At 32.7% G+C, this 116,070-nt stretch overlaps 4 protein-coding genes across 17 annotated transcripts; 2 read left to right on the top strand and 2 right to left on the bottom strand.

Annotated features, from left to right (window-relative positions):
* Nucleotides 1–11,669: 11,669 nt before the first annotated feature.
* On the bottom strand, nucleotides 11,670–26,115 carry LOC148613075 (UBX domain-containing protein 4-like). 2 transcript variants are annotated; one of them, XM_088595101.1, is made up of 11 exons: nucleotides 25,956–26,115; nucleotides 23,639–23,744; nucleotides 22,221–22,249; nucleotides 18,221–18,339; nucleotides 17,568–17,707; nucleotides 16,578–16,802; nucleotides 15,788–15,910; nucleotides 15,446–15,548; nucleotides 14,219–14,341; nucleotides 13,487–13,698; nucleotides 11,670–12,029 (listed from the first exon to the last, which is right to left on the bottom strand). In XM_088595101.1, the coding sequence occupies exons 1-11, from the start codon at nucleotides 26,035–26,037 to the stop codon at nucleotides 11,915–11,917; spliced, it is 1,377 nt and encodes a 458-aa protein (XP_088451227.1). In that variant the 5' UTR covers nucleotides 26,038–26,115; the 3' UTR covers nucleotides 11,670–11,914. The 2 variants fall into 2 exon arrangements, with proteins under 2 accessions (XP_088451227.1, XP_088451228.1); XM_088595102.1 differs by having other exon boundaries at nucleotides 13,487–13,695.
* Nucleotides 26,116–27,553: 1,438 nt separating this feature from the next.
* Nucleotides 27,554–67,077, top strand: LOC148613074 (stAR-related lipid transfer protein 3-like). 6 transcript variants are annotated; one of them, XM_088595093.1, is made up of 15 exons: nucleotides 27,554–27,819; nucleotides 36,730–36,824; nucleotides 37,139–37,307; nucleotides 38,003–38,092; nucleotides 39,415–39,492; nucleotides 40,353–40,406; nucleotides 41,717–41,837; nucleotides 45,507–45,566; nucleotides 47,599–47,688; nucleotides 59,027–59,115; nucleotides 60,449–60,610; nucleotides 62,174–62,269; nucleotides 63,009–63,193; nucleotides 63,794–63,887; nucleotides 65,295–67,077. In XM_088595093.1, the coding sequence occupies exons 1-15, from the start codon at nucleotides 27,805–27,807 to the stop codon at nucleotides 65,403–65,405; spliced, it is 1,509 nt and encodes a 502-aa protein (XP_088451219.1). In that variant the 5' UTR covers nucleotides 27,554–27,804; the 3' UTR covers nucleotides 65,406–67,077. The 6 variants fall into 6 exon arrangements, with proteins under 6 accessions (XP_088451219.1, XP_088451222.1, XP_088451224.1 ...); XM_088595096.1 differs by having other exon boundaries at nucleotides 27,555–27,819; nucleotides 59,027–59,076; XM_088595094.1 differs by lacking the exon at nucleotides 27,554–27,819 and adding an exon at nucleotides 32,958–33,065.
* Nucleotides 67,078–67,182: 105 nt separating this feature from the next.
* On the top strand, nucleotides 67,183–77,235 carry LOC148613073 (stAR-related lipid transfer protein 3-like). Its single transcript, XM_088595100.1, has 7 exons — nucleotides 67,183–69,940; nucleotides 72,332–72,372; nucleotides 72,980–73,141; nucleotides 74,061–74,156; nucleotides 74,529–74,713; nucleotides 76,454–76,547; nucleotides 76,941–77,235. Exons 1-7 carry the CDS (start codon nucleotides 69,853–69,855, stop codon nucleotides 77,058–77,060), a joined length of 786 nt encoding a protein of 261 aa, XP_088451226.1. The 5' UTR covers nucleotides 67,183–69,852; the 3' UTR covers nucleotides 77,061–77,235.
* A 4,923-nt stretch (nucleotides 77,236–82,158) lies between these two features.
* LOC148613072 (angiotensin-converting enzyme-like) lies at nucleotides 82,159–113,872 on the bottom strand. 8 transcript variants are annotated; one of them, XM_088595085.1, is made up of 14 exons: nucleotides 113,739–113,851; nucleotides 110,187–110,266; nucleotides 100,084–100,306; nucleotides 98,253–98,420; nucleotides 96,100–96,187; nucleotides 94,827–94,970; nucleotides 93,676–93,965; nucleotides 92,779–92,948; nucleotides 90,276–90,400; nucleotides 85,744–85,842; nucleotides 85,354–85,498; nucleotides 84,896–84,994; nucleotides 83,994–84,116; nucleotides 82,159–83,664 (listed from the first exon to the last, which is right to left on the bottom strand). In XM_088595085.1, exons 3-14 carry the CDS (start codon nucleotides 100,279–100,281, stop codon nucleotides 83,388–83,390), a joined length of 1,926 nt encoding a protein of 641 aa, XP_088451211.1. In that variant the 5' UTR covers nucleotides 100,282–100,306; nucleotides 110,187–110,266; nucleotides 113,739–113,851; the 3' UTR covers nucleotides 82,159–83,387. The 8 variants fall into 8 exon arrangements, with proteins under 8 accessions (XP_088451211.1, XP_088451212.1, XP_088451218.1 ...); XM_088595086.1 differs by lacking the exon at nucleotides 110,187–110,266 and having other exon boundaries at nucleotides 113,739–113,872; XM_088595092.1 differs by lacking the exons at nucleotides 90,276–90,400; nucleotides 110,187–110,266 and adding an exon at nucleotides 89,667–89,791 and having other exon boundaries at nucleotides 113,739–113,764.
* Between the last annotated feature and the right edge of the window lie 2,198 nt (nucleotides 113,873–116,070).

Raw genomic sequence — 116,070 nt, 5'->3', positions numbered from 1 at the left:
CATAAGAAATTGTCATGAGAGTAAAAGACATGTCAGTAACAATGTCAATTTGATAGTAAAACTGGTATATCTTACCCAAAAAAAATTTAAAAAGAACATACAAATAGCAAGACAAATGTGTAAATATAGCCTGGTTTCTATGTACCAAAAGTTACCAGAACTCATTACAAATTGGAGAGACATTTTAAATAAAACATGAACTGGCAATGTAAAGAATAAACCAGACAATGAAATTGACCACTGTTCCTGACTTGATATAGCCAACTCAAGTGTAATAGTCGATTAAAACCGGGTTTTTTGACTAGCCAAACCACCCGCTTCCATATAGGTCACAACACTTCCGGTGATAGTTTGTGCTGTGCATACTAGAGTCAAAATTGGGTAAAGCAATGGTTAACTTAGTAACTCAGACTAAACGACTGGTGTAGTAATATTTGCCCCATTGTTGCGGAATGATCTGCGATAAGGCCGTGATATCAACGTGAAAACTTGAAGAGTTCTATAAAGGCTCATTTTCATGTATCACGATGACGGTTTTTTTTCAAATCTACATTAATAGTGCTGACTCCAGCATATTTTATCAACTGTGAGATGTAAATCCCGTATGCTGGATAAGCTGGTATATTGTTACACATATTTTTAGGATTTCTTTTTGGAGTTAATAGTCCTGTATATGAAATTAAAACTCGTAAAAATACATGCATAAATATATATGGATGGGGCGCAAATAGTGCCTAAAGGAATGCCAACAATCTGTTAAAACAGTTTACCTCCAATTAGAAAAAATGTTATCGATGAGGAACTCCGGCGTACTGATTACCTCTTCCTGGGAGTTGCACGGTTTTTCTTTGGGCCTTTTGTTGGACAAATATATATTGTGTCCGAGTACAACTAAACGAATTTTAAAAGTCAAATCTTTGTTGTAATTACAAGCTTTTCAGATTAACATTTTAGTCGAATTTTAACTTGTCAGGTGCACTTGTAGATGGAGCATCCTTCTTGGAAACTAAGTTACAAGAAGTACTTGAAATAAATGTACAAGAAGTCATGTTTAAAGTTAGATAAATTGAAACAACACTATCAGATTGTTTTACATGTACATGTATTTTCTTTATAGTAGTCTATATTGATGTGCACATTAATTTTGTTGCTCCAGAATGAAATAGCATATTGTGAAACCTAGAGAGAGAAAAAAAAACCCAATTCGAATCTACTGTTTACCTAAACACATATTTCTATCATTAAATGTTTTTCTTTAGGTTATTAAACAATAATGAATTTGTTAGCTTTAGATTGCAATACATAGTTTGATATGCGACACAGGAATACCCAAAATCTGGCATTAAACTTCTTTCTACAAATCTGCCCAAGCTGGAGTTAAAGCCCATATGAAGACCCTGTTGTTTAATTATGAACTTTCCCAGTGATATCAGTCCAGATAGTACCCATTTTAGTCTGTTGCAGGTATCCATCACTATCAACTACGACACTATGATTTTCTGGCACCGGAAAACACTTACATATAATATCCCCACCTGCAGTTACTATGGTAACGTAAACAGTACCTTGGGCACTCGCCGGGTTCAACCTCAAAGAGGCGGGTTCGGGCCAGAATCTGAGATACGCCTTTGACCTTATTTTCGTGTAACCATTCTTTTCACAGTAGTCATAAATGTATTTTCTTTCAGCTTCAGCCCCAGCAATCCCTAATTTTTCAAACTCTGTTTTCTCTGTATCGCCTCTCACCATTGCTAAAACATCTGTGTTATATGCATTTGCTACATGAGTTGACGACCTTACTCCCATGGTTCGCTTCTCAAATACAGGCACACAAGTTTCGTTGGATATAGGATACCAAGGAGCCTGGAAATTTCTGTAAAAATCATTTGATATATTTAGTGTTTGTATCTCCTGTGTTTCTCTTAGGTCTATGCATTGCAAACATAGATAGAAGGTACATATGCGTAATGGATCTTCTAGAAAAGTTAGTGGTAAAACGTAGAATAATGTCTGAAGCAAATTTAATTTTCTGTTTTTCCTTATAGGTGCCCTGCCTCTGGTTTAATAGACATTTTTTCTATATATTCTAGGAATTATGTCAATCTAATATATACGCAACCAACTAAAAGGTCAAATGCATGACTCTTGTACATGCTAGTAGTAAACGGTCGCATTAGTTCAAGATTTTACTATGCCTAAGTAAGCTGAAATGTTTGCAGCAGGCACGTGTTCATCGTGTCTCCTACTTCAGCTACTATATAGGACTAAAACATAGGACTTTGGTATCATCTAGAACAATCTAAATACTTGTACTACAATACAAATAAAGAAAAGAAAAGAACTAGTATTAAACTGTCCTACCACATTATCTTCGTGACCTTGACTTGGATGGGAAGGTAATTATTTACACACATGTATGATACATAAATACCGTGGAAATTAACTATCTTACCTGGAGACTGTGGATGACCAATATAATTCAATCAATTGACCCTTTGCAGGATACATAACATTAACATAAAATGTTTACAAACATAACGGAAAAAAACACTGTTCGTTCATATACTGCATATATAGACATGGACTGATATATCGAGTAGAATCGAAGCGTGTTTGGCCGATACAAGTGACTGGATGATATCGAATCTCTTTAAACTCAATCAGGATAAAACTGAGTTGATAGTTTTTTGCGCCTAAACATCGAGTGAAAGATTTTGCCAACTGGAAACTTTCATTCGATGGAACTGTTGTCAGTGACGTACCATGTGTGAAAAACCTCTGTGTATTTTGGCGACCAATCTCTTACAATGGAAAAACAAGTTTGTGCTATTTCAAAGTCTCGTTTTCACCATATCAGAAGCATTAGACGCACCCACTACTATATCACTGACGATGCATGCAAAACTCCCGCTAGTCACATCCCATTTAGATTACGGAAATGCGTTGTTGTATGGACTTCGTACTATTTTAGTGAATTAATAAGCTACAGAGAGTGCAAAATACGTCAGCACGCTTAATAAACGGATCATATAACACCTACTCTAATCGATTTACATTGGCTTCCAGCGAACTACCGCTGCCAATATAAGATCTTAATGTATGTTTAAAAATCACTCCACGGTAGTGCTCCTGTATATTTGCAAGAACTAGTAAGTGCATACCAGCCGGTCCGTTCCTTACGATCTGAAAACAGCTGTACCATCAAACCACCACGTGTTCGAACCAAGACATACGGCGAAAGACGTTTCGACAAGGCTGCCGCAACGTTATGGAAGTCTACCAAATGACCTGAGAAATGCGCCACCACTTTGGTGTTTTAAGCGGAATGTCAAAACTCATCTTCAGAGTTGCATATGACTGTTAACTGTTTTAGGGTTTACTGACTATTTATTGACTATTTGATTCTTATGTTTTAATCTGATATTCAGTAGATACTCTGTATTTTTAAGTCTCTATATATTTTTAAATAAATGATATTGATTCTTTTATATAGATGTACCTGTTTGCGCACATTTCCTAGATTTGTTAATAAACGTTCCATACATTTTCAGACATCAATTTTATGTAATGGTAATTAGTATTTTTTCCTTGTTTTTAATTTCATATTAAATATCTCAGTACAACTAGTATGTTTTCTAAAATTTTAATTTTTATCATGATTTTATTTTAAAACTGGTTAATTGAAACATTAACTTTCTACTCAATTTATTTCAATGAAACTTTATATATTAATTTACATATTTTATATTTATGTATAAACTAAAAGTAAGAGAAAGTAAAGAAGTTAACCCTGATAATTATACTGTTGTACCCATTCCCAATAAACACGTATCAAATGATAAACACAATTCACTAGAATATACCAAACCACTATCTAACATAGAAACTAGACTTTCAGATGAAGGGACAATACCGGACTACACTCACCCCAGTGTTGTAAACAATGAAGGGACAATACCGGAGTACAATCACCCCAGCGTTGTCAACAATGAAGGGACAATACCGGAGTACAATCACCCCAGCGTTGTAAACAATGAAGGGACAATACCGGAGTACACTCACCCCAGCGTTGTAAACAATGAAGGGACAATACCGGAGTACACTCACCCCCGCGTTGTAAACAATGAAGGGACAATACCGGAGTACACTCACCCCCGCGTTGTAAACAATGAAGGGACAATACCGGAGTACAATCACCCCCGCGTTGTAAACAATGAAGGGACAATACGGAGTACAATCACCCCCGCGTTGTAAACAATGAAGGGACAATACCGGAGTACACTCACCCCAGCGTTGTAAACAATGAAGGGACAATACCGGAGTACACTCACCCCAGCGTTGTAAACAATAAATCGTGTAGAAACTCTAATCTAATTGACATCCCATTAATCGGTGATGGTACAGAAAAACAGTGTTATTCAAAAGAAACTGACACAGATATATTCAAAGGTGTTGTGAGAAAAAAAAACAAAACGAATTGCCCTTTATAACGTTGAGGGTTACAACCCGTATGATATGGTGAGCAGGGCTGTTGTAACCTATACTGAGAAAAATGGTGTTAAAGTAACTTACACGAAACTTCTGAAGCAGCGTGATTTTCGTGGAAGATCCACGTATACAATGCGTGTGAACATTGATGAAAATGACTTTGAAAAAGTTGTGAATGATGAGTCATTTTGGCCTGTAGGAGTCTATTGGCGGGAATACATACCATACAACAACACCAATTCAAATCAAATATGGGGTTAAGATACACGTATTTCATAAGTAGTTTTGTTTCACTTTCTATCATGATTAACTTTTTATGTTCGAATATAAGGGGTGCCTTGTATGGCACAAGTTACTTGGAAACTTTATTGCGATGTTCAGATATTTGTTTTTTCTCTGAGCAGTGATTAAATGAGAACAGTGTATCTTTTTTCACTGAGCATTAGTTAAATGAGAACAATGCATCTATTTTCCCTGAACATTGGTTAAATGAGAACAATGTATCTTTTTTCACTGAGCAGTGATTAAATGAGAACAGTGTATCTTTTTTCACTGAGCATTGGTTAAATGAGAACAATGTATCTTTTTACCAAGAATTTGAAAGAGGTTTTCATGTTGTTTATAGTACAAGTAAAAATTGTAGTGATTCAAATAGAGGTTCAGGTGGCACTGCTTTATTCACACGTAAACTGTCAGGTACAACAATCAAACCGCTAGATTTTGATACTGATAGATTATGTGGAGCTGTATTAAGTTCTGAAAATTTCAAAGATATCTGTCTAATTTGCAGTTTGTTGCCATCAACAAATTTTCCACAATCAGAGTATATGAAACATCTTGATATATTATCAAGTTGCTATGATATTTTGAGTAAAGATTATGTTACAATTATTGGGAGATATTTTAATGTTGATATAAACAATATTTTGTACAATACCAAGAGTAATTCTTCAAGGTATTTTTTTAAACAAGGAATATAAAGGTTGCTCCTTTACTACATAAAAGAATTGGTCCTTGCTATACATATAGAAATAAAAATCGATCGCAGAGAACACTGATAGATTATATAGGTATACCAGAGTTTTTAGCAAATTGTGTACCCCTAGTTAAGGTTCATGATGATTGTCCTTTTGAATACTCTGATCAGTTTCCACTGTCTATGTCATTAGATATTAATTTGCTGTGTGACATATCATGCCGATCTTATGTTCATATGATCTTATGTAGAGCAGTATGCGTGTATCATAACGAATGTTCTGCACATGGCAGCGGACTCGTGTATTCCGTATGGACAGTTTCGTTCCTTTTTGAAACCTTACTGGAAGCTTAACGATTTAGGTAATTACCGGACGTGAGTGGGTCGACGCTGGGAGACCAAAGTGAATATCGAATAGACTGTACACGGAATACAAAGAAACGAAAAGGGAGTTTAGAAAGCGGAAGCGAAAAGCAGAAAGGATATGGAATGCCGAAAAGTACGAAGAATTCCAATTCAGAACAAGTTCAATGAGTGCCAAGGCTACATCAGTTTTCAAAGACCCCTATGTAGCAAAAACATTGTCTATTATACATGACAAATATGTTGTCGTACCAGCAGACAAAGCCCAAAACAACATTGTTTTTGTCTGCAAAACATTTTATATCCAATGTTTATTATCAGAGGTAGACGCAGAAAATAATAACTGTGATAAGACCTATACTGCTACCGCTCTCTCCAAAGAAGAGATTGTGGAAAACCATAAATCTGTGCTATCCTCTTTTGGTCTCTCTACCAAGGACGATGATTGTGATTTACCGTCTATGTACTGGATACCTAAACTTCACAAAAATCCATACAAACAACGTTTCATAGCTGGATCTGCAAAATGTACCACCAAACCTCTTTCAAAACTTTTAACTTTTATACTCACAACAAGGTTATAGCGGTAATCAAAAGAATGTAATCGAGGGACAAAGACCAGACATGGAAAACAGACATACACAACAAAGAACATAAAGTAACTAAAATTTTACATACAAAGTAACAAAAGTAAATGAGCAACTCGGACTCCACTAAAAACTGGGAGCATGGACCAGGTGCACCGGTGGGGTAAGCGTCCTCTGCTTTTCTAGAAACACCCGCCGAGTTGCTCATAAAAAGTCAAGTCCGGGGTAGACAAACGATGGAAGGAAAACTATGAACCGTTGAATAAATCAGTTTTCATGGTGCTGATGGATACACCATAACGATCCACGAGTTCATGATAACGACCATGAAACTTCTGTAATGATGACTTCAATCTTGTAGCTACACAACCCTGTTCCAGAAGCCTATTTGTTAAAGTCAAAGAGGGTCTGCAGTCCTACCACAACACTTGTTACTCCCGTAGTGGTATTAATTCAATGTGGATCCTGAAAAATTCGAAATATCTTTAGGAGACAATCAGTTCAAGACTATTATCTGAATATAATAGCATTAAAACCTATGATTTTTCAACACTGTATACTTCTATTCCCCATACTCAATTAAAATCCCGACTTAAAAACATTATACATCGTTGTTTTTCCAAAAAAGATGGTACACCTAAATACAAATATATAGTTCTTGATAGAGATTCCTCATACTTTGTAAGAAATAATTCCAAATCATCTTCCAAATATACAGAGGAATATGTTTACAAAATGCTTGAATTTTTAATCGACAACATATTTGTCCAGTGTGGTGGACGTGTTTTTCAACAAACGGTCGGCATTCCAATGGGAACAAATTGTGCTCCTTTACTTGCTGACATATTTCTTCACTCTTATGAGGCTGACTGTATAGCTGATTTGATCAGAAAGAAAGAATATCGTTTGGCTAGATCCTTCAATCTCAGTTTTCGCTATATAGATGACGTATTATCTTTAAACAATCCTAATTTCGGGGATTTGATACATCGTATCTACCCAAAAGAACTTGAGATAAAGGATACTACAGATACTGTGAAGTCAGCCTCATATCTTGACCTACACTTAGAAATCGATGGTAAAGGAAAACTATTAACCAAACTTTACGACAAACGTGATGACTTTTCATTCAGAATTGTCAACTTTCCTTTCATCTGTGGCAACATCCCTTCGGGTCCTGCGTATGGAGTGTTCATATCACAACTCATACGCTATGCCAGAGCTTGCCGAAACTACGCAGACTTTTTGTATCGCGCTAGAAGTCTAACAAATAGGCTTCTGGAACAGGGTTATGTAGCTACAAGATTGAACTCATCACTACAGAAGTTTTATGGTCGTCATCATGAACTCGTGGATCGTTATGATGTATCCATCAGCACCATGAAAACTGATTGATTCAACGGGTCATAGTTTGCCTTTCCTCGTTTGTCTACCCCGGACTTGACTTTTTATGAGCAACTCGGCGAGTGTTTCTAGAAAAACAGAGGACGCTTACCCTACCGATGCACCTGGTCCATGCTCCCAGTTTTTAGTGGAGTCCGAGTTGCTCATTTACTTTTGTTGCTTTGTATGTATGATTTTAGTTACTTTATGTTCTTTGTTGTGTATGTCTGTTTTCCATGTCTGGTCTTTGTCCCTCGATTACATTCTTTTGATTACCGCTATAACCTTGGTTCCCTTGATTACTCTTTCGTATTAAGCAGGGAGTGGGGCAAGGTCGAGTATTGTCAGCTTGGTTATTTTCAGTTTTCATCAACGATTTGATTCATGAACTTTTATCAAGTAATAGTGGACTTAACGTAGGGGGTCTCCATATTCCTGCTATACTACTTGCTGATGATACAACTATTCTAAGTACAACGATCAATGGTTGTCAGAAAATGCTAAATATTGTTAATGCATATGCGAAGAAATGGAAGCTTAAATATAATGCATCCAAAAGTAGTGCCTTACGTTTCCTACCAAAAAGAACCGTAATTCAAACGAGCAAATATCATTAAACCTGGGTGATTCTGTAATTGAGTGGAAGAAACAAATAACTTATGCAGGGACAGTAATTGACACGGAAGATAACACACTTCAAAGAACTGAAAACATAGCCAACAAACTCAAGCTAAAACTTCACTCACTATATTCTGTTGGTTTAAATCCACGCGGTATGAATTCACTTACAAGTAGTATTATATGGAAACGTGTAATCCTTCCTACTGGACTTTTTGCTTGTGAAAAGTGGGGACCACTTACAAAACAAGATATCAATATTTTTGAAACAACACAGTGATACTTCTCAAGATTCATATTCAGATTTTATAAAAGAAGCCCCTCAGATTCCTGTGTTAGTAATTTCGGACTTTGGTCATTAAATGGATATATCGACAAAATGAGATGTTATTTTTTGGACGATTATGCCGGGCTAAATCTGTCTCTTTTCATAAACTGTTATTTAACCTACGCATAGGACAGGTTCTTACGGGTGACTGCAGTAAAAAATCAATAACTCTTAATTTCATCAAAATTCTGGCCAAATATGACTTAACACTTTTTCTAGAAGAGTTTTTGACTAATTGCTATTTCCCGAACAAGCTACTCTGGAGGAAAATTATAAACCAAGCTTTGGAAACTTATGAAGAAAATCAATGGCGATCCGCACTTATGAAACGACCAACCCTGGTGCGATATGCGAAAATACACACAAATCTTACTAACATAGATTATTACGGCTGGCAGTTTTATATCCAAACAATAACGAAAAACTGTTGATACTTGTAAAACTAGGCTATTTACCGATTAAGGCAGCGGATTGTTCTTTGTGCAACATTTACTCACTTGATATACTTAAACACTTAATCCTAAGTTATGAGGGTTTTCTGAATACTCATACTGAATCCTAAGTTATGAGGGTTTTCTGAATACTCATACTGAATCCTAAGTTATGAGGGTTTTCTGAATACTCATACTGAATCCTAAGTTATGAGGGTTTTCTGAATACTCGTACTGAAATGTTTCATAGAATAGTCAACATTTTACCCATCATTAACTCCATCAGTTATTTCGAGCAAGATGATGACGAACTTATAATTTCGCTTTTGGGTGGAATGACGGACATTATTAAAGCGTTATCTGCCAACTTATGGAATAAATTGATAGGTCATACAGCTGACTATAGGTATAAGCTTCATGGCGAATTCGAATACCCCCTATACTGTCTTATATTCGACCTCACTTAGATGTATTGAATATTTTAGGATGATATGACTTTACTTTGGATTCAATTTATGAGTTTTCATGTGTAAATGTGTTTTATCTGTTTGCTTCCTTGAATTAGTTAGAGTTGTTTATACTGATGTAACAATAATATGCTCTTCATGTTAATGGAGATAATCAATCAATCAACCAATCAATCAATCAATCATCTTGTACTTGTAATTTATTATTATTATTGTTTGCATAAGCTTATGTTAATATTATATACAGTGTGTATGTGTGATGGTGTGCATGTGTGTGTGTGTGTAATGTAAAGCACTTAGTGTCATATTTAATTGTGTTAGATAAGCGCTATATAAAATCTGTGTAATAAGAATTTTTACTACAAGCTGCGGTATACATAGAAATTTTGTGGGGTGTTACTTTCCCAAAAGATGTTTGCATAAGGTTTGTGCTTTTAATAGTTAGAAAAGAATGGCATCCTTTATTGAATTATCAAGACAGAGAGATTATATCTTATTTTTCAGGCTTTTTATAACAATAACAGTCAGATTATAACTGTAACTTTATTACTACAACAAGCTATCATGTGTTCATCTCTCTCTTTCTTCCACTAACAATAAACAAAAAAAAACAGAATGCCATAAAAACACATATGTAACATAACTCTCAGTTATGTATCAAAAACAGCAGCCTTTTATGATACAAAACAACACTTAAGCCATTTAAAATATAATATCATAATACTCAGGTCATTTTATGATTAAAGTTTATTCAAAAAGCTTGTTATGGCCCTAAAATGATGAGATGACTTTTCCATTGTTTATACAAAGACAAATAGAGGGTTCTTTGTTTGTTTTTCTTATGTTTTTGAAACAGAAATACAAAATGGTAATTATGGTCTCCTTAAAAAGATGTGGGGGTTACCTGAGTATGTAGAAATTATATTTCATTGGCCTATTTAATCCCCGATCAAAGATCACAAAATTTAATTGCTAACTAACTAAAATGTAGTAATGACAGTAAAACATTGCTCCATTGAATGTACATCATTGCCTGACTGGCATAAGCAAGTTAGGCAAGGCAACATTCTTGCATTAAATGTATAGCATTGCCTGACTGAAAACATAAGCAAGTTAGGAAAGGCAACATTCTTGCATTAAATGTATAGCATTGCCAGACTGCAGACATAAGCAAGTTAGGCTTGCCAACATTCTTGCATTAAATCTATAGCATTGCCAGACTGGAAACATATGCAAGTTAGGCAAGGCAACATTCTTGCATTAAATGTATAGCATTGCCAGACTGGAAACATAAGGAAGTTAGGCAAGGTTCATTTGATTCTGACCATTTGTCCTGTAAACATGATTTTGAAAGATGAACCATAGGTCTAGGATAATTAAGTAGGTATTAAACAAACAGCAACTTAAAAAAAGCTTGAACAATGTCTTAATCTGAAGAAATTAGGCAACTGCCAAAAATCATTTTTCATAGCATTAAGTATTTATTTCAAAAGGTGAATAATTTGGTGATTTAATTAAATTTTTAATTGCCTCTGAATTTGCAGGGTTGTTTTTTCTTAAATGTTCTAATATGTTTTTTTGTATCAAAACATTTTAAAGTCACATTTAGATGTAAAAAAAAATAATCTAGTTTGAAAATGCTTTAAACAAAATGTATTATCAATTATCTATATGGCAAGGATTATAAATTTATCAATACCATTTAGTTTTATACATGATCATAATGTATGTCAATGTTATAGGAAACACAAAGTGAGAATCCTTTAAGGAGGTAGACCTAGGGCAAGGGAAATAACTCTTGAAATCAGTGATATGTTTGCATTGTAATTAATTTCACCAAAGCCTATCAAGCATTCATTTGAAACAGCAAGAAATAAATCCAAGTTACTAAGATGCTTAAATGATATTCATGTTAAGTGGTTTATGCAAAAGTACAATTGATTTGTGAGAGTTATGCCCCTTACCCTAGGTCCACCTCCTTAAAAAGAATTTCAAACATTTATGTAAACAATTACATTTCACAAAATGTTTCAAACTTACTGTTTTATTGTAAATGTACCAGGAAACATATAATGCAAAAACCCAGAATTGATGGAAATATCACACCTTTCATACAAGTCCAAGACACCATTTAAATGTAAACTCTCACACTATAAATATAGCAATCCTATTTTAACAGATCTCCCAAACAAAACACTGAATTGAACATGATCTCAAGAGTCTGATCTTTTAACATAAAAAAGTCTTAACCAAGATGCATATGTCACATGACTTCACATCTGTTGTGTAGAGTTGCCGTTCCATGTTGCATTTTCGTCATCATCATCACGGACATCTGTCATTCGAGTGATGTTTCCATCTGATCGCAGTGGACGCCTCTGGTATGCTCTGTGAAGTAACAGTATGGTTAATATCAACAATATATTTGACATATTTAAGGAATGACTGTTATTTTTTTTTCGGTTTATGAAGAAATTACCTCAGTCATGTGGTGCATACTCAATAACCTGCGTAGCAGGTCATTTTCAAGTGTGCATCACGGGAATTGAGGTTATTTCAAACAGACCGAAAAAATATAAAAGTCATTTCTTATAATTTAATTTTAGTATCAAAACTTAACAGGTAAATCATTAAAAAAGGTTGATGATGTCATAGTCACATAACAAAGTTTTGTTTATGAGATGATGAACAAAAAATTTTATCCAATCAGAAAGCATGTTACTTCTAAAATTAAATCATTGCAATATATATTTCATTTTGCACCAATTAAGAGGACCTCCATGCTAAAACCAGCCAGTGGGTGGCACATGGCAATTTTTGTATTAAAAAAATTCACCTATTTCATATCACAAATGCACCCTTTTTCAAAGTTGAATGTTGGTTCTTTATTAACTGCAACGATTGAAGAGAAATAAATTTCATAGTAAGCACTAGAATTCATTGAAAAAAGGGAGATAACTTTTTTGATTTTGAGTAAAATTTGGTTGCTTTGCTAAGAAACTTAAAAACTATTTTCAGAGCCATCTATTGTCAATTTAAAACTAACTTATACTTATTAACATGCATATGATATATACATTACATTGGAACAAAAAAATCAGTGGAGTAAAATTTACCCTTAGCCACCCAAATTGTAGGATCTGCCTGATTTTTACATGTACAGCCTCTTAATAGACTAAACAAACATCATGACACACTGCTTACCCCATAAAGGAGAATTTCAGATAGAAGATATAAAGATTAATATCTTTTTTTATATTATTTTTTGTTGTTCAAAATACTGTTTTTTTTGCTGAACACTTTGGTATATTAGTCATTTCAAGAGGCCAGACGAAAGCAAACTCTTTCTTCATTGAGGCCAATGGATTACCTTTCAGTTTGGCTGATTCGTTTTTCACTGTTCGGTAGTGTTGTTGTCACTCCCAGTTTTTTTTTGTGGCAGTTCACATTGCTAGTGCTTTAGTTTTTTGTAAAACTTCTTGTTTCCCTTATTTTCATGTGTAATCTTTTTTATTCAGTTCTCTATATTATGTACGTAAACTGTCTCTGTTTCATGCTTTCACAATTAGGCCACATATTTTGGATTTTGATGCATTTAAATCATCCCACTGCTGTTGCTTTGGTATTTTTGTCAATATAATTCACACATTCACTATTTCCAATTTTTTCCTTTTCAATTGACTAACTTAAGATCAAGTGTTTTTTTTTATTTTTTAAACAACAAACATTTAATAGAGCATTATTATACAAGTGAGGTTAAAACAACATTGTGATTCAAATAAGTCCAATCGGACCAATCATTAATTTAGGTATATAAGTCAACCACAATAATGACATGAACTCACGTTTTAGGTCTGGCACCCCGACCTGAAGGTGTTGAGTCAGCTGTTTGTGATTCTGTCTGTGTGTCCTCTCTTCTGTTTTGTGGGGGAGGAGGTGTAGAACTTCCAAAAATAAGCACATATAAAAAGTTCCAAATGGCAATAAAGGGAGCTAACAATATTGAGAAAAGTCCGCCACTTCCACTTGGATTATTTGATACAGCCAGTTTCCTCTGCTGAAAAGAAAACAATCTAACTTATCAACTGAACTGAAATTAAAGACAAATACATGAGTAAAATAGAAAAAAAAGAAAACAAAAAAAAACAGTACTAGTAATACAGTTTCAAAACAAATGAGTGTTTATGTGTCAATGTAGTGGTTTCTGGCCATTGTTTCTTTAAAACTTATAAAAATTCTTGTAATACAAAACATGCCCTGGTCACAATTTCAAGAACTTAAAGTAATCAGCACAAATGGTGCATGACTCTCTCAATATCACACAGCATAAGTCATTTAACAATCTTGATATTAGAAATACAAAAATAAAACAAAAAAACTATAATAAATACGTGAAAATTTTCATGGTGCCATAAAATGAACATACAGGTAATTGTGATATTTTTCAAGTTTTGAAAATATTCAGGGAAGCTGAGACTGAAAAATTTACTTAAAAAAGTCTTACCAACAGATAAAACCAATATACCATTGTCTGTAAATGTTCCTCAGTCAAGAAAACTTAAAAAGTTACGACTTACCGGCACAGCTATCAATACAGCCGATGGCGCAAGCCCTAACAACAACAATGACTGTGTCATATCATCATCTGTAAATGTTCTCTTTGGGAATGTTGTAGACAAAGTGACATTAGATCCTACCCTCTGTAAGGCAATAATAAACATGAAGTTGCATGTGTTGTCATGCTAGATTTACCACAACTGGTTCCATATATTGAATAAAGTGCTATACTGGGTGTAGCTTGATACAGCCACTACAGTTGAACCCTCAACAGTTTGGGCAAGTATGGACACACCACTCAAGCTTGATACATTTCTGAATTTTGATTCTGATTCAATATTTGATACAAGATAAAATTTGACAGTAATCAAAATGGTACCTTCTTCATAAATGGTTCCACTTACAACCTCCAAATTAATCCCAGCCTTCCTTAGAAGGTATGGTGCACTTAATGGTGTCCAATTTCAGAGATCTATTTACTTGTTAAAATGATTTAGTCAAGTTATTGTCCACATAAAAAGAAAATACTTGTATCCTTTTGATCCCTTATTCCTAAGTGATTAAAGTGACAACTCTCCAAATCAATCCTACCCTTCCTTTCATGACACAGCACTTTGTGATATAATTTCATAAAGAGTCATTCACTTATAGTCAAATTATTGTTGAACATCATTAAAATGCTTGTTTTTGGCCCCTTTTAGTCCCCCATACCTTCACAGGTCAAGTCACCACTCCAAAAATCAATCCCAGCTTTTCTTTAATGATAAAGCACCTTCTGGTACAATTTCAGAGAGATCATTCACTTATAATCAAGTTATTTGCTGGATATCATGAAAATACTTGGTTCTGGTCCCTTATTCATAGATACAGTTCAAGTAACTTCCCCTAAAAATAATTCCTAACCCTCTTGTGTTATATGTCACCTTGTAGTACAGTTTGAAGATGATCTATAAACGTATACTCAAGTTATTGTCTGGAAACCAAATACTTAATACTAGTAATCAATGAACACCAGACCACGATAGCATGATACCATTATACAACTTCAATTTCCTCAGAATTAACTGCATACCTTTCTTATTATACTGTTTAAATAAATCCATGGAACAGTACCATTGAAATAAATTTGAACAGACCAACAAACAGATATAGCAATTGATTCTTATCAACCATCTAAATTCAAATATATACATTGTAAGGTTTAATAATAAACTTTATATATCTGATGTGATGGATCAACTACTGACCTCAGTAACAAAGTTACACACAGTCTGAAGAGGTTCACTTGAGGAAAACACATTGGACACCGAGGATCCATCAGGGAGTCTGATCTGAAGTCGTGCTTGTTCCCTGTTTGAAATACAGAACTATACATCAAAAATAAATTCTTAATAAAAATAACAACTATATATGATTTTGAAAATGATTAACTCTCTAACTGAGAGGCATATATTTAATTGCAATACATGGTTGTATTTTTGTTTTAAATTTGAAAACAGAGATTGAAACTTTTAACAAGGTAACTTTTATTGTAAAAATTCCCTATTGCTCGGGTTTGTTAAAAATTAAAATTTAAGTTGGATTTTGACCTTTTCTTAGCCTCAGCTTCACTGTTGATCTGGTTTTGGGCCATTTCTTTGGCTTGTTTTGCCTCCTCTTTTTGTTTTTCTTGGACTTCCTTTTCCTTTCTGTATTTAGCAGCTCTTTCTGCCCTTTAAAGTATGAAGCATAGATTGAAAGATGTAACTGGGGAAACTTAATGAAATTAATTCATGTTCTAGAAGAAAAAAAATTATATTATTTTTTCTGCTCTGTATGGTTAAATTCAGATCTCAACATGATCACCATAAAAGATGGCATGATACTGTGAATTCACAGTTAAATTTAATGCTTTTTTACTAAATTCTGTGTGTTATTGGACTTAACATATAATAAAAGGGAACTGTAGACTAAGTGTGACAAAGATTGCTATATAATGTGTAAACAAGATCAATCAACTGCTATATAAGTTATTAAATGAAAACTATTGAAGTGTCTTCAAATGGCATACAATGACTACAGCATAATAAGGTTGTGCCCTTTGTTGCCCTTTTTAAGACCCAAGATTTTGGCAGTCATATAAAATGAATTAAAGACAACAGAGCAATGATTTTAAATATGAAAAATCATTGTGCATCTAGCTATGGGATCCTGTATTTTTCTGTTTTCAGAAAAAAAGTAAGAAATTTATAATTGTTTGAAACTAAAGTATGTTCAGCAAATTCTCTTAACTTAAAAGAGATTGTCAATATCTTTAAAAAAGTACATTGTTCTCTTTTCTTCTAACTGTATTAGATCACAATTGATAACCAATTTGTTTTTTTTTTTCAAACATTTAACCTGTCTTTTTCCAGTTCCTTTTTAATTCTCTCCCTTTCCTTGATTTTTTCTGTCCTCTCCTTGGCAAGTTGCTCCTGTAACTCTTTACGTTTTTGTTCCTCTTGGAACTGCTTTAGTTTAGCCATATCTTGACCTAATTTCCTTCTTTCTACTTCCTGCTGCTTGATTTTTTCTTCTTCTTTTCTCTGTTTTTCCGCCTTAATTTCTTCCATCTTCTGTTTTGCCCTAAAGTTATATAATTTCCAAATGACAATGCCACTACAAATTTGCTTTAAGTGATTTTAAGTGACATATGATTCTTACTCTGCCAGTTCACCTGGTTCATGTGTACAATAGTTTGTGAACTACCAGTGAATTGATGAATTGACTAATTGCGGTTTAATGTCTCATGGTAGATATTCCAATCTTTTCAGTAGGAGCACATTTAATCAATCAAACAGAACCAGCTTTGTGTTACTCTGAGCTAGTTCACAGAAGCAACAGTCTTTTAGTCATGTAGGCATGTAACCCCCATTTGACACATTCTAACATAGGGCCAACTAGTCATCGCTCTGGCTACTATATGCAGTCGCTACCAATTTTAAAGTCTTTGGTGTAACTTAACCAGGGATTGAACCAACAACCTTCCATACTTGAGGCAAACAGGCTACCAAAATACCATATTACTTTTTTTTTACTTAGATTATTGATGAACCCGGTTCATTCTTGTAAAAGCATGTTGCTCATATTTTTCTTCTTTTTCAATTTTGTGTGCGTGTTTACATTTGGTTTAAATACATAATTTGCTTTATTGTTGTCCGTTGACCTTTCCTGAAAAGCCTTATGACTTTCAAGTTTGAAATATTATTCTACCCATAGATTCCTTTTACTTCACTTTATACAAGGCTAGCAGCATCTAAACTCATCAATAGAGCATAAAGATAATGGTACAGGCACCTATAATTCTATGCAATCTAAAGCTCTTGTTACAAAGACAAATCATCTACTTACATGTCTACCCTAGCATCCAATGGTGGTGCAGGTGTAGAGCCTGATGCTTCAGTTTTAGGGGCATTGTCCCCACTACCAGAACTCCCTGGTGCAGGCTGGGCACTGGTAGGAGCTGTAGCTCCTGTCTGAGCTTTGTGATTCTAAAAATATTTCATACAGAATATTAACCAAACATTAAAGGAAGTCTCCTGATAGTCTCAGATGGAATGTTTATAGTTTAAATACTGTAAGTAATACTGTGTAAACAAACATGTATTAATTCTTGTGGTTGGTAATTCTTGCATATTCTGTCAAATGAACATATTAGTGGGTATCAATTTTCAAAAAAATAATTAGCATTTATAATGTTAAAAATCCATTTTGCTGGTATTATTTTTTGTGGTTTTCTTTCCAACATGAAAAAAGCAAAAATTAGTACACTGCAAAAATACATTTATAGTTTTGAACTGACTATCCTAAAGAAAATTTTTTAGATGACTTAAGTTAGACAACTGAATGCATGATTTTTTTTGTTGCATATAATAAAATTAGTATTCAAAAACATATTTAATTTTATATCATAAAGGTCACAACAAAATACTTAATGTCAAAGTCATGAACTTTATATGTAGCTTTATAATACTAAGGCAGAATGGTGGAGTTCAAACATATACCTTCAAAACTGACTGAATGACCTGACAAAATGCTGGGGTCTCCACATAACCAGCAGTGACCTCCATTGGGGCACCATTAACTCCTATGAAATATACTGATGGCACCGTTACTACAGGGTCTAAGATTTGGTTAAGGTCTGACCTTATACAATAAATATCAACATGTACACTTGTATATATATAGAGAGAGATTTTGTTGGTTTTCTAATACACAGGCCTTCCAGTGGATTTTGACTAAAAAAACAAAGTTTCATATAAGGCACAATTTCTTACTAAAAATACACCATAATAGGGAAGTTACAGGAATTTACTCGGCAATGGTAATTATGAAATACATATCCATTTAGACAACAATTAAACAATGCTTACCAAGTAACAACATTGATACAAAGAATTCACCAAGACTTGAAAAGATGGTAAAAAGCCAAAGGAAAACATTTGGAGGGTGTGGTGGGGGGGGGTACATGTAGTACAAAAAACTGTATTGTTCAAAATGAGTGCAAGGAGCAAAAGCAAATATATAGGGAAAATACCATTATAGGTAAAGACATAACAGTTATACAGCCAAATAATGGCATTTTATGGGAAATATTGTGCTGCTTGAAAGCTTGAATGCACTTCCATGTATATTACAGTCCAACCAAGATTTTATTCGAAAGTACCAGTATTCAAAATTTTACATATCACCCTGTTTATTTATGTTGTTTCAATGTACCACTACCAACTTACATAAAAATGCACACCTTGATTTTTTTAAATAATATCTCCCTAAGGAACTATACATCATTTAACAAATACATGTACATTGTGAAGAAAAGCATTTTTTGTAATTTTAACGAAGTGTTTATTATTGACTTTCTAAGCAAATCATATATATTTATAGATGATCATTAGATAAGTGACTGAGCTCTCTATATTGACATGAAATTGATGCACTCTTATTGGTATAAAAAGTTATCTAGTCCTTTCGACAAATTGTGCTCACAATGTATTTTAATAATGCAAGTGGAGGTGAGAAAGACACAACAACCCTACCAAACAGTGAAAACAATCGTAAAGACACAACAACCCTACCAAACAGTGAAATCAATCGTAAGACACAACAACTCTACCAAACAGTGAAAACAATCATAAAGACACAACAACCCTACCAAACAGTGAAATCAATTGTAAAGACACAACAACCCTACCACACAGTGAAATCAATCGTAAGACACAACAACCCTACCAAACAGTGAAATCAATCGTAAAGACACAACAACCCTACCAAACAGTGAAAACAATCGTAAAGACTCAACAATCCTACCAAACACTGAAAACAATCCTAGACACAACAACCCTACCAAACAGTGAAAACAATCGTAAAGACACAACAACCCTACCAAACAGTGAAATCAATCGTAAGACACAACAACCCTACCAAACAGTGAAAACAATCATAAAGACACAACAACCCTACCAAACAGTGAAATCAATCGTAAAGACACAACAACCCTACCAAACAGTGAAATCAATCGTAAAGACACAACAACCCTACCAAACAGTGAAATCAATTGTAAAGACACAACAACCCTACCACACAGTGAAAACAATCGTAAAGACACAACAACCCTACCAAACAGTGAAATCAATCGTAAGACACAACAACCCTACCAAACAGTGAAAACAATCATAAAGACACAACAACCATACCAAACAGTGAAATCAATCATAAAGACACAACAACCCTACCACACAGTGAAATCAGTCGTAAGACACAACAACCCTACCAAACAGTGAAATCAATCGTAAAGACACAACAACCCTACCAAACAGTGAAATCAATCGTAAAGACACAACAGCCCTACCGCACAGTGAAATCAGTCGTAAGACACAACAACCCTACCAAACAGTGAAATCAATCTTAAAGACACAACAACCCTACCAAACAGTGAAATCAATCGTAAAGACACAACAACCGTACCAAACAGTGAAATCAATCGTAAAGACACAACAACCCTACCACACAGTGAAATCAATCGCAAGACACAACAACCTTACCAAACAGTGAAAATAATCGTAAAGACACAACAACCCTACCACACAGTGAAAACAATCGTAAAGACACAACAACCCTACCACACAGTGAAAACAATCGTAAAGACACAACAACCCTACCAAACAGTGAAATCAATCGTAAGACACAACAACCCTACCAAACAGTGAAAACAATCATAAAGACACAACAACCATACCAAACAGTGAAATCAATCATAAAGACACAACAACCCTACCACACAGTGAAATCAGTCGTAAGACACAACAACCCTACCAAACAGTGAAATCAATCGTAAAGACACAACAACCCTACCAAACAGTGAAATCAATCGTAAAGACAAAACAACCCTACCGCACAGTGAAATCAGTCGTAAGACACAACAACCCTACCAAACAGTGAAATCAATCTTAAAGACACAACAACCCTACCAAACAGTGAAATCAATCGTAAAGACACAACAACCGTACCAAACAGTGAAATCAATCGTAAAGACACAACAACCCTACCACACAGTGAAATCAATCGCAAGACACAACAACCTTACCAAACAGTGAAAATAATCGTAAAGACACAACAACCCTACCACACAGTGAAAACAATCGTAAAGACACAACAACCCTACCACACAGTGGAATCAATCGCAAGACAAAACAACCCTACCAAACAGTGAAAACAATCGTAAAGACTCAACAACCCTACCAAACACTGAAAACAATCCTAAAGACACAACAACCCTACCAAACAGTGAAAACAATCGTAAAGACACAACAACCCTACCAAACAGTGAAATCAATCGTAAGACACAACAACCCTACCAAACAGTGAAAACAATCATAAAGACACAACAACCCTACCAAACAGTGAAATCAATTGTAAAGACACAACAACCCTACCACACAGTGAAATCAGTCGTAAGACACAACAACCCTACCAAACAGTGAAATCAATCTTAAAGACACAACAACCCTACCAAACAGTGAATTCAATCGTAAAGACACAACAACCCTACCAAACAGTGAAATCAATCGTAAAGACACAACAACCCTACCACACAGTGAAATCAATCGCAAGACACAACAACCTTACCAAACAGTGAAAATAATCGTAAAGACACAACAACCCTACCACACAGTGAAAACAATCGTAAAGACACAACAACCCTACCACACAGTGAAATCAATCGCAAGACAAAACAACCCTACCAAACAGTGAAAATAATCGTAAAGACACAACGACCCTACCACACAGTGAAAACAATCGTAAAGACACAACAACCCTACCAAACAGTGAAATCAATCGTAAAGACACAACAACCATACCACACAGAGAAATCAATCGTAAAGACACAACAACCCTACCAAACAGTGAAAACAATCATAAAGACACAACAACCCTACCAAACAGTGAAAACAATCATAAAGACACAACAACCCTACCAAACAGTGAAAACAATCGTAAGACACAACAACCCTACCACACAGTGAAAACAATCCTAAAGACACAACAACCCTACCACACAGTGAAATCAATCCTAAAGACACAACAACCCTACCACACAGTGAAATCAATCCTAAAGACACGACAACCCTACCACACAGTGAAAACAATTGAAAAGACACAACAACCCTACCAAACAGTGAAAACAATCGTAAGACACAACAACCCTACCACACAGTGAAATCAATCGTAAAGAAAGAACAACCCTACCTCTCAGTGAAAATAATCATTATTGAGAACCAGTACATCCAAATATCTGAAAGTGTTATTCATTTTTTATACCAGATACTGTTTAGATAAACAATTTCAGATAACACATTCAAAAATATTATTGACTTGTAAAGCACTAATGCTATGATCAGGAAATAGAGTGATAACCTGAAATCCTTTAGTGTATCTTTTAACCAATATTTATAAAAAAATCATTATGACAAGGAAAGTAACTGTAACTATTAGAAAGGATACAAATCTGTGAGAAAAATCCACATTCCTCCCTAAAAATAAAATAAGATCATTCTCATCATTACTTTTTCAAAAAAGAATTAAGATGTAAAACAAGTTTCTTATCATCAATTAACTAATTCAATGTTTCTAGCCATGTAATCTGATGTAATAATCACATTAATTTCATATCATACAAAGTTTGGACATATAACATAATACTCTGGTCATAGAAAAAATGTAAATACACTAGTGAGTAACTTACGGAAGAAATGAAGTAAAATCTATTGTAATGTTGTTTGTGTTTGTGGGTACAAATTTTCTTGGATAGAGGAAAAACATTGTTAAGTACTTGATTTTGTTGTACATGGGGAAAAATCAATGAATTTAACTGCATTTCAGAAAAAAAATAATCACCAAAGCAAAATTATCTTGCTAAGATTTGAAACAAAAATTTTATTATGTTTTTTTTTTTTGTGGATTTATATTTAACACCAGTAACATTTAATAAATACAAACAAATAGAAGTTACCAGGCATACATGTAGGTAGAATACATCTGGGAGTCAAGACTTGTTTTCTCAGCTTACAAGTAAGAGTTCTAGTAAGTCAAAGTTCTTGTGAATGAAAAAAATATACCGCCATTGCTACTTGTATGTTAAATAGAGCCCTGGAAATTAGTAAAACCCCAGGTTTCCCCTATGCCAATTTTCAACAATCATTATCATGGGAAAGATGAAAAAGTGTAGAATACCCAAAGCCATTCCTACAGATTATTTATGGTAGCACTGTGTCCATAACTCCAAGGCTATCTAGGAATAATAAACACATAATATGTTGCTTTATCAAACAATTAAGTAGCATTCCACATGAGAATCATGCAAAATATGATTCATGGTTGGAAAGCCCACATATTTTTATTTTTGATATTTTGTTGAAAATGTTATAGTAAACAGAAATTAACATGTAGCTTTTCATGTAACCATTAATGTTGTTCTTAGGAGATAAAAATTATATAGAATGCTCTGTAGAATTCATTCGAAGTTCAGAAAGATAACTCTGTAAATGACACTAAAATACAATAGAATCTGTTGGATTTTCCATGTGGATTACCTCCTAAGAGCAGACTGATTTGAATGAATAATTATACATTTCAACATATAGACATATAAAGCAACTAAATAACACAAATAAAAGCGTGTAGCCTTTTTTGGGGTGTATCACATATTACAGAATTTGCTTGATTCTTACAAAACCTGCTACTTAAAAGGTGATAATAATATGGCTTTGGAAATTATTGCTAGATGGATTCATTATTTCATAGTTCTAACACTACCAACAACACCCAGGAAATTTTGTACCCCACAAATAAAAATGAATTCACAGTACACAAATGTATGCTTATATTTTTTGTTTGCTGGGTGTAAAAAAATTAAGAATTACCCATTAGCTTTCAACTTCAAGGCAACACAATCTTCATTTTCACAGATATTAGTAACTTCTGAGGCCTCCAAAGTCTCATCCATTTTTTTAGACTGTTCATCTTGGCCTGAAAATTCAAAATTCAAATAAAATAAACCTATATATTTTAAAGTCATTTTTACTTAATCTTACTTAGGCCATACAAAAAACATGTGAGTTACTGGTTCCCCTACCTACCCTATTTTTTTTAATCCTGGACCCACATTATCTATGATGACAACATGTATTGGTAATACCATCTTCTTTTGCTCCAGTTGAGAGAATCTTAAGCATAGCGGGAAAATATTTTGTTCAGAGAGATGTCGTTTAAATGACGACACTTTTAAAAAGCTGATGATGTTTAAATGCAACAAAAACATCAAGTTATCGGTCGTTTGGGAAGCTTTGATTTGATGATGGATTTCAAGTTATCAAGATCGATAAGTTCATGTCGTAAAAATATAAAGTTTTTGTCTTTATCATTCTTTACAAAGTCATCTTTCTTCTTGTCTGCCTGGACTAGTTATCTTCCTGTTGACGGACAAATTGTTCTTTCTTTAACCATAATATTGGATGATTCTACCCATATTTGTTGTGAGTTGGCCTGAGGTGGATAGGTCTCCAGCTAACATGTAGCTTTATTGTTATTTTTAGTAACAGTGGCCACGTTTTTCCAAGGATTGAAAAATCCCTGCATCAGTTCTATGAAAAATACCATAAGGAACATTCATACAAAATTTGGTTCAAATTGCTCAAGTAGTGTCAGAGTAGAAGATTTTTGTAAAAAATAACATTCAAAGTAGCAAAAAACTATGAAAAAGGGGAATAACTCCAACATGCATGACTCATCAGATTGAAATAAAAAATTAAACACAGATAGATCTCATTGTGCTGAACACTTTAATTTTCGTCAGATTTAGCTTAACCTAACAGTTTGGGGGATATATGTGAAAAAAAGATAACTGTCTGACCCCTATCTTCTATTTTTAGTAATGGCGGCCATGCTTTTAGACAAATCGAAAATCCCCATATCTTTTCTATGCAGGATACTCAAAGGAACATTCATACTAAGTTTGCTTTCAGTTGGTTAAGTAGTGTCAGAAGAGAAGATTTTTGAAAGTAATAACATTAAAAATAGCAAAAAACATCAATAAAGGGCAATAACTCCAACAAGGCTTATCAGATTAACACGAAAATTTGACCACAGATAGATCTAATCATGCTTAACACTTTTATCTGTCAAAATTTGGCTAAACCTGACAATTATGGAGATATATGTAAAAAAATAAAGTCTGACTCCTAAGTTCTATTTATAGTAGCTGCGGCCATGTTTTTTTCGACAAATCAAAAATCCTCACATCAGTTCTATGCAGAATTCCCCAAGAAGCATTCAAATCAAGTTTGGTTTCAGTTGGTCAAATCATGTCAGAGGAGAAGAGTTTTGGAAAAATTGTTAGCGATGATGGACCATGACAACAATGTACGACGAAGACAGACGCCAAGTCATGGCAAAAGCTCACATGGCCTTTAATTTAATTTAATTGTAACTGTAATCATAAAATGTATTCCTATGCAGTGCTCATTCAACAGTTTAACAGTTTGGGGGGTGGGGGGGGGGGCTCAAGTGCCCTTTCAATAGCAATATAGTGGCCCTTATGAAAAAAAACAGGGGGTCACAGAAATATGTATGAGTAAATAACATCTTGTATTGAACTACTATGCATGTTTTAATTATTGTTGTTCCTTTTATAAGTACTTGTTCTGAAGTTTTTTTTCATTCAGTAAGGTAAGTTTGGTTTTTAGCTTTATTGCTTACATTGTAAAACTTTTGACACACCACTTGGGCACATATGGTACATGAAGTTATTTGTTCATTCAGTAATGCAAGTTTGCTTTTTAGCTTTATTGCATATATTGTAAAACTTTCGATGCACCACTTGGGCACATATGGTACAAGATTTAAGCCCTGTTAGACAGTAAATTTGTGTCAATGACACGGCCTGGAATAAACACTGCATTGTAAACAACCAAATGTCTGCCCTGAAGAGTGTGTCAGGTTTCACTTGTCTCATACTGTATCATTAACTTCAGTTTCTTCACGTCAATCGTGAGCATTTCAGGTGACACTTATCTCATTACTTTACACGTCATGACAGGACAAAAAATATAATTTTTAAGAAAATAAAACTGTCAATATACAGGTCATTTATATGAAGCTTTAATCGAAATGTAAAATGACCCCCACTTTCAAAAAAAAAGACCAACATCTTTCAATATTTTTAACAACAAATCTATGAACCTGTCACATATACGATGAAAACACGTTTTTCTCTTTTCGATTTCTGAATAGCTTCAGCGATTGATCCAGTAAACCATTTCATTTCGCATCAGAGTATTTTCGCTTTCAGTGATGACTGCAACTTTCTTTCCAACCGGAAGTCAATTAAATCAAAGGGTCTCACTAATTGTCCACAAGAGGCGTCAAGAAGCGACAAGAAATTGCTTTAGCGACAAGAAGCGAAAAGAAACTTGAATTAGCGACAAGAAACTTTGAATTAGAGACAAGAAATTAAAAAAATACCAACAAGAGGAGATAGACTATTTTATTTGCTGTTTGAATACTAAAAAGATGTAAAAAATATATCTTTTTTTATTAGGAGAACTGAAAATGGAGAAGATTGTAAGAAGTTATATTAAAAAAAACTTCTGTACATGCATAGTTGATAAGAATTTGCCATGTAAGGTTAAAAATACAAAAGTTAGTGACAAAAGAATGAAGAGGAAATGATTCTTTGAGCCAAATAAATTTTGTGACTTTAATAGTAAAGTTACCCATCTGTATATATCAAAATTTCCGATTTTATATTTTACTGTGCGTTATACACGTGCTAAAAGTTAACCAAAGTGATTGTTTTGTTTTTTTTTTTAAATTTATTTTTGTTTAGCTTAAAATTAAGTAAACGTCTTTTGAAATTTTGAGTCACGTGTTTCGACTATTGAAGTCTCTTCAGTAATCATCGACAGTGTTTTTACTTTACTTAGTTTTCTGGTCTATGGCTTCATAAAGTATTATGCTAAAAAAAACTTATTACGGCCGATATTATTTTTAATTTTTACATAAAAAAATCAGTGTGTTTGATTCTGAAAGTTACAACAACAATTCTAGTTACCAAGACTCTTGGTTGTGAGATCAAAGGGTGAGTGGCTTCTTTTAGGTAATCAATATCATAACTACCTCAATTAACAACTTAACAACCCACGTGCCGGGAAAAGCCCACGTGCCACCATAAGTCAGTGATTAACACCTTGTTGACTGGCGCGTGGATGAATGTCATAACTTGATTAATCTGATTGGCTGATATCCGTACATATACAAATCTATCGGAATTTAGAATGATCTAGAATCCTGACATATCTGCATTCTTTAAGAATAATTTCAATATAACATCAAAGAAATAGAGAACATATATCTTAATATTTTGATAAAAACATAGCATTTTTAAACTCAAATCTTTGCAAATTACGACATTTTTCACCCTTATCATCAATTTATTTCTTTATTATATTTTAAAATGATATATTTGATTAATATAAGTTTCTCGAAATTTTAAACCTTATATGGCAAATTTTTACCAGAGACACTAATGTGTATTAATGTCTCTGTTTTTATCAACTTTGCATGTACATTTTTTTTTAATATAACCAAGGATTTATAACTTCTTACAATTATTTCTATTTTTTTCATCTTTTTATATTCAAACAGCAAATTAATATAGTCTCTCTCCTCTTGTCGGTATTTTTTAGTTTCTTGTCGCTTCTTGTCACTAAATCAATTTCTTGTCGCTTCTTGACGCTTTTTGTCGGTAATTAGTGACACCAAAATTGAAACAGGAAGTTATACCTTTCCAATCTCCAAAGCAAGAAAATCACATGGTTTTTACATCATTGTGAATATTATTTGTAAAGAAATGTTTTCTTTGTTATCAACGGTTATTTAGAACCCACATGGATTTGTCTCCATAAATCTTACACTCAAGAACTGCAAAAACGCGTTGTTTGTATGATTTCCAGGTGAATGAGATCAGCTGATTTTGCATGATATGACGAACAGTTGAAACCCTGACAAAGTGATTAGGTATCACTTTGCAATGTCAGTAAATATGGTGAGTCTTTATATCAATTGACATTTTGTACTGTTGCAAAGCAGCACAGATCTGCTAGTCAAGGATGTTTTTCTATAATGATCTACATATTTCTATATGAGGAAGGCATTTGTAAGCAAAGCACTAAGCCTCTGACTAAAACAACATATATTACACACATAAAACATAAGATATACTATATGTGCATGCAATAGGACACATACACATAAGACAGTGAATATAGCTTAAGCTAGCATACTTACAGCACAAAGGGATCAAGACATATTCAAGCACTAAGTACTAAATTAATGCATGCATTAGCTGAAATGTTTAAAAAGCCAACATAAAATGCTACTAATAATAAGAGCTTGTTTGACCATAACTGAACTGATCAAAGTAAATAAAGAAAAAGAAAAAAGTTTAAGATCTGCAGGAGCCACATTGGCATGAGTTGCCATCCAAGTTGTTAATAAGATTTTTGAACTGGCTTAGGTTGGCATGTGCACAATTCTCATTAGGCAACTCATTCCAGAGTGTGACCCCAACATACCATACTGAACAAATCCATAACTGGATTGTTCTTACCCTGGGAACTTCTGCTATATTGTCTTTTGTAAAAGAATAATTAGAATTTTTTAATAAAATAACATCATGAAGATACAAAAGAAATTTCTTATGAATAATTTTCAACACTTCTATTGCCATGGTACGTAAATTTCTAATATTTAGTGAAGAAAGACCAGATTTTACAAGCAACTCTTCATATGTACAGTTATAGTTTTTGTAAATGAAATGCAAGGCATGTTCCTGTATCCTTTCCATCATTTTTGCTATTACCTTTTCCACAAAAATGCCAAACAACTGGACAATAATTAAAATTGCACAAATGTTTCCTAATTCATTTTAGTACATTTAACAGCCTTGATGCTTTTTTACATACCTGTATATCTGAAATATGGAAATTATATTTTATTTGATAATCAATTGTCACACCCAGGAACTTCACTTTGTCTTTACAAATAAATTTTGTTCCCATCTAAATTGAATTTTAGATCCCTAGTTTTAGTTTTTTCCACAATGGCAATAGCCTGAAATTTTTCTGGATTAACCTTCATCTGATTTTCTGTAAACCAATTTATTATAATACCGCTTTCATTTTCCAAAGTTGTGACTTATCCATCAGTGTCGCAGCCTGAGTATGACAATGTATTATCGTCATAGTTATACAGTGGATTCCGCTTAATTGCATAGCCTATTTGCCAGTAAAAATTATGCAAATAACTGGGCTATTCTTATAACCGAAATTACGATTTTACTGGAAGTGTGAGTTCAGGTAAGACGACGATACTGTGGATCAACCAGGGATATCATTGTTCAACATTTCTGATCTGGTATTTAATTGTTATAGACCTTCTCATTGTATTGTTCTTTATCAATAAATAATAATATATATTGTGTTTGTCTTGTTTATTGACCTTCTTTACGTTGTGTGTATTTATAAGTAAAACCACATGTTTCTCATCTACAAATAGTCAAGTAATTTCCTGACCTTTCTACGAAAGCAAATCCCATCTTTCATATTTCAGCCAGGATTCAGTGTAATATTCATCAATGTTTGCAGTTTGTGGGCTTTTGCAATGGTCTGTGTGTTTTTATTCCTCTGTTCATTGTACACTGATAGTTGTGTATTATACGCGTCATTGACCTCGATATATTCCTATGAAGTGTGGATAGTATGGGGCACCTTAGGGTAGTTGAATTTCATTAGACATTGTACTGAATGAATGACTTTTAATTTTCGTATAATATTTATGCCTAGTAACCCAAGCTCACTCAAAACTGTTCAGCTCATTAAAGAAAATTAAATTTACATTGATAATCATTTGTAGTCGGAAGAATTTAAATAGGGACAAAAAATACCCCAAGCCGAACCTCAAGCCGCATCATAAGGTGATGTTCGGCATCTCGTCAGAAGTCATTGTTCACCTAGGGGCTTGTTTATTTTAATGTAATTAGAAATCATTTATATTGTCTTTTATGTCCATGATTTTTTTAATCCATTATTAGCACCTCCTGATTGATGATAATCTAGTTTTTACAACAATAAATATGATTGACATATTTATGACCCGAAGGCTTAAAATAGAATTTGGGAAAACCTGTCTTTACCTGGACGAGGCAAAATTCTCTATGCAATAAACCGAAATGCACCTCCGAGGCCTATGCAAATAAGCGATTTTTTCCCTAATAGAATAATAGGAAATGGTTTTGTGCAGGAGAAAATTATGCTAATAACCGAAATATGCAATAAAGCGATATGCGATTAAGTGGAGTCGACTGTACAGGGTATTGACTTTATCGATGGAGAATATATCATTATGAAAATGTTGAATAATACTGGTCCAAACATTGAGCCTTGGGGAACACCTTTATAAATATTTTGCCACATACTAGATACTGATCCCACTTTGACTAATTGTGATCTATTTGATAAATAAGTGAAAATTTGTAAGAAATTATATAGTTTCAAGAGAATCATTTTCAGCTACAAAAGTTTTAATAAGGAGGGTTTGACTAAAATGGGCTTTGTTACTTTTTGGTTTTTAGTTGTTTCATTTTAATCTCTAATCGTGCATTACCCAATATCTTTTTTCTTACGAATATCTTTTATTTCGTGGCCAATTCTGATATATAATTATACATAATATGCACCCCCATGCTCAGGAAATGATTTATATGTAAAATGTGCGCATAATACAGACCAAAATATAGTAATATATTAACAGCATTATAATTTCAAGAGATCCATCAACACAGCAGAAACATTTTTTATTTTCACGAACTGCTTTTTTCCAGTCCTCAATGACTTTTAATAATGCTGTGAAGTGTGTCACAGCCATAGCCAAGCTGATAGGCTGATAAAGATGGATGGAAAATACTATCTAAGTAATCAATTAGCTGCTGGTAGATGATATTTGATATTGCAGGGAAAATACTGACAGAAATTTCCTACTTGCAATTGGCTATTTTTTGTATTTTCGTTGTACTACCGGTACGTTCTCTGCACATTTTTTTGTAATCCTCCTACCGAATAAGTTTGTATTTGGTATGTAGCCTTATTATGAACAGTAACAGATTAAGATTGACTATGGTTACTGTTCAGTGATTTTTACAAAAGTTAAGGCCCTTGGACTTAGAAACTTTCAATGAATTTACAGTTATCCACACTTATTTTTGTAATGCTTTTATCAGTTGATTCTGTCTTTTGTATGTAGTCTTACTATGAGAAGATACAGATTTTAAGTTTGACTATAGTTATGGTTGAATAATTTTTACAGAAGTTACGGCTTAGAGAATTTCAGTGACTTTACAGTTTTCAACACTTTTTTTGTAATACTTTTATCAGTTGATTTTATCTTTTGTATGTTATCATACTATTAGAAGTTACAGATGAAGTTTGACTTTGGTTATGGTTGAATGATTTTTGCAGAAGTTATGGCCCTTGGACTTTTAGTGAATTTAAAGTTTTCAGCACATTTTTTAACATGGAGACATTGGAACGCTGTCCTTTTATTTATATTAAATTTATTAATTTTGTTTTCAACTGAATCATTTTTAGTAGGTTCCCTTCTAAATAAAATGGATTAAAAAGATGTTTTAAATATTTGTAATTTTATTAGTAAAACAGTTCTGTGTTTTGCAAAAATGCCTTTTTTTTACCACAACTGGAAGCAAATTTTTTTTTGATGTCAAGGAGTTCAGAATCAAATAACTTGTGGGTCTTTGAAATGTTTTGTTTAGCAGTTGTGTTAAGAGATAAAGATGTAATATTTTGCTTGGATAAAAGTTTCTCAAGTGGTCAGAATGAAAATAATTTAGACAAATTTCTATACATTTTATGCGTGATCTTATAAAAATCCTTGTGCTAGTGCATCAGTGGTAATTGTGTTTGGCAATTACATTACGATTAGTGTACAATAATATGATGAAAGCTATGGCCTTAATTGGGTGCAAATTCCATAGCAAAGGTATCAGGACTCTTAGAGTAGTACTTCATGCCATTTGTCATTTTTCATTAGTGGGAGATAGGGAATAAGGGCATTCCAAATACTCCTAAAATTTTCGGAAGAACTGCTCCGGGTTTGGCATAAATTGCACAGTTGTATCAAGATCCTTCCAACAGGAAGTAGCTTTTTAGAAAAAATGACATAGACGTTTTTGAAACATTTTGTCTAGCCTGCATTTTTACTATTTCTGGAGCTTCATTGTATCCTGATATAGTGATTTGCTCGGACAAAAGTTTCTCAAGTGTCAGTATGATGAATTTTTAAAAAAAATTTTATGCATTTAATACATTTAATACATATCACTGGTGCCATGAATGCAGTAAGATTTAACACATGTTCAGAACTGGTTAAATCTAGGCATTCTTCAGCTCTTGTGATCATAATTTGGTTATTCACTCTTTCCAATTAATTATCAGTTGTTAGTTTTGTTAGTAGCTGACAAAAAAACTCTCAAATTGTATTTTTTATTTTGTGTCTTATGCTTAAAAGTCTTCTTTATTTTCTGAAGAGAAATTTCTGCTATTAAATGTATTCAAAATTCAGAAGACACTGTTGTATTTATTTCACCAAATTATGCATAGTTATTAATTTCATTTATATTCCTATCCTAAAAGACATCATGACTTTTATATATATTATTTTGTGCTGAGACTGGTCAGTGGCAGAATTATAATGGTCGGGCCTGGCATAGCCGCCCCCTTTAAATGGGGAATTTGTTTTTGCTTGATATCTAGATTTTTCGAAAATTCTATCCCCCAAAAATTGTCTTGCCTCACTTCACTTACCCTTTAATTCCATTTATGCCCCAACCTGAAGTTATGGATCTTATACTTTGATTTGTTGCAGAAGTCAGTAATATCTACATGTATTTATGTGTTGTTCCTTATGCATTCAGATGGATAACTTGTCCTCTTACTTAATGGCTATAACCCATTTAGGCTATTTGCATGTACATGTATTTCTAAAACCAAGAGGGCATGAAATTCACACATTGCTCCTTATATAATGTAGTACATGTACACATGCCTGTGTGTACAACATGTTATTTATATACATGGCTAAAATACATGCACTATAGGAGATTATATGACCTGATACAAACAGTAACCTTTGACCTGTAAAGTTTGATAGGAGGAATTAAATGATTATTTTATTGTTAAATAATACAAAGCTTTCTATGGGTTATATCTGAAGTGGATGGTAGGTGATTTCAGTTATTTCATACTTAAATAAGGATAAACCTTAAATTTCCTTACTATTATTTATTTTAAACACCTTAACACTTTGGTGTTCTACATTTAAAATCATGTGATCTGCATAGTTTTATGTAAATATGCAGTGTCATATCACCCAAAACCACGAGATTTAAAAAAAAAAAGTTATATATTGAATTTCATTGAAATATGAACAGTTTTAGTGAAGAATGTTACCCCAGAAGTGTTATCCAGTTCTGTATTAGAACTTGATTAGATACTTCCTGTTTCCTTATTTTGTTAACATTTTCATATGTTCAACATTTATGATATCTTTCCATGTGATGTAATGACATTTTAAATGTAAGGTGCCCTATTGCTATCTATTCTGTACAAGTTTTAAGAGGGTGTCCACTGTCTATGCAAATATCAAGCATTGGGTGTCACATGACAAATTTTGTTTTCAAAATATATTCATCTATTTAAATTTTCAAATGCATCCATCCTTAAAGTTAAATTGGTTTTTGATTAATTGCAATGAGAAAAAAAAATACGTAGAAAGCATTGAAATTCATTGAAAAGGGAGATAACTCTTTAATTTTGTATAAAATGTAGTTGCTTTATCAGGGAACTTAAAAAGTTTTCTGAGCTGTCACTTTAAATTTTTTTTTTTTTACTATTTGATGTATATACATGTATGATATAAACATTACAATGGAATAAAATTTCCATAGGATGAAATTTACCATGTATCATCCATATCATAGGAACTGCCTGGTTTCTAGATGGACAGTCTCAAATGAGGAGTATTTTCCCATTTTTCCTATTTGACTAAATGTTATGAAGTTTTATTGACACAAATAATTTTTATTTACTGATTTAAATCTTACATGTACTTATATCATTTATGAGATAATGGGTTTGGGTCAGTAACAATGTACAAAAATATTCACCAGTTAAACCTTTGAAAATTAGAAGTACATGTACCTTTGAAAATTAGAAGATATGATTAATATGATTAATGCTTGCAGATATTACAAGGTTTTACATCAAGTTATTCCTGTTTTATCAAGTCAGGACCATTCCAACTTCTCAGTTTTTGCTCTGAAATTGACATTTATTGTGGTAGTTTTGTTATTACCCTTTAGGTAGAGTTAATGGTAGTTTAGATATTACAGATGCTAGATAGTGGAAATAAAGTGGGATATAAAGTTATCATACTGTCCCTTTTATTCTAAAATCAACGAATGAAACTAGATGAAACTTTCATCTTTTGAACTGCCTGTCAGTCTGTCTATCAGTATGACGTGGCATTGTCTATAAATCCTCTTACATTACATGCTGGTTTTGATGAAACTTTGTAAATTGTTAAAGCACTACATGGAAATGTGCTTATTGCCAGGAGTTTACATTCCTTTGAAAATAGGAAGATCAGGGGGTGTATTGTTTCACCCTGTCTGTCTGGAGCTAACAATTTTCTAAACAGCTTGCAGCATTGTTATGAAACTTTGTTGGATGTAATATAGTCACATTGAGATGTATATACTATTATGAATTTATGTTTGGACAAAAATTGTAAAAGTGATGGGTTTTTTGTCAGCAAAACTTGGTCTCAAGTATTGTCCACAACTCCTCCTCAACAACTTGCAGGATTGTTATGAAACTTAATGGGGGTTAAATTACCATGTAAGGATGTACTTATTGTCAGTAATTCAAATTTTGACTAAAATTGTAAAAAACGACGACTGTTGGAACTTAAGCATTTTTCAACAAAACATGGTCTCTTACGTTGTTCACAAATCCCCTTTAACGACTTGCAGGATTGTGATGAAACTCAATGGAGTGTTAGATTACCCTGTGGAGGTGTTCATTTGTCAGGAATTTATGTTTGGACAAAAATTGTAAAAATGATGGTTTTTTTGTCAGCAAAACTTGGTCTCATGTATTGTCCACAACTCCTCCTCAACAACTTGCAGGATTGTTATGAAACTTAATGGGGGGTTAAATTACCATGTAAGGATGTACTTATTGTCAGTAATTCAAATTTTGACAAAAATTGTAAAAACGACGACTGTTGGAATTTAAGCATTTTTCAGCAAAACATGGTCTCTTATGTTGTTCACAAATCCCCTTTAACGATTTGCAGGATTGTGATGAAACTCAATGGAGTGTTAGATTACCCTGTGGAGATGTTCTTTTGTCAAGAGTTTATATTTGGTCAAAAATTGTAGAAATGATGGCTGTTTTAACTAATAAGCTTTTTTCAGCATAATTTGGTCTCATGTGTTGTCTGCAACTTGCATCGTCTGAATATAGCTGAAACATTGCTGCTCGGACGTTAAACCCCAACAAACAAACAAAAAGCAACTTGCTGGATTGTAAGGAATATTCAGTGGAGTGTTAGATTACCACACAGAAATGTACATATTGTCAGCAAGTAGCTATATTCTGTTATTGTGTTGTTAGCAAAAATTAGTACTGATTGCTGTTTGGAGTTGGATGTTTAAGAAATTGCAGCAAATTGTGTGTCAAAAGTGCTTAGTCTATCCACCATAAAAACTGTGTCCAGTATGAAATGTATGTCCACATTGGTCCCCAAATGTACTGTGTTTGAAATGCTAGGGGTATTAGTCTTTTTTGGGGGCAATGTCTAGTTCAGCCTGCTGTTTGCCATACTATTACAGTTAGGTTTTTTTAAATTTGAGTTTAAAAATTTGAAAAAAATTATTTGGAAAGGCAAAAAGATAATTATTTTGAAAAAGCAATGCAACAGTTTCTAATTTTCTCTGTTATAATGCCTTAGAAAGTTTGCATGCTTAACAATCATGTTACATTGTTACAGACAATTCTCCTTAAAATTTGAAGAAATAACAGGATTGGTTATGATGAAATAGTATTCAAGATTTTAAGTACCATTCTGTGTATGAAACAGGCAATGAATGACACGTCATTTTTCTCAAATTGGATAAAGCAGTAAAATCTTTCTTGGTTGGTTTTATCCATGTATACACTTAAATACATCAATTGTGTTGTCAAGTAGGTACTAACAGTATTGTTAATAGATAGTATATGGATTTCCTTGTGTCATTTCTTACTCAACAAATGTGGTTGGTTCAGACATGTGTGTTTAAAGTCTATTATTACTATAGGATTGTGAAATGACAATTAGAGGTGTTTTTAAGTTGAAAAGTTAATTTAGACCATTTCTCAAAAGGATTTACCTTCCCCTAGCATCTATAGTGCCTTATTTTTTTTAAATACAAAATTAAAATGTAAACCAGTTTGATATTTGTCTACAAATAAAATGTAAATTTTGTATTTGTTACTTGTCCCTCTTGAATGTCAGGCTGAGGTCAAAACCATCGCCTACATATACATGATATCTACACTGTGGCATGGACACATAGCGGGACAGTGAGCAATTATGGTTTCTTGCCCAGCCATGGATGGAGTGGTTGTTCATTAATGTTCTGTGTGTCAATCTGTTTGTTCAAATGTAAGGAAGTTTATATATGTACCAATAAACAATTAAATGTTTTGGGATTTAATCCTACATTTTACTGAATTAGCTGAATAAAGTGGTTTATGGAATGACTTTTTAATAGTGGTTCTAGATCTGACAATTAGTTCATTTGAGGATGTATGTGTAGTAATTGTTTTTTATCTGTCAGGCTGAGGAAGATATGGTACAGGTAGGAGGTAACAGAGAACATCAGGCCAAAGAAGCTGCAAGGATAATTTATGGAGCTACAGGACAGAACAACAGGTATTCTTACTGGAATAAGTCTTATACTTTATATCTTTACAGACAGACTGACAGATAGACAGACAGATAGACTGACAGACTAAAAATCATTAGCAGATTGACTAACATGCTGTCAGGTGTCAACAGTAACAAGAATTTGAAAAAAAATAAAGTAATTAAAAAAAGACAATTTCAATTTGTTTGATAAGCAATGTAGATATTTAACTATATAAGCAGGAAAGTTGGTTTATTTATGCAAAAATGCGTTAAATTTTTATTGCATGGAGATACAATATTATGTATGTACCACTATTATACAAAATTTTATTTTACAGCTATACCACTCCTTACACAACCAATGGTTACAGTACCTCAGCTTCAGAAAATGTCAGCTCATCATGGAAGTCCGATAAATTTCTGATGTCCAATGTTAGAAGAACATTTTGTCTTCTGGTGACCTTTGACCTTGGTCTCATTTTCATCATATGGGTCATTTACACCCAGGTATACAGTAGTTCAGATTAAATGAAAGTCAACAGATAAGATAATCTTTAATGAAATGTGTTTTTTCATTTTTGGCTCTCTAAATATTATACCACAACTCAACAAGTGGATGGTATATTGGAATAACTTTGTTCGTCTGTCTGTCCATCCAAATCTTCGTCACAACTATCTTGGGTCCAAATGGTTGTATTGATTTCAAATTTGGTATGTGGCTCCATATAGATAGGCCATATTTCATAAGTAATTTTGGTTGCTCTTTGATTTCAACTTCTTGTTTTGTGGGATTTTTTTCACTATATTGAATGATAGAGGAAATTTTCATCACAGAAATCTCAGCTCTCAATGGATGCATTAATTTCTGATATAGTGTGTGGCTCATATAGATAGGGTATATGTTGAAAGCAATTTTAGTTGATCTCCAATAACTTCCTGTTTAATTGGGGTCAATGTTGACAAGTTTTTCCCAAAAGAAAACATGTGGAACACCACTCTTTAAAAAAGACAGATGATATTGAATGATGAAAACAAAAGCAGAGAAATTAAAGACAGAAGCTGTATACAACATATTCTTTGAAAATCAAAAAGAGTTGAGCAGTGGATTTTATTGGAAGAGTATATGAGCTGCATGCCCCCTTTAAATTAGACAGTTTTTGACTGGAAGTTTTAAAGAAGCCTATTCTTTTTACCTTTTTCAGATGTTAACAGGTTCATCCACTTCAAAATGGGACCAGTTTATAGACCAAGTGGAGAAATATAACATTAACACATCACTGTTTGATATTGTGGTAAGTTCTGTATATTGACCAGAGAAATATAACACAATCTCTATTTTATTAAGTGGTCAGTTCTGAACATTAACCTTCTATTTACCGGTAATGCAGACTGTATACAATATGTTTAGTGTGAATGAATTGTGTAAGGTGTCAATTCACTCTGGATATCAGGGTCACAATATTACACTAAGCAATATATGAATCATCTATAAAATACTTGGTTAAATAACTAAAAGTTTCAATAGTCTAAGGCCTGGTAAACTTAAATGATAGATTTTCATCTAACCTTCACAAAAAATACGGGGTGGGTTGGAGGATTTTATTTTTTTATTTATTATATCTTACCCGGCACCACAAAACTGGACAAAACTTCCATGAAAACTACAATCCAAGTCTGAAATTGATGACATAAGTAGTTAAGAATTTCCTCTGACTTAAGTAATTTTTCAAATTTTGTGGTTCTGGGACCAGATATTTGCTAGCCTATTTTTTGCTATTTGAAAAATAGATATGCTCTAAATCCATAGCCACATCAGTTTCAGATAAGAAACATCATTTTAGTCAAATGAAAATAAAAGATTTGTGTGTTATACCTTGGTGCTAGAAAATGTGGGAGGGGATGAAAATCAAAGTTTATTTGGCCTTATATTTCAAAGATATTTCTATTTCAGTTATGATTGAAGTGACTAAAACTCTTTCAATTATTTTTTTCACATACAGGTATGATACACTGCTATGATAATGGCGAATTTCTTTTTAAAAATTCCAAATTTAACATACATTTTAACTTCTCTTAGCATTACACATGAATCATTAGAAATCTTTCAATGAAATAGAAACATCTCTTTATTGTGAAAGAACTCTTTTCATGGTTACAATTTTTTTGTTGGGTAAAAAACTTGATGAAAAATATTGTCCTTGCCCAGTAAAAATGGAGAGATGCCACACCTTGTCCTCACAGACCCTCACCCCTCTGCAAGTGTCAGTGTCCCTCTTTATAGTTTCAAAGTCCCCAGATGAAAGTTTGATTTACAGTGTCATATCTGTTATAGTCCTCTTAAGTGCCATATATAATTTGACAAAGCTGATTGTCTACAGTAAACCTAGCACATTGCACACTATAGCTCCCTTTTTGTTTGCCTCTATTTTCAGATGCTAATTAAAGCACTTCAACTATCAAATTCCAAACAAAAATTAAAATTTCGACTTAAAACTAAATTTTGCCTGAATTAAAAATCCACAAAACTTACATACCACAATAACTAATTGATACTTAAAGAAAAACATTACATTGCTACATAGGTTTTCTGTATGATTTTTCTCTGCCTTTTCAGATGTTGTCAACCATTAGATTCACCCTGCTACTGCTGGCCTATGCACTATTTAGAATTAACCATTGGTGGATGATAGCTGTAAGTTTAGAGATAGCTCACTGTGAAAATACTTTAATTCATGGATACCAATTTTCGTGGATTAGAGAAGAAAAACACAAGTTTGTGGATTCTTGAAATCATGGTTTCGAGGGTTTCAGTATGCACATCAATGGGATTCTCCTTTTCTTTGGGAACCAAATTTAGAGGTTTGGCCTACCCATAAAAACCATGAAAATTGGTACCCCCTGAACAGTAGTACTTTCACAATATTATGGCAAATTGGTTATTTACAATATAGCTACTTACAGAGGTTTCATACCTCAATCCCAAAGAAAACCTTTACTTACGTGTATAGAGGTATCTCTTAGAGGATCTTTTTATAGAGGTATCTCTTAGAGGATCTTTGTATAGAGGTATCTCTTATAGGATCTTTGTATAGAGGTATCTCTTATAGGATCTTTGTATAGAGGTATCTCTTAGAGGATCTTTACTGTGTTTATTATGATGTTCTTCATAAGTCATTTTGGTTTTGCTGCTGTAGAAACAGAAACCATGAAAATGTATTGAAAAGAAAAGTGAAGACAACAAGAGAAGTCAGTTACCTAAGACAAACTGATGAAAATGAAACCAGAAGAAATAAATTGAACATTGTAACTTATTATAAATCTGGTGTCAGTTCTTAAATTTGAATACATGTGCTGAAACTGTTTGATAGACAGTAATTAAGATTGTAATTAGAATATATGAGTAGTCTTGATATGTTTGAATCATGAATGTCAATTTGGTATGTTGAATGGTGCTGATTAAGTTCATGGATTGTTGCCATTTGACCCTTGTCACTGTGTTTTGTGCTATACAGTTATAATGTCTGCATTGATTTTTTTTCTTTTTTCTTTCAGATAACAACATTCTTATCCTGTTCATTCCTTTTAGCAAAATGTTTTCTTTTTAATGTAAGTTGCTTATGAATTTTTTAGCTGAACAGATAGGACAAGATGATTTAGATATGTATCAGTCTTTGTAAGAATCATGCAAATTCTGTAAAATCTGATACACCCCTAAAAAAGCTACAATTTTTTTATTTTTGTTACTAAGTTGCTTCATAGGTCTATATGATGAAATGCATAATGATTCATTTCAGTAATTTTGAATTCTGCAGTACATTCTGTATAATTTATATCTCTTATGAACATAGGTTATATGAAAAGCCACATGTTGTCATCTGTTTACTGAAGCATTTTAAATAAAATTTCAAAAATAAAAATGTGTAGGCTTTAAATTTATTAATATAGAAATTCTACAAAATAGCTTTTAGTCAAAGTTGCACACAACTATTACTGTCACTCATTTCATTGATAGATCCCCAAAACAGAACTTATCAAATAAATTTGTTAACAGGGATATATACGATTGTATAGCCATGCTTTTTGTTGTCCTCTAAAAAAATTGTAATAGAACATTTTTCTGTAAAGTCTTATATTTTAAATTCATTGGTAAAAGTTTTTGAAAAAAGTTATTTGGATACTAACAATAGATTTTTTTTTACACACATTGAAAATTTCCATGAAAGTTAAATGTGAAATCTAAGGTACCAGATTCAAAAGATAATATAAACCTATGTATGACGACAAGACAAAGGCAATACACAACAAAGAACCTAAAACACAATCACAATAACAGACACATAGAAAGAAAATGAATAAGATACATAGACTTCTCTAAAACTCAGTAGCATGGACCAGGTGCAGTGATAGGGTATATGTCTTCTAGAAAAGAACTCAGCCTTATTTCTTATAAATTATCATGTCAACGTTGATGAAAGAGGAAAATAATGACATGGTGATCCTCTTGGTGCAGATGGATACACCATAATTAACCACAAATTCATGATGATAGCCCATGAATCTTTAGTAGTGAACTTTAATCTTGTAGCAGCTCAGCATTAATGCATCAATGCACTGAAATAGATGCATGGTACAGAACCTGAACTAATACGTGCGACAAAAATTGTGATCAGTCATCGATCCATTGAACCAATCCAACAAACTGGTGATGGCATCATGTGACCATAGAGCAGTCAATTTATATTTTACAGTTTCGTTAGTTTGTCAATTTTACACATAATCAAGGATTGGTTCGACGACTGTACTGACAATCTAAAATTATGAAATAAATTTAACAGAAGAAAAAATGCATAAATTAGTATATGATTCAGTGCCACTCTGTAGAGACTGAAGCCTCACTTTTTCTCTTTTTTTTTCAGTTTTCGGAAAAAAATGCCCTAGGTTATGTATTGTTGATAGTTTCATTTAGTATGGCATGGGTTGAGACTTGGTTCTTAGACTTCAAAGTTCTGCCTTCAGAGAAAAAAGCCAAGAGAAGAGGTATGCAAATATTTACTTTTCTTTTCAGTTAAATGTTACTGTATTCATTTGTTAAATGATTCTGCGTTTTTTTTTTTATTTTAAAGAAGTAGGATGAATGAATATTTCTGTGTAATTAGAGTTAAGCAAACTTATTATTTGATTAATGTGAAATATTACAGTCTCTCCTTCAGTAATTAGTGATTTAAATTATTTCTGTTTTCAAAAATATAAAATTTAGATTTTCAGCTTGCAAGCTTTTTTGAAATTTTGTTCCTTTGGTGATTTTTTTTAATTATAAATTGATTTCACCTCTTAAGTTTTGCAACAGAAATTTTCCATTTCACTTAGAATTAAAATTAATGGTTTGACTAAACCTTGAAAAGCATTTATATAAAACTGCACTAACAATTGTTTTTCAACAATTTGTCTCAAGTTTTCAAGATCTTATTTCTAAAAATTGTTCTTTATCTTAGGTGTAACATTTTGTATTCTTTTTAGTTCTTGGTGGTATGCATTGTGTATTGATCAATGTGCACTCTATTTGACCCAGCTATAGCCTCACGAAGCTCTCCTTTCCATTTTGTGATTTTGAAATTGATAAGCTATGAGAGAGTTCTTTCCTTTAGAATAAAATATTCAATGAAATTTTTATCAGGGATTTACTGGTATCTATGTACTATAGGAGTGACTTTAGAGCCTATATTCAACAAATAAAAATTACGGGTTCTAGTTTTTGTAAATTCTGGATGATTTTGAAATAGTGCTGACTTGGAAAGTTTACTTTAAACTTGGAGAAGGCTAGATAATCTATGATTACTTGCCTTTATATCTTTTATTTTTAAAGATTATATAAATTTAAATGTGAAAAGTGAACTATATACTTGTTTGAAGAGTCGAGGCATAATAAACGACTTCTTATTTCATTTGGGAGGGTATTCCCAATGAGATCGGCCCGAGTAAACAAATGTATGACTGAATAGTTCTCTTAGGTTTAGAAATAAAAAGAGCATTGTTAATGGCATTTCTTGAATGGTATGGATTTAATTCAGATTTTTATTTTATCTGCTAAATAAGATGGAGCTAACCAATTTAAACATTTGAAGATCAATAGTATACTTTTCATGCCAATCCATCCAAATCAAATATTTCCATCCTATCTTCTCAGGAACTAAAAATTGCTGCCCCTTAAAATTTTGAATACAACATCATTGAGATGTTTCATACATATTTTATGCCTGCACTTAATTTATTTTTCCAATTTAAAATGCCTAAAATTATTTATGCTTTGATTTTATTTTTTGTAAGAAATTTCACTCAGGGTTTTAGCCTTTTTGTAAGAGTTGTTTCCCATTTTGTCCTTGGACTGCTGAGTTTGCATGGAAGTTTTTTTTGAAGATGATGATGATGATATTAATGAATATGATTTTTATGAAGGTGTGTAATGATTGGTTGTATTCTAAGAGTTCTCTGCTGATCATATTTAGGAATGAAGCATTTTTTTCAATTCAGAAGTGGCATTGATCCATAATTTTGAAATTTCGAATTTCTAAAATTTAATTTAAAACTAAAAGAAATATCAAAGTAGTAAAATTTGTATGTTTTCATTGACAATGTTATGGCTCCTTCTGTGGTTGACACCAAATGGCAATTATGTAGGTGATACAGGTAGAATTTAAATACAAACGAACTACAAGTGCTTGATATGTTTTTACTTGTACTTGTTTTATCCTGTGCCTGTGAGTGCCAGTGTCTATAAAAAAAATAGTGTTCAGAATCAGATGAAAATCTATAATCAATTACTCTTAGTGTATTAATTTTTGCGGATTATGTCAAATGAACAAATTCTAGGGTATCAATTTTCACGGTTTAAAAAAAAATGGTTGGCAGTATATGGTGTTATGATAAATTTTGCTGGTACTGTTTTCCATGGTTTTCTGCCCAACGCAAAAATAGCAAAAATTAGTACACCACGAATATTAGTACATTTACAGTAATCAGAGTAATTGGAGTAGCCTGTCCAATGCGATTATCAGTTACTGAATTAGACATTGGACTTACAGCTGGAAGATTTAAGTCATCTATAAACATGTTCTAAATGCTTAAATCTTTGTTGGCATATGAATTTTAACATAGTTTACAGGTGGCTTTAAGTCACAAAAAGTATTCAAAGGAACATCTTGTATTTCAATGAACTTGAAATTTTCCACATGACACATTTTTTATTGCCTGCATCGTCAAACCACTTTTGTTGTTGATTCTCCACCATGTAACGTCTAATCTGTCACTGAAGCACTTTATAACTACCACCATGCGACGTCTAGTCTGTCACTGAAGCACTTTATAACTTGCGAAAAATAAAAATGACTCGCATGATTCAATTTGTTATTAGTTTGGTTATTCAAAAAGAGTAACACAGGTTTACTCAATTACTGCAAGCTGTGTTTAAAGTAAATTTATTTTAATTCTAAATAATAATTTTTTTTTAGTTCCAACTAATTGGTATCTTGTTTTTTTTTTAGTTCCAACATATTGGTATTTTTGGTTTTTTTAGTTCCAACCAATAGGTATTTTGGATAATGTCATTTATAAAGTATTGGCCTCAGAGCCACACTTACCACAACTTCCATGCACTTATTGTAGTAATTGACACTGGAACCGCTTCTAGAATGCATTGATGATTGTGCCTAAATAATACCACCATTGATGAAGGGGGAAAATTCACGTTTATATAGTTATATATTTATATATAGGCTTTTTATATATTTATATATAGGCTAAGGAAATGTATTTGTGGTTATATTTTTATGCTGTGCACTGCCTGGTCCTGCATACTTTCCAAAATTGCACTTATTTTTGGTCTTGGATACTTAAGGGGTCTTTGAAGTAATTCACTTAACCCTTACCATGCTGTTTTATCTTTTATAATCTTTATTTGATGAATTATTTTTAGAAACGAATGTGTCAAAAATTAAAGCAGTTTATTTTTTTTTTCATTCATGAAGCATTTTTGGTGACTTTGGGAAGTAGAATATGAAGATTCCATGCATTTAGCTTAGTATTAGACAGTTACAAGTTGCCATGCCAACATCCTTAATTGTGTAATGAAATAGTTTTTAAGCTTTTTCTAGCAGTTGTAAACAGACTAGGAAAAAAATATATCTTTTATCTAAATGTAGATTCACTTAATCTTGGGGGACGTCATAGACAAGCTATTGATAAGTAGATCAAAAATAATAAATATGAAAAGAATTAAAACTTTAAATAATAATAACCATACTTATTATGATTTTATTTATATTTTTTTATATTATGAAATTTATTATTATAATTTTAAATGTAAGACAAAAAATTGGAGAAAAGAACTACAAAGTTCTACTCATCTTGAGTAAGTTTCTGAAGAAACATTTATATGGTCAGAAATATTTTTCGTTCAAACAACAAACAATTTTTACTTTGGTTTTATGTGGATTGAAAATAGGTAATTCTATTTTTAGGACAAATCATAAATACAAAGTATCCAAAGTGAAACTGTCGCAAATGTAACCCTAAATACTTGTATACAGAACCTGCATGGTAGGGGTTAAATTATCATGTTATACAGATCAATGCATGATAATGTAGTGACGTTTAAAAGAGGACCCCAAAAGTAACAGATAATATTAAAATGACTTTAATTTCTATTTTTAGTTCGTGTTATTGCTTTTATTCTGAGCTTGGTGCTTTTGATTTTGGCTTTTAATACCATAGGTATGATCCTATTTTGAGATAGTAAATTTACTTTTTTTTTCTTTTTAAACTTGATGAATGCACACATTTGCAAATCATTTCAAGATTTTTTCAATTTTTAGTCATGTTCAGTTCAAAATCCAAACTCTGTCTGAACTGTGATATACCATGAAATGAAGGCCATTTTTGATAAAAAATCAACAAATGGCTGCTTTAAATTAGTGATTAGCTGTGCTTTGACACATGACAAAAGATACATGTACTAGACAAAACTTCCAATGATCCTTTCATTTACATTTTTATGTGCATGGTTAATGCTGTGACGGTATTATTGTTCATGGCTCACAAACTTTTAATGTTTTTGTGGTTTTGTCTTACCATAAAATTGGGTACTTACTGAAAAAAAAAGGAATTTCATAGTATTTCTCATTCATTTTTGTATGTTGAAGTTCAATTTTTGTCAAATCTCTGAGTAGGAGAACCCAAGAAATGACATTTTTCTTCTAACAAACAAAAACTGGTTCCTACAAATAAAAATACTATTTTCAGTAATGAGAATGAGGTTTGAAAACCTTTGTCTCAAGATTTCCAAATTACTGCTTTCCTTATTTGGAAGAGTTTGAGCTTTTGTAATCACTTGATGTCTGTCCCCGTTGTGGTTTTCTGTCAGTCATTTTAACTTTTCTTTAAAAATTTTCTCTGAAACCAGAGATTATTATTGTTAACCTTAATCATCAGCATCCTTTGGCTATGTACTAGGGTTTTATCAAAAATTTTCCACAGGGAAACTCTAAATGAAGATTAACTTTCCTACATGTAAAATTCCCAACTTAATGAATCATATCAAAATTTCAGGTTTTCTACTTCAATGCCAAATGGAAAGTAAAACATAGTAAACAACTTTCCCACACCAAAATTTCACTTGCCCCAGGTGAGGTGAAAGTGAAATCCTAGATAACTACTTAAGGTATCTACTATGAAAATTGTATCAATTATAAAAACCAAGAGTAAAATATGGCCACCGTTGCTATTTTTAGACCCCATATATCTCAAAAACTATAAGAGATATTGGAAAAGAAATATGACTTTCCTTTTTCAGCATGAAGAGCTCTACAAAAGGCTGCATTAGGTCAAAATTAGTTAAGAGTTTTGGCCTCTAAAGGCGAAAAATGTTTTTTTTTGCAGTTCATTTCCAACACCTTAAAAACTATAATAGATTTTAAAAAAAACTTTCAACTGATGAAATAATCTTTGTAATAAGGCCTACTTAAGGTTTTATTGGGTCAAAGTTGTTAGATGACTACTTATTACAATTATTGCCCTTGAAAGGCAAAAAAATGAACCAGGTGAGCAATTTAGGCTCCTGGGAGCCTGTTGTGTACTATTGCTTTCCACTTATAACCAAAGCACTAAATTTTGTCATTGAGAAAGGGCAAACATACAGTATTTTAATTTAAACCTAATCACTCATTTTTTGCTTAAAAAATTATTTCCAAAATGACCTTTCCAATTTACGTGAAAAATCTTCAGGTAATTTCCTGTAATATCATATAGTATTAAAAAATAATATCTACTTGTATGTCTTGTTTTCCTGTTTATTGCCATCCCATACCAATTTATCAAGTGATCAAAATGTTTATATACTGGAATTTCAAGGATTTTTTCCCATTTGTATCTAGATAAAATGATGAGTAATTGAAAAATTTTGTCCACCCAATGTACTTACTTGTAATTTTAACCAACCAATAAGAAGCAATGTAAATTACATTTTATAGCCTTACAGCAGGCCTTGCTGTGGGCCTTGCAGCGGGCCTAGCAGTGGGCCTAGCCCATTATACATTATTTAACTGGCCCATATATTTTGTTTATTAAATTCTTAAATTCATTTTTGAATGTTTAATGCATAAGTTAAAGTTGTATGGATTTTCTATTTCCAATCTTGTATAAATTGTATAAATCATGGACTTGTAGAATCTGGTTGAAACATGAATCTTAATTTGAGTTGTAGAATTTTAATGCTGTAACTGAATTGTTTTCTTTTTGTTTTTGACAGTGGGCGAAGTGGATGAAAGATCACCTTTATTAGATGATGGTTTTAGAAGTGGGGAAGATGCTGATTTCTATAGTCCCCAAGATTCAGGGGGTAAGTGACATGTACAAATACTGAGCTTTCTAGTGCAAGTCTCTGTAAGAATAAAGCAGTAGATAAAACATGGTATTTATGAACTTTCCACACAGTATAATTTGTACCATAAAGACTAAATTTTCATATCATTTTGGTAAAATGAATTATAAATTCATCTCCAGTTATGCAGAGATTAAATAGTGAAGTCTTGAGTGGACTTACATTGTCAGATTGGTAGATTTTTAACATGCATTTTTCAGATTTTTCACACTTTGCCTTATTATGACAAAGTCTTGAACTTAAGCAGGAGTCCAGCTTATAATCGTGCAGGGTTTGACTTCGGGTCATGTTCTTTAAAAGTAAGCTTAGAAACAAATATGTTCTCAACCTAATACTGCCTTCAAACTCCCTTACCCATAACCATTATGATACATGTAATTATAGAGGAAGGGATAAAAGAGTAAGAATAATGTTTTTGTCTAGTCTTCTTTTTAATCATACCCTCGCAAACACAGTTTTGGGGTATATTTATAGGAATCACCCCGTCCATCTATCTGTCTGTCTGTCTCTCTGTCCACATTTCTGGTAAGTACAACTCCTCCTTAACTGCTCAAGGGATTTTGATGAAATTTTATAGGAAGGTTAGGTATCATATGTAGAAGTCTATGATGGAATATAATTTCTGTCGGATGACTCCAAAGGGAGGTAATCCAAAGTAAGGGTTTTACATGTCAAAACTTTGTCAGTGCATCTTGTCCGAAACCTCTTAAGGGATTTTGATGTAACTTTTAGGAAATTTAGGTATCATATTTAAATGAAGTATTATAATTCCAAAAATAGTATCCAAATTAAGGGTTTTACATGTTAAAACCTCTTCAGTGCAAGTCCTCCTTGACCGCTCTAAGGATTTTGATGAAATTTTATAGAAAGTTTGGGTACCATATATTAATTTGCCAAAAGAATCATACATGAAATTACTGTTTGAGGACTCCAAAGGGAGATAATCCAATTTAAGGGTTTAATTGGTTAAAACCTAGGAAGAGCAACTTCTCTTAGAATGTTTGTGTTTGTGAGTTCTTAATAAAATTTAGTAGCAAGGTTGGGCATCATTTTTATATGTGCATGAAGGAATGTAATTATTGTTAGATGACTCAAAATGGTGACAAGAAGGAACTCTTGATTTTTGCAGAAAAATAACTTCTAAACCGCTCAGTGCACCTTGACGAGTACAACTGCTATGGAAGTTATAATAAGCAGTAGATTGTATTTGTAAATTGTCAATTATGTGATGTTGAGAATGCTTCCAATCAGCCTTTCTATTAATTCAGGTTGGCTACACCTGTATATCTGTCACTATGTTTGTGTGCCTTAGAGCTCTCATAGACTGTAGGTCCCTTTTTAACTACTGTTTGGGTGTATTTCTTGAATTCTATTACTTCCAACAGATTGTCAAGCTACCCAGGTACTTGTATGACACATTATGATCAAATTTCCAGCAAACAATGTAAAGATGTTTAGCATCTAATATGATCAATATGATGCTGGCAGTTCAATCTTTCTCTGTAAAAATGTAACAGTTAGTTACACCAACTGTACAGGTTTTTAAGCTATTAAGATATGTATATTTACATTGATAAAAAGGTTGGATAAACTGCCCTTGAAACATGACGGACAACAGTAAATTATCAGAGTGTTTTTTTGGAATGCACTATGAGGGTCTTTTGGGAAGATTTTGCATCTGAAAAATAAAACATGCAAAGGATCTAAAAGTTTGACTTAAAAGATATAAAAGTAGTTTTGTTAATGGTATGTTTTTTTTTTCATGTGTAGGCCTTGTTGGTATGTTAGTGTTATAGATCATTTTGATCTTGAAAACCTTTGTCTTGAGACTTGGGTCTCTTGAACACAGACACATTTTGAATTTTTGTAATGACCATTGAAAAAATTGATGTATACTACCAGTAACATCATGTTCATATAAAACACTGGAATTCACAGCCATATCCCTATTCATTGACTTGGGTAGAAAGAATGGCTGATTAAAACTTGTCCATGTTTCTTTTTTTCCATATATTGTCCTAAAATTGTTATATAAATGTGATTATATCACATTTCCAGATATTTTCAGTTATTAAAAAATAGTAGTTACAAGAATTGAATTTCTGGGCTTGTTTGTTGACGTGCTATTTCTGACGTCTAAACAGTATGGAGCAGGAAGATTAATTTTAGTCTAGAATTAAACACCTGATTCCTGTGTCATACAGAGTTAGTGTGATCTTGCAGATGTGTCAGAAAGATGAGGCTCTGAACAAGAGAGTATCAAAATATTTTCTAAAACTCTCATTTTTTGTGGTTTATTTTATTTCATTTACTGGTATAGTATTTCCTGGTAGTAAATTTATACACTCTTTCTCTTCCTGGTCATATAAATTACATGTAGTAATTTAAAAAAAAATTAAAATGTTGCAATTATTTTAAAGCCTGTCTAAAAACTTGTTTTGAAATTCACTTTAGACCCTCATTTAATACAAGCTTCTAGAAAAGTAAAACCCACTCAGATGATGAGAATAAGAAATAAGTCACCTTTTGTGGCATATTGTCTGTGATTAACTTAGGATCATGGTACCGCTCGGTTAAAATATTGTGACTTCTATTTGCTTTGTTACATTCAGTGATAAATTTATTTTATGTATTTGTGGTCAAAGTTTCTATTTTTAAAAGCAGTTAGTGTTGAAAGTGTAGTTTGCCAAGGAATAATTCTCAGTGATAACAGCATAAAGAATTAAAAAAAAAACTGTCAAAATGTTGTCAGCCTTGGTTATGATAGCGAGAGTAAAACGAGCCTTTCTTCATCTGGTCAAACGAGGAACTGCTGAAAAGGGTAAGACATTGATTAAAGTGCATGTTAACAATTCTGATAAAAATTAGATTAATCAATTCAGTAGCTTTAAATATTTAAAGTCTTAGTTCCAGGTGGTGAACTTTTTTTCTATTAAACCTAATCTGTAACATGTGAAATGCTTGGACTGTTATCTCATTCTTTTTCAAGAGTTCTAGTGATTTAAGTTTGGTACGTGCAAATTGTCATGTACTCTTTGTACAAGGATGTATTGAGTGTAGGCAGTGATATCCTGCTCAACGTTTTATTGATGATTTTCATTTAAACGAAGGGCATTTGAAACGTTGAAAAAGTCATGTATCATACCATTAGTAAATTAAAGATTCTAGAATGGAAATCCTTAATGATATCGACCAAATCATTTTGGTGTGGTGATCAGAACAATTGGATATATGGGACTTAAGTATTTTAAAACAAAAATGCTTTTCCTGTCGATGTTTAAACAAACATTTTTTGGATATCGTTTTAAAAGTTAGTTGAATTTTATCTTTTTTTTTCTTTTTTTTTTAATATTGTTTATTTTTTTTTCTGCTTTTTGTATCTTGTTTGTTTTGTTTTTTTTTTTTTTTTGTATGTACACAGTTTGATTGCATAAATACCAGAGTTTGTCTTTCATATATACTGGTATTTAAAGTTCATTTAAACTGGTGTATTGCTGTGTTATTGAATGTCTTCCTGATAAATTCAAACATTTTAATTCAGAAAGTATTATGGTATTTGTATTGATGTGTCATTGTTTAGATTGATTCCTTACTTCTGATTTATCTCTTCCTTTAAAAAGATGAAGTTCTTTTATATGATATTGTTTATGTGACAAATTTGAAGAAATTTTCAACATTTTTTTTTCAGAGTTTTTAATTACAGAATATCTTGGTATTTCACAATAGAAATTTTTCTTGAAAATAGTTTCAAAATAATATAGAATTTACTATAGATTTATTTATAGGCTTTTAAGTAGCACTCCAGCTAAGAATCACGCAAAATGTGATATATGGTTGGAAAGCCTACATATTTTTATTTTTGATATTTTGTTTAAAATGCTTTAGTCAACATGTAGTTTTTCGTATATCCGTGCTCATGGGAGATAAAGAATGTATAGAATGCACTGTAGAAATTAAGGGAGATAACTCTGTAAATGACACTCAAATACAATAGAATCTATTGGATTTTTAATGTTGATTATCTCTAAAGAGCAGGTAGATTTGAATGCATAATTACACATTTCATAATATAGACCCATAAAACAACTTAATTACAAAAATAAAAATATGTAGCCTTTTTTGGGGTATATCACATTTTTCAGATTTTGCATGATTCTTACATAGACTGCTACTTAATGAGAATCACATTTTATATCATAGAGTAATTTTGTAGTAAGATTGATTTTATTGTGATGCCTTGAGGACAGTTTTAGGTATTCCATTGTGCATTTTCAGCATCAAAGTCTGAAATATTTATTCCAGTACATTTGTAATTCTATTCCTTGTAGTAAAATGGGAGGTTTTTATTGATTTTTAAATTTAAAAGTATGTAACATTAGTCACTGTAAATAAAATACTTTTCAAATGCTGGTATAACATTGTGCTTGACTGACTTTGATAAACACTGATGTTTAAAATTTTAATAAGACCTTTTTTTTAAAATTCTACAGGTACTAGTATTTACAAATTTTTTTTCAGTCACCATGTCATTAAAAGTATTAATTGATAAAATGATTTTCTTTTCTGACCATATTTTGAAAAGTCTTTCTTGGACATAGTGACCTATTTGTACTTATCTGTAATTTTAGTTTAGTTGGACATGTTGATTAGATAAGTCCTATGATATGAGAGTGAATTACATCATTGGCATGTATAAGAAGGAAGGATTTATGGATACATGTACTTGTATTTTATAGAGCTTGTATTTATAGACCAGACTCAGGTAGAAGTCTTGGTGTAGAGGTGTAAACTTCTTATACTGATATTGACAATGAATTGACTGATTTTGGTAATGGTGGTTGCGTCTGCCCATTTTCCACCAGGGGAGATGTTACGTTTATACTTTGTCAGTCTGTCTGTCATGAAGTATTGTACTGCATGTATCCTGTATGTATCTATTTGGAAATAAAAACCACTACATTATCAGCTCAATCTGCAGAGTTATAATTCCTTTTCTTGATTTTTGGGGTATTCAGTAAAATAATGTTATTAAATGCATTAATAATTCTTGAAATTTGATACTTTTTTCTTGTGATAGGTACTCAGCTGAGTTTACTACTGTACTTTTAATTGTTAAAGTTTAACACCTTTAGATTTATACACCTGGTTTTTCAGCAGGACAGATTTAATGGCATACAATTGTCTGTCTGTTTGTCCGTTGTTAACACTGCACACAATAACTGAAAAATGTCATTAACTTTTGGTGATGTAATCCTTTTTCATTCCTTGATTTTCTGACTTTTTTAGTTATGAGATATAGTCATAACAAAACAATAAGAAATGGATTATTGCTTCACTTCAGAAGCGAAGCATATAGTTTTATGTGATATACACACACTTTTGAATAAATTATATTAAGTTCCTGCAAATCAGAAGCTGTGATTTGAAAATATAAGTTATAACATGGCATTTTATTATTCCATCGCTGAACACCAATATCGTGACAGAAAAAATTTAACGATTCCAATGCAAGTCACAAAGAATCAAGCAAATACAATATATGTATGTCAATCCCTCATGAAAAAGGATAGAATGTTTACATTTTAAAAAGTCAAACTTTCCAAACTGTTAAAAAATGTCAAACTTTGCTTAAACAGTCAACTTCAATATTTATATACTTTTTATGGTGTGTAATTACATTTAAATCAGGTAGCAATGAAAATTATTCAGTTTAATAAATGATCATGTACTGCTTGAAATGCATTCATATTAATAATAGTTTGTGGTGCAAAATTCTTAAATTGTGTGACGAACGATCTATAAATAGAAATACATATAGTTTTGTCTTGTCTCTGTTAATTGACTGTGTGTACATATATCGATTCTTTCATCCAAATGCAGTATTTCTTACCAAAATAAAGTTGTTTTGTATATGGTTTAAAACAGTCTTTTAAAAGAAGTTTGCATATAGAATTGTCAGAAGAAATTGTTTGTTTTAAGAACACTTTGCTGATATAAAAACATACACGTTAAATAAAGAAGGATTTCTGAATGACGCTGTTGTACTAACTAAATATAATATGACTCAGCGAAGCTCTCCATAAGTTTTTAGAAAGCTAATACTTGTTTCTCTTTGGGTCTTTGCTGGATCAAGTCTTCCATAAATAATATGGATTGAATCAGTTCATATTATAGGGCATTTTTATTTTTTGGGGGTGGGGGTTGGGGTGGGTTGTGGAGTTTACTTATGCAGTGCTATCAATCTCCATTAGTCAATCATAAATATTCATTTTCAAAGGGGAAAGATGAATCATGTGCCAATAGCACGTGTCTTTATTATTTTCACTTAAGGAAAGGATGAAAAATACTTTTGAATTGATATTTTTATCCTGATGGACTTTTCATGTTTTATAATTTTGGATGTTATTTTGATGTTCTGTTCAAGAGATTAATTTTCATCAATAATGATTCAGATTTCCATGATATGTATGATTCAATTTACTATCTTTTGATGTTTTTCATCCTGATAATAATCTTGCAGTTTAAAATTTTCTTTCTAGAGTTATAAAACTTTGATTATAAAAATGAGATAACTGTCTATGTCATATTTGGAATGTGGATTCTCTTCGAATGCCAAGGCAAATAACTTTTTTCAGTCTCATGTTTCAAATATGGAAATATTTTGTGGATGAACTGGGGGTTATAGGGTTTAGAAACCCCCTACTTTCTTTGGAAATTTTTTTTTTATTTCATGCTAAATTTTTGCCCCATTTCTAAATATCTGGATCTAACCAGGATTTATTCTTTATGTATACAATGTTGTTGTTTTTTGGTTTTTTAATTTTTTTTAAAAAGTAAATAACCTCATATAGGGTCAATAGGGATTTAGTCTGGTTAACTATTTTCTTGTTTAAGCCATCATTTTTACAAAATCTTTTGTGCCTCCCAGTTTCACAGCAACATTTCCTTTAATTTTATCATTGAAGTTTGTGTCTTTGTTTAACACTAGAAGATAGTTGATATAACAAGTGGTCATTTGATAACAATCTGTCACAAAGCTTTGACTTGGTAAGGATTTCATACCCTCGAAAACTGAATAAATACTGAATTGAAACAAGATAGATTAACACTTATGGTGTTCTGTTGTAAAGAGATCAGCTTCCAGTTAAATATATACTAAAAGTGGATAGCTTAACATTGATTGTATGTCTGTCTAATTCGACATCATGGCCGCAGGCTGTTTTCTAATGGAATTTTTATTGAAATTGTTTGAAAAAATATGACATAATAGAGAAGATAAAATTAGGTTACTTAGAAAGTTTGTTTTTTTTTAATTGGAGCAAAAAAGCTTTTTTTAAATGAAGATTTGTTCATTGTTTTGGCTTTTGAATAACATACACCATTTTCATTTCTGTCCTCTATATTAACAAAATTCACGATTTAAGAAATTTTTTTGCTCTTGTTATACAAATAAAACTTAGTAGTTGCCAATTTCTAGTCTGTGCAGTTTACAAATTTCATTTTCTTAAATTAACTTATACGACAGAAAAACATGTTTATTTCAATTTTTCAGAACAATTAAAATTAATATTTTGCATTGGCAAGTATATGCTTATTGTATTGTCACCCTTGAACTTTGTCACAAGAAAACAATAGTCTCTGTAACAGATGTTTCTGACGTCACTGATTGTTGATATATTGATGTGCCATTCACTAGAATCGGATATCAATTTGAAATCTTTTTTTTTAAAGATGAGTCTATATATTGAACAGAATAATCTGGTGAATATCTACAGTAGTTGGAGGTCAATGATCAAACTTATGTACAATATGTGTGCCACGTTTGTTCTTTCTTTGTTACTTATGGTTATACTCACTGCATTTATTTAACCTATCATTCTGTCCCAGTATTTGTTGTTGTGGCCCAGGACCACTACTGTAGTGCAGCAATCATCAGGTAGATGAAGTTGGTTTAAAGGTTAAATCTTTTTTTTTATTCATAAGTCACTTGTTTTGATTAAATTTCCATTTATGATTTATTTATTTACCGACCTTTAAATTAATGATTTAATCTTAACTTGAGGTCCTCAATCTATGAAATAAAAAATTATTTTATTTATGAATGGACTGCTTTGTTGCTTTTTTTGTTTTTTGTTTTTTTACCAACTCACCATTGATGAAATCAGTTCTAGTAGTGACTGGACCCTGGTGGTCCATCTGTGAATTAATCAGGTTTAGAGGGAATCTAACTCAGAAAGTATATAACTAATACTGTGAGGGTACAATTGTCCATGGGGAACCACAAAATTTGGTGCCCAATGAAATGGAGATTTCCATTGATGTGTATACTGAAAGTCTCAAAACCATGAATTCAAAAATCCACAAACTTGTGTATTTTCACTGAACCATGAAAATTGGTATCCACGAATTAAAGTACTTTCACAGAATCATCCAAACTTTGCACTATGTTAATATATATGTTGAAGATTTACACCTCCCAATTATGGTTAAATTTTATAAATTTTTCCTTACATTTTAGCTTGTTGAATTTTTTTTCGCTTAACGTTCTCAATTTGAAGATATGCAATACTGTTATGGAAAAATTTGACAAATATTTAATATAAACTATGACCTGTTGAAATTTGCAATATTTGTGTCAGTTTGTTACAAGTACATACTAAAAGGTAATTTGTAAATCACCCTTCAGTTTTTAACTCTGCTTTGTGGATATACACATATTGGAAATATTCATGTGCTGACAAATTAATGACAATGATGCGGTCCAGACATTGTATTGTCTTGATTTTTGGTTTTTTTTGTGGTTTTGAAAGCAATTACTGTAATAATTATGAAAATTCTCATCTTTGAATGCCAGTTTTAAACACATCCTGTTCAATGTTTTGCCAAAATGTAAGATATTGCAATAGTTTCTTTTAAAATGTTCAGTATTTATGAGACTCTCCAAAATTGGAAACATACATGTTCATATTTTGTTAATCTGACAATAAATACTTGAAATTTTCAAAGTAAATTTTCAAATAATCAGAAATGACCAAATATTTAAAATATTTCAATGGAATGAAAATGTAAATTTAGCTCTTTTGGCAGAGTTAGATGCCCCTGAGGATTGTCATTTATATTTTTATGCAGATTGATTGGTCTTTTTTCCAGAAATGAAAGAAATGAAAACAGAAGTTCTATTTGCCATGGTTCCACACTAAAAGTGGTCTGGTAGTCCTGTGCCTTCAGGGAGGACAACCTAGAAATTTAATCTGATTTTCCTTTGGACACCCTAAATTAATTCTTAAATTTTTATTAGTCTTAAGGAGATGACCCAAAAACAATTTTTAGGACCACTAAATTTATCTATCAAATAGTCCTGTGGGCTACCTAGCATGCAAAGTTAGTTTCGAACACTATTTGCTGTCAGTAGTGTTTTAACATTAGTCCCCTGCATGGTTAGTATGACAAGAGACACTTTTCAAAAATATTTTGTGTTTTGTTGTACAGGTAGTTTTTGTTTCAAGTGATGTCTACTCTTATACCATAATTACAGATGTCTAAGTAAACTTGATGTATATCTTGTGTTATTTTCTTTCATCTTTCTGGCTATGAGTGATTTATGACCCTACCCCATGCTTACAATCAAACATAACAAATCCCACTTACTGATAAAATGACATTATAATTCCCTCTTACATAGCAAAAACTAACAAGAAATAGAAAAGGAAGTGAAAATGTAAGGGTTCTTAATCATAAAACTTTTGGGGTCTTGGTGCATTGAATCATGTCTTTGTCCTTGTTTTACTGTTCACTCTATAGGGGGTGACTTTATTGTAGGTTTAAGGAAAGGTTATATGATCTGATAACCACAAAATAATTTTTCCATTCAACTTAAAGTAGGCAAAAGAACCTCACAGGAAGTGAATTTTAATTTAAATTTTATAACTGGAGTAAATTTTAATTTCATTTTTCAATGTGTTCTGCACTAAACAACCTCAGTATTCTAATATAAAGGGCTTTGATTTATTTAACTTCATTCAAATTTTAAAAGGAAAATGGTAATTTTGAATAAAGGGACTTTGAATCTTACTTGAAAGGGTACATACATACATACTACCATCTAATTTCATAAATTATAGATCGAACTTCCCACTTTAACATGTATTAAAAGGCCATTTCATGTGAAGGATTTCTTCTATTGACTGATATGGTCTGACTTGAGAAAGCCATGTGTTGTGATCTATAAATAGATTTGTTTATGTTTACCTGTAGGGTCATGACCTTTAATATGGTCTGATCAGAACGATTCATCAATTTGTATTGGCTGATTAAGGAAGAACTGTTACTCCTTTAAATATGTTTACACGTTGATAAAAAATATCTTTGTAAATCAAATTGATGTCATTTTTCATGTAAGGGGTTTCCTATGTCTTTAATCAAAAGGAATATTTGTGAGATTTGAATTACAATTAAAGTGTTTTAAGTGCTGTATAATAAAGGAAATATAGCTACAAAGCTGATTTTACTTCATTCTTAGTCCTGAGCTTTCAAGTTTGTAAAGGATATAGAAAAGTTATGGTGTAAAAAAAAGTGAATTTGATTGTATTAATTTTGTAACTGTGGTAATCAGAATCAAATTTAAAGCGTCAAATTTGATTTTATTTAAATTATTAAATAAGGGAAAGTGAAAAAAAAAAATAAAATGAGAGCTTGAGAAGTTTTCTTAGGCATACTTTTGACATTGTTAGTGATCTGTGAAATGAACAAAATGTGCTAGTGGAAAAGTAAAGTGTAGATAATAATTTCATGTGGAAGATATTTAAATATGAGTCTTGGAATAGTTATTGAGGAAACTCACCATCCACATGAACATCATCATCACCATCACCATAAACGTCGTGGATTCTTTGGTTGTTTATTGTCTAAATTAAAAGGAGAAGGTAAAATCTGGATAAAAATGAGATTTTTTTTTAATACAGTAGAATGGCTTTGATTTGGAAGTAATTGGTCATCCCAAAGAAGGGAGTTCTACATTCACATTTTTATATGGCTGACTGCAACAAATTGTTTTTGAGTAACAAGGGGTAACTGTGAAGAATGGAGAAATTAAAATTAGTGTTGAGATTTTACATATCTTGATTTATATCCACTTGAAAAGGGGGAGTATTATCTTAGTGAGCTTGCCCACAGCATTTTTAGTTTTTACAAACAAAAATTACTTTTTGAAACTAAAATAGCATGTAATTAATCTTTAGCTCATTGTGAGAAATAGGTCAATAATTCTTAGTTTTACAATTTGATATCCATTTTTCAGAATCTGACACAGAAGGAGAAGGTCAGAGCTACAGAAGTCACAGTCGACAGGCAAGTCACTCGTCAATTAACAGTTTTATCAGTTTTAGGGTATGTTTGGCTTCCCTAAAATCCTACTGGTCCACATTAGAATCAGGCATTGTTATATCAATATTGTAATTGTACTTATTTTGCATTAGTTATCACAAATTTCACAATCAATAATAATCTTCAAAATCAAGTTTCCATGAATCTAAAGTAAATACTGTAGCATATATGGTAAGTTTTCAGTATAACACTAACTTTAATGCTGAACTAAAATGTTAGAGAACCACCTATTGCAAAAATATATACAATTACTGTGTAAAGGAAAAAAAAGAATAATTTTAAACATACTTGTTTTTCGTCCTCAAATAAATATTTTTGCTCTTAAGATTGGAGTAAAAGATTAAAAAAAAACATACAAAAAACAAAATGCAATGTATTTTGCCTGAGACTTATGTGGACTTTTATCCTTTTGCATGTTCAGTTGATTTTTAGCACACTTTTTTGTTTTGTTTAATGTTATGTACATTATAGCTAAAATTGTTGATTGAACAGATAAAGGAGCCAAACAGCTCATGAAACTTCTACTCACTAAAAGTTTCTGGTAAACTGTGAAGGAACTCATAATACAGTGGTTACAATTTTTGGGGTCAGATTTTATTGCTGAATGTAGTTCTTTAATGTGACATTACCATCAGTATTTCTAATGTAAAATTCATTTCCTTGGTCATCTAAATTCTGGTTGAATATACCAACTCACTGAATCTATTGATATTGGTTCTGCTGGCCCAGACTAAAAATGCTTTTGAATTGAAATTCTGTTAAGTGCATAGTACAAAAAATTTCCCATTTTTATATAACCACAAAAAAAAAATTGTGGTTGTATATTGGTATGGCGCTGCTGTCATTAGTGGAATCGTCCATATTGTCGTTGTTGTTTTCCGTAGACACTTGGTTTTTGTGGAATATTTTGAGTACAAAAATGTATTGACTTTGGGGTATTTGGCCCCAACCATTTTGGAATTAGAGGCCAGAAAGGTGTATAAAACAAGCATTTCATAGAATTAAACTATAGAGCACCAGTAAAAGCATAGGAATGTCTATGATATTTTTCCACAATATTTTATACCACAATGGTCATACGGTTTAATTTGGGGGTAAAAACCTGAACATGTAACGACTATTTAGTCGCCTTTAACGACAAGCTTAGCGCTGCTGCAGGCCTATTCTTTTGACACCCGGACCTGCACAGGGCACCACCAAAGGAAGACTGGGATTGATTATGCAGTTAGGACTTGATTATAGGAATAAGGGGCCAAAATGTGTAATAAAAAGCTGTTTCCAGTTTGAATAATGTTTTATCAGAATGAACAGTATTATGATTTTTGTCCATTAATAGGAACAAGAGTATATACAGTTAGGTGATGAGTTATTAGATATGGTATGGGAGCTACACCAAACTACAGATGGTTGGAAATTAGAAAAGGGAGAGAACCCAACAGAAGGGATTGTACATAGTACCTATAGCAAGAAAATAAAACGAAAGGTTTACAGGCTAGAGGTGAGAGACAGAGGATTAATGGCCATTTTAACATGCTTTTCTTTTTGAAATATTACAATTCCCTAGCCAAACAATATAGCAACTTCTACGGTCATTTTACTAAAGGACAGCATATATCTAACTTATTGCCCAAATGACTTTATGCTTATAATTTCACCTGATGATAGAGTGTCTGACATCTGTTACACAGTTAATTGATTCCATTCACTCACACCTTATGTGCGATATTTTGTCAATTGGAAAGGGATAATAAATTTATTTCATGTCTTAATCTGCATCAACCTTGAATATACACACTCAATTGCATGATAGGATGAGCATAGATTTAATTTCACTGAAATAATATTATAATGGACATGGTCCTTTTGTTAAAGTGTTTTCCATGAGTTTCTGCCATTCTGTGACATTGTTATGAACACTTTTGATTCAGCATTGCTCAATGAATTTTTACCAAATCTGGCATTCATAATCTTTAGATGAATTATGTAAAATCATGTCTAAATGTCAAATTAAAATCTGATTGTCTATGAAATAAATTCGAGAGAATTTCAATATTCATACTTTAAATGTATCTTAACTGCATATTAATACATAGCTGTTCTAGTTTTAAGACATGGTATGAATTTATTAACTTTTTTTTTATTGAAAAGGTATAATGCAACAGTGATTACTTTATAAAGGGGTCAGTAAACCATGCAACAGACTAGAGACACTTTACTATCAGGTGATAGAATGAGCACAAAGTTATAGGGGCCAAAAAAAGTTTTTATGTGCTTAGTCCTCTTGTATTGAATAAAAATGAATATAAACAAAGAGGAATGATTGAAGTTACCAGTACTAATATATTCCATTCAAGTGATTCATTTTTATAGGGAGTGTTTTTTGGGTGCTGGGTTTGGAGATTGGGGCCATATTTAAAAATATGTCGATGTTGCAACTTCTAGAGTTCTTAAAGGACCCTTACTATACATGTTCCTTTGTGGTGACATAATTAATGTATAACTATACAGGAAGAGACGGAAATATATCATTTTGATTTTAGGTAAAAGGATGTATATAAACATGAGCGAAATTCAAAATATTAAAATATTTTTATTTTAAATATAATCACTTATACCTGTGGCTAAGGATGTGGTTTATAAAGATCATGACTTTTAAAGACATTCTGAGTGCAACGATCTGGTTCAGACATCGATTATGGTCCTTAAACCTAGTAAATCATATTTTGTGAAACAGTGTTTTATATGGATAACTGCACATAAATGATATGCATGATGATCTGTTTTGTTTAAACTCTTTCATAATATCCTTAGGTTTAGAGCACTTATTTACAATTAATTATTATAATTTAGATGATGTTTAAAACACTTGGTCTGAAGAATAAGTCACATTATGTTCATTCAATACATGTGTTGGCATGTTGTCTTGTCAACAAATTTTTTCATTTTGAAATATCTAAATATTAGCCCTCATAATTTGTATTGAAATGTCATTTGTGCACATACTCAGCTCTTGTTGACACAATGATTAGTGACTATATGTAGATATTGCACGTTTTTATAGGGTGAAGTTGATTTCCGAGCTCAGTATTTATGGGAGGAATGTGCTTACAACCTGGAGGAAAATTCTCAATGGAACCCAACTTGTGTTGAGAGTAGGGTAGGTAATTAGTTCTGAATGGAGCCCAACCTGTGTTGAAGAAAGGATACTTCATCTCCCACCAAGGATTTGTAATTGAGTAAATAGCTTTAGTCTGCTCTATATAAGGCAAATGATCTTTTGGATACTAGAATCAACTTATACTTGATTCCATGGATTCAGCCATTATTGTAATAGAAGAAGTAAAACCCTTCTATTTAAGTAAATTCTTACTAACTTATAATTGATGCACATTAATGGCCTTCTCTACATCATATAAACATGGTACTAGTTACTGATCTTGGGTTTTATCAATTTGTAACAATGCTGCATCAATATGAAATTTGATGTGTAATTTTAAGAGACATTAACATATTTTTTCCTTTTTAAGATTATTATTTCATGTGTTTATGCAGTTTTTGACTAATACATTTTACGTTTCAACATTCCTGATGTTTATTAATTAAGAAATAATTAATGGAGACTCTGTTTTTACCACAGACTGGCCCTATATGTTGCCTTATTTTTTCAGCAAAATTCACCTGCATGTCAGTAAAATTTGATAATACTTATCAAAGATGTCAGAAATAAAACTATAATATCAGTATGATGTTGGTCATATCTGAAACACCATTTTGCCACGGCTGAATACCTTTTAAATACATCATTTTAGAAGAGCCAACTTAAAATAATATTTTGTGAACTGTTATAAAGCCAATAGTAGCTACCCCTGCTAATTTGTAATTTTGATTATTTATAGGTTTTACAAGCCATTAATGAGAATACAGATATAGCCTATACAATAGCTGCTGAAGCTGCTGGAGGTATAGTAGCGGCCAGAGATTTCGTTAACTTACGTCGATGGGGACAGAGGAATGGATCATTTCTTTCATTAGTTAGACATACAACTTTCTCAGGGATGCCTGCACAGAAAAAATATGTAAGGTAAGTCTTGTTATGTGTAGGTATCTAATTCAATTGCAAGAATAAAAAGAACTTATGAAAGCTGAAAAAAAGGATGACCACAATTGAAAAACAGACCTGTGGAAGTAATGTAGAAACAGTTATTTTCATGGTAGTTAAAAAGCCTGTTTTTTTTATCAAAACTAATTTTATTTGGAAAAATTTTCGTGGTTTCTAGGTCAAAGTTCAAGGTGACATAAAGTGATGCAAAATTCTGTTTTGTTGTGTTTCTACTTACAGTGAAACCTGTCTAAACCAAATCTCTTTTATACTTGAAGTTTTTTGGTTTAGAAAAGATTTCAGTTTACCCAGGTTAAAAATGCATTAAAATTGATACAAAGGGACTTGAAAAAAAATGTCAAGTTCAGAGAGGTTTTCGAATTATTCAGGGTTTGGTTTAGACAGGTTTATATATTATTCAGTGTTTGGCCTAGACAGGTTTTGGATTATTCAGGGTCTGGTTTAGACAGGTTTTCAGATTATTCAGGGTTCAGTTTAGAAAGGTTTCAATATGTTTTTCCCATTGCTACTTCACTGTATTTCTGTTTACAATTATTTATAAATGTATCATCTGTTAATTAGAGGAGAGAATGGTCCAGGAGGTTTCATTTTCACTCCTAATCCAGAAGATCCCAACAAATGTCAGTTTGTATGGTACCTCAATACTAACCTCAAGGTAAGCTTCTGATGATACTATTCTCTGTCAGAATCAGGCAGTGGATTAATCATGGTGAAAAAAATGCAAATCTTTCTGTAAACTCTTATTCAAAATGACATTTACTTCTATTTTAAGTGTCAGTTATTATAAGTATAAATTTTATGAAATGCATTGCAAATTCATCGTTAAAGGGAGATAACTCACTTTCCGTATCACTCTATAGTAACTTTGAACTCACTTTTCTGTATCCTCTGACACTACTAAAACAAATATATTATCAATTCTTCTTCTGTTAACTATATGCCCACATTATTAAATTTGTGTGTTTTTTTTCGAGCTTGACTCATTATTTTTTAATTTTGCCTGATTCTGACAGATTCCAGCATGTAAATTGTTCAGTGGTGTCCTTTCAAAAGCAGGTCTGTTTTTTTTCTAAATTCAATACCTCCAACTTTTTATTGCTGTTTTATGCGCTAACACTGTTTGTCCAAATGAAAATGCTTTGACGGATTTTGTTGTATTTTTTTGGGGGTATAGATTTGCATTTGTAGCAGGAAGCTCCCTTTCATTTTTATTGTGGTTATATAATGGTATCATGCTGTCATTGTTGTTGGCTTTGTTGTTGTCCTCTGTTGTATTTTCATTTCTGGACATTAACAGGAGTATAAGTATATAGATCTCAGAAATTGTACCACAAGGTGTCATGCCACAAAAGAAATCCTGGGATTGATTTTATGGGTTGTGACTTGAACATTTAGGAATTAAGGGCCAAAAATAAGCATTATCATTATGTTCTGATAACCAGTCAACTATCAATAAATGAATTTCATTGAAATCTCTAAAGGAAGGCATGAATTAATTTAGAGGATTGTGGCAGGAACCATATATGAAAAAAAAGGCTTCAAGAAAGGACCACTTATATAATTCTGAACAAATATTTAATCACAATCAAAATTCTGAGCTGTTCAGAGTTTATCAAGCTGTACCCTGCAATTTTATTATTGATTTCTGATTTCCAATATGAAAATTATTGAATTTTAACTACTGAAGGAGAAGCGACATGTACTTTTTAAATCTGCACAGGTGTTAATTGTTAATAGAAATTAGGAAAAAAATACCTTAAGAATTAGTATGGTTTATAAGGTTAAATATGCATGAAAGTCAGTGACACAACTTGAGGGAATGTCTGGTTAAGTCAGATTTAACTTGGTGAAGATTGGTTTGTATTTAAGTAAAAACTAAGATGTATTATAGATGTCAATTTTGGTTTCATAATTGTTGTTATTTTCTCTGTTGAGAATTGTTTACCCTTTAAGAAATTGATAATTGGACAGAATTAGTAATCATGCTACACATCATAATATAAAATTATTGATAGATTTTCAGTTTAATTCCATGTATTAATCTAATGGTTATTACTTGTAGGGCTGGCTTCCACAATCTGCTATAGACATTGGACTTACAGGAGTAATGTTTGACTACCTGAAATACCTTAGGATACATATAGATGACTTAAAAAATCAGGGAATCTCCTGATTTTCTGACTATCTGGTTACTGTTACATTGTGATCATCTGAACAAAAGCATACTGTGATTGTAATTCCAAGCTTAATTATGGTTAAAAATGGATAAACCAAAATTATTCCTCTAATTCTAGAACAAGCACCATTTGTTGAAGGCTTCATTTTATTTAAAAAAACAAACCATATTTTTGTGATGTCATCCTATGTTCTCAGTAAGAAGTGCTTATATTTTAAGAGAAACTTTACCTCTATGCTGTTTTTATATAATTTGAGAGGCAGGCATTACATTGTTAGTTTGTTAACAAGTTCGCTCAGAATAATTGTGTTACTGCAAGCTATTGTGTTATCTAGGATTACCAATTTCAATTATAATGATTTTGGTTTATTTAAATGTTGCTAACTATCCAAAGAATGTAAAGTTATTTGTTAAAGCTAACCATTTAATGGAAAACCCATGTCTGATTATTTATTGTTGTTACTTAATTGAGTTGTCAGAATTATAATTTATTTGCAACTTCTCTGGAGCCATTTACCTTAACAAAACTATAGTGTCTAAAGGAGTTTAAAGGGATACACAACACCTAGGGGAAATAACTATGTAAAAATCAGCAAAATGTTTTATTTTGTGACATTCTGATATCAAATTCAAAGCATCTTAGTGATCTAAAGTTTTGTTGATGACGCTACAGTACATTCATTGAAATTATTCCCATGAAACATGTGATTATACATTTTTGCTTCTTTTATCAAAGTAAAACACTGAATAAAATTTCAAGAAATTTAAACCAGCTAAATAATATTTATAGAAGATGTTGGGTACCGTCTTAATAATTGTAAATTCTACATACATGTAGAAGGTTGAAGAGTCCAATTCTGCAGTACTATTCAATTTTTGGCTGCCAAGCCTCTGCATACATTTAGAACTTTGAAGGGTCAAATTCTGCAGTACCAATCAATTTTTGGCTGCCATGCCTCTGCATACATTTAGAACTTTGAAGAGTCCAATTGCTTTTAAAAGTTGTTAAGATAGTTGAATGATTGAGCAGGTCACTCATGAGTGGAAGTTGTTCCAAAAACCAGTTTTATTTGTTAGGTTTTATTTATATTATATTCAGTAAAATAGTCCCAGGTTGCGTTAATATGTTGTTATACATTGAATGTGAGAAAGAATTTCTGTTTGCAGTCAGGAGTTTTGTATGGAATTAATTCATTTCAACCTGTAAGATATTGTGTATAAATTTATATGAAAATGTAATATATAGATATTGTTCTACGATTACACTCTCTCACAGTGACATTATTTCATGCCTGGGTTATTCTTTCCCAATGATTTTTTTTACTGTGTATTTCTTCTGTTTAACAAATGTCCTTGCATTCCAGGTGTAAGATGTAAACCATCTTTGCAATACTAAACCAACAAAGTTTATACTTGATTCGAACATAGATTCAGTTCTGCTTGTTTGAATATAGATTCAGTTCTGCTTAGTTTGAACATAGATTCAGTTCTGCTTGGTTTGAACATAGATTCAATTCTGCTTGGTTTGAACTAAGATTAATTTAGTTATGTCTGATTTTTGTTCAGAACTTTTTAAGAGAGAGATATTTATATAATGATTTTAATGTAGATTGTGATGAACTGTTACATGTCTTAAGATTGTGATGTAAGTAAAATGTATATTGATGTAGATATTGTTTTCATTTTCTGTCAAACATCAGACTGGGAACAATATAACATTGCTAGACTTTCTTTGCCATTGAGCATTTCTTTTTTGCCTAATAATTTTACATTTGTGCCACAAATCATATGACATTATATATATTTTTGGTACATATGGTAGATAATCTAAGGTTACAGTTTTTTTAGCTTGCCTGGTTGAAGGCCATGTAAGCTATTGCCATCACTTGGCGTCCATCTTTGTCATCCATTAACTATTTTAAAAAAAATCTCCTTTGAAACTATGGAGTGGAATTATATGAAACTTTGCACAGATGTTCCTTAGGGTATCTTGCACAAAGTTATGTTTAGATTTTTGATCCATCAAAAAACATGGGTGCTGTTACTAAAAAATAGAACATAGAGGTCAGATAGTAGTTTTTCGCATACATCTCCAAAACTGTTAGGGTTAGCCAAATTCTGATGGGGTAAAAGTGTTCAGCATGATGAGATCTATCTGTGGTCAAATTTTTATTTTAATCTGTTTGGCCATGTTGGAGTTATTGCCCTTTTTCTACATTTTTTTTGGTATTTTTAATGATATTTCTTTCAAAAATCTTCTCCTCTGACACTACTTGACCAATTGGAACTAAACTTGGTATGAATGTTCCTTAAAGTATCCTGGATATTACAGTGGTGGGGATTTTTGATTCATCTAAAGACATGGCTGCCATTACTGAAAATTTAATGTAGGGGTCAAACAGTAATTTATTGCACATCATATCTCCAAAACTGTTTGGTTTAACCAAATTCTTTGTATTGCTGGAATGATCCTTATAAGGTCTACAAAAGTTGTCAGATAACTGCTTGTAAGGGTTATTGCCCTTGAAAGGTGACAATTGACATTTTTTACAGTTTTCAACAAAAATCTTGAAAACTATAGTAGATAAAAAGAAAGTAGATAGAAAGAAACTTTCACTTTCTGAAATGATCCAACCAAAGTCTTCTTGAGTTAAAATTGTTAGACAACTCCTTGTTACATTAATAGCCATTGATAGACAAAGTTTAACAATTCAGGCTCCTGGGAGCCTCTTGTTTTAATTGCCCAACTATAATGCAGCCCTTTATTTAAGTAGGAAGAAATCCCTTTGCTAAAATTCAGTTGCAATGGTTAAAGCAGTATATAAAAAAATAATGTCAAAGCAAAAAGCACAGCAATAAACACTACAGATATTGATGGAGAACACATCAAAAACATTCAGTGGATGAGCAGTCTGGGTTTATACTACAAAAACTATTTCGAAAAAAGAAAACAACCAACTTAACCGTACTAGATACTGTTGGAACAGAATCTCCGTCATTGACATAGTTCCATGTGAGAGATTTTTACGTAAAGGCATATTTTTTATGAAAAAATTCAAATTAACAGTTTTTTTTAAATATAGTAGTATTATTGAAAAACCTCTCACAAATCTCCCATTTTCATGTGGGATATTCTAAATGTTTCATTGACTTTATAGGAGTCTCCCCCCACCTTTTAATGTTGGGAAGTTAACAGATATGGCTTAATACGGTAAGAGTAATCAAGGGAACCAAGGTTATAGCGGTAATCAAAGAGTAATCAAGGGAACCAAGGTTATAGCGGTAATCAAAGAGTAATCAAGGGAACCAAGGTTATAGCGGTAATAAAAAGAACGTAATCCAGGGACCAAGACCAGGTATGGAAAACCGACATACACAACAAAGAACATAAAGTAACTAAAATCATACATACAAAGTAACAAAAGCAAATGAGCAACTCTGACTTCACTACAAACTGGAAGCATGGACCAGGTGCACTGGTAGGGTGAGAAATATTAATAACAAAAAGTATGCAGAAAAAAACCAAATAATGAAGGCATGGGCCAGGTGATAGACACCTTCCATAAGCGGATTTTAGATTAAGGGGGAGGGGCGCACAATTAAAATTTTTTTAAGGTTAAATGTTTTAAATATTCTTCTTGAGTGAGTGCAATGTAGATATCTTTTGTGGTAAAATTAACGAGAAATTAAAGTTTCAACCTGGAACCACCTAAATCTAATCCTGACAACCCATGCTTTGCAAATTTTAAGGGGGCGTACACCCGCCACGCCCCGCCTGAATCCGCACATGCCCCCTACTTTTCTATAAACCTTTGATTTCATTAGAAAGGTCATAAATTCATAAATGTTCATGTTGATATTTGACACCTGTGTTACAGTTACACATCTACATATTTTAATGGAAAATGATTTTTCAAAATGTAAACTTTATTCTAATCGCGTTCATTTTGATAAATATGGAAATTACAGAATGGGAATCGCATGCAAAAAATCACGTGTGTAGTCATATCTATAAGTAAACATTTGTTTATATTTTGTTCACACCTGAGTGAACAGGTGTTATGTTATTTTTAGCTTACTACACGTGTTTAAGGATATTTGAAAAGTTCTGAAATTTGCGTGAATATACTTAAAATGAATTCGCTAATTATTTTCATATAAGAAGTCCTAGAAATGGAAAAAAAACATAATTATTTATTTTTTGAGTGATTAAACTTGATGATTTATTTTTCCACATATGGAAGTACACGTGACTCAAAGTGAATTTATATAACATTCTAAAAAAGTATTAACTGACCACTTACGGCGTTTTTACATAATACATCCTTATAAACGCGTAACCAGTGATTAGATATTATCAGATTTACAAGCCAGACAGGATTGATCTGTGATAAAATTCGCCTATTTAGTTGTGAGAGCGAATTGTAAAAAATAGGAGAAAACAATGAGCCTTGGAATAATATCAGATAATCACCCACATCATAAGCAGCGAGGTATAATTGGACGGCTGCTGACCAAACTCAAAAAAGAAGGTACCTTAATTATTTTTTTGTAATATTTTACATGTAAATTCAGTTTGAAGTTGTTATTGTCATTTTGCAGGTATTGTTGTAAAGTGACAATCTTATTATTATTTTTATTTTATTTTAAAGTAAAACAATCTAAATTTTCGCAATCAGTGTCTTTAGTGATGAAAGGATATGGATGTAGAAGATTATTTATGCTTTTTGTTTTGTTTTGTTTTTTTTTTTGAGACACTGAGAAAAAGGCTGGTTTAAAAAATGATTTATACACTTCATTTTAACTGAGTTTTTTTTGTATAACAATTTTGAATATTTATCAGGATTGTCTTATTTCCTATGAATTACTTGTCTCTAATTTAATGTTTCTATTTTTTTAAAGGTTATAAGCAACAGTTTACACTTGAAGCGGTTTATAAAAAGTGTAAACAGGTGATTGATTATAACCTACAAACATTAGAAAGTTAACATTTCTTATGAATCAATTTTTAATGGATGACAGTCCAAATTCGTAATGAAAAAGTTATTTTGTTTTGGGATTTGGGGATCAATTGACGTTAGAGACGTCATATTGAACCAAGCCTGATTTTATAAAATAACCCGGTTTGCTCAAAGAGAACCAACCAATTAGAAACTAGTTACAAACCACATTAAATAATTTTATAAGATGTATAAAATTCGGTACCCAAATGTGCAACCCCCCATTCGGGTTCGGTCCCCAAAAATAGGCCCGCAGTAGCGACGAGCTTGTCGTAAAAGGCGACTGAATAGTGCTCAGAACCCTGCTCGGGGTCCAGGGCGCTCTGTCCACAGAGCAACTGGGTTGTGTGCCCCATGGTGGAATGGGTGCCCCTGACATGCTACATGCTGGGATCGTCCGGCCATGTTACGGAAAACCTGACTGTAAACCATAGTGGTGCAGCGTGTTGGGAAAGATGCTACATTCATTGCGCATTAAAGAACCCTGCTGTGGTATTCTATCGGAGTAGGAACATTTGCGCTCCGCCACAGGAGGCTAAATTGCCCGATCCTACCCACCTCTCCCTATTTTCAGTGGCAATCGAAACCCGTCGAGCCTATTGTCCACGTGTCCTACCCACTTTTCATTTTATCATCATTTCATGTTCATTTAATCATCCATTTCATGTTCATCGCCTGGATATAGCTGAGATATTGCCGCTGGGGTGTTAAACCCTAACAATCAATCAATCAAGCAAATGTTCAGCAGAAACAATTAGTTAGTGGAAGACAATTTGGTTTTTATTGAGCTATTATAATGCTTGTTACAGTACCTACACCCAACAAATTATTGTAACTATCTTTCTGATTGTTTGGTTATTTATAACCAAACCAGGTTATTTTGTATAACCAGGCCAGGTACTTATGACGTCATTCAAGTCGATTGGTCCGCATTCCGCGATTAAAATAATCCCCCCTAAAAACAAAACAAAACAAAACAAAAAAAAAGAATCATTTTTTAATGTTTAGACTGTCATGCATCCATAACAAATTGAATTATAATGAATGGTTTTTAATTTTTGAACAGGTTACACTCATTAACCTGGTTTGGACCAATTTACACTTTTAATAAAGCGTTTCGTGGCATATAAGAGTAAATTGGCACAAAACAGATTATTTCATGTAATACTAACATGCATTTCTCAAGAAGTATCATATTCTTTTTATCGGTGGAATAACAAAACGTTTTACCGTTCTTTGCAGATAGCTAAAACATTTTTTGCCCTTTTACAGCACAACATGTATAGCATGCCTAAATTACATTGTACCACAAGTGAGAATCACATTATATTTAAGAATCTCCCGACAGGTGCCATGTGAAAAACAGGATATTTAAAAGTTTTTGCTTTATTACTATAATAATTACATGTTATATTGAATTTATCAACCCTGTTCTCTTTTTTTAAAAAAAAGTTATGCGGGTAAAAGTAAAATTGTAATGTCGAACGCGACAGTTTTTTTTTACCTGGGGCACAGGTCAGTGATGTACAAAAAATGTAAGTTGCCATCCGTTATACTCAATGTTAGATCATGATCTGTAACAATGCAGTACTGATGATCTGTGTATAACCCAATGAACGCGTTCGTGTGACATTGTAAAACAATAAAATAAAATGTATCTTTGTTGCTGTTTAGTAAGATTTCTTCATGAATTGTGCATGTGCCCTTTGACAGGAAATTATTTGAATTACTTAAGGAGAAGCAGATAATTCTGGAGACCGCAAACAAAAAGAGGATAGGGACATAAACACATCAAATGCATGTATATATATACATTTATATTACTGGCTAAGAAATTTTTTTCTTGCATGGAGGGAAATGGAAACTAACATTATTTTATCATTTATTTTGTCTGTTTAAAGTCTATTCGTTTTTTTCTTTTAGAACATGAAACAGAGGGAGCGCATCAAAGTAACAAACTGAAGGTGAGTAATGCTTCTATACAAGGTTGAATGCAATAAGCGTTGCCCTGCAGCGAAAGAAGGCAGAAGTCCATGCACCAGAATAGGAAGCCTTCGTAAAGAAACAAATCAAAAACTTCAAATACAGTCGATAAACATCAAATATTCTATGCCACTGATTTTAGCTTGCTTTCAACATCCTAAATGGCACGAATGCTACTTGCTCTAAAATCGAATGACTTCCGCTAGAATTTTGGTTCTCTTGGATAGAGTTGTTAATGTAACCTTTTATCATCCCGTGGAAAGCAATTATTTGTCATGTGTTATCCGTATCTAGAGATAGATAGATTTATGATCATATATTTTTGTCTGTCAATGATTTGATTTTGGGCGTATCATAATAATTCGTACCAAATACTTGCATTTGTGTAGAAAAACACGTATACGAGTGAATAGTGGTTGAAATGTTCGGATGAGCAAGTTTCTTCAATTGCAAATTAAAGTTGTGAATAATGACTCACTGCAACAAATACATGTAACTAGTGTCATTCATGATATTCTCATTTACCGAATCTTTTTTTTTTCTCATAAGAATGCTGAATTTAAAGTAAATCTGTAATTTTGTTTATAGGAACCAGATTATGTCAAATTAGCTGATGAGTTATTGGACATTGTTTGGGAACTACACAAAACCAAGGATGGATGGAAACTGGAGAAGGGGGATAACTCTGTTATAGGGATTGTTCATAGTACCTTTTGTAAGAAAATCAAGAAGAAAGTCTACAGGTTACAGGTAAACTTTCATGTAGACATTAAATAACAGAACCAGATGACCAAGACATAAATGGTATTTCCTTACGGTGAAACTAGTACCTTTAAAACCACGAGATGGCGCATTATAGATATACATGTAACATAATGTAAGTCAAGGTATAATCTGCCTACCTCTGCAGCCTACCATCTTTCAAAAAGTCACGTCTCTGAGTGTCAGAATGGTAATACACGGTCACAACTGTCAATGTATACGAAGTGGAAACATATGAGTAACCTATTATGAATCCAGCAGTTTATAAATAAAATCTCGTATGATAGTATATTTGATTTACTTTTATGTCCATATGAATCTGCACCTGATTATCCTACACGATGTATAATCCAATGGTTATCCTATAAATCGGTCGTTATTGATTTCATGACATTTGGGCCGTGGATGCTGTTCCCTGGTTTATCAAATGTCTTCTTTCAGAGAAACAAGCAATCAATCTATCTTCTGTTCTAAGTTGTATCATTAAAATGTTCGGCAGTGCTTAGACTATTTTGTTAATGTACAGGTCATGAAATAAAAGGTAAAAGTATATATCTTAATATTATATACTATTGTGTTCTTATTTGATCTGGCTGAGGGCTATGACGTCTCCACCACATTGCCAAAATCCTCGAGATACACCTTTAGAAGGAATTGCATCATTTGTTGTTTTGGTCTATTTTAGGTATCGACAAAAATACCGAAGGTTCAAAGTTCATCATACTCACGTAATCCCTTTAACGCTGTCACTGAAGTACTTTAGTATGCTTTAATTCCACAGAAAGGACTCATTCTTTGTTATTGTTTCTTGGTAGAATTGCATATGTCTCATTCGTACATTGTTTTCACTTTATTAAAGTCTGCGCGTTAGTCAAAATTGAACCCTTATTTTCTAAATCTTTTTCAGGGTGAGCTTGATTTCCAGGCCAAGTTTTTATGGGATGAATGTGCTTATCGTTTAGAATATAATCACACGTGGAACCCCACCTTAAAAGAAAACAGGGTAGGTTGCCTGATAAAAGTGTTACTAAGAATGTACAATGGACAAATACACAGTCTTTTGTACTGGATTGGAAATAAGGATTATATACTTTTACAGCTTATTGTGATTGTGGTATCAATTCGTCGCTTGTTCTCAGCAAATAGTAACAACTAAAATAATACTAGGAATTAAAAAAGGTCTGGAGCCAGAAAAGGTTAACAGCATAATACAATGGTTTAATACATTATTTTATTGACTTTTTACGTGGCTTTTTAATTTCATCAATGGAGGTTATATTCGTTTATTTTTAGTTAGAGGTACATCTAAATATAACATAAGATAACGAACCACATTAATTTCCAAATAAGCAGCATAATATTTGTATTTGAACAGGTATTACATCCTATCAACGACAACACAGATATAGCCTATACTATCGTTCCCGAAGCTGCAGGGGGACTTGTATCAGCCAGGGATTTCGTCAACCTCAGGCGATGGGAACAGAGGGATGGGGCATATCTATCATTAGTCAGACATACCACATTCTCGGGAATGCCTCATCAGAATAAATATATCAGGTAATGATGAAAAGTTACAATTTTATGCGTAAGTACCATTCTATGTAATAATCAGACATTGGTTGGCACATCATATTTCTCAATTTGGTCTTTTTTTGCCTAAAATATATTCGATTAATCTAGAAAACAATTGAGAAGCTATTTAAATTACCGTGAAGCATTTGTGATGTAGATATTTTACACTGCTTATATTAGGGAAAGGTGCGGGAAAATATTACCGCCATTTTTTACATGGTGCATTTTAAATTTGACCTATCAATATTAAAAAGGCAAATTTTACAAACACTTTGAAAGTAATTTCTGGAGGTTATCAGATATAAATACTAAATACTTGGTTAATGCAAGAAAAACTCCACGTTTTTTTTCCTTCATTTGCCATACCTATCCCTATTTTGCCCTATTCTTAGACGGAGAAGTACTTAAAGACCGAAAAACGCTCAGAAAATTAGGGTAACAACAAAATTAGCGAACACTAATCCAATCCATAATCAAGTCAAGTCCAAAGCAAATCTGGCAAAATAGATATTACGATATTGTTCAATAAATGACCAAGTCTATTAGTCATTTAGCACTGTATGATTAACACAAAGAAATATATGCAGTTTTACTTAGATTTTAGGGAAACTTTGAGACCTACATATGATTCCTTTTCACAATCTCTGGATCCGCGCGCTAATGTATCTCAAAATTGTAATGCGGGTCACAAAGTAAAGAGCAAGGGAGATTTTCGCGTGGGAAAACCTTCTTTTATGGATTTAAAGTAATAAATAGATTTCAAAAGCCTTATTATGCTTTTACAACATGACATATATCTACAAAAGAAATGGGGTTGATTACGATCTTTTTGTGGAAGGCCAACAATGTTTCAGACAAAAGAATTGCTATGTGAATATGTTTGTTTTGGAACCATTTTTTTGCTCAGCATGCTCTACATTAACTATTAGCGGAATATTAAGATGTAAGTTACACTTTCAGTCACTTCTTCTGACTTAGTCCGGTTTGGTCCATGGGGGTATTTGGCGACTATAATTTCTCTCCATTGCTGTTGGTTTTGCTTTTTTCAAATTCTTAACAATTTTATTAAGTTCATTTGTGAACACGTTGAGGACTCACAACAACTATAGAAGTATAGGACAATATTCTAATTGCCACCTCTGTCCAGTTTTGATAAAGAGTTTTGTAATATATATGAATGTTTCTGGAGAAAAAAAATATGCTTTAGACTTTTTACGAAAAAAAAAACGATTGAGTCAGTGCCACTGCTGATAAGCCAACCGTCCTCGAAGGTGTTCACCAACCCAGTAGTCAGACTTGTTTGACCCCGAAATATATCAGATTTTATTTATCATGTTTAACAAAATGTGCAGTAATTTCAAAATACCTAAAGAGGCTTCATTCCTTGTATAACACATGGTAGAACATCTTGATGATGAAGTTAGCTTCCTATTTCGATAGTTTTGGTTTTGAGTATTTTTGTATACTACTTTCCGATGAAGATTTTCCTAGATAAATGACTCCAATGCTGCTGATGAGAGAGAGGCTACTCTTTAAACCATATGTACGGCATATCGAAATTTGTAATATATACGATTGGTATTTTTGTATTTGGTACAGAATAAATAGAATATTTTCGCCTAAAATAAAACTTCATTATATTGGTATGGTCACATTAAAATCCTATATTTATTTTACCCTTTTTATGGAAACTTAATATGTATTTATGTATTCTGTTTTTAATAGAGGGGAAAATGGACCCGGAGGATTTATATTTACTCCCCATAAAGATGACCCCAACAAATGTCAGTTTGTATGGTACTTAAATACTAACTTAAAAGTAAGTAGCTTGGACTGCTTGTATAGAACAGGAAAGCGAAGATTAGACGTGGACATTGATATTCTTATAAAAATACAAGAGACTCAGTTAAGTCTACAAGATCTTGTGGAATCAACAAAGGCCATGTATCACAGGGAAAAAATACAGCATACGTTTTCATGTTTTAATCGTATGGATACATACATATGTTTAGGACTGATAACGCTTACCCACGGTTTAGGACTGATAACGCTCACCCTACGGTTTAGGACTGATAACGCTCACCCTACGGTTTTCTTTGTGCAGCTAGTCAAAGATTATATATCTGTCGTTAAAAAATGATTATCGCTTAAAAATTACTTACTTGAAATAAGTTCCATGCAGTATTTGAAATGTTGTTTATTTATGTTGCAGGGCTGGCTACCACAACATGCTATTGACTTTGGATTGACAGGAGTAATGTTGGACTACTTAAAATATTTAAGAGTTCATATTAATGATTTGAAAAAGCAGGGGTTATCCAACTTCTTGTAATCGGACTGAAATCGTATTAAGTTTAGTGCCGTTTGTGAATCTATATTTGATAGTAGTGGTAGAATTTCACTGCTCAAACCAGCTTGAATCTCGATGTTTCCTATTTATACGTCCTATGAGTAAATGCCATTTTCTTCTACATCATTTTTAATAAACGTTTCTCTTTCGGTTGTAATTATAGTAATTGTGATCACCTAAAGTCATGGTAGAATGATGTTTGAATAACTTCCCTTGTAAATACAAAACTATCAATTGTATTTATTTAACGTTGCAAGTTTTGCCATTTTGTACAAAGGTTTCATGGAGTAACCTCCCATCAGCAGCATTACGAAAAAACGGATATGATAAAAAGTAACAAATGCACCAGCGTATAAATTAAATACAAAATAGTAAATGCATTCAGAGATCACCAAATGTTCTTCAACAAGTGTATAAGCTCTGAAAGACCCCGACAACAAAAGTAAAAAAAAATACGGTACTAAAATGACAATTCTTCAAAATCAAACTAGGTAATAAAATGACATTAAAACACACAAATGTCCACGGTTTTACTGTGGACAGGCGTACGGAATCAGCGGTGGGCTGAAATAAGGTCATTACCATCCCTCTTTATTGTAAAGTAAAATGTATTGAAACAACAAAGACACCATACAATTCGCTCAATAATATACACGATTCGCTCCATGGAATACCTCAACATGCACCATGTACTGTAGACAAAATTAGATGTTAATATAATAGGCAAGTTTCGATGTAGTGTAATATTAAAAAAGGACTTAGTTTTTACATGGGAATGCAATTATTTACTACTTACTAACCATTACGTCCAATAGTATGTGGGGCAGCAACACGGGTACACAAGTTCTGCTTATATTTGGCCGTCTTCTGTGTACTTCCCCATGAGTGGGGATGCAATTAGGGTCGAATATCTGTGAAAACTAAGTTCAAAGAATAGGTAATAAATTGAAAATCGTATTATTTACCTATTAATTTATTAAGGACAGTTGATAAACCGGATTTTGTAATAAAGTTCTGCCAAAAACTGGGTGAATAATACCATTTTTAATACAAGAACCTGCAAGTTCTGTTGTATTTTTCATCAAAATTTTGCAACAGTGAAGAAAAGTGATATCGATACCCCTGGTACACAAAATTTTCTGCAAGGCATTCATTGCCTTTATTAAAATCTCGCACTTTATTACAAATACAATCGAAACGGAGCAGTTATGAAATATAAAGAGGATGCTTCAGGAATATCACCATCTAGGAATGTAAAATTAACAATAGAAAATCAAAATCATATCTTTTGTCATAAACATTAGTATGAAGGTTGCCATTTTCTAGTGTAATATAGATATTATATCAAGCTAAGCAATGGTGTACGAGTTCTGTTATTGTTATTTAAGACTTGGTAAACTTAAGTTAGATATCTTAAACATAGTTTTCGAAGTTAGGATTACGTGTATTTACGGCCAAAATATCAAGATATTTATAAAGTTTGATTCAATTCATGCAACAGATCATATTTTGAAGGATTTTTAAAGAGCTTAGCCACGAACTACAATTCATAACAAAAAAGAGATCTGTATAGAGTATTACCAAATCGAATACAGATTTTGTCAATAAAAAATTCAAAGCATTGATCATATTTAAATATGTCCAAAAAATGTATTTATTCCGTCTTCAGTCACTGAAAATGCATTTTCATTGTCATTATCAAGCGACCAAGATTCTGGCGGAAATCAAAAGAACGTACATGTAATCAGACATGGAAACAGTCACAAACACAGAACATAAAACAACCATAATATTGCATACAAGGCAACAAAAGTAAATGAGCAACTTGGGCTCCACTAAAAACTGGAAGCATGGACCAGGAGCAGCGGTAGGATAAGCGTCATCTGCTTTTCTATAACGACCATAACACTTCTGTAATGATGACTTCAATTTTGTAGAAACATAACTCTGTTCCAGAAGCCTAATTGTAAGAAGTCTAGCGCAATACAAAAAGTCTGCGTAGTTACGGCAGGCTCTGGCATAACGTATGAGTTGTGATATGAAAACTCCATACGCAGGTGTTGAAGAGATGTTGCCACAGATGAATTGAAAGTTGACAATACGGAATGAAAAGTCATTGCATTTGTCCTATAGTTTGGTCAGTAGTTTGCCTTTACCATTAATTTCTAAGTATAGGTCAAGATATGAGGCTGACTTGATAGTGTCTATAGTATCCTTTATCTTAAGTTCTTTAGAGCAGTTGCAATATTTCAAATCCCCGAATCTAGGATTGCTTAACGATAATACTTCATCATTATAGCGGAAATTGTGATCAAAAGACCTGGCTAAACGATGCTCCTTCCTTTTGATCAGATCAGCAATAAAGTCAGCTTCATATGAGTGAAGAATCGGTCAGCAAGACGGGGAGCACAATTCGTTCCCATGGAAATGCCAACTTTTGAAAGAGTAATCAAGGGAACCAAGGTTATAGCGGTAATCAAAAGAATGTAATCCAGGGACAAAGACCAAACATGGAAAACAGACATACACAACAAAGAACATAAAGTAACTAAAATCATGCATACAAAGTAACAAAAGTAAATGAGCAACTTGGATTCCACTAAAAACTGGGATCATGGACCAGGTGCACCGGTAGGGTAAGCGTCCTCTGCTTTTATTTGGAGCAACAGCGATGTATAATGTTTTTGAGTTAGGATTTTTCAGGATCCAAATTAATACCAATACGAGAGTTACAAGTGTATTACATCCTATCAACGACAACACAGAATGCCCCATCAGAATAAATATATCAGGTAATGATGAAAAGTTACATTTTTTATGCGTAAGTACCATTCTATGTAATAATCAGACATTGGGTGGCATATCATATTTCTCAATTTGGTCTTTTTTACCTCAAATATATCGATTAATCTAGAAAACAATTGAGAAGCTATTTAAATTACCGTGAAGCATTTGTGATGTAGATATTTTACACTGCTTATATTAGGGAAAGGTACGGGAAAATGTTCTACATGGTGCATTTTAAATTTGACCTATCAATATTAAAAAGGCAAATTTTACAAACACTTTGAAGGTAAATTTCTGGAGGTTATCAGATATAAATACTTGGTTAATGCAATAAAATCTCTACGTTTTTTTTCCTTTATGTGCCATACCTATCCCTATTTTGCCCTTTTCTTAGACGGAGAAGTACTTAAAGACCGAAAAGCGCTCAGAAAATTAGGATAACAAAAAAATTACCAAACATTAATCCGATCCATAATCAAATCAAGTCCAAAGCAAATCTGGCAAAATAGATATTACGATATTGTTCAATAAATGACCAAGTCTATTAGTCATTTAGCACTGTATGATTAACACAAAGAAATATATGCAGTTTTCTTAGATTTTAGGGAAACTCTGAGACCTACATATGATTCCTTTTCACAATCTCTGGATCAGCCCTTATGTATCTCAAAATTTTAATGCGGGTCACAAAGTAAAGAGCAAGGGAGATTTTCGCGTGGGAAAACCTTCTTTTATGGATTTAAAGTAAAAAAATAGATTCCGAAAGCCTTATTATGCTTTTACAACATGACATGTATCTACAAAAGAAATAGATGGCGTTGATTATGACCTTTTTGGAAGGCTAACAATGTTTCAGACAAAAGTATTGCTATGTGAATATGTTTGTTTTCAAACATTTTTTTGCTCAGCATGCTCTACATTAACTATTAGCGGAATATTAAGATGTTAGTTACACTTTCAGTCACTTCTTCTGACTTAGTCCAGTTTGGTCCATGGGGGTATTGGGCGACTACAATTTCTCTCCATTACTGTTGGTTTTGCTTCTTTCAAATTCTTATCAATTTTATTAAGTTCATTTGTGAACACGTTGAGGACTCACAACAACTATATAAGTGTAGGAAAATTTTCTAATTGCCACCTCTGTCCAGTTTTGATAAAGAGTTTTGTTACATATCTGTATCCTGGTGTACCTTTTTCATTTGGAGCAACAACGATGTATAATGTTTTTGAGTCGGGATTTTTACTGAGTATGGGGAATCTAGAATTTTTCAGGATCCAAATTAAATTAATACCTATACGAGAATTACAAGTGTCCTGGTAGGACTGGAGACCCTCTTTGACAGCCACAAGTTAAAATTTCTGAAAACAGTTAGGTGGACAACTTTTATATGACAATTTTCCTATAGTAAGTTTATAAGGCAGTGTTGTATTAAAACCAAATACTTCAACACCCCCCCCCCAAAAAAAAAAAATAAAATAAAATAAATAGGAACCCAAATATAACACCAATAAGTTCTACCAAAATGATTCAATAGGAGCTACAACATTATAACATTATGTTTTATACACAGAATGAAGCCTCAGTGTTTTAGGGATCACGAATTTTGTTCTGTGGCAAAATTTTGGTAAGTTATAGTCAGACTACTGGGTTGGCGAATGACATGAGGACCTTAGATTCACCATTAGGGTCATAGACCAAGTGGTTTGTACGTACAAAAGTACCAAACATATACATTTTGCAAATTTCGGTTTGCAGTACGTGTGTTTCAATGGGTAACTTCTCATCATCAGCATTAGAGTGTAACTGCGTACATCATTGCATGCAGGAAGAATTTTATTTACTGGCTTACATTGTAATATAAAACTTTGACAGTTGATGTCTTGCTAGAATGAGGAACAACTCGCCCTTCGGGAACATTTTAGTTTCCCGGTTTTTAGTGGAGGCCATGCTGTTTATTTTGTACTTCTCGCGTATTTTGGATAAGTAGCCTTTTGGCGTTCCCGACATAGAAAATAGTATATTTCCATAACCAGAAAATTTTATGAATTTGTAATAGCCTTAGTTGTCAACTCTTCACCGCACGAAAGGATGTCTTTGGACGATACATTTTTGTTCAGGATAGGTTTCCATTATTTCGATTACTGATACACGCTTTCCCTACGGAACGAGCGCTACTATGTTGCTCGTTAATGCAGCTGCTAGACGACACTCCATTTTTGTCCTTTCACCGTACTTTAGAAAATAGTGTTTGGCCCTGATCGAGACTCATGTATTCTTTAGAAATACTCCAAATCAGTTTTCACAATTTAATTTAGATTAAATAAGTTGTATCAATTACATAGAAATTTACAAGTGATTTCGTAACGTACAAATATGGATTTTAGTAGTAAAAAAGTGTCATTATGAAATACCGGTATATTAGGATAAGATACTAAAGTTGAATTGTTTCTCCTTTTACGATGGTAATATGCATGCAATTAATTGACGAGATGACCATAAAAACCTTGATTCAACCTATCTTTTTTACCCTCACACATAACAAAGAAATTTAAGGCCCCATAAAAGGGTCCCAGCGATTATATAATAACAAATTTTGGCCAATGTAATCATCTAATTATCTAATATTTGCTTTGTTTATCACTTGATACTAAATATGTTAATTAACTTACTGAATTTGTTAATTAATCAGTCACATATAACCAAACAATCATGCCACACTTGATCCAGTATTCAAATAATCAGTAGAGACTTCCAAGTAATGAAGAAGCTCTCAAATACATGAAATGTTAAATAAAGTTTGATTACAATCCAGAAATATCTAAGAGTAAGTATAAGTCTCGTCTACAAAGTAATGCTATAAGGTTAGTGCAATTATAAATGATTGTTTTGCAAATATGTATGTTTTGCTACATCCCACATTCGTAACCTTCGATATGGTTACTATATCGGAAAAAATTACCGGAGCGACAGCCGTGGGACAATTTAAATTCAGTCTATACATCTAGACAGCAAAGATATTTGCACTTCCATTGGAATCTTATTCTTAACCACGATTCTGTAAGGAATATTTGCCACACTGTACCACCAAGCATTAACAAAAAAACTCCTTACATATACCCGAAGACATCGTCTCACTTTATGTGGGCTCAAATAGATTTCCAGAGTAACTTCATGGAACCAAAGCATAACATTTATCTATGATGCGATTAATATCTGGACAAAGACCCTATGCTCGATTGAAAACACCAGATATTTTAAACACAAAGCCTTACAAGTAAATAATAAAGAACAGTAGATATTACCAAAAGTTTTTGACAAATTGTCACGGAAAGTCTAAACACTTTGTTTTCAGCAATCTATATCGTATACAAATAATTTGAAAATGAATATGACTAGGAAATGGGCAATGGAAAATGTGTCATACCATTTCCTTGTTGACAGTCATCTGATTATGTTGCTTTGAGTCAATGTTTATATCGTTGAAAAACTTAGATGATAAACCAATTTTAATACAGCACTCATTACCACCGAATTACCGTCAATACAAGTACTAATATTGAAAAAAATAAAACATTCCAGGGAGACATTGTGATATGTACCCCTGTGTCAGTCGGGGAAGGAATTTCTGTGGGACAACTGGAATCCCATCCAATAGTTTGTCCATTGTTCTGAATTTTCAGCCAATCAATGAGAGGCTTAAAATATTCCACCAATGGGAGAGCACTCATACTTCTACTTCCTGTCATGACTTCCATGGCGTCTTGCCATGGTTTTGATGACCCAAGTTCTAACATTTTCCTGAAAACATAAACAACATGTTGAAAACGTTTAAGCAAGATACTTTACTATTATCGAAAATAAAATCAAGTATGACCGCGTTCAAATCAATCAGCAAATTACAGGACAACAAAAACCCGTATTACAGAAGACAGATACAAACAGGAAAATTAATTGAAAATCTAAAACTCTGGCTGCACTTAGTACACTTTGAAAATGATATTTTACTTTTTCTAGAAACTTTCCCGAGTAAATAATTTACTATATTTCTAAAGTTGATTGTCTCAGATTCCCTCGACATGTTTTATGTCAAATGTAATGTAATGTTAAGTATTATCTGCTAAGGTTACCTTAGTTTTGCTCCTGCAGTTTTATTTTTGTAGATATCACATCTATGTAAAGGCCCAGTATAGCCTATTTCATCACATAGTGCTTTGTGCCATTGAAACTGTATTACAAAACTTACAAAATACCTGTTAATATAAACTAGAGGTTATTTAAAAAAAACAAACGGGTAAAACTAAATTATGTTCAGTTTTAAGCTTTGATAGTACATATAATTTATATTATTATGTTTAATCTTCGAGCTTATATTTTGTTGAAAATACGCGACAAAGTTGCAAGGGATAAAAAAATATCAGTATCAAAATTAATAATACTGACTTTCTTTTATGTTTACTTTTTGCTATGCAAAGATAATCATGTTCCTCCGATATTTGTAACATATTCCTGTAACAGGCATTTTTACCAAAGACAAATCACTAGTATTCAATATTTCTATTTTCGGTATGCTGTAATTGTGTTCTTATCGGCAGCATTATAACCAAACACATAAAAAGACGTTAATCTAAAAAATAATTCTATACAAGAAGTATTCAAACCCAAACATATCAATACAAAGCCAAATCCATCGTCCATAAGTTTTATCAAATGTAATTCAAGGAATGAAGGGTAAGTTTTAGGACTTATCTATGATATAGATCGGGTCAGATAAGTCTGACAACAGAGGTGATTGATACCTTCGTGGTCTACCAGTAGTGGCATCGCCCATGTGGTTGCTAAATATAATTTTACATCATATTGTTTTTATATATTCACAGAAACATGTTTCCATAGAAGAAATGTCCTTTTAAACCGAGAATAATTTATCTAATATTTATTTGGTTGACAAATTGTTGCATTTTTTGTTTCTTTTCTCAGATTTAAATGTCTTTTACACTATATTCAAAATAAATTACATAATTTATTATACCTAATGTATGGAGTATTTCCAGGAATGTGATATTTTGCTCCAGGATCGAAATCTTCTTCTGTTCGGACTACTGGAGGTGATATACCCTGATATCCACACCTAAAACATTGAGAACATCAAAATCATATATCTGAAATACAGCATGAGTTTAAAAATAATTGCGTAAACTGAAATCAAAATCAGATATCAATACATGACATTAACATAATTAGAATTCCTTTTTAAATGAGATAAAACCGGAATACTTTTTGGGAATCGATTTCGAATTCATTTTTATATATTACTTACCATTAAAAAAGGTCTTTGAAGAACATATATATATTTCATATACCGCCTTTAAGTTCTTCGGAGCAATCATTTCTTTTAAAAATTGCGACTAATAGTAAAATCAATATCAAAATAAAAAAATAACACAAAGTAACGAGTTAAAAGTATTTTTTAACAAATTCCAACACTACCTTAGGTTCCACCAACTGGCTGTGTAATTATTTGGCGTAGTATCCCCTCGGAACACACTCCATCTCCATTGATCAATCAGGTATCCGAATGGAAGGAAAGCTATTTTATCCAGAGCCATTTGCATCAAGAAGTTAATGTCGCTTTCTGAAATCAAAACAGAATTCAGCGGGGTAGCAAATGAGTCGTGCAGTTGTTTGGGAAAAACATCTCATTTTTAAACGTTTTATAACAATAATACCTTCTTCTCCTCTTTATTCATCTGTGTTGCGACGTGCTTAATGCATTCAATGGACTGGACTTGCAATTTTGTAATGTAATTAATAGAAATTAACTCTATGACTGGGGCAAACAAATATTTGATAGAATTTAACAACTGTAACATCTTTTACCTGTATCATCTGGTACAGTGTCTAAGAGACCAATGGCATGCATGTGCTCTGGTGTTTGGAATGAAAGACTGACAATATCCGCCATCCCTTCATGGAATCCTTGAACATACACCAAAATAAGAAATTAGAATAACGAAAATGGAGAAGTTGAATGTGTCAAAGAGACAACCTCATCTGGATGAAAAAAGTCATTAATTCAACATTTCGTGGAAACTTTAAACAAATGAACAAAATGAAATGACTAGAGTTTTGAATACGGGAAATTCGGTTATAAAAGCGTAAAACATTTTTCTTTAAATTGTTTATAATTATATAAATAAATAGATAAAATTAGAAACTAAAGACAAATATCTTTAAAAAAAAATAACATTCACATTATAACAATCATGTGCTTTGATAGACCATCATTATAACAATCACGTGGTTTGATAGATCACAACATGTTTTGGTTTTTAAAATAAAAAAGTGAATAAAATGGCAAAAATAAAATCAACACAAGTACCGCTTTGCAAAAAAGCATTTTATCATGCAGATTATTGCATGCAACATGCAAAGCGAAAACAAATAAAAAAGGAACAAAGTGACAAACCAAAGATAAATTAATGCAGACTGTAGACTATATGTCATTGCTCAAAATGATACTATGTGAAGTAAACCTGAATAACAAATACTTCACGAGTCTTCATACGATGATTTTGTGTACTAAATGGTTGTATCTATCCATTCAAGAACCCGGTAAAAATTACTTACATAATAATGATAGATAGAAAAAAAATCATTTATTATCAAAAATGTATGATGTACATGTCTTACCTATCCGATTTATATATATCATAAAAAATCTCAACTAAGATTTTCCCCAAAACCTTGAGTTTTTCTTCAAGCAATCTGATTTTATGAATTGAACATATTTTATTGGACAAAGAGCAAAGGGATTGGACAAAAGTTTAACTTATAAATGTGCTCTCCCGTCTTCTCTCTGCTTTGTATAAATTTGAGTTGATGAAAGTCTTAAATTGAAAATGTTTATGAACCGGTCATAGTTCAATATTTATCTTGCGAGCAAAAATGCATTGTTAACTTCGTTTCTTACTACTATCTAGGAACTAACTATTCACTAGTTTGTAGTTCATTACCATTAATTTATCTACATTTATTTTTTTGTCTATACTAGTTGCTTCTAAAACAAATCCACAAGACCATTGCATAGGCAATAATTGATCAGGTCAATAATAGATACGAGGTAAAAATTTAAAATCTAAATTGGACAAAACAAACAAAATCAAAGAATAAAACAAAAATCATGGAAAACAAAAACTGAAATTAAATGAAACAAGTTCTTTAAAAAGAAAGATAGCCGACGTAGTAACATTTTGTCCTTTTTAAAATTAAAGGGTAGCAAATTACAAATATGAATACAACTTTTTTATATTAGTAAGGTTGATTATGGTTCTAAACATTTAAATATGTTGTATTTCATATACAAAAATGAAGATGTCGACAAATTATTTGAATAAAGAAATCATTTATTGCCTCGGTCGTGGAACTATATGATACCAGGATTTGCACCCGCTCTGTATATTGCTAGTTGTTTTCGGTAGTTCATATAGTACTGTATGTGACCCATTTCATGATGAACCGTTTTCAGGTGGAATTTAGAAATTTCTGTACATTGTTTGATTCTGAAAATAATGCAGTTACTCAATAAGTACAGAAGAAAATAAATTAGATTAGAGTGTCGGAACACTTATATAGTTACCTCTTTCATATTCATGGATTCTGTAACAGAACTAAAAAGTTCTACATAGGGTAAATTTCAATGGAAACGTGGCACGAACCAACTGCGCAAAGTTCCTGTCGTGCGTGTATATGGGTGTAATTTTTGTTACATTGTTTGCCATTTAGGAATATTGTTCCCACTAGGTTCTCCGTTTTATATCATAGGAACATTTGTGGTAGGAATATCTACTACTATGTACAATATTATCCAATATTTATAAAATTAAATCTACTTTACAAACTAAATGAAGTTTTGATATTAACGACAACATAATGTTTAAGCTTTACCCAGTAGCAACATATTTCACACTTACTTTTGGTTGTTACTTAGATAATTATGTACTTTAAATATAGTTGATTATATAAACGTGCAAAAATGCAGAAGCGGAAAAGCTAATAAAGATATGTAGAATAATTAAAGACAAAAAGAAAGCATTTATGGATGACTCTCTGTATTTTATATAATTACAGCCCGTCATTTAAATCTTCTTCCCCATGCACCCATCTGAGAACTTCCATGTCTTAAAGGAAACTTTACGGATAAACAAACCAATTTCACCAAAAACGTATCCTGTATTCTGTTAATTTTATTTTACTATTCGCGATAGTTCATTTCCAAATTTCTGATACTCTACATTTAGATAAAAATATATATATATATTCTTATCGAATTATTACCAGTTTGAAATGTAACACAGAACGGAATTATACTGTTATGCTGAAGTCAGTGAGATTTTTCTAATTTTGAAACAATTGCTGGCGATAAATATAGTTATCGAAAGCGGTATATTTTACAACATTTGCTCAATCATGTGTTATTTCATGAAACAAACAAGAAAAGAGAAAAATACGAAAAAAATCTTAACTATCTCTTTTTGTCTTCAGTAAAAAAACAAAATGTATCGTCTGCAACTACCAGGAATGAACCAAAGTCGAAAGAATTAACAAAAATAAAAAAAAATCAATTCATGATCAATAATATGATCGTTTTTATATACCATTGAAATGGAAGTTTTCGGTGTAAGTACCTGGGTTAGCACCGCGTCTGAATATTACGGGAAGTCTCTTATACTGGAGGTAATATTCAACATGACCCAATTCATGGTGTACAGTACGAAACTGAGGTCTTGTGACTTTGGTGCATTGTTTTATTCTGTGATAAAAAGATAGAAAACACGACCAGTCAATCTAGTACCCTTTATAATAACTTAATGCCAAACTGGATTGAATGCAATAAAAAAGAAACAAGTATAGTACTTACAGTCCACAAGTTTCCGTCGGTACAACGGTTAATAACAGAAAGATCGAAATCAAAATTAAATGATAAAAAGCAACTTTTTTTTTTATTTATGTTATGCCCATTTTAACGTATAACGAAAAGGGTTACACCTAATGACTGATCATGGAGCAGTGGCGGATTCCGTTCCGAATACGAAATTTGTTATTTTGTGCAAAATATTGATAAAATTGAGCAATTAATAGTCTGAAACCAACGCATGTGGGGACAATGTCTGCTATAGGAAAAACTACTATGGGTAGCTTGATTCGTTGTTTGCATTCGCCTTTTGTAACCACTACAATTACTTGTTTAATATAGGAAACATACGAATTTTTTAGTCTCTATTTGAATAAATTAAATTGAGATAAATACTGTGATCTGATTGGTTAAAATAATTTTGTTATATCTCAATGAATAAAAAATATTGACACGCCTCTATTCAGTTAAATTCAGGCTACTTTTCTCATGTTTAAAGATAAATATTTGTTTTAAAATTAATTTATAAGAATTGGCAATAATAAAAATTTTGCCTATTGAAAAATAACACTTCGCGCAATAAACAATATGCACATGGAAAATTTATATTAGTTTTCAATAGACAAAATTTTTATTATTGCCAATTCTTAAATGGTTGAAGAGGTCTAAAATTAGAGTAATAACTTTAAGTAAACTATTTAAGTACGTTACGATTATTCAATTAATGAAAGATTGCTTTAAATGTGCTACCCAAGCTATTGCATATAACGTTATATAAAAGCAATTTATCCTCAATAATAATTTCCTACCACATGATTTATAATACATATTGAGCCCCATGCATATTGAAGTGTTATATTGGATTATTTGCTTGCTACCAGGTAGATACCTGGATTAGCTCCTCCTCTAAATAAATTAGGTTTATCGTCATATGCCATAAAATAATGGACGTGTCCTAATTCATGGTGGACAGTGTTCCAATGATCTTTAGTAATGGTCGTGCACATTTTAATTCTATAAAACATTGGACATTGTAGTAAAACATATTCAATTATTCAATGCAAAAGTAATGGAAGTGTTGAAAAAAAAAGAAACATGTATAGTGTTAATTGAACTAATATCAATGGGATAAAGCATTTAGAAACAGTCATTTTCTTTACTCTGCAGTAAAAAGTATCAGATTGTATGTGTAAAATTCCACAGTCTTCCAAACTTGCTTTGCTCAATTAAATTCAAATCAATTTTCATCTTAAATTTGATTTCATGGATGGCTCGATTGACTAAAACCTCAAAACCTATTACGATAATATAGGCACATTGTACTAGCATACTTTACATTAACAGTATTCAGAAGTCTGTGGGGTTATAGAATTTACGTTACGTAAAAGAATTAATAGAAAGCGTTAATGTGCAGCAGAATTAACATATATAGTCATACACACTCGATTTTAATATCAGAAGAAGAAAAGATCAAACATATGTATTAGAAAATTAATACCCGGATTTCCCCCTTCTCTAAATAACACAGGCTGAATTTTGTAAGCCAGGAAATAGATTAAATGTCCCATCTCATGATGAACTGTGAGAAACTGCTCTTCTGTTACTGATGTACATTGTTTAATTCTGAAAATAACTAATGGGTTTCAATTTCAAAAAAAAAAAATAAAAAAAAAAAAAAAAAAAAAAAAAAAAATTTCTAAGAGATTAAGCCTTATTCATCTATTGAGTTGGTAACTAATCTTGGAAGCCTTTTGCTACACTTACTTATCTGAAGGGTTCATTGTTGAACGAAAGTGTTCCGAACGATCTATGTAATAGATAGACCCATTGAATGCACAGAGTCAGAATATGCAGCAAGAGTCAAGTAAATATGTGCGGTGACTGATATACATGTATGCATTGGGCACGATGGTGCTCAGTACAGCGTTTGACATTCGTCTTTAGACTCCAATCCGGTCGCTGCCGACAGTCCTTTCTAGCGCATCAATTTGAAAGAAAATATTTGCCGACTTCTTCAATCAACTTTGAATTAAAAAAAAAATCAGACAAAGCGAAATAACTGTCAGAAGCGGTTGAAGAGAGGAGACACAAACGTCTTTCACTGTATAGAGCTTGAGGTAGATTACAGTGTTTGTTTACCAGGATTTCCACCACGACGGAATAGAACAGGTTGATCTTTATAGGCTATGTAGTAAATCAGATGACCCATTTCGTGGTGAACGGTAAGAAATTGATCCTCCGTTACACTCGTGCACTGCTTAATCCTAAAGACATTTAGACAAAAAAACTATTGGTGAGTTTTTATCGGATAATTGTGGACTAAGCGAAGAGCAACAAAGGCGATGGTTTGTATGCATGTGTGAATTTTTAAAATGTTAAAGCTGCATTGGCTGTCATTTTCGTAAATTTTTGTTTCTGTTGAAATTTGCCTTATTAATAACTTTGAATTATTTCTAATAAATTGTACTTGTCCTTATAATATTATTTGATATCCACAAATAAAATGCATTAAATATATGAGATAGGTGTCCATACATTTATTGTCTTGCAAGACAAAAAGTCGACCTAGACAAATTCGTAGGCATGTAACTTCTGGTGATCTTTATCCGCGCATGTGCTGTAAGGGTCACTTAAAAAAACATCTGATTGCAAAGCGAAAGTGGTTAATCAACGGCAAGAAAGACTGAGGGACTCAAGCCGTAAAAGAAAAAAAAGTTCCAATATAACGCAATTATGATCCTTTTGTAATTTACGTATTGATATATAATGTGGCACAAATATGGTCGGTAATTGTCATTATTTATTGGAAAACTAATCAAGAAATAGATGAAAGGAAACGTTAACAAGACACGTGCTTACCTGTGTATCCGTTATTTGTGTTTTTTACTCGGGTGAAAGTATTTTTAACCCAGGTGATTGTCCTGTCGACAATCGTCGGAAGTAATGGCGAAAAATAATTAGATCAGAGCTATCGATCTTCTTTGATTAAAAAAAAACGTTGTTTTCACAATGTTCTGTAGGTATTATCGACATTTATTGCTTCAGTTGCATAATTTCATAGAATCAGCAAATTTCAGTAGAATCAGAACTGAACAAATTTGGCAGCTAATGCAGCTTTAAAATAATAATATTCAAATACAAAGTTCGATTCCACAAAGTTAACGACTTTTTAGTATAAAGTCTTCAAAACTTAAAATGACCAAAAACAATCATAAAAATGTCACCAGATTGCTATTCATGATAAATGTCTTTCAACATTTATTCATCCATCCATCCATTCATTCATTACTTCTATCATATTGACGAATTCGATGGTTAGTGTGAAGAAACGGGTTTTAATTTATGGACGGACTATATTAAGCGGCACACGCTTTCGCGCGCTAAACGAATCGGACAATATTAATTTTCCAGTAGTTTGTCACATGTAGGGCGGAGGGGTAACATCGCCGTCTTTCTGGTAGTTATCTAAAATCTCCTATTAGTTAAATTCATTTTGGTTTATAGATTTATGATTTAGAGTGGTAATTTATAGATCGGATTTTAGCATATTGAGACTAGAACGTCTACATTCTGAAAAAAAGCTCTAAACTTTGGAAATTGAATTTAACTGTGATTCGAACATTTGCGTAATTCATAATTACCAAATTATTTTACTTTGCGAGAAATACTTTATATAGAACATGCACGTTACGCGCATTGCATATTATTGAATATTCTAGGTTACGAATTGTTCCTATCATCCATTATGTTTAAGAGTTTATTAATTTTGCTCGAATTTATTTACATTTCAGTATTGTAAATGCAGTACCATAGCATGTTATATATAATATAACATATATATAAATATAAATTATATTTCCTTGGACGACTCAATTTTTAGCAGTGCATGGCCATATTTAAATACATTACGAGACCCAAACGCATCATTTTCCACTGCGACAAAAAAAGATTGAGTAAAACAAATGATGAATAGAAGAACCACGGTTTTATCATGACCTTACCTTACATCCTTGCCATCATAGAAATCCCACGCCGACGCATGGCACACTACCTCTCGGTCTTCGGGCTTTACTAACATTGATTTGTTCCAAAAACTTTCAGGCATTTCGTCTAAGCCTATAGACATGAAAAAATCTTCTGCCACTTGGTACATGTATGTAACGTTATAACCCTGAAAATAATCATAAATATTTCAGAGAAAATCTAATAGCACTAAACACACTAAAGTTTGTATACAATTATAATCATAAAATAAAAAAAAAATATCAGAAAGAAATGTTATGATCAAGTTTATGCTTTAAACCACAAATGATTGAAATCAGAAAACACGATTTCTAAACCATAAACGGTTTTGGCATTGCTTCTAACAGAGCATCTGCAAGTGTCATCAATATAAGGAAAACTAAAATAAAAACTCTCTGGACGAACAACACAATCTGATCCGCATTCTTACTGCGAATTGAGAAGTTTAATTGCTACTTTACAGCTTTGCACGAAAATTCCCTCTTTTTTAATCGTACGTAAATTAAGCCAAGAAAAAAGTATGTTTGAGGTTACCATACCTACCTTATTTATCTCTGTCTACCCTGGAACATTTTATTTGTATTTTTTTTTTGTAGAAATGCACTTAACTATCATAGTCATGAAATCCTCCCGTAAGTGTCTACATAAAACAATTTAAAAAATAAAATGATTTTATCTACTTACATTCCCTATTTTTTTTCACCCAACGTAATATTAAACAGATATATATTTTTTACCCTATTACTGTACATAGTATATCGAAATAAACTGTTTATCAATGCTGATGTTATATTTTTCACACCCAAGATGGTCAGCAAAGGTGATGCGTACGTTATTGCCAGGGAACTGCCACATATCAAAACCGAATGACCTACCAGATCTTTCATTTTCTGTGTTATGTCAACACTCGTAGCATCAGGATAAGGTGTCAACAAATCATAGATATTACTCCAACTTTGAGACCACATATTGCCAAACAAGTGAGCAGGAATGTGTCCAGTTGAAGGAAATATGTATTCCCCGTATCGTGTCTTCAATTTTTGTCTGACGTAAGCATGGAGTTGCTGGTACAATGGGCGGAATTCATCGTAAAGTTTTCTGACGTCGGCTTCAAATGTATCTGCTTCATACCAAGATCTCCAGTATTCCCCAGTATCATTGTAACCTTTAAAGACAATTTAACACATGGAATGAGTAAGAATCAAGGAAGAATGATGGCAAATTTGAAAATTATCAGACTTAGTGCCAATGCACTTGATGGGTTTGTCTCTACAATGCGGATCGGTTATTTTTCTCATAATATTGAGTCTTAATTCGTAAAATATATGAAATATCATGCACATCTAGAAATTTATCAAAAAGGAAAGTAGTTTCCCCTTACCCTACCGGTATTGAGTCTTAATCCATAAAATACATACAATATCATGCGCATCTCGACAGAAATTTATCAAAAAGGAAAGTAGTTGCCCCTTACCCTACCGGTATTGAGTCTCAATTCGTAAAATACATAAAATATCATGCCATCTCGACAGAAAGAAATTTATCAAAAAGGAAAGTAGTTGCCCCTTACCCTACCGGTATTTAGTCTTAATTCGTAAAATACATAAACTATCATGCCACCTCCGACACCTGTGTCGAGCATGCTACCACTGAGGCGGGTGCAGAAGTATCTGATATGTTGCCTTTGTCCAAAATGTCAAGGCATTATGATAAAGAATATCATATGTAAAACTTAATTGATGTGTTTTGTCAGAAGCCTAAAGTTCTAGGATTCTGGAGATGAGATTAAATTAATTTAAAGGCCCTTTATCTTATTTATACCACAATAACGGTACCAAGTAAGAGTATTTTGTAAGTAAAGGATCCTCACAATTTTAGCAGTGATACATTGAATTTTACGCATTTATTTTTATGGGTATGGATCAGAACCGCGATGACAACACAAATCATATCCTCTTTTGACACATTAACGTTCATTGAAAACTGTGTTGGTCATTATATCAATTAATATCGTAAAAATATTTACCACTGAATCTAATCATTTCGTTCATGACATTGACAAATTCTGTGTATTTTTGTCTCATCTTTTTACCAGTCTGATCTCGCCATCCTTTCCATACTGCCAACAGCTCTGTGGGATTTCGGCTATTTGTCAAGATGTCAGTAAGTCCTATTTCAAAAGAAAAAAATACACATTTAATTCATCATTCACATTCCAAGATGTATAGACAAAATATTGCACCAATGGCTATATATTCTTGATACAATGGCAACACCAGCAATATGAAATAATTGTCGACACAACCGAGAAAGGTTCGTAAAAATGCGTCCATCCGAATTTTATAAGAATATATAATAAGAACCAACAAACACTAAATCAACAGGAAAAAAACCGCAATAACAACAAAATAACGAAAAACAGAGGCATCTTGGTTATAAATACAACAATTATCCAACCAAACGAACCAGATAATTCAAATTAGGCAAAGTTTAACTTTTGTTCGTTTGAAAAACTCAAGATAAGAGCAACAGTTGTAGATTTATTTCAATTAGACTCTTCATTAACTAAATAAAAATGTGCGACTTAAATCTATGTGCGGTTTATATTTTGACGTTCATATTGGAGTTGATGAGTCGGGGTGCATGGGGTTTATCTCAGTCCACGCCACTAACTCTAAAGACAAAAGGACTTCTAACTAATTTTTTGTTGCGCATATAAACATCCAAATTAAAAACGTTCCACAAATACTAAGTTTTATGTTATAGGACTGAGGCTAACAGTGCATGCACGAGCTTCACTATTCTGTATTACGAAAGAGACAGATTTTTGTTGAGAGCATTTACCGCTTCAGAAACAAGTTGGCAGAAAACAACCATGAAGAAAGATACACTAAAAAGGAATGTTTCAAACACATGAAAAACACAAGTTCCGAACAGCCCCTGACATTCGAAATTTACTCTAGATGCTGCAGCCAGCCTTTTCAGAAAATGCAAGAATCTGGGAAAAGTCGGGGAAAAGGAAATGATTTTTCGAGAATATTTGGTTTGAATAATGTCATAAAAATTTAAAATGCCTGTTTGCAACGGTTAGCAAGGAAGGAAAAGAGCGTCTGTCGCTGCATGAAGCTTGCTAAATAAGAAGTAGAAATGTCGATTGTTCAAACGAGAGAAAATCTGTGGAAAAGGTAAAGTCTGGTACACCGCCGAATGGACAACGACACAAGGGAACCAACAGAAACGATCAATGCGGACAATCATGCTCCAATATGACCTTTCTGAAGGAATGAGACAACATATACCTGGCTCTAACTGTAGACAGCCTTTCCCATCCAGGCAAACCTTCCCTGTACTGTAAATACTGGTCAGTTCTGATTCCAACCGCGACTTCTGTAAAATATAAAGAAAGAAAAGGATGAATATATCATAAGAGGAAATGCTTGAATGTAAACAACATAAAACAAACTGAAACAGATAAATTTAAATGATACTGAAATACAGATAACGAATAAAAGCAATTTTAAATACAAATAATGAGAAATATTTTAATTTGATGAGAATCCTCCATTTGATTGGTTTGTTGACAAAAATCAATATTGTTTCCGTTGTATAAAATAACTTGCTATTTAAGCCACGCCCACCTTTTACGGAACTACTTTTTGTTTGTCAACATCCGAAACAACGTTTTCAGTCACATTGTAACGTTGAAACGTTTTTGTGACAATAAATTATTAATTAACTTTGTATCCGCCGGATTTGCGTCAAATTCCTGCTTTAATAACTGTGTCTTCAATTTTGGAAAACAATTGAACATTTCCCAGAGATGAAATGACAGCGTCTTGCCGCTAATTTTAAAATGGCTGCCAATTTGTTTACTAGAATTACTACACGGCGGGAAAAGGAAAGTTGCTGTTTACTCAGTGTTAATAAAAGTGATGGATATATCATTTTTTTAATTTTTAATTAAAATATAATGAATGTATTCAATTTCTGATTAGTTTATACGCTATAACATAATTTGGGTCCGTTTACGCTGAATAATCCGCGAAGCGCATGATTATTCAGCGTAAACCGACCCAAATTAGTTTATAACATATAAACTAATAAGAAATCAAATACATTCTTTAAATACAAAAGAAAAGACACGACAAAAAAAAAACAAGACACAAGCATTAAAAATCCAACCCATGACATTGTAACATATAAACATATAAAATAAAATAATAGGAAAGAATACATGTATTTAAAAAGGACCTTGAAAGTTTTCTTTGGTGTATGACCTTATTTTTAATGCTCGAGTAAAATTTTTGCACATGATGTAACTCCGCACACTTTATAAAACTATGCGACTTCTACCATTTTGTATATGAAGTGTTACAAGGATCAAAAGACACAATATTTTGTAGTATAAATTTTGTTATATATCTATACCGTAATAATTTTAGTTAATCTCATTTGAATGCATACAAGAAGTGTATGGCACTCTTGTAAAGTAGTGCCATGGTCAGAAACTGAGTGGATGTATATAAAAGTAATGTTTATTGCCTTTAAACATAAATTAAATTCTTATACAAGTAATATAAGACAAGTATTCATGAAATTATATATATCTTATATAAACAGCGAAGTACTTGAATCAGCGGAAATTTATTCAAATACAAAAACAATTACTATTCAAATCACGGCGACGCTGTAAATCTCCCAGTGAAAGACTTTCGGGGGGCCATATTTTCGAGCAAATATATGAAGATTGTACCTTAGTCTTGAGACCAAATAGGCTGGACCACTTCCGATGTAGAGTCTATAAACTCTCAAGTGTTTTCAAAAGATCATACAATAGGCTGTAAACTGATATTCGGTTCATAAAATAATCAGATAAATGATAAAAGTGCTGATGCTACCCTGCCCCATCGTGGGAATCATTGTTATCGGTGAAGAGTCCTGTGTCACGTGAGCCGCTCTCTCATGCGCTTTGTGTATTACGCCTGGTGGGGCGGAGAGGGCTACAGTAGTCCGTGGGTTATCGGGGTGTAGTTTTGTGACACTTTCATCACAGCACCCGGATCACATGTGAACGAATTGAATAGTTGAATCCCACCTTTCAACAATGCGATGAATACAGAAAGGAATTATAATAGTAACATTTATAGAAGTGCCATTTCACACAAGGACCACAAGTCTCTTAATTGTATTTATAACGAAAAAATATATTTCTATTTTATGCATCTTTCTAGAAAACCAAACTATCAAAAGTATAAATCAGAGATTCCACGTGCTATAATCCATTCACTTTGCTTTGGTTTAAATGGGTGAAAGAGGTGTTCGTATTAGATAAAAAAAATGTCATAAACTATACCTTTATAATTTATTTGCATTAATCCTAGTATGATTATATTCTAATACTTAATTTAAAGTTATATTAATCACGACTGGAATAGCCCAAATACATTCCCACCTGCTCAATCTTATTGCTGTCATTTACAGCAGCAAAGCCAATTTCAGTTATCTTCTTAAACTGACGTTTTTCTGTCGAGTTTAAATCGTTGTTGTTTGTGAAGTCAAACTGGCTAGCTTGGGCTGCCATCTCTTTGGTGAAGTTGGCCATCTCTAAATCTGATTCTGTCTAAAAAGAAAACAAGCGAATACGTTTTGTACATTGTAAAGTAATTAAGTGAACATTTTCTACGAAAGAATGCGACTAATACCAAAAGGTCAATCTCAGACTTATAACCGCTTCATGATTCACTGTGCATTACTTCGCTAGCTTACATGCAAAGACTGTAACAATCTCCTACGCATAAGATTTATCCGTTACTTCAAAGCTTTACACTTTAGCCACAATCAGTGCTAAACCTCACCCATTATGCAAATAAGTTCAGAAAATCGGAAACAGCTTTCCATATGTATAATGAGTAGTGATCATGCCCAGTTATTTTTTCACGCCTACACGTGCTTGTATGGGGACAGGTGTATGAAATTACCATAAAATTGTTCTCACATGGCTTTCACGCACACAATCAGTTATGAAAGAGTAATCAAGGGAACCAGGATTCTAGCGGAAATCAAAAGAATGTAACCCAGGGACAAAGACCAGTCATGGAAAACACACAACAAAGAATATAAGATAACCATAACAATATACACGAAGAAGGAAAAATAAATGAGCTGCTCGATCGGATTAAAAGCTAAAAGCATGGACAGGTTTACGGGGTAAACGTCCTCTGTTTTTTTAGAAACATCCGCGGAATTGCTCATAAAAAGTCAAGTCCAGGGTAGATGAAGGAGGTAAGGAAAACTATGACACGTTGAGCAAATCAGTTTTCATGGTGCAGAAGGATACACGGTAACGACCATAAAACTTCTGTAGTGCTGAATTCAATCTTGTACTTGATGCATCGCATCTATCCCGAAGAACTTGAGATGAAGGATACTACAGACACTGTGAAGTCAGCCTCATATCTCGACTTACACTTAGAAATCGATGGTAAAGGAAAACTATTGACCAAACTTTACGACAAACGTGATGACTTTTCATTCAAAATTGTCAACTTTCCTTTCATCTGTGGCAACATCCCTTCAGCATATGCATTTGGAGTGTTCATATCACAACTCATACGTTATGTCAGAGCTTGCCGAAACTACGCAGACTTTTTGTATCGCGCTAGAACTCTAACAAATAGGCTTCTGGAACAGGGTTATGTTGCTACAAGATTGAAGTCATCACTACAGAAGTTCTATGGTCGTCATCATGAACTCGTGGTAGATCGTTATGGTGTATCCATCTGCGCCATGAAAACTGATTTATTCAACGTGTCATGGTTTTCCTTTCCTCTTTCGACTACCCCGGACGTGACGTTTTATGAGCAACTCGGCGGGCATTTCCAGAAAAGCAGAGGACGCTTACCCTACCGGTGTACCTGGTCCATAACAAATATCGGTTGTAAAGTATTTACATTGAACATATAGAAACAAGAACCACACTTTGCAAACTTCAGTTTAAAGGTCACTTAAATATTTTTATATCATAGATAGACGATCGCTGGAAGTCATTAGCAATTCTCATGAATTTATAAAAAAGGGGTCCAATTCCAGAAATTAATTTACAGGGGGTATGGGTCGCGCTTATCATAAGTCCATTTTTTGCAAAAATTTTATACAAAATTAACGAAATTTCAAACAAAAATGGGGTTCTAATCTCCGGAACCACGCTGGATCCGACTCTTAACCTTATTGAACACTTCTTGTAATTGTAAGTCAGTGTATTTTTTTTACCATTAGGTACTTACAAGTTTCTGTTGATTATCATTTGTTATGTTCGTGTAGTAATTCCATGAAATATGGACTGCCTTGTTGTATGCTGTAGCAGCCTTAGTGTTGTAGTCTGCCAGAAAATTTCGCATTGCAGTAGCATCCGTGTTAAGACCACCAGAAGGCACCATCAGAGTTAGTAGCAGGAGGCACAAAAATACTGCCATTGTACGCATGTCTTTTTATGTGCTTTTCTTTTACCTATAAAGATTGTGTTAAATAATTTGATTTGTACCATTTATTTAATATAACGAGGATATATATGGTGTATAAGTCAAAGAGATAGCAACCGCACCGGGACGTAAATGTCAGCCCAAGGCCACTCATTGGTAACCAATGAACGACGAGGAAACCCTCATACCGTAGGGCAGGCTGCAGCTGGCTCCAAAACATCATTATACACATGCAGGTTAATTGAAAGAGATGCCTTCTTGTAGCAATGATGCTGAGCAAACACTACTGATATTTCAAAAATAGGTCAATAACTTGTTTCATTTTATTGCAAAGAAAAAAAAATATAAATTCGAAAATAAAGTAAAATGAAACTTATTTAGAGTCCGACATTGTATAAACTAAAGCAAATGTGAGCAAAGCTTAATTAAGGATATCAATGCTCTAATTGTCAAACAGCAATTTGGTGTCGTTTATCCCGCTATACCTTTATATACAAAGTAACAAAAGTAAATGAGAAATCCCGACTCCACTAAAAACTGGAAGCACGGACCAGATGCATCGGTAGGGTAAGCGTCCTCTGCTTTTCTAGAAACACCAGCAAAGCTGCTCAGAAAAAAGTCAAGTCCGGGGTAGACGAAAGAGGAAAGGAAAACTATGACACGTCGAACAAATCAGTTTTCATGGTGCAGATGGATACACCGTAACAATCCACGAGTTCATGATGTCGAAATATTAAGTAGTTGTGATATGATCTTGCAGAGAGAAGTGTTAAGAAAAAGTTGTGAACAGAGGGGAAGAGCTGGCAACGAAAACTATGATCATTATATACCAAAATTAAAGCGGATGGTAGACTATTGAACCGACAATAGGAAAAGTAATTAGATGGACATAACAAAGAAACATATATACGCACCAAGGATACCATGTATATATCATAGCATTATACACATATTGCCTGCCGTAAAGGGTGATACGCCTTAGTAACAAACGAGGTTATTAAATAAGTCACCCGAGACGTAGCCGAGGGTGATATAATTTCTGAGTGTGTTACTCGGTGTATCCCCCTCTGCTGCAGGCAATATGTGTTAAATTTTACTTAATACCCTTTTTAATACATTACACTTATATGCACATAGGCTTACCTGTAAGAAACTCAAGTATAATTGTTGTAATACCTCAGATACATGTATGTGAACGTCTAACAAGAATGAAATTTAGAAGTATTTTAACATTTAAATAAATCAACAATAGCAACAAAACAGAAATGAACACTATGTCTTCCACTATTCATTTTTCTCATTAAAGTTATCTTAAATGAAAACGAAAAGGATGCGCATACGGTCAAGGACAGGCATTCCCTTGTCATAAGGGAGATACTTTTTTAGTGTATCGTGATGAGGGTGAAATATCGTTGTGTTATATCGTGGTGATATATCGTAACTACCAAACATTTTTAGGGGCCGAGGTAGTCGAATAGACCAAAATAACACACATTGCCTGTCCAATAGAAATTATGATTTTTTTTATGAAGTATCACAATAAATGAAAAATACATAAATGTGCAAACCATTATGTAATGACATTCATCACCAATATCAGAGGAATAATAAAACAGGCTGATATTTATTCCAATATTTCATCATCTTCTTTCAAATCGATGATTTCCAGCTTTGACCAAGGTTTAGTTAGCAATTTTAGAAATATACACAGAAAAAAAATCTAGAAACGTATTTAAAATCACAATAAGGTATAAAAATAAACTTATTTACGACATGTTATAGGCATTTCAAAATAAATGTGGGCTAAATCAGGTTTTATAGTGGGTTTAACCTCCCGCTTCCATCACGACTCATTATCTCCGGTAAATTTCAACACCAATGAGCAGCATCAAATTGCCACCAGTCCAAATCGGTATAGAAGATATGAACAATAAAAAACTGAAAATAATAATAATAATAATAATAATAACAAAAAACAAACAAACAAACAAACAAAAACTAAAGAACACCATCGCTGCTATACTTAAAAACTATATGGTTAATAAAAAATCGTCAAAGGGGGAGTTGCACAAGTCTGAAATCTTGCACAAGTCTGAAATCTAATTCCAAAATATGACATACAAATATTATAATGTAAAACGTTCGTCAAAATACATAACTGTAATGAAAATGATGGAGATGGACGGACAGACAGACATCGTAATAACTCTATACCTCTTCAAAGCGAAGAGTATAAAAGTTGACAGTTAGTTCAGAGTCAACTTAAAAGATAATAAAATAAGTATTCTACTTATCTATACTGTATGAGGATCAAAAACAATCGGATAGAGTTAACTGAAAACGCAAAGCGTTGGGCTAATGATGATAACTAATTATAACAGGCAAACACACTTCGAAGTAATGAATTTAACACCGTGATGGGATGTTAACATCATTAACACATTTTTTCTTTTATCTCAATAACCACCATTAGGTTGTATCAACAAAAAAGTTATCATTATTTGATATAAAACAAACTACTCTGTAAAGCATCATTGACTGAGAATTACTTTGATTTAAAAAAGAAAAGTATGTAGATTTGTACTTTTTCACACCGTGAAAACATGTTTGTATAACTCTTTGGAAGATTATTGAGAATATTGAGAACGTGATTTTAGAAGGAAAGAACTTTCAACTTACGTTATGAACAGGAAAAAAAAAACGTGCACGGAATCCTACGACACGATATCACACAGAGTAACAGGAATATAATGACAACAGAATAACTGATAAAGTTTTATATTGTAACCGTATAATAATTTATTTGAGTAATTCGTAGGGTTACAATGGAGTGAAGGTCCCGCCCCCTTCCCACAGTTAATATTAGTTTAAGCATGGTGAAGAATAAATTCAGAGATCGTTTTACGTTGATAAACTTGTTCAAATGTTGTTAAAGTTATTCAATTATTTCACATTTTTGATTTTCTTATTCTCAAGTAAGGATTGGTGAATTAATACATGAGGGTACATTTTACATCTAAATGTATTGTTATGAAACATGATGTACTAACGCGAGGTCATAGATTCAATGTGTGTTTTATGGGTGCGGTGACCTATATTGGACTGGACCACGATGCGTAAGATCATTGTGGGATCAAGTACAGCAAGTGTCAGGGGTTATATAGACCTGTTGTAGTTTTTTGATAGAAATTAGATTTCCTTATTAAAACCCTCATGACAGTTTGGTTATCTAAATACTCAGGTCAACCACATATCTGCTAGTCTTTAGACAACAGCAAATCGCCACATGCAGAATGTAAACATGCGAAATATGTTAGGAATCGACCGTTTGTAAAATGGGAAGGTGGTGGGAGATAGGATAAATTTTTATCCTAATACAAACTATAAACTGCTAGTATTTGGACAATAAGAAATTCTGCTATTTTAATTTTTCCTTATGGCCTGTCCTGCGTTTTTTATTTCAAACCCATCATCGTAAAACATCAAATAATAGTATAGTTGTATAGTATGGCTCTCTTATTATTCTTGCTTATAAGCTCTTATACTTATCTGACAGATTCAAATGCTTATAATTAGAAATGAGAAATTGCCGCTGACACCGAAGCTAATAATAGAAACGTACAAAAAAAAAACAAAAAAAAAAAAACAAAAAAAACAAAAAAACAAAAAACAAAAAAAACAAAAAACAAAAAAAAACAAATACAAAAAACCGAATTTCTTCTGATCCTGCCTCTCTCCTCTTTCTCATTTGGATTTTGATATGTCTTTACATCAGCATATAGCCTGATTCCATTCCAATTGATATGTCTTTACATCAGCATATAGCCTGATTCCATTCCAATTGATATGTCTTTACATCAGCATATAGCCTGATTCCATTCCAATTGATATGTCTTTACATCAGCATATAGCCTGATTCCATTCCAATTGATATGTCTTTACATCAGCATATAGCCTGATTCCATTCCAATTGAATTTGATAAAAAAAATGGTAAAACAAAATTATAAGGGGACGACCGTTTGATTCTAGGGGGAATGTATATGTTTGTGTGGGGGTGGCAAAAATGGTGAGGTCAGAAATTTTTTTTTGAAATTTTGCAGGTCAGAAAAAATTTTTATCAACCACATCGAGACAAGATTTTTTCCCATTTCACTTTATCTTGACTGAGAACAGAATGATGGTTTATTCACGACTTTTTCAGGGCAAGAATATTTATTTCCAAAACCTGCCAGGCCTCCACTTCAGAATCAAATGGTCGCCCCCTTAGGAACCGGAAGTTGTAATTTTATACTTAAAACTACTGAAAGAGAATAATTTGAATTAAGAACCCCGCGGATTACAGTTTTAAAAAAATATTCAAATATTAGTAATTGCAATTAACATATGACAAATACGGGTAAAATGCTATAATCTCTGACGTCACGATATCACGTTCAACGACTGTTTATAGAAATAAATAAATCAACTTTCATTGCGCATTGAAATACTGTACATTAATGTTTTTTCAAGCATTAGATATGCATCATGCTGTACTTAAAAGCTCTAGAGATCACAGCAATGGTGCAAAAATGTGATAAACACACGAGCAACATTGTGTTCAACACATGGGCTGCGTCTATTAAAAATACGAAGAAACTAGCCCTATCCGGATATTAAGAAAGATGCATGATCTATCATATATTAATGTATCAAAATAAAACATGCATGGTATGCGCAATTCGAAATTTGCTTGGAATAAAAATATCATATTCGAAGAGTGATCATCCACCATTATAATACAAGCTTCTGGTATTTTTTTGTAATGCAAAAAAAAATCATGTTAAAACAATACCTAAAATACCTTTTTGTTTTTTGTTTTGTATTTGCTAATAAAGGCATTTAGGTATGCAACGGGGAAACTTGGTTACCTGCTATTACACCCTTTTCGCTGTTTATAATTATTTCAGCCGCTAATTAAAAGTAAAACTCTTGTACAAATCCCAGATCCTAACTGGAATCACAAAAATGAGACTTGTTTTACACAAAGATCATGGTAATGAATTGGTACATGCACTAACCTTACGCAATATCATTTTATATAATATAACTGAAATAATTCTGTTACTTCAGCTTTGTGTCAAGGTAAAACATGTATGTTTCGAGTATTTCTCTTCAGTATATTGGCTATATAAACAAACATGACTTTCAATATATCAATTCTGATCAAAATTCAGTTACAAATTTAGCCTCCGTAACAACCTTCAAATAACCACAGTTAAAGTATGAATGGTCTGGTACAGGATAACTATATAGTGGATACTAAAACTCGTCATACATCGAAAATTGTTTGATATATTATATAATAGGTATATTAATAAGATTGAACAATACGGACGAAATATACTTGAACGAGCATGTCCTAAGCCGATGTAATATTATTCTCCGTTCCTAAATTAACTTACGTATGCGTAATTATAGGAGGAAAGGCGCATTTCTAAAAATAAACAAGAAACTTAACAAAAACAAACAAAAACAAAAACCAAAAAAAAAAAAAAAAAAAAAAAAAATCGCACATATAAATGCTTATAGTATACAGGTGATTCGTTTTTATACGCCTGTCAAAGACGTGACGTATTATGGTATACCGTTATCCGTCCGTCGTCCACACTTCGAACAAAAACTAAAAACGCTTTCACCAACTTAAATGAAACTATGGTGAATTGTTTATATCTATTGACGTAAGCTCCCTTTCGATTTTGATAAATTTCAGATTTTTCGTTTCCGTGTTATGATTTTTTTTCCTTAAAAAGGGGGATTTTCGGACAATAGCTCAAAAACACTTTCACCAACTTTTATGAAACTTTGGTGAATTGTTCATATCTATTGACATAGGTTCCCTTTCGGTTTTTTTTTTTTTATAAATTTCAGATTTTTCGTTTCCGTGTTATGAATTTTCATACTTAAAAAGGAGATTTTCAGGTGCTTGTGAAGATGATATAGAAAAGGTACTTCCACATGTGAGCGTGTTTGAATGTAAAAGACATTTATCAAATTCCGGGAAAAGTAACAGACTGGACTGGTCTCTTCATTGTACGTATAGGCTGTTTAGCTAAATGAAGACAACTTTATCGTTCGTCATTCTGGGCAAAATTTCAAAATTGCAGTAAACAGACTGACGGACATTTTATTTTACAGCCTTTGATAATTTCATCATATTGATATTATCAATTGAATCTTTGATGGACATGTATAGAACAGTCAAGCATTTTGTATAATTTTAGAACAAAAGATTCATGAATGAACTTTTTTAATGTAACTTATGTAATCGCTCCATTGATTTGTTAAACGTTACTGTCTTGTATCGCGAGGTTTTCAGGTGAGACAAATAATATCAGGATCCATGATTCATGACTGCATTGGTCAATAGATGAATAGAACACAAAATAAGATTCTTTCTCCTATTTCCATAAGATTCTTTCTACTATTTCCATATCACTCTAACAAATAGGCTTCTGGAACAGGGTTATGTTGCTACAAGATTGAAGTCATCACTACAGAAGTTCTATGGTCGTCATCATGAACTCGTGGATCGTTATGGTGTATCCATCTGCACCATGAAAACTGATTTATTCAACGGGTCATAGTTTTTCTTTCCTCGTTTGTCTACCCCGGACTTGACTTTTTATGAGCAACTCGGCGGGTGTTTCTAGAAAAGCAGAGGACTCTTACCCTACCGGTGCACCTGGTCCATGCTCCCAGTTTTTAGTGGAGTCCTAGTTGGTCATTTGCTTTTGTTACTTTGTATGTATGATTTTAGTTACTTTATGTTCTTTGTTGTGTATGTCTGTTTTCCATGTCTGGTCTTTGTCCCTGGATTACATTCTTTTGATTATCGCTATAACCTTGGTTCCCTTGGTAACTCTTTGTATATATCCAGGTTGTTAAAGAAATGCTTGCAGTGTTTTTTTGTCTTTTTGTCGTTTTATTCATTTTTTTGGCATAGTCACCAACAGTATCCACAAGATTTATGAATCGTGGTTCACGATATTTTGGACCTTTAGCAAAAAAAAATTTACGGAGAGATTCGTCTTCTACTATGTCTAAATCTCAATTAATGACGAGACCGGATGGACTCTATTGGAATGGAGAGTATTAACAAGAACAGTCAGGTGTTTAAACCCATAAGTTTCTCATAAGTTCATATGTACGAACGATTTAAGGTGTGTAAAACTTACTTTTATTTTATACAAAAATCCAAGTATTACGTACTCTAACAATAATATCTTTGAAAACATGCACCTTAACAAAACAAAAGGAAAAAGAAAAAAAAATAAAGTTAACGAAAAACATGAACAACTAAAAATTTGATGTAGATATTAAATGATGCAAAACCATATAATTATACGAACTAAGTAAACAACTTATAGCTAAAGTACAAATGATTAATTTAATACAAGTACATAATAATTCACAGCAATGGGTATTTTACGGAACGATGTTAACATATTTTGATCGAATATCGACCAAAAGTACAGGAGTAACAAAACAGAATAGCAGTTCATAGTCATCAGGGTCCAAAGACTTAATAATAATAATAATAATAATAATAATAATAATAATAATAAAAAAAATGGAATGAAATTGGAGCATTCCAAAACCCCGAATTAGCCTATATTGGTATGGTGCTGTCAGCGGCGTCTGTGTCACCTGTAAATCATATTACTGTGTCGTCCTCCATATTCACTTGGTTTTCGAGGACTTTATAGTTATGGTTGATCAACTGTTGTGAATTTGATATGCTTTTATTAACAACTGACGAAATGCTATTATTTGATTCTGAGTTTATGGTCCGTACCATTTTAAAATAAAGGCCATCCATGTAACTGACAGATACCACACTGTAAATTTCTGTTAATCTAAAAAAAAACTGAAAGTCCAGAATTTTATCAAGCTAACCTGTAAAAAGTGAAATGTCCAATCCTTAACATGACATAGCAAGTTTAACACATCCATGCAAGTACACCTTCATGCAAGAAGCATTGTAATATGTATATGACTTGTCCTATGGCAATCCATAGTGGAATTTTTTCCCCATTTAAATATTTAGTAACACATCTGAATGGATATTGATAAACATGTGCATAATTCCAATTATTGATATTAATAAGTGGAGAAGTTTTCTAGACAATGCAAACACGGGCAATACCAATCTGCGCACACAGGGAAGATATAGAAAGGTCTGAAAAAATTCCCAACGATGTTAGAACTGTCAAATTTGCGATGCAAATTTTTGTTCGTTCCCTCCGCGGGACTCGAACTCGTACCGCTGTGACATCTATGGCAACACCGCCTGCACAAAGTCCTGCGCCCTAGACCACTATATAGCCTAGCTAGCCGAGTGGTCTAGGGCGCTGGACTTTGTGCAGGCGGTATATATAGTATTTATTTTTATATAAGTTTTTTAATGATGAATTCCAAATGCGTAAAATGTCATTTTAGCCCGTTTGTATAGTCAGGAAGAAAAGGAACATAAAGAGGTCGATTTAAAACAACTCAACTGATATGTGTTTGTTAAAAATGAAATAACCTAGTTTAAAAAAGAAGAAATTTGGTCTTGTCTGTACGACTATCAATAAAATTTGGGCTATAAACAACAACCAGAATAAATTTGAAAGTTACGTGATAGATTATTGGCCTACTCTAGACCGTGGTTGCCAAAACAATTGAAAAAAAAATGATAAAAATTAAAACAATAAAGAAAAAAAATATCCAAAAGAAACAAAAAGCGACGATCTATCAAAAACTACTATAATTGACAATATAAGAGTTATTCAATACATCTATTTTTCTCAGTTTACCAACGGAAAGAAACGACTTGAAAATTAAGTGGTTCATTTCAACAAATTTTCAAATGAGAACATCTTTCCTCACCCTTCAGCCTATGATGGGTTCAAGAAACGGGGTTCCGATGGTTGGGCCATCTCCCTTGCTGGACAAATACATGTACCTTCCTTTCAAAAATGCGTTGTCACAAATCGTCCCATAAAGAAATAGATAAAACTGCAATGTCAGCCACCATCGTCAGTAAAATTAGATAAAACCACGATGTCAGCCACCATCCTCAATAAAATTAGATAGAACCGCGATGTCGGCATCCTCAATAAAAATTAGATAAAACCGCGATGTCAGCCACCATCCTCAATAATAAGATAAAACCACGATGTCAGCCACCATCCTCAATAAACTCAGATAAAACCGCGATGTCGGCCACCATCCTCGATAAAGTTAGATAAAACCGCGATGTCAGCATCCTAAAAGAAAACCAGATAAAACCCGGATGTCAGCCACCATCTTCAGTAAAATAAGATAAAACCGCGATGTCAGCATCCTCAATAAAGATCAGATAAAACTGCGATGTCAGCCACCATCCTCAGTAAAATTAGATAAAACCGCGATGTCAGCCACCATCCTCAATAAATTAGATAAAACCGCGATGTCAGCCACCATCCTCAATAAAATCAGATAAAACCGCGATGTCAGCCACCATCGTCAGTAAAATTAGATAAAACCGCGATGTCAACCACCATCCTCAATAAAATTAGATAATACCGGGATGACAGCATCCTCAATAAAAATCTGATAAAACCGCGATGTCAGCCACTCTCCTCATTAAAATTGGATAAAACCGCGATGTCAGCCACCACCCTCAATAAAATCAGATAAAACCGCAATGTCGGCCATCATTCTCAATATAACAGACAAAACTGAGATATCAACCATCCTCGCAACAAACAGGTAAACCACGATGTCAACCCAGTGGCAGATCCAGAGGGCTGCAATGGTTTGGCACCTCTCCTTTTCATTGGAAAATATGTCATTTTCATGTGTAAAACTGACAAAAAATGGTAAATAATGTCATAGCACTTACTTTATTCTGAAGAACCCCGACTGGCACCCCTCCTTTTCAAAGTGTCTGGATCCGCCCCTGCAATTAATTCAATGTGGATCCTGAAAAATTCGAAATATCTTTTGAAGACAATTAGTTCAAGGCTATTATCTGAATATAATAGCATTAAAACCTATGATTTTTCAACACTGTATAATTCTATTCCCCATACTCAGTTAAAATCCCGACTTATAAACATTATACATCGTTGTTTTTCCAAAAAAGATGGTACACCTAGATACAAATATATAGTTCTTGGTAGAGATTCCTCATACTTTGTAAGAAATAATTCCAAATCTTCTTCCAAATATACAGAGGATGATGTTTACAAAATGTTGGAAATTTTAATCGACAACATATTTGTCCAGTGTGGTGGACGTGTTTTTCAACAAACGGTCGGCATTCCAGTGGGAACAAATTGTGCTCCTTTGCTTGCTGACCTATTCCTTCACTCTTGTGGGGCTGACTTTGTGGCTGATCTGGTCAGAAGAGAGACTGTCATTTGGCTAGATCCTTCGGTCTCAGTTTCCGCTATATAGATGACGTATTATCTTTAAACAATCCTAGTTTAGGGGATTTGGTGCGTCGCATCTGTCCAGGCGAGCTTGGGGTGGGGGATGCTGCGGGCGCCGTGGGGTCGGCCTCGTGTCTTGGCCTGCACTTTGAGGTCGATGGTAAAGGAAAACTATTGACCAAACTTTACGAAAAACGTGATGACCTTTCATTCAGAATTGTCAACTTTCCTTTCATCTGTGGCAGCATCCCTTCAGCACCTGCGTATGGAGTGTTCATATCACAGCTCATACGTTATACCAAAGCTTGCCGAGGCTGCGCAGACTTTTTGTATCGCGCTAGAACTCTAACAAATAGGCTTCTGGAACAGGGTTATGTTGCTACAAGATTGAAGTCATCACTACAGAAGTTTTGTGGTCGTCATCATGAACTCGTGGATCGTGATGGTGTATCCATCTGCACCATGAAAACTGATACATTCAACGAGTCATAGTTTTCCTTTCCTTGTTTGTCTACTCCGGACTTGACTTTTTATGAGCAACTCGGCGGGTGTTTCCAGAAAAGCAGAGGACTCTTACCCTACCGGTGCACCTGGTCCATGCTCCCAGTTTTTAGTGGAGTCCGAGTTGCTCATTTGCTTTTGTTACTTTGTATGTATGATTTTAGGTACTTTATGTTCTTTGTTGTGTATGTCTGTTTTCCATGTCTAATCTTTGTCCCTGAATTACATTCTTTTGATTACCGCTATAACCTGGGTTCCCTTGATTACTCTTTACAACCTTTAACAGATAAAAATGTGATGTCACTCATCACCCGCTAATGCAACAGATAAATCCGCGATGTCACCCGTCATCCTAAAAAGAAACAGGAATAACAGTGATGTCACTGCCATCCTCAGAAGAACGCGATATATCTGGACATCATCAAAGAAGGAGTTTCCCATTCTTTATCATTATCTAATTTTATTTACATCCAATATGTATTTAGACACGATCACATGTATGAAAAAAACAATTATTTTGATTTAACGGTGATTTTCAAGTTGAAAATCTTTTAATATATGTGAAGACACAGAAAGAGAGAGATGAGTATTAATATAATATAAAGCTGGTGAAAAGGGGGATATGGAAGAGAGAAAAGGGGGATATGGAAGAGAGATGGCCGGGGTTGTGGTGGTTACACCTTTTTTTTAAAGATGGCCATCAATGAAGCAAACTTGCGGATTTCGACGAATCCCCAATGATTCACTTTCTAGTAACACATAATCATATGACGAAAAATACACTCTCCTGAAGATAGGTGCTTTTTAAACACAAACTCTTACTATGTTGTACATGTGAAATGAAACATCCAATTTATCAACCGTTCAGCTGACATGACAGATAAAAACTTGAATGACAAAGACGTTTATTATAACATGAGATAGGCTTAATGAATTATTCGTATTTATTGGAATACAGTCTTAAAATTCGAGCAAAAGATGATTTCGATTACTGGTAGTCAGACAGTCAATATTTCAAATAGAACAAACGGATTCAGTTGTATATTTCTGTATGGGAAAAAAAGAACAGAGATGGAGAAAGGCAACAAATGCACCCAGTGGCGGATCTAGGGGATGGTTTCAGGATCGAAACCCGCTATTTTAGGAAAACTTTGTTAATTTTGTTTAAAATTTGGACAAAAATGAACAAACAATACCCTGGAACCGCCTTTTTTTCTAGAACACCTCTGGATCCCCTTTTTAAAAATCTCTGGATCTGTCACATGCATAAGCGTACATCCTAAATCCAAAATAATGTATAAAATATACATGTAAATACCTTCAGAGGTCACCAAAAGGTCTTCAACAAGTGTAAACACCCCGAAAGGCCCGACATCAAAAGTAAAAAAATCCACTGTAACAGAACAATGGAATGGGTACAATTTGTTTTACATTTTACATTTTTGGTATAAATCTCAAATTAACCAAAAGGTGGAAAAAGGGGGGTCCGATCGATGCAAATAAATCCACTGTTTTGTGAAATTTTTTCATAGTTTGCATTATCTATAATGTCACCATTGTTTCATGTAACTTAATTCGTATTGTAGTAAGAAACAACATTACAGTACATATAATCAGTATAGTAAACACAATACAATACAAAACAAAGAAAATACTGAACAGAATAAACAGCATCATGATAACCATTATACAACTCTGCTGTCGCCCTTAACAAGAGTAATCAAGGGAACCAAGGTTATAGCGGTAATCAAAAGAATGTAATCCAGGGACAAAGACCAGACATGGAAAACAGACATATACAACGAAGAACATAAAGTAACTAAAATCATACATACAAAGTAACAAAAGTAAATGAGCAACTCGGACTATAAACAGGTGGAATGCAAAGAATACCAATCATATACCGGGTAACTGCAAATTTCTATATGATGTACACGTATCTCAAGGAGTAACCTCTCGTCAACAGCTTTAGAATCACATAGGAAGATCTAAATCCAAAAATCAGTTGTTTACAAGAAATACTCAATACCAAAACTTTCGAAATAGATACTTTCTTCCTAGTTGTATGACAAGGAAGGTCAGTCGCAGTTAGAACGCATTCTATTACTGAACGATAAGATACAGGACGAAACCAAGAAAGGCGAAAGCTAAGCAACAACCATGTAACAAAGTTTACATATACATCCACAATAAAGCAACTAAATTCGATCAAACAAAAGCTGAAATGCCGACAAATAAACTCTGTTAAGCCTCGAAGCACGAACCCGGAAACTGATAATGAAAAGAACTCTATTAAGTAGGCAGGTTTTGTATGAAAAAAAAATCAGAAAAAAAAGCAAAAAAAAACCAAAAAAAAACAGTGAAATTGAATTTTAAAATTTGTAAATGCATTAGCATTACAAATAATGAAGTTACTGGAAAAATTCTATTAAAAAACCGAAGTGGTGTGTACGATCTTTGTTTTTAAACAATGTATATATTTCCATAAAATACATAGAAACTAATAAGTAAAATCTTACCTGCTTATGTGAATGTCCATACCTGTAATGTGTTCTACAGGTAAGGGGAATTTTTATTTCTTATGTTAACACGGTTACACATTCATAAAAATGATGTCAATAAAAGGGGGGTGTAAGGGTTAGGTGGTTTGACACATGTTTTGCGTTGTTTTCTCTCGTCTTTATCTAATTTTAATACCATTATAATTGTTTGATATCTGTACTATTGGTGTACCATGTAAATGCTATCTTGAGAATGTATTAATGAGGCCGTGGGACCAAATATTTATGTATTGTCATGTTTATTGGTAATTATGTTACGAGTCTGATTTCTTTATTAATTTTGATAAAACCGGCAAACCTATAGAAAAAAAGACGTGAGACGTGTAAAAGAAATTAAATCTGCAATAAATTTGACGTAAAAAAACTAGAGAATCCTTTGAGCCAGATATCGGACAATGTTTTAGTAATGCATTCTGTCTGTTTTTCCACGTAATAATATTGAAAAAGGTTGTATTATTGATAATGCTATTGCTACTATAAAACGCATTTTTTTTTGCAAATAAGAATTAAAGGATTCTTGGTTCAACCTATAACTATTATAACTTACAACTAGATATTTTGTCCCGAGTCGTATATAGAGAATAGAACAAGATTTCTCAGTTATTATATTATCACGAGTGTATATGTGGTTTAGTTATTTTATGTACCTCTATGGTTTAGTTATTTTGTGTACCTCTATTGTTTTGTTATTTTGTGTACCTCTATGGTTTTGTAATTTTTGTACCTCAATTGTTCATATTTAATGATCGATTACTTTTCATACTTTTTTGAAATGTCAGTGGGGTGTTTGAGGGATTGAACCCCCCCTTTTTGAAAATTTTTGTTAAATGGAGAAAAAGTTGGACATAAATGAGCAAACAATAGCCTGGATCCCCCTTTCAAGGTCTCTGAATATTTTCGGGAGATAGAGACGTTATTACCCCCAACCCCCCGCCCCCCCAAAAAAAACAACAACAAAAAAAACAGCACCGTTCCCTTTTATATAACAAGACTCCAATCTTGCCGCGTAGAAATTGCATTAAACAACTATTAAATGTAAAGCTCTATTGTATATTTCATCATTCAAGGGACGGTTCAATGTAACACGTAAGTAGGATGTGTATTAAAAGGAAGCTCTAGAGGTCGTGTGTAATACATAATATACGTGATCAATAGGAATCGTCTTTTAATTCGTTTGACAAAATATTCCTTTTATAATTAGTGCGGTACAAAGGACATGCATGTAATCCGTATGTATGGAAGTCTATTTCTGTCATCGTGAAAGTCGCGAAAAATTATCTCGAAAAGTCATGATAATTTCGGTATTTTGTCGACATAAATGACAATTTTATCTCAAAAAGTCACGATAATTTATCGCAATAGTTAAGATAAATATGTCGACCGCTCGATATAATTACATGAATTATCGCGACTTTAAGAGAACCGACGACAACTTGTGCCTTTGACATAAAATATTTTCACGATAAGATGTGACAACTTTATACTAATACAACGACTTTATGTGCTAATTATCATGACAAATCGTGATTTATGATCTCAACTGGTCGTAAAAGTTATGATGTCTAAGATATTTGTCGACATAAACTATCGCAATCTGAGAATTTAAAGTTGTGAAAATGCCAAGTAGTGTCAACAACAATACATGTGAATTACGGTATATTATGTTGACTTTTTCGTGAAATATCTTGACTTATTGACTTTATATCTCGACAAAAGCTAGTTTTTCTTGGTAAGTTACGATAACTTATCACGAAATTTCACGTTCGTCGAAATATTATGTCAACAATTCAAGTTATTTCACAATAAAGTTAAATATGATTTATCACAATGTACATTTTGTAGCTGACACTACTTGGCCCTTTTTGGCCCGCATTTGGTCCAAATCAGTTTGAAATCAGGAGAAAAGTATGGAAACGCATATGGTATGCCCCTTGTAAGGATACATTGTCGCAAATAAGTCAGAATGATAAGTTATATTGTGTGTTATAAGCTGGAATCGAATTACTATGTAAAAGATAACATGTCGGAATGATGTAGAAAAAAACTGAATTACAATATCGACTTGCTAATATTAATGACATGACATATTAGTAAGATGTCGACATGTTGAATTCAACTTGTTTATTGATGATGTCAACTTGTATATATATGATGATAAATTATCATGTTGAAATCAACATGTCGGAATGATAAAGCAAAAATTGAATTTACAATGTCTACTTGCTTTATTATTATTATTCCGACATGTTGATTTCAACATGACAATATATCACAAGATGAACAATTTGAC

Source organism: Perna viridis, chromosome 7, assembly GCF_037379345.1.
Source record: "Perna viridis isolate PV_CMFRI_1.1 ecotype Kerala chromosome 7, ASM3737934v1, whole genome shotgun sequence".
Classification (NCBI taxonomy): Eukaryota; Metazoa; Mollusca; class Bivalvia; order Mytilida; family Mytilidae; genus Perna; species Perna viridis.
This window is presented reverse-complemented; position numbering and strand designations above follow the sequence as displayed.

Bases quoted from the DNA above. Each gene is read 5' to 3' on its own strand.
- LOC148613075 (XM_088595101.1), bottom strand. From the start codon at position 26,037: ATGAAATGGTTTACTGGATCAATCGCTGAAGCTATTCAGAAATCGAAA. The intron at 15,549-15,787 runs GTCAAAATCCAA...TATTTCAAACAG, and splicing joins GAAGCTGAGGCTAAGAAAAG to GGAACAAGCACGACTTCAGA. The intron at 14,342-15,445 runs GTCAGTAGTTGA...ATTGCCTTACAG, and splicing joins TGTGTAACTTTGTTACTGAG to AGGGTAGGATCTAATGTCAC.
- LOC148613074 (XM_088595093.1), top strand. The intron at 60,611-62,173 runs GTGAGAGACAGA...ACGTTTTTATAG, and splicing joins GAAAGGTTTACAGGCTAGAG to GGTGAAGTTGATTTCCGAGC. The intron at 63,194-63,793 runs GTAAGTCTTGTT...TCTGTTAATTAG, and splicing joins GCACAGAAAAAATATGTAAG to AGGAGAGAATGGTCCAGGAG.
- LOC148613073 (XM_088595100.1), top strand. From the start codon at position 69,853: ATGAGCCTTGGAATAATATCAGATAATCACCCACATCATAAGCAGCGA. The intron at 73,142-74,060 runs GTAAACTTTCAT...AATCTTTTTCAG, and splicing joins AGAAAGTCTACAGGTTACAG to GGTGAGCTTGATTTCCAGGC. The intron at 74,157-74,528 runs GTAGGTTGCCTG...GTATTTGAACAG, and splicing joins CCACCTTAAAAGAAAACAGG to GTATTACATCCTATCAACGA.
- LOC148613072 (XM_088595086.1), bottom strand. From the start codon at position 100,281: ATGCGTACAATGGCAGTATTTTTGTGCCTCCTGCTACTAACTCTGATG. The intron at 98,421-100,083 runs GTAAGTACCTAA...TTTTCTTTTTAG, and splicing joins ATGATAATCAACAGAAACTT to ACAGAATCAGATTTAGAGAT. The intron at 85,843-90,275 runs GTATTAATTTTC...TGTATGTTCAAG, and splicing joins TAGAGAAGGGGGAAATCCGG to GATTCCATGAAGGGATGGCG.